General features: G+C 36.2%; 1 protein-coding gene across 1 annotated transcript; it reads right to left on the reverse strand.

Moving 5' to 3' along the window:
* Nucleotides 1-18,230: 18,230 nt before the first annotated feature.
* On the reverse strand, nucleotides 18,231-120,089 carry LOC121441538 (glutathione S-transferase P-like). The gene is made up of 3 exons (XM_041642768.1): nucleotides 119,678-120,089; nucleotides 22,587-22,630; nucleotides 18,231-18,803 (listed from the first exon to the last, which is right to left on the reverse strand). Exons 1-3 carry the CDS (start codon nucleotides 120,087-120,089, stop codon nucleotides 18,246-18,248), a joined length of 1,014 nt encoding a protein of 337 aa, XP_041498702.1. The 3' UTR covers nucleotides 18,231-18,245.
* Between the last annotated feature and the right edge of the window lie 24,090 nt (nucleotides 120,090-144,179).

Below are 144,179 nucleotides of genomic sequence, written 5' to 3' on the forward strand. Positions count from 1 at the left end.
TATATTGTTATAATTAAATGTTAAGGCATAGAACATAAATTATTTGCATATGAATAAATGTCATTAGGGAAGTCAGTTTTCAGTGTGACTCAGTATCTTTGCCAGAGAAAATAAAATATAGCCTTGGACATTAGGTAAGCTAAACAATTGATATATTCCAGGATACAAATTCAAAAGTAGATAACAGTTTTTCCAGAGGACAGACCAGATCTAGGGAGCCCAGGCCCTGCAACTGCACTGGAGGGCAGGTTGGTCCTAAGAACCTTAGATTCTTAGTTGGCAGGCTGCCAACTAAATCAATTTAAACCTGCACAATAACCCCATACTCTATAGAACATTTTACCTAAACATGAAAATGACCTTTTTCTCACCATATCATGGATAATTCTTCAAATCTGACCATATACTCAGATAAAAAACATACAAAAAACATGAAAAATTTCCATGTGTGTTATCAGACCACTATGGATAAAAGATGAATTTCAACAACAAAAACAACAGAAAGCTTACAATCTTATGAAAACTGAATGACTGTCTATTGAGTTACCACTGAGTAGAGGAATAAATAAATAAATTAAAGATTTCCTAGATTTCAATAAGAATGAATATGTAACATACCAAACTCATAGGAAAAAAATGAAGTTAGTGTTAAGAGGAAAGTTCTACGCTCTAAATGCCTTCATGAAGAATATGGAGAGATCTCATAACAAAGACTTAACAACCCTCCTGAAAGAAAGTTCTAGAACAAGAAGAAGCAAACACAACCAAAAAGAGTAAAGGACAGGAAATAAACTGAAAGCTTAAATCAATAAAATATAAACAAAGAGAACAATACAAAGAAACAAAGAGTTGGTTTTTCTGGAAAATCAACAAAATAGATAAAACCTTATCCGAACTAACTAAAAGGTGGAGAGAGCATATCCAAATTAATAAAATCAAAAATGAAAAGGGGTACATAAAAAGAGAGGGTGAGGAAATCCAGAGAATAATTAGGTCATATTTCAAAGTCCTGTACTACGCAAGATTAGAAAATCTAAAAGAAAAAAAAACACATTTCTTGATAAATACTTGTCAAAGTTAAATATAGATCAGAAACAAAAACAAATTAAATAGACCTATAACCCCAAAAGACATATGGTGTAGGAGGTCTGTCTGTCTATGTGTTGCTTTCATTGGTTGAATAAAGAAACTGCCTTCTCCTTTTGATAGGGCAGAACTTAGATAGGCAGAGAAGACAGAATTGAATGCTGGAAGAAAGAAGGGCAGAGTGAGAGCTGCAATGGAGCTGCCAGGTCAGACATGCTGAACTTTTCCTGGTAAGCCACGACCTCGTGGTAACATACAGATTAATAGAAATGAGTTGAATCAAGATGTGAGAGTTAACCAATAAGAGGCTAGAGCTAATGGCCCAGACAGTGTTTAAATAAATACAGTTTCTTTGTCATTATTTCAGGGGTTAAGCTAGCCAGGAAGCCAGGACAAAACAAAGGGACCCGTGCTCCTACTACAGACATAGAAATGGTCATTAAAAGTTTTGCAACTAATAAGAGCTTAAGGTCAGCATCTTTTAGCACATAATTCTACCAGACTTTCAAAGAAGAGCCAATAGTAATACTCCTCAACTTCTTATACAAATAGTAAAAGAAGGAACATTACCAAATTCTTTGAGGTCACAGTCATTCTGACACCCATACTACACAAATTCAACAAAGAGAAAATTGCAGACTAATTACACACATTAACATTGATGCAAAAATAATCAAAAATACTGACAAACAGAATAAAAAAAACACATAAAAAAGATAATCCACCATGATCACGTAAGCTTTATCCCAGAGTCACAGAGATGGTGAAAATGTGAAATTCTTCCTCCATATAATCAAACTGAATTAAAAAAAAAACCTACATGATAATCTCATTAGATGATGAAAAAGCCTTTGTGAAAATCCATCACCCCTTCCTGATAAAAGTCTTGGAGAAATCATGATTAAAGAAACATACAGCAAGCCAATTTCTAACATTCAATTAAATGGAAAGAAACTCAAAGCATTCCACTAAAATCAGAAACAAGACACTGTTGTATACTATCTACAAACATATTCAATATAGTACTTGAGGTTCTAGCTAGAGTAATAAGACATATAAGAAATTAAGGGAATATGAATCAGAAAGGAAGAAGTCAAATTATTATTCTTCACAGATGATATGATAAAATATCTAAGAAACCTCAAAAAATTCTACCAGGAAACTCCTATAGTTGATGCATACCTTTAGTCAAGTGGAAGGAAACAAAATTAACTCAAAAACATCAGTAGCCCTCCTATATAAAAATGTAAAATCAGCTGAGAAAGAAATCAGGGAAACATCATCTTTCACAATATCCTCTAATAATATAAAATATCTTAATGTAACTCTAACCAAATCAGTGAAAGATCTGTCTGACAAGAATATCAAGTCTTTAAAAAAAAGAAATTTGAGAAGATATTAGAAGATTGAAAGATCTTTCATTCTCAGTGACCAGCAAGTGAACAGTAAAAATGACTATGTTACCAAAAACAATCTACAGATTGAATGCAATCCTAAATATAATCTAATCATAGATCTTTACATACCTTGTGATGTAGGAAGGCCATTGGTTAATAAAGAAACTGCCTTGGCCCATTTGATAGGCTAGCCCTTAGGTGGGTAGAGTACACAGAACAGAATGCTGGGAGGAAGAGGAAGTGGGCAGACATGATGAAGCAAGCCACGAGGTCAGACATGCTGAATCTTTCGCGGTAAAACTGGTGCTACACAGATTATTAGAGATGGGTTGATCTGGTTATGAGAATTAGCCAGTAAGGGCTAGAGCTGATGGGTCAAGCAGTGTTTAAATGAATACAGTTTGTATGTTGTTATTTTGGTGCATAAGCTAGCCAGGGGGCCGGGAGCCGGGCAGCAGGAATGCAGCTCCACAACCTTGAAAGAACAATGCTGAATTTCATACTGAAATGAAAACAAAGAAACAAAAAAACAAAACAGGGTAGCACAAACAACCCTGTACAATGGAAGATATTCCAGAGGTATCACCATCCCTGATTTCAAGCTCTTTCAAAATATAGTAGTAATAATACCTGCATGGTATTGAAATAAAACAGGCAGGTGGATCAAATGAATTGAACTGAAGGCACAGACATAAATCCACACTCCTATGCATGCCTGATTTTCGACAAAGAAGCCAAAATTATATAATGGAAAAATAGCATTTTCAACAAATGTTGCTGATATAACTGGATTTCAGAATACAAAAGAATCCAAATAAATTTATATCTGTCACCCTGCCCAAATCTCAAGTGCAAGTGAATAAAAGACCTTAATGTAAATTTTAGATACACTGAATCCCATAGAAGAGAAATTAGGAAATAGCATTGAATGCAGTGCCACAGGAGACAATATCCTAAACAGGACACCAGTAGTACAAATAGTAAGATCAATACTTAGGGACCTCATGAAACTGAGTAGTTTCTGTAAAGCACAGGACACTGCCAATAAGACAAAATGGAACATACAGAATGAGAAAATACTTTCACAAACTCAACATCTAACAGCGGGCTGATTTCCAATATATATATATATATCCATCCCTTGGGAATGCAGATATTCACAAAGCAAATAACCTAATTAAAATATTTGATATAGATATAAACAAAGAATTCTCAAACAAAGAATCTCAACTGACCAAGAAATATTTAAAGAAATGATGTTTCACATCTTTAGCCATCAGGGAAGTGCAAATCAAAATGCTTTTGTGATTCCATCTTATACCTGTCATAAAAGCAAAGACCAGAAACTCAAGTTATATAGCTTCTGCTGGTGCATATGTGTAGCAAGAGGAACAATCCTCCATTGCTCATGGGAGTGCAAACTTGTACAGACACTTTGGAAATTGAAACAGTGGTTTCTAAGAAAACTGGGAATTAATCTATCACAAGACCCAGCTGTGCTATTCTTGGGCATATATGTAAGAGATGTTCAATGATACTAAAAGAAAACTTGCTCAACTATGTTCACAGCAGTTTTATTTGTAGCAGCCAGAAACTGCAAACAACTTAGATGTTCCTTGACAAAGGAATGGATAAAGAAATGTGGTACATTTACACAATGGAGTATTATTCAGCTGTTAAAAACAAAGACATCATGAAATTTGAATTCAAATGTGTGGACTTAGAAAAAAATCATGTTGAATGAGGTACCCAGTCCCCAAAAGACAAACATGGTATGTACTCATTCAAAAGTGGATAGTAGTTGTAAAATAACGGGTAACTATGCTTAAATTCAGACCCAGAGAAACTAGATAACAAGGAGGGCCCAAAGGGGAATACGTGGTTTTCCCTGGGAAGGGGAAATAGAAGAGATATAATGAGTGGACAGGAGGCAGGTTGGATGGGAACATGGGTAATAAGGTTACAGGGGTAAAGCGGGAGTGTACTAAAGGAGACTACTGGAAAGTGGGGTCATTTGGGGGTCAGATAAAAACCAGGCACAAGGGAATCCCTCAGTAATTTACAAGGATTACCCCAGATAAGACTACTAACCATAGTGGATATATAGCCTGAGTTGGCCAACTCATGTGACCAGGCAAGATTTCAAGTGGAGGTAGGAGGAAACTAATCCAACCATATAACCTCCAACCTGTCCTCCCTATGGTATATGCTGAGGTAAAGGTGACCTAAAGATTGAGAGATTGGCCAACCAATGACTGGTCTAGCCTAAAACCCATACCAGGATAGTAAGCCCATCCCTGACACTGCATGGATCACTTAGGACCCATAGGGTGGATGACACAGAGTCCTGTGATAGAACAAAATATGACTGGGCAAAATATATCAATGTAATGATGCCTAATGATATTCTGAGGTACTCATATTGCTTCCTATCCCAATTGTCATCAGAGAGGTCCATCCAACAATTGATGGAAACAGAGGCAGACCAAACATTAGGGAGAGCTCAAGGGATCCTGCAGAAGAGGGGGAAAAAGGATTGTGGGAGCTAGAGCAGTCAAAGATACTACAAGAAAAAATAAAATAAACTAATCTGGGGTTGTGGGGATTTACAGAGACTGAATTGACAATTGGAGAGCCTGCATGGGAAAAAGAGAGTTAGGTCTTTGTCATATATGACAGTTGTGGGATGTTTAACAGTGGGAGCAAGGGTTGTCTCTGACACTTTTACTCTCTGTTGGGATCCTACTCCTCATACTGAGTTGCCATATCCAGTCTTTAATACATAGGGAGGTATTCAGTCTTACTGCAACTTGATATACCATATTTTGTTGTTATCCATGTGAGGTGTGCCCTTTCCTGAACAGAAATGTAGGAGTGATTTATAAGCTGGGAACAGATGGGAATGAGGAAAGGACTTGAAGGGGATGTGGGAGGGGAAACTGCAGCTGGAATATAAAATAAATGAATAAATAAGTAAATAAATTGATTAAAATATAAGCTATAGAATTAGAGCAATTTCAGGTTGTTAGCAGGTTTTCTGCTTAACTATGATTAATTCATTACTTTGTCCCACCATGGATTTTTAATGAATTGTGTATAATATAATAGCAGTTCCTTTTAAAGGTCAGGTGATTACATCAATATATTTTCATTCAAACTAAATATGTACTTCTAAATTTGTAATACTTTGACATCACCATCCGTATGTTTACTTGATTGATCATTGAATGAACTAGTTATTTACACCTTTCCTCACACATAGTAAGTAAAGGCAATGTATCTCTGTAACTCCTATTTTTTTCATTTTAACTTACCACCCTATGAGAAAAATGGTAAGTAAAGTAAAGAAAAAAGATGAAAATAGAAAACCACAGTCAAAATGTCATGAACAGGAACTACATGCCAGTTTCAATGTTTTTTTTCCCATGTCTGTGATAAATATTTCTTATTAAGAAGCTGGTAGTATTACAGGATGCTCATTTCCCTCGCAAATGAGGAAAATTAATCTCAGGTTACTGTTAGAATTATTATCATTGAGATTTAACAGGGAAGAATGAAAAGCCAACACAATTTATCAAATTGTTTATATGGAACAAGTGTTTGCCACAAATTCTATTTGCCTATTAAAACAGTATTTTTAAAAAGGAACATATGAATTTGGGGAGGAAATATGAGAAGGGTTGGAGGAAGAGGACAATGCAGGGATTATCATAGGCACAGGAAGAGTGAAAATTATATAACTATACTCTACTTAAGAGAAAATCATTAATAAAAATAAACGTAAGAATTAAGTGAATACTTAAAATGAAACTTTTCATATACACAATCAGGGAAAGAGCTACCTTAACTGAATTAGTAAATTTATGCCCAATTCTGTAAATCTTAACCCAACAAACACTAAATCCTCAGTTATAGCAAAGTTACAAGGTCAATATGAATGGACACAAAGAGATCTGGGTGGGAAACCTTCTTTCAAAACCAATTTAAAAACTAGAGAAAATTATCGAACAAGTCAGTACTTACTGTCAAACTCTCAGAGTACTTATAAAGACAAATGAGTATAATTATTCAAAAGATGAGCAGTCAGGGTCCCATGAATCTATTGATGTACTGATAAGTGTTTAAGAAATATTATACTGAACAGATCAAATTTCAATATAAGAATGAGACTTTAATTTTTATATTTACTGGAGCCAAATGCTTTCATTATGGTGTCGATCTAACCAGAACAGCAGGTTAAAAATGGCTGGTATAAAATGCAATAGATCCATATCTATCACTTTAAAACAACTCAAGTTCAAGTGACTCAAAGACCTCAACAGAAATCCAGAAAAATTGAACCTGGTAGAAGAGAAAGTGAGAAACATCCTTGAACACATGAGTACAGGAAATAACTTTCTCAACTGATCACCAATAGCTCAGGCATTGAGATCAACAATAATTCAGTATGACCACTTTGAGATGGAAAACATTTCTATTTGGAAAGCTTCTTAACCAATCTACCTCAAGACCCAGCTATATCATTCTTGTACATATATCTAAAGGACATTCTATCCTACCAAAAGAACTTGCTTGACCATGTTGATAGCAGCTTTATTTCTAATAACCAGAAACTGGAAACAACCTAGATTTTCCTCAACCTCAACCAAAGAATAGATAAAGAAAATGTGGTACATTTACACAATAAAGAATTACTCTGCTATAAAAAACAATAACATCATGGAATTTGAAGAAAATATATGGAACTAGAAAAAGTTATGCTAAGTGAGGTAAGCCAAACCCACACAGACAAGAGTATCCACTCACTTATAAGTGGATATTTATTATAAGGTAAAGAATACACCTACAGGAAACAGTAGAGCTGGCTCTGCATCATGAGACTGGGAGAGCAAACCCCGCCACTCAACGAGGGCAGTACACAGGAGAGTGGGCCCTATATCTTGCCCAGATAGCATACCCTGGGCGCAGGAGAGCAGGAGAGCTGAACCTATCCCCTAAAAAATCAAGAGAGTGGGCTCTGTACCTCACCTAGGCACCACAGTAGAGTTGGCCTTCATGGTGTGAGTGAAGGTGAGCTGGACATAGGGGTCTGAGAGCAGGAGAACTGGCCCTGCTCCTTGCTGCTTGTTGCATTGGGTGAACTAGTCAGGGTAGTGCTCACCCCTGTGGTGACAATGAAGGAAAACAGGCTGGCTGGCCAAGCCAGCTATCACCCGGGCCCAGAACCAGGACTGAGTTGGCCCACCCCAACATCCACCTCATCTGTGAAATGCAGGAGCATGTGAAGAGACCAGGCTACAGATGCAAAACTACAGGATCTCCACAACACAGGACAATAGGATACCCAAGAGGAGTTCCGGTGAGGGTTGATTATTGATAGTGCAACAAAAGCCAGCGACCTCAACTAGGCCAATGACTCATAACAATGCACCATTACATATAAAGATGTATGGTCTAAAGGTATACTGTGTGATTCACTGGGCCACACTGCTGCTTCCATGCTGAGAGTTTTTGTTTGGTTGTTTGGTTAGCTAGTTTGGGTATTTTACTTTTAATTTTGTTTTGTTTTGGAGGGGAGGTTGCAAGGGCAGAAGTAAGGGGACAGGGAGAGCGGGAGTGGTGGTACATGATGAGAAATTCACAAAGAATCAACAAAAAGTCTAAAACACAAAAAAAATAAGGTAAAGAATACTCATACTACAATCCACAGATCAGATGATAAATAACAAGAAGAGTTCAAAGGGGGGAACACATGAACCTCCCTGTTAAGGGGAAATTGATTAGATTTTGTGGGTGGGCTGGTGGTAGGTGGAGATAGAAACAAGAGGGGACAGGTTGGGAGGGGGCAGTGGGAAAGAATACTAGGAAAGAGGAATGTAATTGGAGGGTGTTTCAGGGCAAAGTAGAAATCCAGTGTATTAGAAACTCCCAGAAATCTGTGAGGATGACAGTAGCAAAGCTTGTTGGTATTGGGGGATACAATGCCTGAAACAGCTATATTCTCTAACCAGGCAGGGCTTCCAGTAGAGGGATTTCGACACCAACCCATCTTCAAAACCTTCAGCTTTCAATTTGTCCAGCTTGCAAGATGTGCTGGGGTAAAAGTGGTACAGAGGTTTTGGGAGTGATCAACCAATGACTGTTCCAATTTGAGAACCATGCCACTAGAAGCTCAGATCTGATACTGTTTGACGGGCCAGGAAACAGGCTGGATAGCCTAGAGACATAGGATACATCCAATCATATCTGGGAAAAATACCAATGAAATGTTTGCAAAGAGGGGAAGAAAGATTGCAAGAGCTAGAAAGATCAAGGACACCAGAAAAGCACAGCTATAGAATAAACTAATCAGGTCTCATAGGGGTCCACTTAGACTAAAGCGACAAGCAGCATGCCTATATGTATCTGACTTAGGTCCTCTACATGTATGTTATGTTTGTGCTGCTTGGTGCTTCTGTGGGTTACTTAACAGATGGGGGAGAGTCTGTTTCTGGCAATTTGCTGTCTTTGGAGATGCTAATCTTCATACTGAGATGCCTCGTTCAGCCTTAATGTAAGGGGATGTGCATAGGTTTATTACAACATGATATGCCAAGTTTTGTTGATATTCCTGGGAGTTCGGCCCTATGGGGAAGGAAAATGGAGGAGGAATGGAAATGGGGCAGAGAGGGGGAGTGAATGAGGGGAGACACAACTAGGATTGAAGAACATTCGGTATGAAAACCAAGTACAATAGAAACTTCTTATAATATATGAAAGCAATCCTAATGAAGTTTTAACAATGAGGGAGATGGAACCCCTACTGGCCTTCTCTTTTTACCAAAAAAACTTCCTATGTCTGAACTGGATTTTTTTGTTAATTTTTTATTTATTCATTTTTTTATTGAAAAAAAAAATTCTGCCTCCTCCCAGCCTCCCATTTCCCTCCCCCTCCTCCCGCCCCTATCCCCCTCCCCCCACTCCTCTACCCCTCCCTCTCCAGCCCAAAGGACAGTCAGGGTTCCCTGCCCTGTGGAAAGTCCAAGGTCCTCCCCCCCCCCAAAACCAGGTCTAGGAAGGTGAACATCCAAACAGACTAGGCTCCCACAAAGCCAGAACATGAAGTAGGAACAAAACCCCATGCCTTGTCCTTGGCTTCTCATCAGCCCTCATTGTCCGCCATGTTCAGAGAGTTCAGTTTTATCCCATGCTTTTTCAGTCCCAGTCCAGCTGGCCTTGGTGAGCTCCCCAAAGATCAGCCCCACTGTCTCAGTGGGTGGGTGCACCTCTCATGGTCCTGACTTCCATGCTCATGTTCTCCCTCCTTCTGCTCCTCACTGGGACCTTGGGAGCTTAGTCCGATGCTCCAGTGTGGGTCTCTGTCTCTATCTCCATCCATTGCTAGATGAAGGTTCTATGGTGATATGCAAGATATTCATCAGTATGGCTATAGGATAGGGTCATTTCAGGTTCCCTATCCTCAGCTGCCCAAGGAACTAACTGGGGACATTGGCCTGGGCATCTGGGAGCCACTCTAGGTTCAAGTCTCTTACCAACCCTAAGTTGGTTCCCTTAATTAAGTTATGTGGTTCCCTGCTCCTCTATCCAACCTTGTTTTATCCCCAATTATCCTGTTTCCCGAAGTTCCTCCATCCTCCCCTTCTCACTTTTCTCTCCCCATCTCCCCTTACCCCCATCCCACCCCACCCCCAAGATCCCAATTTTTTTTTGCCCAGCAATCTTGTCTATTTCTGATAGCAGGGATAATAACTATATGTTTTTCTTTGGGTTCACCTTCTTACTTAGCTTCTTTAGGATCACCAATTGTAGACTCCGTGACCCTTATTTATGGCTAGAAACCAATTATGAGCGAGTACATCCCATGTTCATCTTTTTGGGTCAGGGACACCTCACTCAGGATAGTGTTTTCTATTTCCATCCATTTGCATGCAAAATTCGAGAAGTCATTGTTTTTTACAGCAGCGTAGTACTCTAGCGTGTATATATTACATACTTTCTTCATCCATTCTTCCATTGAAGGGCATCTAGGTTGTTTCCAGTTTCTGGCTATTACAAATACTACTGCTATGAACATAGTTGAACAAATGCTTTTGTCATTTGATAGAGCATCTCTTGGGTATATTCCCAGGAGTGGTATTGCTGGGTCCAGGGGTAAGTTGATCCCGAATTTCCTGAGAAACCGAAACACTGACTTCCACAGTGGTTGCACAAGATTGCATTCCCACCAGCAATGGATGAGGGTACCCGTTCCTCCACAGCCTCTCCAGCAAAGGTTATCCTTGTTGTTTTTGACTTTAGCCATTCTGACAGGTGTAAGATGGTATCTCAAAGTTGTTTTGATTTGCATTTCCCTGATTGCTAAGGAAGTTGAGCATGACCTTATGTATCTTTTGGCCATTTGAACTTCTTCTGTTAAGAATTCTCTGTTCAGTTCTGTGCCCCATTTTTTAATTGGGTTAATTAGCATTTTAAAGTGTAGTTTCTTGAGTTCTTTATATATTTTGGAGATCAGGCCTACTTCTGTTGCAGGGTTGGTGAAGATCTTCTCCCAGTCAGTAGGTTGCCTTTTTGTCTCTGAACTGGATTTGATCAAAAAGGAATTGCTGAATAAAAGGGTTCCACAGAAATCTCATAACAACTCATGCTGTTGCCAAGACAATAAGTTTCTTTCCACACAATGACACCAAGGCCATATTACTGAAGACAATACCCACACAACTCATTGAACATGCAGAGGGTGATCTTGTACCTACATAGAATCTTCATCTCCATGTTTTAATATTTACAACAAGGAAGGGTACTCTGCAGATCTACAATCTGTCCTTGCAACATATTCTAGGGCAATGGTGGCACATAACTTGGGGAAATAATCCACCAATGTCTAGCTTGACTTAAGACTACATGAGATGGAACCCATACATGACACTGTTTAGGTCTTCAAGAACCAGAGTCTAGATACCCCAGAGCCCTAGGGTAAAGCCAAATACTATTGGTCTCTTAAAAAAAGTAACAATAAAATAACTTCTAATGATAGTCTACTTTACTTAAAGATTGATGCCTTATTCAGCCATCATCAAAGGGGCTTCCTCTTTCAGCAGGGGAGGAGGGTAAAATGTAGAGACACACAGCAAGATAATATGCAGAGAGAAACAGAGACTTTAAAACACAAAGTTTTAAATGTGGAATTTCCATCAAATACCCTGAGAGTTCAGGAATTTCATGAAAGAGTAGACAGAATGAATAGGGGAGACAGAAGGGAAGAAGTACACCATGAGAACATTATCTTCTAAAACAAATAATGAAATGTGATATGAACTTGAGGAGAATGAAACAGCATTTATGGAGCTTACACATGTTTATAGCAGGTTCTAGGCATATATGTTAAAGCTTTTGTTTAGTAATTTTATGGGATACCTGAGTGTATAACTGAGTGGACCTCTGATTCTTATACCTTCCACTGGGACTCTGTTACTTTTCCATTGGCTTGTTCTATCCAAATTCATTATGATGGTTTTCAGTTTATCTTATTATATTTTATTTTGTTATATGTTTTGTTATCTTATAGAACTGTGTTATCTTTCTAATGAGAGACAAAAAGAGAATAGATTGGAATGGTACAGGAGGTATGGAGGAACTTGGAGGAGTAACGGGATGTGAAACTGTATTCAGATTGTATTGTATGAGAAAAGAATCTATGTTTAACAAAAGGGTAAAACATACAATTTCTTAAATAAAACATTATTCCTTTTTCTTTTCAGACAAATGTGTGAAATATGTACTGAATACGAGAAGGATTTCAGAACAGTAGCTTGAATCTACATGTATAAATTCACATACATTAATGTTTCCAGATCATTTAGTCTTAGAATACCTTAGGAAATGCAATTTTTGTAGGAATGGTAGAATACCAATTGATCTAGACTTGAATTCAATGTACCAGAGGTAGTTTATGAAGAAACAGAACCCATGAGAAGGTTTGTATTTCAAGAAATTAAGTTCATTGGTTTTCCTCTCAGACCCAGACTTTTCCCTCATTTAGAGGCCTTCTATAAATAACCCATGCTTTTCTAGTTCAGCAAATATTTATTAACATTTGTTCCAATTAGTATTTAAAATGAATTAATAAAGGGCATATCTGCATGGTGGGAAAATAGAACCAGAAACCAGTAAGGACGCCCTGAGTAACTACTCTTCCTTACACTATGTGGATAATCTAAAAAAAATGAGTTTCTGTCATAATCAATATTCTATGGAAAGTACTTTTGACCTTAATATATTGAAAAAAAATATACTTTCAAAAAGGCCAAAAGAAGGCAATTGAACATTTGACACACTGTATTTCTGCTTGTTTCTGAATGGATTTCAGGCTATCTCACTTTAAACTTAAGTGGCATATTAATTGTTTTTCTTTGTGCTTCAACTAAATATCTGACAGAAGTTACTCAAGGAAAGAAACATTATTATGGTTTAGAGATTTTAAAGCTATGGTATATTGTGTCAAGGAAAGTGTGCTCGGTAGTTTCATGCCACCTTGATATTTTGAGCTGTATATTTTCCTCCTCTCTTCTACCTTCTTCTTTCCTACCCTCCTACAAACTCCCATGGCAGCTATGCTCCCACTTTACTCAGGAAATCTTGAGTTTTTCTACTTCCCATGTACATTAGATCCATGTATGTCTCTCTGAGGCCCTCTTTGTTGTCTAGGCTCTCTAGGATTGTGAATTGTAGACTGCTTTTTTGGCTTTATGTCTAAAAGCCACTTATGAGTGAGTACATATGATATTTGGCGCACACCATTAAATCCCAGCACTCAGGAGGCAGAGGCAGGCAGATCTCTGTGAGTTCGAGACCAGTCTGGTATACAGGGCTAGTTCCAGGACAGGCTGCAAAGCCACAGAGAAACCCTGTCTCAAAAAACCAATAAATAAATAAATAAATAAATAAAATAAAAAAAAATATAAAAGCCACTTGTGAGTGAGTACATATGATATTTGTCTTTCTGGGTATAGATTACCTCACTCAGTATGTTTTCTAGATCCATCCATTTGCCCGAAAATTTTAAGATGTCATTATTCTTTTCTACTGTATAGTTCTCCATTGGGTAACACATTTCCTTTATCCATTCTTGGGTCAAGGGGCATTTAGGTTGTTTCAAGGTTCTGGCTATGACAAACAATACTGCTATAAACATAGATGAGCACATATCTTTGTGGTATAATTGAACATCTTTTGGGTATATACACAAAAGTGGTATTGCTGGGTCATGAGGAATGTTGATTCCTAATTTTATGAGAAATCACTCATACTTAAATCTGAAGCAGCTGTACAGTTAGCACTCCCACCAGCAATGGAGGAGCATAACCTTTACTCCACATCCTCTTCAGAATAAGTTTTCATCACTGGTTTTGATATTGGCCATTCGTACAGGTGTAAGATGGAATCTCAGAATTGCTTTGATTTGCATTTCTCTGATGACTAAGGATGTTAAGCATTTCTTTAAGTGTCTTTCAACCATTTTAGATTCATTTCCTGAGAGATATCTCTTTAGTTCTATACCCCATTTTTTATTGAATTATTTTTTTCTTTTTCTTTTGATGACCAATTTCTTGAGTTCTTTGTAGATTTTGGAGATTATCCCTTTGTCCAATGTCGGTTTGTTGAAGATCTTTTCCGATTATGTAGTGTTTTGTTTTTCCTTTTTTACAATGTTTTTTCCTTTACAGAAGCTTCTCAGTTTCATGAAGTACAATTTATTAGTTTTTTTCTCTCAGTGTCTATGCTACTGGGGTTATATTTATGAAGAGGTCTCCTGTGCCAATGTGTTCAAGTGTACTTCCCACTTTCTCTTCTGTGAGACTCAGTGTGTTTGGATTTATGTTGAGGTCTTTGATCCATTTGGGCTTGAGTTTTTTGCATGGTGATAGATATGGACTTATTTTCATTCTTCTACATGTTGATATCCAGTTATGCCAGCACCATTTGTTGAATATGCTTTCTTTTTTACAACTGATATTTTCTGTTTTTTCTCAAAAATCAGGTATTCTTAGGTGTGTGGATTGATAACTGGGTCTTTGGTTTGGTTCCATTGATCTTCCTGTCTGTTTTTATGCTAATATTAGGCTGTTTTCAGTACTGTAACTTTGTAGTGGATTTCAAAGTCATGGATTGTGATGCCTCCAGAAGTTCCTTTATTGTACAGGATTGTTTTACTTATCCTGGGTTTTTTGCTTTTCTATATGAAGTTGTGTAGTAATAAGAGCGGCGGGGCTGCATCCCCAGCACCCCGGCCGCCTGGCTAGCTTATACCTTGAAATAATTACACAGACACTGTATTCTTTTAATCAATGCTTGGCCCATTTCTATCTAGCCTCTTCTTGGCTAACTCTCGCACCTGGACTAGCCCATTTCAAGTGTAGCCCACGAGGTGGCTTACCAGGGAGATTCTAGCCTACGTCCATCCTGGGTCGGAGCTTCATCGAGTGTGCCTCAGAGACCAGAGCTCTCGTGTCCGCCCTGGAGATGGGAGCATGGTGTCTCTTTCCAGAGAGCAGAGCTGTCGAGTCTGAGCTCACTTCCTCTTCCTCCCAGCATTCTGTTCTGTTTACTCTTCCCACCTATGTCTTAACCTATGAGGGCCAAGCAGTTTCTTTATTGCTTAACCAATGAAATCAACAGATTGATATATGACACTCCCACATCAAAGTTGAGTATTGTTCTTTCGAGGTCTGTGAAGAGTTTTACTGGGATTTTGATGAGTATTGCACTATATTGACAGATTGCTTTTGGTAAGCTTGCCATTTTTATTATTTTAATTCTACTTACCCACAAGAATGAGAGATCTTTCTATTTTCTGGTGTCTCCTTCAGTTTCTTTCTTTAAATATTTAATGTTCTTGTCATACAGCTCTTCCACTTGTTTGGTTAGTGTTACTCCAAAATACTTTATGTTATTATGAAGGGTAATGTTTTTCTGATTTCTTTCTCAGCCAATTTATTATCTGTGTAAAGGAGGAAAACAATTTTTTTAGTTAATCTTGTATCCTGTTATAATACTGAAGGCATTTATGAATTGCAGAAGTTCCTTGGTAGAATTTTTGGGGTTACTTATATAAAGTATCATATCACCAGCAAATAGTCAGATTAACTTTTTCTTTTATGATTTGCATTCCCTTGATATCATTTTGTTGTCTTATTGCTCTAGCTAGAACTTCAAGTACTATATTGAATAGATATGCAGAGAGTGGACAACCTTGTCTTGTTCCTGATTTTAGTGGGGTCCTTTGAGTATCCTTCCATTCAGTTCGATGTTGGTTGATAGCTTGCAGTGTATTGCTTTTTATTATGTTTTGGTATGTTCATGTATCCTTGCTCTTTCTAAGACCTTAATCATGAAGGGGTGTTGTATTTTGTTGAAGACTTTTTCATTATCTAATGAGATGCTCATTGTTTTTTTTTTAATCAGTTTGTTTATATGGTTGATTACATTGACAGATTTTTGTATGCTGAACCATTCCTGTATATCTAGGATGAAGCCAACTTGATCATGGTGGACTACTTAGAAAATATGTAATAAGTAAAATAACTATATGCAATATACACAGGCAAAAATACATAAAAATGTCTAATCCATCTGCATTTGACAAATTCAGAGATAATACTTTATATCTATCCTATCTTGGTGAATCTAAAGTCTTTCTAATTTACTTTCTATCATAACTTTCTTTCTGCATCAGGTAAACATGGAAATAACTATCTAATTTTCAACTCCCTCAGAGACCCAAGAAGGAAATAAAATTAACTGAGTAAGCAGGAATTGCAAGGAAGTGACTTCCAAAAAATATGAGTAATGACAGAAATGTCTGGCTGTCTGAATAGTCACTCAAAATCCCTCTGTAATATTGTAATATTTGTATGTGGCCTATAGGTCTAGCATAACTGACAGACTTTTTTTAAAAATAGAACATTCTGAAGGGCTGTCTCTCCTTATCATGACAAGTTTTAGCAGTTAATTTCTTCAGTATTCTGCTTGTCTAATTAGGACAGCATACTGTCAGTAGTTGAGGCAAGGGCATTTCTTTACCCAGTGGCTTACTTTGGCTACAAAGAAAGTAAACACTGTGTGGAGTTTCTTTCATGCCCATTATCCTCTCTAAATTAGAATAGTCCTGCCAGGAGCAGACATGTCTCATTGTCATAAAATGGAAGAAGAACCTAGGTTATTAAAATATCTTAAATGACATATTCTGTAGATCTCTGAAGTCTTTGAAGATGACCTGTATATCTAAAATATTTTGTTGTTTAAACTTGAAAACATACATTATATGACTATAAGTTCAATTATTCTAGGTGACTAGTTACTAACCTGTATTTCCTTACTATCCTAAACAATTGGTAAGAAGAACTTTCAAAACATAGAAGTTTGCATTACCGCCTCCCATGTCCCTCCCCCTCCCCCAGTTAGGTCCCCCCCATCAGCCCAAAGAGCAATCAGGGTTCCCTGCCCTGTGGGAAGTCCAAGGAACCCCCATCTCCATCCATGTCTAGTAAGTTGAGCATCCAAACTGCCTAGGCTCCCACAAAGCCAGTACATGCAGTAGGATCAGAAACCCATTGCCATTGGAGGCGGTGGCGGGGAAGAGACAGAAATCTTTAATAAATAAATAAATTAAAAAAAAAGAAAATAAAAAACAAAAAAAAGAAGTTTGCATTACATTGTTAAATGAATTATATAGGTATGTACCTTAAATAAGAGTAGAAATATATGTACAGTGTGTTCTAACAAAATAAATCCCAAATTTTAATTAATGTACAAATTTGTTTATAATATACAAAAGTAAAACCAATGTAAACTAATATAAACTAACATATAAAACTAATAGTTGCTTTTAAAAAGTGGCACCAGGACTTATCCCTATTGCATGTACTAGCTTTCTCTTTTTGCATATCTTTGGATGGATACCATGCTCAGCCTAAATATAGCAGAGAGGGCCTTGGACCTTCTCTCAAAGCAATGTGCCTTTATCCTCTTTGAGAATTGGATGGGGTCAGATGGGAAGGTATGTGGAGGGAATAGGAGGAAGGGGGGTGTGAACTTGGATTGGTATGTATAATCAAAAATGATAGTTTGTTTTCATTTAAAAAATAATCAAAAAACAACCAAAAAGAAAACAAAGTAGATTCAATAATCTATCATTTTATCCAATCATATCTACATCTCCTTTTTTTTCTTTTCAAAGTAAGATAGTGAATCTACTGTCCTTTTGTTTTGTTTTGTTTTGTTTTCTTTCCTGACTATTGTCCATAACAACTTATAACCAATACACCAAACAAAGCCAAACAGCCATCATCCATTTTTTGGAAATGTGGGCATAGGTTTTTAGGCTATTTACTGCTGACTGGTAAGCCAAAGGAAATTTATGTTTATGTTAAAGTCCTCACTGGAGTATTCTGTAAGGCTGGATCATCTCAGCCAGCACCTTGAAGCAACTCTGGATGCACAACTCAGAAGAAACTGCAAGAGAGGTTCTCTGAAACATTGGGACATCTGGGCCATTGGTTCCCCCTGAAGATTTTTCAGGAGGTCTTCTTTGATCAGACTTTATTTTTCTTAACTCAGAATGAATCCACAGCCTCTTATTTTTTTGAGGAAACAAAAGCAAAACCTGTTCTCCAAAGTAACAAACATTTCTTTTTTTTTTTTAAGTCTTACAAACTTTATTAGTGCTGGGGAAAGGAGGACAGGCAGCTCCGGTCTCTCCCTACATTACTGCTTGCCGTTGCCATTGATGGGATGGTTCAAATGCTCAGGGGAAGACAGGAAGGCATTGATCTTGGGCCGGGCACTGAGGCGTGCCACATAGGCACTGAGCAGGGGGAAGTTGTCCAGGCAGCCAGGGGCCAGGACCTGGTGGATCAGCAGCAGATCTAGCAAGTTGTAATCGGCGAAGGAGATCTGGTCACCCACGATGAAGGCTTTGCCTCCTTGGTTCTGGGACAGCAGGGTCTCGAGAGGTTTCAGGTGTCCAGGCAGGGCCTTCACATAGTCATCCTTTCCTTCCTCATATTTGGTGTAGATGAGGGTGATGTATTTCAGGCAAAGGTCTTCCACCCCATCATTCACCATATCCACCAGGGCAGCCTCCTTCTGATCTTTTCCATAAAGCCCAAGGGATCGGCCCAAGTGCCTCAAGATGGCATTAGATTGGTACAGGGTAAGGTCTCCATCCTGAAACTTGGGGAGCTGCCCATACAGACAGGTGGACTTGAGCAAGCCTTTCATCCAAGTATCTTTGGACACCACCTCCTCCTTCCAGCTCTGGTCCTGGTCTTCAAAATTTAATTAGAAACAAACATTTCTAATTAAATTTTGAAGTCAAGTTATTTTCAAAATATATAGGTTGGATTAAATCAGCAGCATTCATAATCAAATTTCTCCTAGTAGCCATTGCTCATTCCTCACAGTAAAACAATTAAAAGACAAAACAATAATACACAGTATCCAGATAATCGGTGTATTTTCCCTTTTACATGGAAGCTAAGTTGGAACAAATGGGAGACAGGAATGCTAGATTTTTCTTCCAAACCCAGATGTCTAGTTTATTTATTTATTTATTTATTTATTTATTTATTTAGTATTGAAAAAAATAATTCTGCCTCCTTCCAGTCTCCCATTTCCCTCTGCCTCCTACCATCCTTGCCCCCTCCCACCATTCCTCTCCCCCTCCCTCTCCAGTCCAAAGAGCTGTCAGTGTTCCCTGCCCTGTGGGAAGTCTAAGGTCCTCCCCTCTCCATCCAGGTCTAGGAAGGTGAGCATCCAGACTGGTTAGGCTCCCACAAAGCCAGTACATGCAGTAGGATCAAAACCCAGTGCCATTGTCCTTGGCTTCTCATCAGCCCTCATTGTCCGCCACGTTCAGAGAGTCCGGTTTTATCCCATGCTTTTTCAGTCCCAGTCCAGCTGGCCTTGGTGAGCTCCCAATAGATCAGCCCCACTGTCTTAGTGGGTGGGTGCACCCCTCGCAGTCCTGACTTCCTTGCTCATGTTCTCCTTTCTTCTGTTCCTCATTTGGACCTTTGGAGCTCAGACGGGGAGCCACACTTTCTTTATACATTTTTCCATTGAGGGGCATCGAGGTTGTTTCCAGGTTCTAGCTATTACAAATGCTTTTAGAGACAGAGACCCACATCTGCACACTGGACTGAACTCCCAAGGTCCAGCTAAAGAGCAGAAGGAGGGAAAAAATAAGCAAGGAAGTCTGGACCTTGAGGGGTTGGTCCACCCACTGAGCTAATGGGAGCTCACCAAACCTGGCTGGACTGGGACTAAACATGCATGGGATCAAACTGGACCCTCTGAATGTGGCTGACAATTGTGCAAGACTGAGAAGCCAATGATAACGACACTGGGATTTGTCTCTACTGCATGTACTGGCTTTTTGGGATCCTATTCTATTTGGATGCATACCTACCTAAACCTGGATGTAGGGGGAGGGCCTTGGGCTTCCCACAGGGCAGAGTACCCTGCCCTCTCTTAGAACTGGAGGGGGAGGGGGATGAGTGAGGGAGCAGGAAGGAAGTGAGAGGAGTGGAAGAATTAGAAATCTTGATTGGAATTATTTATAAAGTAATAAAGAATAAAAATAAAAATAATTTTAAAAAAAGAATAGGAACCTGATCAGACCATGAACATGTATAGAGAAATGGCACCACAGGGACAAACTGGCCTCAAGCCTAGACTCCAATTAAGTCATAATGAATGAATGATAACCAATGATACTTATGCTCATCTCTGAACCTTAAGCTAAAGCCTCTGAGTTTTCATGCTTAACCATCACAGTGATGCTCAGGGAAAATTTTTGCCCTCCAAATAATGATTGACAGAAGCCAGGGATGTTAAAGCACTGTGTGCCATTGGTCTCAGAACAGCATGCTTGTTTGGGTTTTATTTCTTATTTCAGTGAGTTTATTTTAACATTTGTCTTTGACCCGAAAAGGCTGAAGGGAAGGGCAGGGATCAGATAAAATGTATAGCTCAATAAAATTAATTTCAAAACAATTAAAAACGTTATATATGCAAACATGCACACAGACACACAAACACACATATATAAGCACATGTATTGCTACAAATATTCTCCATCCCACTAGTTCCAAAACTGCTTATAAAATAACCACTCGGAGGCTTAATATTAATTACATACCCTTTTGTCTAGCTAATGCTAATTATGGCTAATTATTAACTAGCTCTTACAACTTAAATTAAACCATAGTTCTTGTCAATGTTGAGCTATGTGTCTTGGTACCTTTTCTCAGTGCAGCATTCTCATCTTGCTATCTCTGTTTCTGCCTGGCAACTGTATCTCTGCCTTTTGTCCTTTCAAAATTCTTGTAGTCTGATTAGCCTGCCTGAACTTTCTGCCTGGCTCCTGGCTAAATCAGTGATTTATTAAACAAATATGAATGACAAATCTTTACAGTATGCAAGAGTATTATCCCACAGTAAACATGAACACTAAGAGCACATATACACCATTATACATTTATTCACTGTCTTAATGGTAAAGTATTATCTGCCCTATATAAATAATTTGATATATATATATATATATATATATATATATATATATATATATATATATGGTCAATAAGGAATAGATTCTTTTTTTTTTTTTTTTTTTGGTTTTTCGAGACAGGGTTTCTCTGTGGCTTTGGAGCCTGTCCTGGAACTAGCTCTGTAGACCAGGCTGGTCTCGAACTCACAGAGATCCACCTGCCTCTGCCTCCCGAGTGCTGGGATTAAAGGCGTGCGACACCAAAGCCCGGCAAGGAACAGATTCTTATTCACAAAGGTTGGCAATCTCTTAAATCCTTTGGTTTCTTCATCTTAGTTATTTTATAAATACTTTCATTATATATATTCATTAAACACAGTGCATGGTTTCAAAAAGACCTTTTCCTTCATGTATGTTATATAACTTTACAGTATTCATCCTTCTTTCATCTTTCTGTTCTCTTCAATATCCTTCCTTTTAATGCTTTTAATTTTACAAATTTTCTTCTACTTTTAAGTTACATACTTGATTATATAAACTTGACATTGTGACAAATATATTGCTCTCTGGTTACATCCTTTATCCTGCAAATTTTATAATTTATTTTATGTGGTGCAATGTTTTTACTTATTCAGATGTTGGTAGACAAAATATGATTGTATAACTTTTTATTGTAAATAATGAAACAATAAATATGGTTATGCAAGTATTTCTTTGGTATGCTGACCTAAATATCTTAAAGTCAAGACTAAAATGTGGTTTAGATATTTCAATATTGATGTTTCAGTATTCTTTGCTTCATTTTTGAAGAAATTCCATAGTGACAGATATAGAGACTGGAATAATTTACATTACCAATAGCAGTATGTGAGGTCCTTATTTTTTACATTTAGTTGCTTTATAAATTCATTTTTATAATGACAGTTATTGTAAATGTGGGAAATATAAAGTTAAATTGAGCTTTAATTGGCATTTTTCTGATGGATAATGATCTTAAACATTTTTTCTTTTGTGCTTATAATTATTTGGTAGTAACCTACTAGGTCATTCACTTACATGTACATGTTTAAATGTCAGAGCCATATGTTTATGTTTATATTCATTCCCTAATTTGTTAAAATGCTTTTCTAAGCATTTTCTCAGAACTGTTAACACACACAAATTATTATTGCCAAGAAAGTACAATATTATGCAGGATAAAATGAATGAAGTCAATAATGTGCATAGGGAGAAATGTTGCAAGATCTATCAGGGAGATTGTAAGAAAAGAGTGTACATGTAGTAAGGAGCCTGCTAGTTAGTTCCCAGCAGCATAGCCCCAAAATAATCACACAGAAACTGTATTATGTAAATCACTGCTTGGCTCATTAGCTCTAGATTTTTATTGTCTAACTCATACATATTAATTTAAGCCATCTCCTTTAATCTGTGAATCACCATGAGGTCATGGCCTATAAACAAACTGTTAACAAATCTGTCTCCAGAGGCAGTTCCATGACTTCTCCTAACTCCTCCTTCTTTCTCCCAGCCTTCAGTTTAATTTTCTCACTTACCTTTATTCCCTGCATATGTCCAACAGTTTCTTGATTAACCAATGCTATTTACAACATACAGAGGGAAATTCCATATCGTGTACATTAAATAAGTAATTTCTGGAGAATTTTCACTAACTTAATCACAACATATGACATTAAATTAAATGTGAGGGAAATGTGCATGTTTTTGTTAATAATCCTAAAGATTCTAGTTATTAGATATAATATACTCTATAAAATAATGACTCCTAATTTTCTGAGAAATTGCCATACTGATACTCAAAGGGACAGTTTGCACTCCCACCAGCAATACTTCACAACCTCTCCAGCATAAGTTGCCATCAGTGTTTTTGATCTTGGCCGTTCTTACAGGTGTAAGATGGAATCTCAGAGTTGTTTTGATTTGCATGTTTGTGATGCCTAAGAATGTTGTGCATTTAATTAAGTGTACTTTCAGCCATGTAGAAGGAGCTGCGGGCTGTGTTCCTGCCACCCAGCCGCCTGGCTAGCTTATGGCCCGAAATAACAACACACAATCTGTATTCATTTAAACACTGCCTGGCCCACTTCAATTAATATGTGTAGCACCCAGGCGTGATTACTGGGAAAATTCTAGCCTACGTCCATCCTGGGTCGGTGTTTAAATGAATACAGTTTGTGTGTTGTTATTTCGGGTAAAGCTAGCCGTGCATGCGGCTGGGGTGCTGGGGACGCAGCCCCGCCACCCCAATTACTACAAATGGCGCCCACGTGGACTACTGCTTCCACATAATGCCTGAGACAGCTTGGGAAGTAATTCTAGAACAAAATGAAAGCATTGTGCCTGGTTTCTTGGTAGCAGCAATTTCTTGGGTCTACTCTGCTTGCCAGAAGCAAGCAAGCGCCTCATCTAAGAGAGGCTTCCTGACTCAGCTTTAGCTGCAAAGCCTGCAGCTCATTAAGAGGTCCTGCCACGAAACACTTAAATGGTGTTGACGAAAAGCTGAAAGCATGCTTTTCGGTTTTCAGCCGTAGCAGGAAAAAAGCTGCGCCGTTTAAAAATGCCGGCTTTCTGGGCTGTCCTGCCAGGGCAAACTCTGACTATTTTACACAGGCAGTTTGTGCAGTTTGCAAGCACAGGCTGCTTAAGCTCGCGTGCTGACAGGGACATTGAAACACTGTAGGCTTGTGGCACTGAATGCAGCTCAGGCCGGTACCTCAGCCACAAGGCTGGAATGACAGAAAGCTAAGGAATGGGCTACATCTAGCCAGCAAAGCCACGCCTTTAATCCTACTGATATTGCTTGGTAAATTAAAGACTCATGTCGTCAGAAAAACAGAGAGAGATACAGTAAAGAGAGCGTCAAAGATTTACAGCGTGTTAAAAATATATGCAGACTAAAAGTTAAAATTCTTAAAGTAAAAAACAAAAAAAAAAGGAAGAGAGTTGTTGTGTGTGGTAGCACACGCCTTTAATCCCAGTGCCTAGAAGGCAGAGACAAACAGATCTCTGTGAGTTCAAGGTGTAGCAGTATACACCTTTAATCCCGAATGCCTGGGAGGCAGAGACAGGCGGATCTCTGAGAGTTCAAAGACAGCCTGGTCTACAGAGTTACTTCAGGTCAAAGATAAAGAGATCCTGTCTCAAAAAGCAAAGAGTTAAAAGTAAAAATAAACAAAATAGAGGTTAAAACAAAGCTGCACAAAGATGGAAAATACACAGAGAATTTTGATACTGTATGCTATTATGCTCTCTTTGAATTATTTGAATGCTGAGGAAGGAGCAAAGGCTGCTAAAAGAGATTTATTTATAAATGCTGCTGAACTAATCCAACATAGATATTTTGAATTTGGATCTAAGGATATGATACTTTGGAAAGGAGTTTCTTATTTTGTTTTCACGGAGGATGAGACGCTGTTCATTTCTTCTATTAAGATTTGGTATGATGGACCACGCCCTCCTGAAGGGTTGCAGTGAACATCTTCAGAAAATTGCTTCGCACAACTGCCAACTGAGATGAAACTAGCACACAGTTTATACTATGAAAGACCTAATTAATGACGCCCCCATTAAGCAGGAAGCAGTTTGGAGAGAAATAACTGTGCCCATATTCCCAAAAAATGTTTATAAATGTTCTTTAACATTTAAAGGGGGATATGATATAGGTATGAATAATTTGCATTAGTATAGATTTTGCTTTATTGATAGAGATTTAAGGTCAATTTTGTTATATGTATAAGTGTTTCTGATTTTGATTAAGGTATTGTGATTGTGTAGTTCATTTAAATATGTACTGTATAATTAAGAAATATAGGTTGTTAATGGATCATCATCGATAATAGTAAAGCTTGTAGTCATGTTAGTTAGATTTTCTAGATATATAGAGATATATTTTAGATAGACATCCTTCATGTCTTTCAAAGATTACAGAATAGGACATTTAATGTTTTATTAACTGAGGAGTTTTCATGACAATGAGACACTCTGCTCCTGGCAGCACCAATCTACTTCAAGAGGAAGATGGGCATCGAAGAGGCACCTTATGGAGTTTGATAGCCATTTGGGCAAGAAACTGCTCTTGCCTGGACTATTGCATAAACTGGACACAGAGAACCCACAGAGAGAGGACTACTGAACTTGCCTAAGGTGAGATGAACTTTCGGGGTTCCTGATTCATTTTGAAAGAGTCTGTGAGACATTCTGCAGGACACAACAGATAGTGAATTTTCCTGCTTTATGGAAATGTCTGCTGGATACCGTGGGCCTGAAGGCTGAAGATGGATGCCCCAACGGTACAAAAGAACTTTGGGTGACTGTCCAAGCAGCGAGATGTCTTTGTCATTTCTAGAGTTTGAAGTTTCTTAGTTCTTGTTTACTTAGGTAATATTATATCTTTCTGGAGTCTTTGATGGAGTTAAGAATAGTTAGTTATAGTTATAGTTTTCCTTAGTTATGATAAAGATTATTGTAACTTTTACTTGATAACTGTTTTGTTATATGTAATTTTGCTATGTTAAAGTTAAAGCCTTCTTTTTTGTTTAAACAGAAAAAGGGAAAGTGATGTGGGAGTGTCATATATCAATCTGTTGATTTCATTAGTTAAGCAATAAAGAAACTGCTTGGCCCTGTGGGTGGAGTAAACAGAACAAAATGCTGGGAGGAAGAGGAAGTGAGGTCAGTCTCGACAGCTCTCCTCTCGGGAGCAGACGCCTGAGAGAGATGCCATGCCCCGCTCCCGGGATGAAGCTCCAACCCAGGATGGACATAGGCTAGAATCTTCCCGGTAAGCGCACCTTGGGGTGCTACACACAGATGATTAGAAATGGGCAAAATTAATATGTGAGAATTAGCCTAGAAGAGAATGGGCCAAGCAGTGTTTAAATGAATACAGTTTGTGTGTTGTTATTTCGGGTAAAGCTAGCTGTGCAGGTGGCTGGGGTGCTGGGGACGCAGCCCCGCCACCCCTATTACTACAGGTTGGAGCTTCATCGCGTCTGTCCCAGAGAGCAGAGCTATCGAGTCTGAGCTCACTTCCTCTTCTGTTCATAGCAGCTTGTTTATCACAGCCACAACCTGGAAACAATCTAAATGCCCATCGATAGAAGAATAGATAAGGAGAATATGGTACATTTACACAATGGAGTATTACACAGCAGAAAAAATAATAACATCTTGAAATTTGCAACAAGTGGATTGTTCCAAAAAAATCATATTGAGTGATGCAGCTAAGACCCACAAAGACAAAAATCATATGTATTCACTCATACGTGACTTTTAGCCATAAAGCAAAGGAAACCAGCCTACAATTCACAATCCTGGAGGACCTAGACAACAAAGAAGGCCCTAAGAGAGACACATATGCATCTAATCTCCATGGAAAGTAGAAAAAAACAAGATCTCCTGAGCAAATTGGGAGCATGAGGACTGTGGGGGAGGGTTGAAGCACTGAGCAGAGGAAGGGAGTGGAGCAGAGAAAAATATATAGCTCAATAAAATCAATAAAAAAACACTTAAAAATAATGGCTCCATGTGATATTTTAGTCTAATAAAATGATCTAAGGATTATTTTTCTCCTTATATTTGGTGATTTCGACAAGACAACCCCTTGAAATATTGTTTCTAAATCAACAAGCTAAATTCATAGTAAAATGACAAAGATGGATCATGAAATATATGTTAAAATGTTCTAGGGAATCATTTCAATTTTGATGTAAATATGATTATTTCTATAAAATCATGTGTTCAATTTATATCTTATACAAAATTATTCATAAATATATAGTATAACAATGAATAATGTCCCAGGGGGAATATTTTCAAAATATATTTTCAGGTAAAAATAAATAACTTCAGAAATAAAGATATAAGAGATATCAACATTCCAAACACAAGCCTTTCCTGATCTCAGTCACATTGGCTTTGTTTCTAAAAAAAGTGATTGAAATGGTTGAAACATATTTATGGTTTTACTTCTCTGTGGATGCATTAGTTAATTAGGTAGTTAATTAATTAATTTTATTTTCAGGATACTCAGTATGTAGATCAAGGTGACCTTGAAGTCAAAGAGAGTCACTTTCATGAAAATAATGGCATGCAACACCACATCCAGTTGTCGGTGCTTCTTAAAAAATCTATTCCTAGGTTTTATTTTCATTTAAAGCCAAGGTCCAATTATTTTAATCAGTAAGCTTAGTGATTACTTTATACATTTTAAAATTACATAGCTACTGATTTTTAAAAGCTAATGTCCTTTCATTATCAGTCACAAAGGGCACTCAACTTCAGTACCAATTTCCAAAATAAAGTAAAACATCCTTTGCTAAATTTTAAAACTGTAATTATAAAAAAAAACTAATTTTTGCATTAAGTAACCTATTCTATTAGAGACAATAGGAACATAAATAGCAGTAATTTAGAAATACTGTGATTTTGAGGAAAAAAGAAATTTTCAGCAAGTGTTTCAGCTAAATGTGTTTTCTAGGTGGTGTAGGTCACACTTAAAGACATATATTAAGTGTGATACCTATAGAGGCCAAGAAAAAACTACATAATACTCAGGAACTATGGCCATCTCTAAGAAAACCAATATATGTCATTTAATTCTTAAAAAATAATAAGGTGGCAAGGTCATCTAAAAAAACTGATACTCCCTTCTCTCTCTCTCCTCTCTCTCTCTCTCTCTTTTTCTCTCTCTTTCTCTCTCTCTGTGTGTGTGTGTGTGTTCAGATTTTCCACATGATTTTACTCTGCTAAGCCATTTGCTGAAACAGTGTTATTCATCAACCAATAAAAGCAACACATATGCAGAAGGACAACCCACATCACTATCTTCTCACTGTCGTGAGGGATAATCTTTAAAATCCCATTTCATCAAGATAATTATATATCCCTGATCAATTACATTCTCTGGTAAAGGCCTGTGATATACAAATTAAATGTCATGAAATTTTGAAGGGAAGTTCCATTTTTAAAACATCTTTTATGTATGCACATGTATGTTCATGAATGTATAAGTGGATATGTATGCAGGAACCCATAAAGAGCACAAGAGTTCATCATATTTCTTAAACAACTTAAGAAAGTTCTAACTTTTGTTTGAACAGTAAGTTCTTCTAACCAGTGAAACATTTGCTGATACTCTGCAATTTTGGATATTAATCCCCATTTTATTCTGGCTAACTTGTGTAGCATAAATATTTTATTTTAAAACATGAAAGAAAATACATGAGAAAAAGCAAATTATGTATTATATTTATATGTTTATCTGTTGAGGGACATCAAGCTTCTTTCGAGTTTCTGGATATTTTGAATAAATCCTCTATGAGCATAATTATGTGAGTGTTCTTGTGGTAGGATAGAACATTCTTTGGTATATGCACAAGAGTGGTATAGCTGAGTCTTGTGCTAGAGAGACTCCCAATTATCTGAGGAACTGCCACTTTTATTCCCATAGTGACTTTACAAGCTTGTACCTTTAACCACCATTGGAAGAGTCTTCCCTTTGCTTCATATCCTAACTAGCATGAGGCAGTTTGTGATTTTGATCATAGCCATTATGACAGGTGTAAAATTGTATCTCTGAGTAGTTTTGATTTGCATTTCCCTGATGGCTAATTGTGTTGAACATATGTTTAAGTGTTTATCAGACATTTGAGATTCCTCTGTTGATAATTGTGTTTATGCCTGTACTCCATTTTAAAAATTTGATTATTTAGCTTGCTGATTAGGTAGGGGTTGGAGGGACAGAGGGAGAAGAATTGGTAGAGACAATTGTAACTGGAGGGTGTTGTGAAATATTAGTTGAAGGCTTGTTACATTTGTTTATCCTATAGAATATTTTATTAGTGATTCAAAGATTTGTTGAATTCTTTTATGTTGTATTTGTTTAACTCTGAAGCTGTGTTATTTTGCCTGTCTAAAACACCTGATTGGTCTAAGAAACAGCCAAATGGCCAATAGCTAGACAGGACTAAGGATAGGAAGTGATGGCAGGAAGAAAGAATAGATTGGAGGAGAAATCTGGGAAAAGGAGTTTCAGGAACAAGAAAAGGGGAAGAAGAGAGTACAGCAGGGTCAAGCCACCCAGTTACACAACAAGCCACAGAGTAAAAAATAAATATGTATAAAGTAGAAAGAGATAAAAGCCCAGAGGCAAAATGTGGATAGGATAATTAAAGTTTTAAAAAAAGCTGGCTAGAAATAAGCAAATAAAGACTAGGCATTCATAAGTAAGAATAAGTCTCTTTGTATTTATTTGGGTGCTGGGTAGCAGCTCCAAAAACCAAAAAGAAAAAAAAAAGGGGGGATGACATTTTTGGGCAAATCCTGGTGCAAGAGTAACTCCATTGACTCTACAAGAGTAACCCTATGAAGATTTTCTAGTAATGAGGGGTATTAAGCCCAAATTGGCCATCTTCTATAACCAGCAAAGGCTCCTAGCAGTGGGGCTAGAATATCAACCCAGGTACAAAACCTGCAACCTACAATCTGTCCTGCCAGAAAGATGTGGCACAGAAGCTGAGGGAGTGACTAATTTATGTCCTGTCATGACTGGTCAAACTTGAGACCCACAAACACAACTTGACAGAACAGAAACACAGGATAGAACCAAACACATCTTACAAGGACACATACTCAGCAATGTTTATAACACTATTATTTGTAATAGCTAGTACCTGAAAACAACCTAGAAGTCCCTCAACTGAAGAATGGATACAGAAAATGTGATCCACTTACACAATGCAGCATTACTCAGCTATAAAAAACAATGACATCATGAAATTCACAGGCAAATGGAAGGAACCAGACAGAACCATCCTCAGTAAGGTAACCCAGACTCAGAAAGACAGACACAGTATGTACTCACTTATAAGTGGATATTAGATGTAAAGTAAAGGATACCCAGACTACAAACTACAGCTCTAGAGAAGCTAGGTAACAAGGAAGACCTTAAGAAGGACATATGGATCATCCTGGGAAGGGGAATGAGATGAAATGCCTTGGGTAATCTGAGGGCAAGGGGTGGTAAAGGGGAGGGAATGAGAGATTTGAACCTGAGGGAATTGGAGGAGAGAAAAATTGTGGGAGAGTAATAAAAGAGAGATCTTGACAGAGAGAGTCACTATGATGTTCAAGAGTAACCTGGGTTCTAGGGAACTTCCAAAGATTGCACTAGGATTATCCCAGCTAAGACTCCTAGCAACCATGGAGAGGGTGTCCAAACTGGTCTTCCCCTGTAATCAGATTGGTGATTACGCTAACTATTATCATAGAATCTTCATCCTGTAATTGATAGAGCCAGATGCAGAGATCCACAACCATGCAACCAGCCGAGCTCCAGGAATCAAATCAAAGAGACAGAGGGGAAATTTATGAGAATGGGAGATCAAGATCATGATGAAAAAATATGCAGAAACAGCTGAACCTAGTACGTGCAAATTCATGTACTCTAGAACAACAGCTGTGGAGTCTCCACAACACCAAACTAGGCCTTCCATATGGGACAGACAGTGGTGAAGCTTGGACTATTTGAGGGGCCTGTGTCAAAGGGAACAGGATCTAGCCTTGGTTAAAGAGTTAGCTTGTTGAATCCTATTCCTTCTGGTGAGATGCCATGCTCATCCTTAATGAAGAGGAGAGCATCTTGGTCCTACTCTAACTTAATGTGGCAGAATTTGTTGACTCCCCATGGGAGCCCTTACACATTGGGAGGAGTTGATGAGAGGTAGTTTGGGTGGAGGCAAAAGGGCAGGCTTGAGAAAAGATGGGAGGGAAAGCTGAGGTTGGAATGTAAAATAAAATTTTAAAAAATAAAAAAAAGAAAGATACTTACTGTAATTTATCTCCACTTTTTATTTTCTATCTCATTTTCCCTCTCCTAGTTAGGACTCACCGTATTTCTCACTTTTCCAGTTATATCATTTGTACCCTCCTATTCAATTCTCCCAGACAAAAGTATCCTTCTTCTTCCTGATTTCTGTAGTTACTCCAGAATATGTACTCACATCTGAAAATTTGTAGCTACTAGTCTCAGATCAGACATGAGATGTAATGGTTATTTTTTGAGTTAGAGGTTTATTTTTGTCAGAATCCAATTACCTGCAATGTTCATAATTTTATTTTTCTTTACAGCTGAATGTCATCCCATAAAGGATATATACCATAATTACTCTCTTCATTTGTCTGTTGGTTGGTAGTAGATCAAATACTTAAATAGATTAATCCAGACAGATTGATAAAGATCAGCAAAATAACCTACAACAAATAATGGAGGGAAGTTTGGGAAAAGGTAAAATACATTTATTGTTGGTGTGATTGCAAACTTGGGCAAACACTGTGCAAATCAGTGAGGAGAACTATGAAAAAGTGCAAAATAAATAAGCCATATGACCTGGCTATACTATTATTTGGCATACGACCAAAGGACTTGACAACCTACTTAACAGATACCTGTTCAGAAAAATGGTCATTTTCACATTTTACAATTTCTGGTGTCTTTATCTCTTTCTTGAGAAGTTTAAAGTTTTTGCTGTGGTTTTCTTCACTTCCTTGATTAGGTTATTCCAAGGTATTTTATTTTCTTTGTAGCTATTTTGAATGGGAATGTGTCTATGGTCTTTTTCCCTGTATATTTATTTTGGGTATATAGAAAGCTATTTATTTTTTCAAGTTGATTCTTTATCCTGTCACAATTATAAACTTATTTATCATCACTAGAATTCTCATCTCATTCTTCACTGAAATAGAAAAAAAATCTACAACATAATATTTATCCTCAAATTTTTATGGAAGCAAAATGATCCTAGCGAGCCAAAACATTCTTGTTCAAAAAGACCAAAGCTAAAGGGTTTGTCACTCTAGATCTCAAGATATATCTCATATCCATAACAATAAAAACAATATGGTGCTGGCAAAAGAAATAGACACATAGAACAATGGAAAAAATGTAGACAAAAACAAAAGTACACATAGATTCAGCCATTTAACAGTTGAAAAATGTCAAAAATATATGGTGGAAAAAGAAAGCATTTTCAAAATTGATACTGGAAAAACTTTATGTCCACACATAGAAGAATGACATTAGTCCACCATCTAACAGCTTGATCGCTTCCAAAAACTGTATATGAATCAAAGATATATGACCTGAACCACTTAAATTTCTGTAAGACAACATGGGCAGTATCCTACATGATAAAGGTATGGAGAAAAAAATTCCTGATTAGGAGTCTATTAGTACAATAATTAAAGCCAACAATTGACAAGTAAGACTTCATGAACCTAAAACTTTCTACATAACTACAGAAATCATCAACCAACCATGTGAGGTGTAGGTTCACAGAATGTGAGGGAATCTTTGTCAGTTATACTTTTGACAGAAAATTATTAGCCAGAATATGTAAAGAAGTAAAACAACAGTAACAGTACCAAAAAAAAAAAACAATATCAGTTGACCCATTAAAAATAAATGGCCTGGGACTTGAACAGAGAGTTCTCAATAAAAGAAAAAAATTCCTAAGAAATATTTTTTTAAAATGTTCCTTTTCCCTACCAATTAGACAAATGCAAATCTAGAGAGGTTTGAGACTTCATCTTACTCTAGTCAAATTGGCAAAGATCAACAACCCAACAGGCAAAAAAAAGCTGGAGGTGAGTTGGGGAAAAGGCAATCTTCATTCACTGTTGATCAGATTGCAAACAGGTAGCCAGACTGCAAATCAGTGTGGAGAATTCTGAAAATGTGAAAAATAAATGGATGACATTACCAGGCTATACTACGTTTTAGTATATGCACAAAGGTCTTTACATCCTATTCAACAGACAATTGCTCAGGCATATTCACAATAACTAGAAAATGAAACCAACATATGTGTCCTTCAAAATAAGTCTTAATGGCCTATTATGAAATCACTGTTTTTGGTTAACTTGGCCCCTTTCTTTCTTTTAAATTGCTTTGATTATCTTATTTAGTAGGAATTGTGTCATATTTTAACTTATTTTCACTTTTGTAAATTTTGCTATTTACAAAATTTTTTTCTTAAAATGGAACATGGAATTTTCATTTCTTAATTGCTATGATTGTCTAATTTTGGTTTTATCAGCTTAATTTCTTATTTTCAAACTCATTACCCATATTCATAGTTTGACAATACGAACATATATTTAAAATTGAATTTCCCTGAGAAGGTTCAGGAAGTATAAGTGCCCTATCTGTAGCTTTTTAAGTATATACATATATATATATATATATATATATATATATATATATATATATATATATATATATATAATTTTACAAACAGCACATTGTTCATAATAGTGAAGAATTCAGCATGTCTAGAAAGTATAAGGGGAAAGATATACAGAACTTCAGATGCAAGAACGTCCCTTACTACAATCTCCAGATGTCTTTATTCTAGTCTGGACACTTGCTCATCTTTTTGTGCTATCACATTGGGGTAAAAACAAGGAAAAAATTTATAGAGAAAATAAGTACTAATCAGATAATGCCAAGTAGCAAGTCATGTTCTTAGTGCAAAAGGACATGTGTTTTCTAAAATAGAAATTGTAATCCCACTGTGCTTCTCTCTGTGTGAATTTAACCTTTAGAATTAGAAGGCTTGAACTCCTGGAAATGAACTAATGCTTTGTGTAAACTACACAAAACAGATGGGATAGTGTTCTAAGAAGCACATTTAAATATAAAGACCATTTTTGTATGTACAAAAGCTGATATATTACCTCAGAGGATAAATCCAAGTTTAACAAACCAAACGATGATACCATAAGGTCTGGAACAATTTCCAAGCAGACAAGTATTTTTTTTTTTATTTTCAAATGTTCACATTATTACAATAATAAAAGGTGGTATGCATTGGATGTAAATTTTGAAATTTTCTGAGAGTTAAAAATAAATCTTTATGGCACTATAATATTGGACTTAAATGTTTCATTCCCAGGTTAATTAAAGGCTTTTCATAGATTTCATTTCTGATGATTAATGATAGAAAAAAGAGGAGCTATTTAAAAATCTATCAGTAGTTTTTTGTAACATTAGTTATATTTAAAGAGAAAACTTTAGTTGAAAATATTTTTTCCTGACATAATTATAATTTTAAAATGTATTATAGTGCATTTCTTCTCTAAAGTACTTTTCTAAAGAAAGGTACATTCATAATTATTCAAAATTCTCAGCTATTGGAGCAATGTATGTTAAAATTTTCCAACTTTTGGAAAGCAGCAGATATTATCATTGTTATTAAGATCATTACCTGAAGCTCTTACTGAAGAGGTTTTAGCAGTGGTAGAAAACAGGCAATATTAAAACAACAGCTTTAAAAGTCTGTGTTATTCTTTTCCTCACAGAAGGGTAATGTTGAATGAATGAAAGAAATAGATGCTCCTCCCTCATTTCCACAAACATAAATAAAATATCAAGTAACAAGAATGAGGGTAGGGAAGTGAAAGACCACAATGTGTTTCAGAGTCACAAGCAATGAGACATTCATGCAATCACATATACTGTCCTATCTTTAACTCCATTTCCTCTTTTTGAACAACATGAATCAACTACTGAAAGAAGACAAACTATGAGGCAATGACAGTACAACCACTTATGTACTGTTTTGGATGCTTTCTAAATAAAAAAAAAACCTATTTCATTATACAAATCAAAGTGGTGGATGCACAAAGATTATTTTCTAAACATTTCTTTTGTTTGTGGTTTTAGTTTTTTATTTAATTTAAATATAATTACATAATTTTCTTAATTTGCTCATGTATCTCTTCTTCCTCTAACCTTTTTTGTGCCCCTAATTCCTTCTCAAATTTATGGTTTCTTATTTTTATTATTATTACATACTTGTACATTAATAAATACAAATAGGCAATCTAATGTATGAATATATATTTAGGGCTGATTACTTCAAATTAGATAACCATTAGGTAAGTACTCATACGGGGAAAGAGTAAGTCTCCCCTTATAAGCAGTTTACATTACCTGTAGTTCTTCAAATAGGATGTGATTTCCCCCAGGCATGCTAGTCAGGTATTGTGTAAGCAGTCCAATTTTTGAGATTTCACAGGTTTAAGTTCACTTTTTTATTTAAAATAGTTCTGTAGCGACCTCTTCATTCTCTGGTTTTACAATCTTTCTGCATCCTCTTCTGCATTGGTCAATGGGTCTAGGGCTCTGAGAGTTACCTTGGGAATATTTCATTTGTGGCTGAAGTTTAGCTTACACTAAAGATTTCTATTATGTAAAAAAAAAAGAAACCTCTGAAGAACTCCAGGAACTACTCATGCATGCATACATACATGCATACAAAAACGGTAAATATTTAAAATGCACTTAGTAATAATATCAGGTTTGGAAAGTGACAATATTAGGTTTTCCTCTGAAATCTATAAGCTAAGAACCCACAGGTGATTGAGCAGGTTTGTAGTATCAAGCATGATTCCTCTCCAGTTGCATGAGTTATAAAAACCAATTAGACCAGTTATTGCCAAAACATAACTGCCACCATTGTGCTTTTAGGGATTACTGGATCTCCCTATCTAGCTCTGGAAAATGTGGTCAGAAATCACAAATCCCTAGTTGACTCCAAAGTCAGATACCCTTCTGATTCTGCAACTCAAGTGCTCAGTCTATAGACTTGTGCTACCATGCAAGTGTATTTAAGACAAATTCTATGTTTCATTTAGAAGTTTGACAATTTAATGCTGCAGTAGAGTCTCACAATGCAAATACTAGCCTTTAGCCAAACTTACTGAAGCCTTTTCAAGAAGTGCAAGCTCTCATATTATGTATTTAAAAATTAGACCTAATAATCTTTTCCTCCACACTACTTATCCACTAGTAGCATGTTAACACTGTTATTTAATAATACTAAAAACACAGGTGGTAATGGGAATATCAAATTTTGAGTCAAAAAACCTGACTAATACCTTCATTACTATAATAGGAATGAAGTCATTAACTCTATAAGTTTAAGAAGCAGGAGAAGATTCTGAAGAGATGGCTTGGTGTTTATATATACCATATTGCTTTTGCAGAGGATCTGAGATTGTTTTCTGGAACCCATGTGGTGGGACAGAATCATTCATAATTGAAGTTCCAGGCAATCAGTTGCCTTATTCTAACCTCCATGGGTATCAGACACATACATGATGCATATACAACCATGCAGGCAATGGGCTTATATAAGTAGAATAAAATTGAACAAAACAACATTTTAAAGTATCAGGGAAAGCCAGTGGTGGTGAGATATGTCTTCACTGACAGCATGACCAACTCAGTGGGAGGTGGTGCTCTGTGAATTCCAGCTTATCAGGGGCTACCTAGCAAATACTTGTCTTAAAAAAATTACACACACACAGGAAGTTGGGATAAGAAGTCATAAACCTAGTGCCACAATTTTAATCATATATACACTATAGGATGCAGTAAATTTATAAACTAAGATTGACACAGTGATGTGTGATTTCCCTCTGTATGCTGTTATTACCATTAATGAATTAAAAAGCTGCTTTGGACTTATAGCAGGGCAGAACTTAGGTAGGTGAGGAAAACTAAGTTGAATTTTGAGAGAAAGTAGGTGGAGTCAAGAGAGAATCCATGTAGCCATGCCTTAGACAGATGCTGGGAATTTACCTGGTAAGCTACTGCCACATGATAATATGTAGATTAATAGAAATAGGTCAAATAAATATGAAAGAGTTACCCAATTAAAAGCTAAAGTTAATGGGCCAAGCAATGATTTAATTAATACAGTTTTTGTGTGGTTATTTCGGACCTGACCAGCCAATTGGCCATAATAACTAAGCAACTTTTCCACAACAAATTGGCATCCAATGAAACAAGTGGCCTCCTCCAACAAATTGGCATGCCAACATGGTAGACTAAATCCATGCCAAACCTGAAAGAGCTCGAAAAGCAATTCTAATCACTAAAAAATCAAAGTTTAGTTGCATTTATTTTCCTGAATGGAATTTGCTTGTAGGTGGCATACTGTAGCTCCTTTAAGAGAGGTTTTCCTGATTCCACAGTAGCAGAAAAAAGCCACACAGTTTTGAAATGCCAGCTTTCTGAGTGGTGGTGCCAGTGTAACCTCTGGCTCTTTCAGGAGACAGAGCACTGGGATGGGGTTTGTGAGAAGTGTGCTGTGGCTTGCTTGATGGCAATGTGGAGCAACTGTGTGCCTGGAAGTGGGGTAGTGTGCATGGCTCTCTGAAGCAAAGCAGGAAGTACCATATATACTCTAGCAATGTCACAACTTAGATTTTTAAACTATTAGCATTTTAAGAAACACTTCTGGTCAGAAAATAATTACAGATATGAATTATAGACAAATCCAGATAAAAACGACATATAAATAGGTCACAGTGTTGCATAAATGTATGTAGGTTTGGGAGAGAGAAGAAAAAGAATATAGACAGTTATAAAAAGAACTAAATGATTTAGCAAAACTGTAAACTCTTTAAAGAAATAGAGTAAGTACAGTCATAGATTAAAGGGAGTGAAAAAAAATAAGCCACGTGAAGATGGAAAATTCACAGAGAGTCTGGATTATGTATATTATGTTTTATTTGAATTTTTGACTGGGAAGGAGCTAAGTACAGAGAGACATTTCATTGTAGGGGCTGCTAAGCTAAAACAACATATATATCATAAAGGTATCTTGATTTCAAAATATGGATCTAAGAAAAAAAATTCTTCTTTTGTTTCCACAGAGGATAAGAACCTGTAAATTCCTTCCAGACTAGTATGGTTTTATGGACCAAGATCTGAAAGGTTTCTTAGAACACCTCTCAAAAATTACTTTGCTTTATAAACAGCAGGAAGAATTTTGGACAGAACTTTGCCCAAATTCCCAAATATTGTCTATATATGTTTCTTTATATTTAGAGGGGGATATGCTATAGAGATTTGCATGGGTGTGGATCTTGGTTTATTGATACAAATTTAAGGTTAATTTTGTTATACTGTGCATATATATTTCTATTCTTGATTAATGTATTGTATTTGTGCAGTTCATTTAAAATGTAATGTAATAGTCATCTATATTATTCAAGTTTGTAGTCATGTTAGTTAGCTTTTCTAGATGTACAAAGATGTATTTCATACGGATATGCATTCTTTGTACATTTCAAAAACCACAGAATATGGCATTTAATATGTTTAGGAATTTAAGACTTTGCTTGACAATGATACACATCTGCTCCTGGGAGCACCAATAACTTTAAGAAGATGGACATGGAAGAGTCTCCTTATGGAGTTGGTTAGTCATTTGGGCAAGAAACTGTTCTTGTCTGGACTGCAGGACCCATAGCAAAATGACTGTTGAACTTGCCTAAAGGTGAGACTGTACTTCAGGGTTCCTGCTTCATGAAAAAGTCTGTCAGACATTCTGCAGGATACAGAAGAAAGTTACTAACAAACAGCCAATATAGGCAGACCTGTCTTTGAAATTTCCTGCTTCATGGAAAAGTCTGCTGGATACTATGGGCCTGTAGGCTAAAGATGAATGCCCCAATGGTACAGAAGAACTTTGGGTGACTGTCTAAATAGCAGGATGCCTCTGTCAAATATAGAGGTTTGAAAGTTGCTTACAATGAACTTATTGTTTATTAAGGTAAAATTATTTCCTTCTGGAGTCTTTGATGGAGTTGAAGAATTTATAGCTATATTTATAGTTTTACTTAGTTATGATATTATTGTAACTGTAATTCTTGCAAGATAACTGTTTTGTTATATGTAATTTTACTGTGATGAAGTTAAAACCTTCCTTTTTATTTAAACAAAATGGGTAGGTGATGTAGGGTTTCTTCTGTACGCTGTAATTACCATTAATGAATTAAAAAAAACTGCTTTGGAACTATAGCAGGGCAAAACTTAGGTAAGTGGGGAAAACTAAGCTGAATTCTGGGAGAAGGTATGTGGAGTCAAGAGAGAAGCCATGTAGCCCTGCCAGAGACAGATTCTGGGAACTTTACTCATTTACCATTAAGCCACTGCCATGTGGCTATACATAGATTACTTAAAATGTGTTAAATCAATATGTAAGTGTTAGCCAATAAAAATGGGCCAAACAGTGATTTAATTAATAGTTTCTGTGTGGTTATTTGGAGTCTGAGTTTCCAAGCGGCCGGAATGACCAAGCAGCCTTCCCAAAACAATACAGTATTAAATCAATAACAGGCATATTTAGCAATAGAATGTAAATATTAAAGGAAGTGTCATTGTCTGGCAATTACTACCTTGCTGACCTCATGTATGTCATTATTTTGCATGTTGCTATGGCAGGAGAGCTAATAAATTGCTAAAAATATTAATATTTATGCCTTTAATTGAGAAAAAGTAGTTTCTAGATATGGTCATAAACTACTAAAGATTTGTTCAGAATTTATAACAAAATTAAACTATGTAAAAATTAAACTAATATATTCATAGAATATATTAGTAATTATTTTATTGATAATATTGATTAAGTGGTAAAATCACACAACTCCACAAACACATAGAAAGCATGTCAATGCCTGAAACTTATGCTGACAGATTCCATTCCTACACTCTTTTTATTTATTTTTTTAAAAAAGAAAACAAATTATCTTTTTTCATTATACGTACCAATTTAAGTTCTCACTCCCTCCTGTCCTTCCATTCCCTCCACATAAACTCCACCCCATCCCTATCCACTCTTCTGCAAGAGTAAGACACATTGTCTGGGGAAAGTCCAAGGTTCTTCCTACTATATCTAGGTTGAACAAGGTATTCCTCCAAAGACAATGGAGTCAGTACAAGCAGTAGGGATAACTCCTGATATCACTGCCAGCAGTCTTGCAGTCTGCCCCAGCCATGCAACTGTCAACCACATTCCGAGGGAGTAGTTTGGTCCTATGCTTGTTCCTTCCCAATGAGGTTTTTGTTGGTGAGATCCCATTAACAAAGGTAGACTGTTTCAGTGGGTGTACCCATCACAGTCTTGACCTCTTTTCTCATATTCTCATTCCTCCTACTCTTCAGCTGGCCTTTGTGAGCTCAATCGAGCACTCTGATGCAGGTCTCTCCTCTTTTTCCATCAGTTGCCAAACGAAAGTTCTATGGTGATATTTAATATATTAATCAGTCTGAATACAGGGCAAAGCAAGTTCAGACACCCTCTCCTCTATTAATTAGGGTCTTAGCTGGGGTCATCCTTGTGTATTCCTGGGGATTTCTCTAGTACTAGGTTTCTTGTTAACCCCATAATGGCTAACTCAATCAAGATATGTCTTTCCTTGCTCTCATTTCTGTCCTTCCTCTATCTTTGACTATCCTGTTCCCTCAAGTTTTTCTCACACCTCCCCCTTTTCCCTCCTCTTCCCCTTTCACCTGCCTTTCTCCTTCTATTCCTATACTCCCAATTTTGTCTGGTCATCCTGTCTATTTTGACTTTCCAGGTAGATCTCTGTATGTTTTTCTTAGGGGTCAACCTGTTACTTAGCTTCTCTAGAATCATGAAATACAAGCTCAATATCCTTTGTTTATGGCCAGTATCCACTTACGTGTGAGGACATACCATATTCATCTTTTTGGTTCTTGGTTACCTCATTCAGGATGGTGTTTTCTAGTTCCATCTATTTGCATCCAAATTTCAAGATGTCATTGTTTTTTACAGCTGAGTAGTAGTACTCTAATGTGTAAATGTGCCACATTTTCTTTATTCATTATTTGGTTGAGGGGCATCTAGGTTGTTTCCAGGTTCTGGCTACAACAAATAATGCTGCTAAGAACATAGTTGAACAAATGACTTTGTAGCATGCCTGATCATATTTTAGATGTAGGCCCAAAAACATTATTGCTGGGTCCTGAGGTAGGTTGATTCCCAATTTTCTGAGAAACCGCCATACTGATTTCCAAATTGGCTGTACAAGTTTGCATTCTCACTGGCAATAGATGAGTGTTCCCCTTACTCACATCCTCTCCAGCATAAGCTATCATTGATGTTTTGATCTTAGCCATTTTGGCAGGTCTAAGATGGTATTTCAGAGTTGTGTTGATTTGCATTTTCCTGATGGCTAAATATGTTGTACATTTCCTCAAGTGTCTTTTGAACATGTCAATATTCTTGTATTGAGAATTTCTTTTTAGTTCTGAACCCCATGCTATAATTGGGTTATTTAGCATTTTGATGTCTATCTAATTTCTTAAATTCTTTATATATTTTGCATATCAGTCCTTTGTTTGATTTGGGGTTGGTGAAGATCTTTTCCCATTTATTATGCTGCCTTTTTTGTCTTATAAACTGCATCCTTTGCTATAGAGAAATCTTTCAGTTTCAGGAGGTCCCATTTATTTATTTTTGCCCTCAGTGTCTATGCTACTGGAGATATATATATATAAGAAGTAGTCTCCTGTGCCCTTGAATTAAAGGCTACCTCCCACTTTCTCTTCTATCAGGTTCAGTATGGTCTGATTAATATTGTGGTCTTTAATCCATTTGTAGTTGAGTTTTGTGCATAATGATAGATATGGATCTATTTTCATTCTTCTACAGTATCCAGATATGCCGGCAACACTTGTTAAAGATGCTTTTTTCCCCCATCATATCATTTTAGTTTCTTTTTCAATGATCAGATATTCATAGGTGTATGAATTAATATCCAGGTCATCGGTCAATTCCATTGATCAACCTCTCTGTTTTTATGCCAGTACGAAGCTGTTTTCTTTAATGTAGCTCTGTTATAGAACTTGATGTCAGGGATGGTGATGCCTCTGGACGTTCCTTTATTGTACAGGATTGTTTTGGCTATCCTAGGTTTTTAGTTTTTCCATATGAAGTTGATTAGTGTTCTTTCAAGGTCTGTGAATAATTATTGGGATTTTGATTGGATTGCATTGAATCTATAGATTGCTTTTGGTAGGATTGCCATTTTTGCTATATTGATCCTATCTATCCACAATCATGGGAGATCTTTTCATTTTCTAGTATCTTCTTCATTTTCTTTCTTCAAAGATTTAAAGTTCTGTCAACTAGGTCTTTCACTTCTTTGGTTAGTGTTACCCCATGATATTTTATGTTATTTGTGGCTATTGTAAAAGGTGATGTTTCTCTGACTTTTTTCTCAGCTTCTTCATTATTTGTATATAGAGTGCTACTGATTTATTTGAATTGACCTTAAATCCTGGAACATTAGTCAATCTATTTATCAGTGGTAGAAGTTTCCTGGTAGAATCTATGGAGTCACTTATATATACTATCATATCGACTACAAAGAAGAGATGTTTGATTTCTTGCTTTCCAATTTGAGTCCCCTTGATCTCCTATTATGTCTTCTTTCCTATAACCTAAACTTTAAGAACTATTTTGAAGAGATATGGAGAGATGGGACAGTCTTTTCTTGTTCCTGATTTTAGTGGAATCACTTTGAATTTCTCTCCATTTCATTTAATGATGGATGCCAGCTTGCTGTGAATTGCTTTTATTATGTTTAGAATTGTTTTTTTGGATCTCTGATCTCTCCAAGCCCCTTATCATGAAGGGGTGTTTGATTTTGCTGAATGATTTTTCAGCATCTAATGAGATGATAATGTGTTTTTTTTCATTTTATTTATACAATGGATTACATTGATAGATTTTTGTATGTTAAACCATCCCTGAGTCTCTGGGATGAAGTTGACTTGATCATGTTGTATGATTTTTTTTTTGGATGTGATCTTGGATTTGGTTTGACAGTATTTTATTGAGTATTTTTGCATCTATGTTTTTGATTGAGATTGGTCTGTAATTTTCTTTCTTGGTTGAGTCTTTGTGTGGTTTTTGGTATCAGAGTAACTCCAGCCTCATAAATAGAGTTTGACATTGTTCCTTCTGTTTCTATTATGTGGTACATTTGAGGAACATTGGTAGTATCTCAGAAAGCCTACAAAATCATGGAAATTGAACAGTGAACTACTGAACCACCCCTTGGTTAAAGAATACACAAAGACAGAAATTAAAGAATTTCTAGAATTCAACAAAAATGAAGGCTGAACATACCCAAACTTATGGGACACAATAAAAGCAGTGCTAAGATGAAAGTTCATAGCACTAAGTGCCCACATAAAGAAAATGGAGAAACCTCACAACAATGACTGAACAACACACCTGAAAGCTCTAGAACAAAAAGAAGCAAACTCACACAGGAGGAGTAGAAGACAGGAAATAATCAAATTGAGGGCTGAAATCAACAGAATAGAACCACAAAAAACAATACAAAGAATCAATGAAACAAAGAGCTGGGTCTTTGAGAAAATCAAGAAGCTAGACAAAGCTTTTATCAAAAGGCAGAGAGAACAAATCCAAATTAACAAAATCAGAAATGAAAAGGGGGACATAACAAGAGACAATGAGTAAATTCATAGAACATTAGGTCATACTACAAAAACCTGTACTCTACAAAATTCAAAATGTAAAAGAAATAGACAATTTTCTAGATAGATACCATATACCAAAATTAAATCAAGACCAGGTGAACAAATTAAATAGACCGATAAACTGCAAGGAAATAGAAGCTGCCATCAAAACCCTCCCAACCACAAAAGAAAAAACAAAAACAAAAAAAACCGCCCAGGGCCAGATTGTTTTAGTGGAGAATTCTGTAACTCTTGCACAAGTGTTCTGAAACTGCTTCCCACTAAAAGCAATCTTACTTTTTGATTAACTTGAAGAATCTGAATTTTCTAATTTATATAACTTCTAGTTGACTTTAATGACTTTGAAGATTCAAGTATGTAATGTTCCCTCTTACCTATTTCTAATTCTGTAAGCATTTTGTAGCTCCCAGATGCCCAAACCAAAGTCCCCAGTTAGTTCCTTGGGCAGCTGAGAATAGGGAACCTGAAATGACCCTATCCTAGAGCAATACTGACGAATATCTTGCATATCATCATAGAACCTTCATCTGGTGATCGATGGAGATAGAGACAGAGACCCACACTGGAGCACTGGACTGAGTTCCCAAGGTCCCAATGAGGAGCAGAAGGAGGGAGAACATGAGCAAAGAAGTCGGGACCACGAGGGGTGCACCCACCCACTGAGACAGTGGAGCTGATCTATTGGGAGCTCACCAAGGCCAGCTGGACTGTGACTGAAAAAGCATGGGATAAAACTGGACTCTCTGAGCATGGCGAACAATGAGGGCTGATGAGAACCCAAGGACAATGGCACGGGGTTTTGATCCTACTTAATGTGCTGGCTTTGTGGGAGCCTAGCCAGTTTGGATGTTCACCTTCCTAGAAATGGACGGATAGGGGAGGACCTAGGACTTTCCACAGGGCAGGGAACCCTGACTGCTCTGTGGACTGGAGAGGGAGGGGGAGAGGAGTGGGGGGAGGGGGAGAAGGGTGGGAGGAGGGGGAGAAGGGTGGGAAGAGGGGGAGGGAAATGGGAGGCTGGGAGGAGGTGGAAACTTGTTTTTTTTCTCAATTAAAAAATGGAAAAAAAAGAAATTATAAAGTATATTTATGTATTTCAAATGTTTGCATTTTTCTCATGATATGAAACTCAGAAAAGCATACATTTTGTAGAAATGTTCGAAAAAATACTCCAGTGAACAATCTTTTGATTGGAATATACATATATGCTCCTTAAGATATTGTTCAAAATTAGCCATAAATGGTACTTCTGGACATTGAAGTCAATTCTTACATGGTTCTATCTCCATATGTAAAGCACATATCTTTAGAAAAAAGCAGGTTAAATTTGAACAAAAAATAATTTAAACATTTATTAGTGGCGAACCTTTCTTTGAAAATTCAAATTATTACAAATACTGACTACATACTATGGATTGTAACACCTATATCTTCTTTTCGAACTGACCACAATTACTTCTAGGCATGCCTCTGAATTACTTGTGATAGTACATTAACATACATAAAATTGTAAATATTTATTTATTGTTTGCTTTACTAGTTGTAGTAATAAGAGTGGCTTGGTGCTGCATCCCCAGCACCCCGGCAGCCTGGCTAGCTTATGCTCCGAAATAACAACACACAAACTGTATTCATTTAAACACTGCTTGGCCTATTCTCGTCTAGGCTAATTCTCACATATTAATTTAGCCCATTTCTAATCATCTGTGTGTAGCACCCCAAGGTGCACGTACCGGGAAGATTCTAGCCTATGTCCATCCTGGGTCGGAGCTTCATCCCGGGAGCGGGGCATGGCGTCTCTCTCAGGCGTCTGCTCCAGAGAGGAGAGCTGTCGAGACTGAGCTCACTTCCTCTTCCTCCCAGCATTTTGTTCTGTCTACTCCTCCCACCTATCTTCTAACCAATAAAATGGGCCAAGGCAGTTCCTTTATTAGCCAATGACCTTCCTCCATCAACTAGTAATATCAAAAGATAACATTTGAGCATTTTTATATCAATTATATTTAATTACATGGTAAATAAATTCTAATCACTTCAATATTTTATACTTAGGATGTAATAATTTATATATTATTATTTATTCTTTAATCATTTATATATTTTACATTATATAATCTGTCAGTAAATACTTTGGAAAAAACATTTCTTTAATTTTCAATGCACAATTTATTATTTCCTGACCATGAAATCAAAAACAAACTGGCCAGGAATTTTCATAATCAAACCAGAAATTCAACTTACTGATCTTTATTTTTGTCTTCATTGTGTTTATTGCTTCTTATAGAAACTTAATTTATAATGTTGAATTATTTTGTGCCACTTAAAATTGAAAATGCGTTGCTAGATTCTGAAAATAATATTGCATATGGTAGAAATAATGTTTAATATCAACTTTTGTATATTTTGGAATTACTAGTGTTATACTTTAGAGGTGAAACTAAATTCCTATTTCTGGGAATGACTTTCCATGTTTTTAGCATTCAAGAACAACTTCACATTTGACCAAAGGGAGAGATATATTTGTATGACATAACACAAACCATAAATTACCATATTTATTTAGGCAACCAGGACTAATGAAAGTTATTTATAACTACAGATTAATCAGTAATAACATTTTTAATGTGTCTGAACATTTGCTTAATATTGTTGGTCTGGGTTACCATGAAATTTTTATTGCATATAAGAAATGCTAGTAGTTTTCTAAGATACAAACTATTGCTTCCAAGAGAGTAGAGCACATTATGAACATGTTTTTAATAGACTACTTTTTCTGGTGATGGCAATAATACAGCTGTGCACTCCCACATCTTCTGCCATAAACCAGGTACTTTTGAATATTACAGATGTTTCATTCTAGAAAAAAAATCTCAGCTGATTTTAAAAGTAGATTATACCCAATTAAAATGCAGAGATCCCACTGTTTAAAAATTCAACATGGTGATACATAATAGAATAAATGGTTTCTATTTGAGATAGCATAAGCAGATAATTAAGTTATCCCATGTGGGGGAGTCTTACACATTCTTTATATAGGATACCACAATGAAAAATCCACTAAATAGACCTGATATTATATAAGAAAATTTTTTCAGGAGTCAAGGGCTAATTATAAGTTAATAAAAATTTAAATGGCAATAATTTGATGTTTTGTAATGTTATGTCATCAAGTTTGCAATTACTGTAAGTGATTAATAGTAGTGTATTTCATAGCAAACTATACACTGAAGCGGCCTGAACCAAAATAGCTCAAATTTTAATATATTTAATATATAAGCAGTCTTTAAACAATTAAAAGGTAAGGGTTTTAATATAAAACTCTTGGACTATTCAGATAAAATTTCCAAATATTTTCTTATAATTCTGTCAGACTAGTTTCAGTTTCAGAAATCCTTAATCTGTGTTCTTCTTTATACTACATTAAGGAGTTATAAGTATGGTTTGGTACTACAACATGAATCTAGTCAATACTTGAATATGTGAGGTATTTCCTATTCTGGTGTTGTTCTCCACTTCATCCTTCAGTGTCTTATTAAAATTTTAACTCTAGTGGTCTCTCACTTCCTTTGTTTTCTATATGTGACTATTATGATGGTGATTGTTTTCCTGATTTACTTATCAGCACACTTGACATTAGTATACAAGAAAGCATTGGTTCATATGTCTTTGTTAGTTTGACCGTGTGCCACTTTGCTGAATGTATTCATTATCTCTAAGTGTTTTTTTGGTGGAGTATCAGGTTCTCATACTTGTTGAATTATATCATATACATTAAAGTATATTTTGACTGTTATCCCACATTCCTGAACAGTGATTCTCATAGAAGATATGAGAAATAAATTAAAATTTCAGAACAAGGCATGAGTTTCCTCTCTCCGAGTAGATAAACTCCAGAGACACCCAAAACAATATAAGCTACTGCCTTTGCTCTCAGTTAATCACCATAACTAGATAATAAGAGCCCGTTGATGAAGGCACCATACATTTTGGTTGGAGAATTCACATAAATTATACATGAATTGACTTGGACACTCTCTTGTTGCCCATGTTTCATAGTGCGGGAAGGTACTGAAAAGGCCACAGAGGAAGAAAAGACACCAATAGCTTTATGCATTGCTGGTCTTTGCAAGTCACAATGCTAATTTGCTATGTAAGATACTCCCACTGTTTCAGTAATATAAAGAACATTTATGGTGGCAACAAACATCTCTTTTGACTAGATCTGAGACCTCCTCCTCAGGAGGGATTTCATGCCTGGAACTGTAAAAATTGGTAAAATTCCATGGCTACCAAATCACATACATTATGCAGGGGGTACCTATTGATGTCTCATGTCAATTCCTAGTAGCCAACTTGATCACATCTTGAATTAAGTAAAACTCAAGTGGAGATATAAAATTTTGAGGGATTTTTCTTAATTAAATCATTTGAAGTGGATACAACTTTAATCCAAAATTTGAAGCAGGGTGATTCACCTTTCAGCTTGGGCCACACCTTCTGGTGGCAACTTAGATAAAGGATATGAAAGGAGGAAGCTTTGACTGTTTGCCCATTTGCCGTCACTCTCCCTGGGTCCCCAACAATGACACCCCATTGTCAGCAGGAAGTAGTGATAGACAATTATTTCAGCCCTCATCATTTCTTTATTATCAACAAAAAAGACTGGAATATGTTGTAGTAGGAGCGGCGGGGCTGCGTCCCCAGTACCCCGGCTGCCTGCATGGCTGGCTTATGCCCCGAAATAACAACATACAAACTGTATTCTTTTAAACACTGCTTGGCCCATTCTGCTTGGCCCATTAGCTCTAGCCCTTACTGGCTAATTCTGATATCCCGATCAACCCATCTCTAATAAACTATGTAGCTCCGGTCTTACCGGGAAAGATTCAGCATGTCTGACCTGGCGGCTTGCTTCATTCTGTCTGCTTCAGAGAGCAGAGCTGTTGAGTCTGAGCTCACTTCCTCTTCCTCCCAGCATTCTGTTCTGTTTACTCCTCCCACCTATGTTTTAACCTATGAGGCCAAGCAGTTTCTTTATTATAACCAATGACATTCCTCCTTCATTTCCCTTTTTTCTGTTTAAACAAAAAAAAAAAAGGAAGGCTTTAACTTAACATAGCAAAATTACATATAACAAACAGATGTCAAGTAAAAGTTACAATTTTTACATCTATTTTATCTTTTTTCATAACTAAGGAAAACTATAACTATCTATATATTCTTTAACTCCATCAAAGACTCCAGAAGAATACAATATTACCTAAGCAAACAAAAAGTAAGCAACTTGTAAAACTCTAGACATGACAGAGACATCTCACTGCCTGTACAGTCACCCAAAGTTCCTCTGTACCGTTGGGACATCCATTTTCGGCCTACAGGCCCATAGTTTCCAGCAGACATTTCCACAAAGCAGGAAATTTCAAAGTCAGTCACTATCTGCTTGTCCTGAAGAGTGTCTTGCAGACTCTTTCATGAATCAGGAACCCTGAAAGACCATCTCACCTTTAGTCAAGTTTAGCAGTCCTCTCTCTGCGGGTTCTCTGTGTCCAGTTTATGCAATAGTCCAGGCAAGAACAGTTTCTTGCCCAAATGGCTATCAAACTCCATAAGGATCCTCTACGATGCCCATCTTCTTCTTGAAGTAGATTGGTGGTGCCAGGAGCAGAGTATCTCATTGTCATGAAAAGTCCTAAGTTATTAAAACCTTAAATGCCATATTCTGCAGTCTTTGAAAGATATGAAGAATGTCCATCTCACTGAAATGTATCTCTATATATCTAGAAAAATCTAACTAACATGACTACAAGCTTGGCTATTATTGATGATTATCCATTAACCTATATTTCTTAATTATACATTACATTTTTTAATGAACTACACAATCACAATATTTTAATCAATAGGGGAAATATGCATATACATATAACAAAATTGACCTTAAATCTCTATCAATAAAGCAAAATCTATACTAATACAAATTATTCATATCTATATCATATCCCCCTTTAAATGTTAAAGAACGTTTATAAACCTTATTTGGGAACATGGGCGCAGTTTTTTCTCTCCAAACTGCTTCCCGCTTAATGGGGGCGTCATTAATTAGGTCTTTCATGGTATAACCTGTGTGCTAGTTTCATTTCAGTTGGCAGTTGAGCGAAGAAATTTTCTGAAGATGTTCACAGCAACCCTTCCGGAGGGTGTGGTCCTTCATACCATATCGGAATAGAAGAAATGAACAGGGTCTCATTCTCTGTGAAAACAAAATAAGAAACTCCTTTCCAAAGCATCATGTCCTTAGATCCAAATTTCAAAGTTAAGGCATTTTTGTATCTATGTTGGATTAGTTCAGCAGCATTTATAAACAAATATCTTTTAGCAGCTGTTGCTCCTTTCTCAGCATTCAAACAATTCAAAGAGAGCATAATAGCATACAGTATCAAAATTCTCTGCTTATTTTCCATCTTTGTACGGCTTTATTTTAACTCTATTTTGTATATTTTTAGTTTTATGTTTTGCTTTTTGAGACAGGTTCTCTGTATCTTTGACCTGGAATAACTCTGTAGACCAGGCTGTCTTTGAAATCTCAGAGATCCTCTTGTCTCTGCCTCCCAAGCATTGGGATTAAAGGTATACACTAAGACACCTTGAACTCACAGAGAACTGTTTGTCTCTGCCTTCTAGGCACTGGGATTAAAGTTGTGTGCTACCACACCTTGAAGTCATAGAGGTCAATCTCCCTCTGCTTCCCAAGTGTTGGGATTAAAGGTGTGTACTACCACACACAACAACTCTCTTCCTTTTTTTTTATTGTTTTTACTTCAAGAGCTTCAACTTTTAACCTGCACATATTTTTAACACACTGTAAATCATTTAAAAATTTTCTTTGTCTTTGAATCTCTCTTTACTGTATATCTCTCTTTTTCTGAGCACATGAGTCTTTAAATTACTGAGCAATATGTGTGGGATTAAAGCCGTGGCTTTGGCAGCTAGATCCAGCCCATTCCTTAGCTTTCCAGCCTCTTGGCTGAGGTACTGGCTGTAGCCATGTTTACTGCCACAACTCTATGACATTTCAAGGTCCCTGCCAGCAAGCGAGCTTCAGCAGCCTGTGCTTGTTAACTGCACGAACCGCCTGTGTAAAAGAGTCAGAGTTTGCCCTGGCAGGACAGCCCAGCAAGCCGGCATTTTTAAATGGCGCAGCTGTTTTCCTGCTACGGCTGAAAACCGAAAAGCATGCATTCAGCTTTTTGTCAACACCGTTTAAGTGTTTCGTGGCAGGACCTCTTAATGAGCTGCAGGGTTTTGCAGCTAAAGCTGAGTCAGGAAGCCTCTCTTAGATGAGAGTGCTTGCTTGCCTCTGGCAAGCAGAGTAGACCCGAGAAATTGTTGCTACCACGTCGGGCGCCATTCTGTAGTAATAGGAGTGGCAGGACTGCGTCCCCAGCACCTCAGCTGCCTGGCTAGCTTATGCCCCGAAATAATTACATGGACACTGTATTCTTTTAAACACTGCTTGGCCCATTCTGCTTGGCCCATTAGCTCTAGCCCTTACTGGCTAATTCTGATATCCCGATCAACCCATCTCTAATAAAGTGTGTATCTCCGGTCTTACTGGGAAAGATTCAGCGTGTCTGACCTGGCGGCTTGCTTCATCGTGTCTGCTTCAGAGAGCAGAGCTGTCGAGTCTGAGCTCACTTTCTCTTCCTCCCAGCATTCTGTTCTGTTTATTCCTCCCACCTATGTTTTAACCTATGAGGCCAAGCAGTTTCTTTATTATGACCAATGACCTTCCTCCATCAGGAATATTGTGTCACACACCAGCAACAGCAACCCTCAGTCCCTAACTCTTACAAGGTGTGGCTAGTGTACCTATCCCCTGCCATAAATTTTCAGCCCAGTGACTGGTCTGCCTTTACCTGTATAATTCAACTGTTTTGTTTTCCAAACCCTTTGGTCTCCCCTTTACCTACCTCACATATTGTTCTGACTCTTCACCCCTTCTCCTTTCCCCTTACATGGCATGACTCAGTCTGGTCATGTTCACTCTAAATTCTCCCAGATGTCCCTGCCTCTGACTATGCTCTGGCTTTTTTCTACAACAAATTATCTACTACACCATACCTAAAAGAAGTCATGTCTTTTCCTTTTATTCCCTTTTCATTTATCTGGTGCTGAAACCTGGGACTAGTAATGCCCTTTCCTTTTTTATATCTTTTTTTCTATCAGTGATAATATTCATAGTTATCTAAGTAAATGCTAGATTGATAGTTGTGAGAGACACAGAGAGGAGAAAATAAGGAATTTTGTGCTATAGTCATTATAACCTTTCTGTTGGACAAGTTCAAGAGCAGTTCTGTGTGACTCTGTATAATAATATTGTACTATGTACTGAAATATGTCCTAACATGATTGATGCCTTGTTAGTGTTTTTAAACATTCTTAGTATAAAACAAAATTAACCATTAAAAAAGCAGATGAAGCCTTTGTGTAATACTAGTTTAAATGTCAAATAATTTTGCTTCTCTATATGATATTGTATATATGTATTGAATCAATTCTCATGTGAAATCCAAAGGACAGTCTAGCAATATACTACTGAGAGTAGAAGAAAGCAATGCCTGTGTGAAAGGACTAATTTGAAGAACAAAAATCATGGGAAACCAGGGATATAGAAATACTATTAGGGAAAAAAAGGGAAAATAGGTATTCTCTTTTCAAGTGATATTAGAAAACAGCATGTCTATTTGAGGAGCTGATAGGAATAGAGAAAGAGACTTTAAAATTAATTGATACTACTGGGGATGATTTAGTATTCTTCATAAACAGACTCTTACTTCTAGATCCAAGTCTATAATAGAATGAGTTTGTAATATGATACCTTGCTGTGCAATCACAAGTTTATGTTAAAATAAAAATAGCTTTGCAAGGGAAAAGCTTAATCCTAATTTTACTCCTTTCTCAAGAAAAGATTCAACAACTATAACACTTAGTGTCATTTATGGTAATTTTGTTCTTCTTATCAATATAAATATATTGAAAATAATTGTTTTTCAAAGAATATATTTTGATCATCATGTTTCCTTCTCCCCAAATTCTCCCAAATACTCTCATTCCCCCCACCCAATGAATTACACATCCCTCTTAATTTATATCTTCCTTCCTTCCTTCCTTCTTTCCTTCCTTCTTTTCACTCTTAAGAAAATATATGGGCAAATAAAAACGAGAATCAATTCAGAATGTAAATGAAACACACACATACACAAACAGAAACCCCCCCAAGCAAAGAAAATCCATATTCATAAAAATGCAAAATAAAATAACATTACACAATCAAAAGACTAGTAATTGAAAAACTGCACAAACAACACAATATGAGCCAAAAATACACAAAATGCCATTAATTTTGTTTTGTTGATCATCCACTGGCTTGGGTATAGGGCCTAATCTAACTATGGCTAATATAACCAGTGACACTGAATTAGAGAAAACTAATTTTTTATTTGTAAGCAGATGTCAGTTGAAGATAGCTTCTTGGTTAGGGATGGGAGCTCATGTCCACTTCTCACTGCTGGAACCCAATCTGACTTGAATTTATGCAGGCTGCATGCTTTCTGATACATTCTCTGTGAGTTTTATGTGCATCTATACTGTACATGAATGACATTGTTTCATTTGTGCAATTCATCCATACTGCCTCTTACAATTATTTTGAACCTCTCTTCCATATAGTTACCACAACCCTGATAGAAGCACCAGTTTAGGGCTGGGTTTCCAAAGTCTACCATTGTTTGCGCATATCCAGTCTATGGGTCTCTGTATTATGTCTCAGTTACTGCAAGAAGGAGCTTCTTTAGTGACAGCTGAATAATACACTTAATTATGCATATAGCAAAAGTCATTTGGAGTTATTTGTGGTCATATTTAATTTTTAGGACTATAGCATCTTATTTTGCCCAAGACCATGTGCAGAGAGCTGTGGGAATGTACTGATGTGTCAACTAGTGTTTAACAAGTCAAACCACCAGACATGTAATTCCTCATGGGAGAGCCCCATCTGGCAAAGCTGTGTGATCATTGGATATAGATAGCTGTTTGTCTCTGACTGTAATTTCTCTCATACCCCACTTCATTTCTTCCCTAAGAATAGATTTGGGTGTATTACTGCTTGTGTGTTTATCTTCTGTAAATTCTTCATCTCTGGCACACATATCACTATGGGTGGTCAGAAAGATGGCCATAGGATGGCTGGGAAGATTAACAAAGGATTCCTAGTCAGAAAGACAGCTTTTTACAAAGGCAGCTAATGTTAGACTCCAGAAAAAATTCAAAAAGACCAGTTGTCCCTGGAGACAATTACCTGGTTGTCCCCAGAGACAAATATATGAGGTAATTTTCCCAGGTGTTGCTTTGCTAATTCAAGGTCAGAGTAGAAGCAACTTTCTGAATAATTTACATTTTGCATGTAGTCCCAGTATCAGGCTTAATGTACAGCCAGTTGTTTACTGTCTGTGAACCCTCTCCAACTTAGAGCTAAGTACAAGCTTCAGTAAGATATTACTAGCCTTAAAGAAACCATGACTTATCTTGTGTTATAAGAATAAATTGGGCCCTGAAAATGTAACTTAAAATTGTCCAGGGTTTTGATGTGGAAAGAGAAAAAGAGATAAGAAATTAAAAAGAGCAGAGCAGTGGCAATATGAAGACACACACACATACACACACACACACACACACAGAGAGAGAGAGAGAGAGAGAGAGAGAGAGAGAGAGAGAGAGAGAGAGAGAGAATAGGAAGGGTATAGATATGGAGGCAGTAGAAAGTGAATTAGAAGGTGATGCATAGGGCAATTGGAGGAGAGAGGTATAACTAATTAGGAAGCAATGTAGAGGAGCAAGAGATATTTTTCAAAGAGGACTTTTCCAAGGTATAGTAAAGAGAAAGTGACCATCAGAAAGCATCTGTGTTTCCTTTTTCCCCTCTCAGATAGAAAACGTCCAAACTTTAGATAAATAAGAAAATTTTCAAAGCCATTGCCACATTTGTAGGTTTTTTAAATACCCTGGTATGAACTGGAGGCTCATGCCCCCAAGAAGCCTTAACCATAGCCTATCTAGTCTTAGATTTGGGCCATCCAAGCATTGGTTACACTCAGAGGGTTCATATTGTGGAGTGAGCCTTAAATCTAATTGGATGGTGACTGGTTACTCCTACATTTGTTCCAGTATTTCAGCATCATATAATATAGGCAAGTAACTGTTGTAAACCCCAGGGTTTATATCTGTGTTGGTCATTGACTTTATTCTCTAGTAGCAAACAGAGTATTTTCCAGTAAAGATGCAAAATCTAGGCTGGCACCAGTTTAACTTCTCTGTATTCAATGAGATATATAACAGTAGTCTTCAGTGATAGGGTCTTACTATCAGTCTGTGGAAGGCAACCATAGATGTGGTAATATCCTGAGATATTTGGGGTTCCATGGGGGCCCACTGGACAATGATTAAATTAGTAGTAACTTATTCCTTGCACTGAAGGCTGCACTTGCTCATAAACGCTATCTTCTTGAGGGATTGTCTCCCTCATAATTTAAAGACTCCATTTAGATTCCTTTTACATATATGTACATTTTTTTCAAAAAATACAGTAGTAGTAATTTCCCATATGAACTCTCAATTCACCCTTAGTGATCATTACTTCTCTTCATAATACCTTCTTTAACCTTTACTTCTTTTCCATCTCCATTTAAAACTCACATGCTTGTTTTCACTGTCTTTCTATAACTATATTCTATATTATGTTCCTTAAGAGATCCTTATCTATCCCCTAGCCCCTTACTCTATACCAACCCTCTATGGTTAAACAGATATCTATTTAATGCTTAAAGTTACCGTAACCATATAAGAACAATGATATAATGTAGATTGCCTTGGCGGGTTACTTAGTCTAGGGGTTGTAGCCCACCCTGCAGTTCAGTTATTTCAGGGTCCTGGAGAGGCACTATCTGGAAGATAATGGGATAGGAGACAAGAAGGAGGCAAAGTGGGGGTTCGTGTCAAAGCCTCCATTTATTAGAGATGGGGTACAGCTTATATAGGGTAAGGAGTTGGGGGGTGGGCACAGGGGCCTGTGCTCTTGCCGCGTGGTTCACATTGGTCACATGGTTCACTTTGGTCACGTAGCCAGGAGGTTACCTTCGGTCAGGTCACTGTAGGCCAGGAAGTCACTAGTTGACACACCTAGTTCTCTAGTTAGTTTGGAATGTGGGGTATGTTCCACTAACAGATAGCTCTCCATTAACAGCCAATTTGGGTGTGGGGTAGGCTCTGTCAACAGAACGATTCTTAACACAATTATGGGTGTGGGGTTCTCTGCAGACTCCCTAGGGTGATGTTTCCTGCAATAATCCTTGGAGGAAATTGGCTCCTGACAATATAACATTTGTCTTTTGGAGTTTGGATGATTTCTCTTCTATTTTATCCATTTAACAAATAATTTCATGATTTTATTTTTTTAAGAGTTGAATAATATACCATCATGTAAATGTACTACATTTTCATTATTCATTCATTAATTGAGGGATCTGTAGAAGGCTTCCAATTTCTGACTATTATGAATATAACAGTAATGAACATGACTGAACAAGTGTCTCTGCAGTAGAATATAGTTGAATATAGCAGGATATAGTAGGATAAAGCAACCATTGAGTATATGCCTAAGATAGTTATATCTAGGCCTTGATATAGATCTGTTCTCAATGTCCTGATGAGCCATTTAAGTAGTTTCCACAGTGAATGTACATGTTTGTATTCACATCAGAATTGAATAAGTATCCCCCTTTCTCCACATCCTCATCAACACAAGCTGTAATTTGTTTTATTGATATAGGCCATTCTGACTATTGAAAGACAAAATCTCAAACTAGCCTAAGCTAGCATTTCCCTCATGATGTTAAACATTTCTTTAAATGTTTCCCAGATTTTATTTTTCATTTTTTTTGAGAATTCTCTGGTTCTATAACCTTTTTAAATTAAGTTGTTTGTTTTCTTGCTGTTCAGTGTTTTTAGTTCTTTTTATAATTTAGGTATTAACCATATATCAGATGTATAATTATTCAGGAATTTTTGCCATTCTGTAGTATATAACCTTTCCAAATGATAGTGTATTTGCCATACAGAAGCTTTCAAATTTCATGAGATTATGTTGATTGAATTTTGTTCTCAGTGGCTGTGCTAATGATGTTCAGTTCAGAGAGGATGCTTTTCCTCATAAGGGATGGATAATACCTCCAGAAGTATTATTATCATTCACGATTGCTTCAGATTTACTGTGATTTTTGTGCTTCCATACAAAGCTGAAAGTAATTTTTTTTTAAATTTCTCTGTGGAATCATGCTAGATGTTTGATGGAGATTGGCTTGAATCTTTAGACTGCTTTTCATAGGATGACCATTTTCACTAAAGTAATTCTACCAATCCATTAGCATTGTCAGTCTTTCAATCGTTTGAGGATTTCTTTGGTACATTTTGAAAATGTCTTAATTTTTTATTATTATACAAATATTTCATTTACCACATTATATTTTTAAGTTATTTTGAAACTTGTTGTTTTCTGGATTTCCTTTTCAATCTCTTTGTCCATATATAGGAGGGTTATTGATGTTTGTAAATTAGTCTTGAATCCTGCCACTTTGCTGAAGTTATTTATCAGATGTAGGAGTTCCACAGTAGAAGTCTTAGCATCATTTATGTATACTATGTTATCATCTGTTGTTGTGGGATAATATTTTTGTACACTGCAAAGATGTGTTTTTGCCAAAGCACCGATTGATTAATTTAATAAGGAGTCAAATGACCAATAGATAGGCTTTAAGATGATAAGTGGGATGTCCACGAGTTAGAAGAATTCAGAGGCACAAATTTGCCCTGCAGGAGAGGCTGGCAAGACATGGAGCATACTGGCTATACAAAATGGAAGAGAGATAAAAAGTCATGTGACAAATTGTGGATTAAGAGAAAGAGGCTAATTGAAGTTCATAAAGGTTAGTGGGAAACAAGCCCAAGCTAAAGGCCAACTCTTCATAATTAATATAAGTCTCCGTCTCATTGTGGAGCTGGCAATCCAAAGAAAGTCTCACAAAAAATTACAACTGCAACTGGCACCCAAGTTTCAGGCATGTAAATCCACATAAGACTGAGAAAGCTGGCAAAATGTTATAAAACGCAACATCAGATGTGACTTCCCAGTAACTGGTCTCTCAAGCAGGACCAGAATTTGCAGCATTCAGAGGTGGTACCCCTTTAATACAATTGTTATAGAATATTAGTAGAAGATGTGTTACATTGTTTATGCTGTGGAATGTTTGCTTAATGATGCAAAGATGTGTTACATTTGTTTGATTAAATAAAATTAACCTGTGGTCAGAAGGCTTAGTTAGCAACTAGCTAAAAAGAAGTGATAGGGAGAAACCGTGTATAGCTAGGACTGTTAAGAGGAAGCTGAGCAGGATACCCTGTTATTTTGGGAGACACAAGCTAAAAGAGAAAGTAATCTACTTGCTATTCAGCCTCTCTGAATGAACAAAATTGCATCTCAAAAAATCCATAATAAATCAAATTTGTAGTCACATTAGGTATGTATTCAAGGTTAAACAGATATATTTTAGACAGATCATTTTCAAACACTTCAAAGGCCTACAGAATATGGCACTTAAGAAGCTACATAATATAAAACTTTTTATGACTTATGGGACAGATATGCTCCAGGAAACATCATTTTACTTCATAAAAGAATTACGGGCATTAAAAAAAAATCTGTATGAAATTTGCTTTTAATGTTGTAAGGCTAGCCATTTGGGAAAGAAACTGATCTTGTCTGGATTGCCTGACAGTATGTTGTACAAGCAGGACATGCAGCACCCACAGGAAAGTGACTATTGAAATTTGCCAAAACAAAGCAAGACAGTCTTTTACTACCCCTGCTTCTCAGAAGAGCTTTCCATATATCCTGCTGTACACAAAGAAAAGCAGCTTAAGAATTTTGTCTGTACAAGGTGGGCCATTCCTTCAAGTTTCCTGCTTCATTGTAAAGTCTGCCAGATATTCTAGGTCTGTAGCCTGAAGACAAATACTCAATGTCACAGCAGAAAATTTTGTGACTGTCCAGACAGCCAGATATCTCTATTAGGTAATGTTAATCCTTCTGGGTCTTTGATGACATTGAAGACGACGTAGTTACAGTTGCAGTTTTCCTTAGTTATGATAGAAAAAAAAATAGGTATAAAATTTTGGATTCACTAAAATAGGAGAGATAATGAAATATTTTCTTGGAATATGCTAAATACAAATGGACTGAATATTATAAATGGAATTCTTACTTGATAACTCTTTTTGATGTTTGTAGTTTTACTATGGTAAAGGGAAAACATTTCAATTTTATTTAGACAAATGGGCAAATGTAGAATATTAGTTGATCATGTATTGCATTTGTTTTTGATGTGGAATATCTGTTTAATTGTGCAAAGGTTTGTTGCATTCTCTTATGATCTATTTGTTTAACGTCAAGTTGTGTTACTTTGCCTCTCTAAAATTCCTGATTGTTCTAAAGAAAAAAAAAAGCTGAATTTCCAAGAGCAAAGCCAGAGATAGTATAGGTAGGGCTGTCAGGCAGAAAAAAAAATAAATAGGAGGAGAAATCTGGAAGGAGAGGATCTAAAAGCTAGAGGAGAAATGGAGTGCACAGCAGGGGCCAGTCACCCAGCTACACAGAGTAACATGTAGGAGAGAATTCATGCTCCTAAACTGTACACATAAAATCATAACTATTACCTTTATGTGATGCTCAACTAACAATGCAAGAAATAAACTGATGTCTACTCAAATATCAATAACAATAAATGTTACCATTACTCAATACTAAATATTTATGTTAATAAAATAAGCCAGCTTAAATTAATTTATCACTCAATAACATTTTTTCCTCAGAACATTCATATACAATCTATAAGAGCTAGAATTTCATCATATTACCATCCCATGTACCTATGAATGGCCAAATCACTCAGTTATTTCCATGATTCATAGTTAGGGAGATTTCAGAAGAAATGAAACTTGAATTTCTTCCATTTTCCATTGCAAAGTTCCCCATATCCTGGCTAATTTGATTTTTGATTCATTCTGAGAATATCTAATTGTTAGTGGTTTAATACTGTATGGCTAACTTTACTGAATTAGTTCAAATTGAAAATATATCTTCAACTACATTGCATTCTTACCTGAAGAGTATGTTTCAATAGTCAATTATAAACAGAAAGACAGATGGACCTTGGAGAATTTAACTCTAGTGTCATTGAGATTTAAAACCAATGGCAAAATGAGGCTTACTTCTATATTTTTATGGTAAATTCACTAAGGCCACATTTACCTGGTTATTCTGCTACCTGTAGTGGATTGCATATATAATTAAAATAGACATTCACAACAGCACATTTATTTTTCAAGTTTGTATTTCTGTCATCATTAAGATTTCAAGTGTTGTACTGGTAAATATTTAATAACTGGCTGTCAAATAAAAAAATATGGAATGGATTCCTGAATGGAAGCAATTGGCAATTTTATGCAATATTCTCAAAATTGTTGATTCCAATACATGATTAAGATGTTACTAAATGTGAAGTCAGGTAGTATGAGCAAATGTTCATCAGCTCAAGCACAACACTGTATATTTTTCTAATAATAAACTCTGTTTTCATAAAACTAATTAAAGATTTTAATGTTGTTTTGATTTTAATTGTATCAGAGAACAGGAGTTTCTACAGAGGGTAACATAGACCTAAGAATTAACTAATGTCCAAATAAATTGATTAAATTTATTAAATTTGAAGCATTGATCATATATTATGTAAAACTCTTAATTACAACCTGGTAAGTTGTACTCAAATGTAATCCATATGGATTTATTAACTATTTATGTACAATTTTCAATAGGCTCCTAGCAATAAAGAAATGTATGTAATGCACTACCATCTGAGGCTTTTAAAAACTAATTTGATACATAAATTTGAAAATATAGTTACCATTACAAGTTCCAAATTCCATGAAAACATGTTTATTTCTCATAAGTATCACTTCCCCACCTGTATTCCTCAATAACATTGGAAAACTCTTTCATATCCCAGCTCTTATAATTAATTGTTCTTTCAATAGCATTGCTATTATGGTTGCTTATCTGAAAGAAGTAAAACTTAAAATCTATTTATTCCCCACACCTTTCTTACTGAAGTCTTTGTAGAGACTAATACTTCTATACTAAAGCAAAGAAAACTCCGAAACCTAATTTTTTATTGGGTTTTGAGTAATAAAACAAGCAGTTCTAGAGAAATAGGCCATGGATTAACGATGCATGAGAACATGGATTTTTCAGGACGGATAAGCAAGGGATTCATTGCTAGACAGTATCTCTAACTACCGTATATTTCTGGAGTTTAATAATTCTAAATAAAATAATTAGTATTTGTGAAAGAGTATTTAAAATGTCTTCTGATTTCTTGTCATTTTTCCTATTGCAAAATTCCCTGTATCTTGGTAAATTTGATGTTTTCTTCATTTTGAAAACATCTTTTAGTGGTATAATATATGTATGGGTACAATTTACCTGAAAAGATGACTCAGTGCTTTAGAGTACTATCTGCTTTTCCATAGGTCCTGAGTTCAAATCCCAGTAGCCACATGGTGGATCACAACCATCTGTAATGAGAGATGATGCCCTCTTGAGAAAGAGACCTGGTCAATCATCCTCAGCAAATGAGACCACGAAACCCAATATGAACAAGTTCAACAGAACTGCCATATATGGTTTGCCCAGCATTCTCAGGGAATAAATTTCATTCATTCATTCATTCATTCATTTATGCATGCATGCATTCATGCATTCATTCATAATTAACCAAATTAGTTCAAACTGTAAACATCTTCAATTACATGGTTTTCTTGTTATTGAAGCCTAGTTCAAAAACTAGAAAAGTAAACTAGGATATTTCTGTTATAGAATATCATTTTACGAAGTTTTAAATTTGTATATTTTGTGGAGTATTTGTTTTAATGACACAAAGATGTGTTGCACTCCTTTATGTTACATTTGCTTAACTCTGTGAAGCTATGTTACTTTGCCTGTCTAAAACATCTGAGGGTCTAATAAAGTGCAGGAGAGCCAAAAGCAAGACAGAAGAAAGGACAGGCAGGCCTGGCAGGCAGAGAGAGAATAAATATAAGATGAAGAGCATAAGAAGGGAATCAAGGAATGAAAAAGGAACAGGAACAAGAGAGATCAAGGAATAAAGAAAGAAGGAACCAACCACACAGCCACAGATCCAGTCGATGGAATAAGAATGAAAGTAAGATTACAGAAGTAAGAAAAGGAAAGATTCCAGAGTTAAAAGATTGATGGGGTAATTAAGTTGAGGAAAACTTGCAAGAAACAATCTTATATGTATCTACCTTAAAAGTATATAATTTTGAAGAATTTCCTTCTACCTCCTATGTACTGGCAAGTGTAAAAGTGCCATGACATAAATATAATTAATTTGTAGAATTAATACTTGATAAGCCATGTTTTTTTAATATCTGGAGGAGGCCTTCTCTGGAGGAGGAGTGGATGGGGGCAGGGGGAAGGTGCAGGGAGGGATGGGTAGAGAGGAGAGAGGAGAAACTTCAGTTTGGATATAAAATAAATAAATTTAATTTTAGAAAATGTGCCACAACATAAATATATATTTTTTCAAAGCAGCAGTCTATATAAAATTTACAGTAGATGCCATTCTCCGTATTTCAAATAATTATTGATTCACAGTTACTGGCCAGTAAAATGTGACTTAAAACAAGTTTAAAATAATTTATGAAACTACCTGATTCTTTTGATATTATTATTATTGTTTTTGCTGTGGTTGTTTTAGAGCATTTAATTGAGCCTATTGTCTCAAGTCTTGTATGCCAATGGCAAGCTAGTTAAGACAATCTTCTGTTCTTTCCTTTATAATCAAAGAAGCATTTAGTTCTCTAAATGGGGTAGGAAAAAAAAGATATGCATGGTTTTAAACTCTAAACAGTAATATAAGCATTATTTTGTGACATAGAGACATTATAAAATGGTACTACTTGAAATTAAAACTAAAGTTATTTCCTTCTTCTCAACTTTGCTACTCTGTAGTACTTCAAGAAGTTCATATGCTTCTTACTCTTTTTTGTGCGTTTATTTTTCTTCTCTAATATTTCCTTTAATTTCACCCACAGAAACCCAAGAGCATGCACGGTGACTTCATGGTTTTGTTCTTTTTCTTCTCCAGAAATGTAGTCGAAGAAATCTGTATTTTTTTTTATTTTGCTACCTGCAATTTGCTGTGTTTCCAAGGGCAAGAGGAAGGGATTCACACAGCTGAAACTTCATCTTTAGAGAAAGGTTAACAGATGCTCCATTTCCAGCTTTAAAGACCTATTGTGGCTTACAACTGTTTGCATATTTAGGCCAGACTCTAAAGCACTCCAAGATTTATGACAAGTGAAATTTACTTGTGTGCAAGGGAAAGGGACATACAAAACCTTAATTCTTTCCATTCTGTTGCTTTACTTTGCTGATTTACAACTCATGTTGTTCTACTCTAGTCTTTCAAGCCTTGTGTCTATCCCTCTGACATTTTCCTTCAGCACAGCTGAAAATGAGGAAAAAAAGACTCATTCTGGAATAAACTCTATACTCCACTGCATCCTGACAAGGCATGTTCTTTTCACAATTTAGCTACACTTTCTTTCCTAAAGCTATAGCATTTTTTTAAAAAAAATCAATCTAGTTATCCATTTTTTGTTATTTTTAAAAAAAAAACAAATTACCATCTCATCAAAATCGATATTTTGTGGCTTCCTTTAATTAAAAACATTATAAATCACACTAAGAAATCAACCCCTCAAGAAATGTACATAGCCCACAAAGAAAACTTGTTTCTGCTTTCCCAGAGAGCAGCACTCCCTCCTTCCTCAGGCAGGCCCTACTGGATTTTCCTTCCTCCCCATCCAGAGGGCAGGATGACAGTGCCCACTCCTCTTGGCTCCCCAAAACTTTTCTCTACCTAAGTGTGCCAACTTCCAGGGCACAGCCTTTGTAGAGGGTAGCAGAATCATGTGTTGCCCCCAGATTAAAAAGCAAGACAGCAGGGATGCTAACAGTGCAGCTCTTGATAACATTGGTGAACCTGGTGAATCTGTCCTCTGCAGCATTTATTATGGGTCCTTTCCAGACCTTTTGCCTGAGCCATAGCCACACTTTAAATGTCTTGGAATTCCCAAAACCCCAAACTTTGAAGACAAGTGAGTTCCTGTGGTCTCTTGGATGTTCTCAGAAGAAGTTAGCTCTCTGGAGACCTGGCGAATTTGAAAGATTTCCCTCCTCCCAATGCCCTCTGACTCAGATACAGGGATGCAGAGAGAGCAGGGAGTTAGGTTGGAAAATACAGAAACACAGACACCTTGGTGTAGGTTGGTTGAAAGAACGCACTGTCAAAATTCCCAGCCCATCCTTAGGAGGAAATAGGTGCTTTACCCACCTCCTGGCTCTAAAACAGAGTGGGTGAGGTGTGGAAGGTGAAAGCTGAAGAGAGACTGGTGGTCAATAAATCCACAAGCATGTTGGAGACTTGCTTTTCCACTCTCTACAGAATCGATGAAAAACAGGAGCAATTTAGGAAGCCACTTGCCAAAAGCAGCACATAAGGCAATGAATGATTTAACAATGCCACTAAGATGACAATACTGGGGAGGAGTCACTCACTTTCACTATCCGGGTCACTTAAATCTGTGTACTCCATTTCCCTATACTGACTTCAGTACATTGAACTGAACAACAACAAAAAAAAAAATAATAAAACAGCATGGGGGCAATACTATTCTTAGATGATTTCACCAAAGCTACTCATTCTTCTTTCAGTGTAGATATTCACTCTTGTCTGCCACCTCCATCCCTTCCTCCCACTACTGAGTCTAGAATTAGATTTAACTATAAACAGCTCATATGCCTTTATATTGTAAAAACATACAAAGTCACTCTTGTTTGGTTAGTATCCTAATTATTTACCCACCTCTTCTTATACACACAATTTACCATCTACTGAGTGAAACTTAATTTTACAGGAGATACTTGGCAAGGGACTCAGAAACAACTGAAGATTTTCTTGTTCTTTATTTTCGTTAAGAATAGATGCTTATTCTTTGTTGAAAAATTGACCATCAGTGACGGCAATATATTTGAAAGACTCTATGGGTTTTTACAAAGCACTAGTTCCTGTGTTCCACCCCGACCCACAAGAGTTACCAATTCTTTTGGCCTCTTATCTGGGCAACAGGGTTAGTATAAGCAACCAGGTAAAATCAACAGGCAATAGTTCCCATTGTAGTGCCTTAGTGTTGGGACTAATGAGTCCTGGCCTTCAGCTGCTCTTCCCTCCTAGAACCTTCTAATTAAAGTTACTAGAAGCTGTGCCTAGCTTAGAGGATCAGAGGATGGGATTTTCACCTGTTGGCCATTGACTGCAGTGTATTTAAGCCTACATGGTGCTATTAAAGGGGAGCTTTGGTGTCAGTGTTAAAAGGTCTGCATGTCGGTCTGTCTGCGTGTGTATTCTCAACCTCCAGCCCCTTGCCCAAAGCTGGTGAACTGGGGTCTAGCGCATAGAGCGCAGACTGGAACCGCGGTGCGCGACACCTTAGATTAAGAAAAATAGGTTTTCAGATCTACTTGTGTTGCCAGATTGTCCTTTTCCATTCCAGTAGACATTTGAAAAAAAAAAAAAAAAAAAAAAAAAACTAGGTACACTCTCAGAAATAAAAGAAATCACAGTCCGGCCTGGTAGCTCAGTTCTTTACTCCCAAGCATCTAGACATTTGTGGGGAAGGTTGAGGTAGGAATTTCAAAGGCTGTCGGGGCTAGAGTGAGTTCAAGACCAGTCTAGGCAAATTAGAGTTGATCTCACAATAAAGCAGTGGTACAATGCTAGTCCAGCAGGTAAGAAGAGTCCTTATATTCAATCCCTAGTACTTTAAATGAAAACAACAGCAAAAAACAAACAAACAAACAAAAACTTCTGGAATACTAGATTATGTATTATTAAGCTAAGCTAATCAACAATCCATTCAAAAATTTTGCTAAAATATGTGTAGGTTCAAATTGGATGTAAATACCTTTAAATATGTTTATGAAATGTTTTCTGAAACAATAAAATTATAGCTAAATACAATATTTAAATAGATTATATAAAATGACCCAGTGACTTGGATACTCAGCTGTCGCAAGCCTCTCTAGCTACACCAGATGGAACTTAATAATAGTGAATTAAGAAATTCTGAGCCTCTGAGCTGCCTAAGCCTCTAAAGACTGAGAGATTAGGTAGCTAAAAATATTGCTTAGTATTTTATTCTATTAAAATGATCTTCAAAAGTAAGTTTGAAAACTGCCTGGACACTGTCTAGTGAAAATATTTAAGCAATGGGATGTAGAATGCTACAATCTCCTTTACTCTGAGTTCGCAATAATATATTTAAAAAATATAAAATATCAACTTCCTAATAATTTCTATTTAAAAACCTTTGAGGGAAGGGTGATTATAAGACTATTTCTCTATAGATGATGTGCTTATACACATATAACTCCTTGACAGATCCAGAGATATTTTAGATATTGTTCATTTAAGATATTTTCCTGAGTAAAAAAAATTTCCATGAGCAACTGCAGAACTCAGCACTGCAATGTATTTTCAACTTGAAAGATAAAAGATCCCCAACAATATTGCATTAAAGAATTTGAGATTACTAGCCAAAATGATTTGTATTATGTACCATTGATCTTAAATATGAACGACATTTATTAATTATCTGTAACACTTTAGTTTTAAGTGAAATTGCATCTTAAAATCGTACAAATATAGCACACATATATTACACTAAAATTATGCCTCTCTTGAAGTTCAATGTAGTTTCCTATAAAAATAGTGAGGAGCAGTAATTTAGATGTATGTTTTTAAGTATTGTCATAAGTTCATATAGACATATTCATTGATTGCACAGAAGCCTATGAATCAATACAGCTATTTGTTGTTTTCTTTTGTAGATAATTTAGAAAACAAAGTTTAAAATATATGTATTTTAGAATTGCACAGAAAGCATTTTTCCTTAGGAGACTAGAAATATAGCCTATATTTTTAGAATGCTATCATGGGTTCTGCAAATTTTCTATGAAACATTTCAACACAATCAAGGATAATTTGAATCACAGAATTTTCTTATTCTTTCTAAAATTATTTTTTTTAGGAATGTCAAATTTTTGACTACTAGAATGGTCTCAATTTAAACATTTTCTTCTTGTGTGTCCTCAGACTGGGTGAGCTTAAGGGTAAAAGGAAATACTGTTTTGGTATTGACATCTATCCCTAGAAAAGCTAAAACTGAGAACTGAGACTTTTCCCTTAACTGTCTGAAAGACTCTTATGTCATTTGATACTCAGGATTATGCCACCCTGGAGTGAATCTTGTAATAAAACTCATTTATTAATCTTGCTTGCAATCCATGCCAGGAGTTGGAAAGAGAGAGAAAACTACAATTTTAAAAGAAGTAGTTCCTGAGTTCAGGCAGAGGATATAAAGGTAAAGATACTACCATCATAATTTTTGGCACTTCAGTCTTTTATATGGGAAAGGGGAGTTTTAATAGGCCTCAGTGTGGTTAAAAGGCAGATTTGGGAAAGAGCTAATATTTTGACAAACGAATAATTTATAGAAGAAAGTGGTGATTGCACTTTTTTGCTTCCAAATGATAAAAATGAATCTAATAATTATTTCTAATTGTTTTAGACTAGTTTGAAAGCAACACTATTTTCTTCAAGTTTTGGATAAACAATTTGGTCTAACGGTTTTACTCAGAAGCTACTATATATGTTACACATTAGATGGACCTTTGATTTAATATTTTTTGTATTTTAGAAAACAAATGGATGATAAATGAATTTCAGGAAACATTAAACTACTCAGTAAACTAATCAGGCAAGGCCGTGAATCTAAAATTTTTGAACAATCTGGACTTCTAACATTACAGATTTACAACAGCTTCTATGATTGGATACTAATTAATTATTCAAATCATTAAACAATTATTTAGTAATTTAGTGTTCAGTCCGAAAGATAGAACTAATTTTGACCTTTCCAACAAACCTTCCGTCTTGACTTGTGAACCGAACCTCCTCTAAGATTTTCTGATCCAGTGAGACAGACCACAACCCAAACCATGTTCCTGGGGAAGGTAAAATTAGAAAAATAAGAGATGGGAAGGCTATTTAAAACTTGTATAAATAATTATTCCTGGCCTCTTTTAAATTCTGGTGGCTGTCAGTAGTTCTTTGTTGATTCTTGCCATCACTACATCAGTTCCTGATTGTTTTGCTGTATAAAATTCTTTTCATGGGCTTCTGTAACCAGAGGTCTGTGTTTATATATGGAAACTTAGCCCCCACTGCTATTACTGAATCTTTACTTGATGATACATGTAAAGATTATGTTCCCAAATAAGATAAAGTAAGTAATGATCATTGTCTAAAAAAAAAAAAAAAGTGTTCTGGCAGACAACTTTTTTTTAACTTGTTTTTTTTTAATTTTCTCTTATGTCTTTTTTGTATTTTTTATTACTTTATAAATGATACCAATCAGAATTCCCACCTCTTCCACTAGAGGACCTGAGTTCAATTCCCAGCAACCACATGGTGGCTCACAACCATCTGTAATGAGGTCTCACACCCTCTTCTGGTGCGTGGGCATATATGCAGGCAGAATGTTGTATACATAATAAATAAATAAATAAATAAATAAATAAATAAGCCTTTAGAAAAAACAATAGTGACAAACCTTTACAGTGTACATAAGCATTATAACACAGCAATATTCTATATATAATATATGTAATGTATATGTCTGGACATAAGTGATAACTCATAGTAAAAATTATATACAATATATCATCAATAATCACATACATTGCCAATAATTATATATTGTCAATAATTACTAATATTGAATTATCATATTTTACCTAAATGATTTAGCTAAACTCACTTTCTAATAATTAAAACAACATAAAGACTACCTAAGATCTATACATATGAGATTACCATTGACTCTGAATAGTTTCATTAAAAGATGGATCATGATTGTGCATTCATGCAGCTTTCTGAATTTTCTTAAGTACTGTAATGTTCAAAACATTTCTTATAAAAATTGCCTTGCTTGACAATTGTAGTTATTTGCATAATTTATATGATTATTTTTTGATTATTATTCTGATAAAACTGAAAGTTTTCACCAAATTCATTACTAAATATTTTATTTTCAAAAATGACAGTTCTATAATCTGAACATAATCCTACTATTCAATATAGTCATAAAGTCTACTCACAATGGGTAAGAAAATTAGACTACCTTTTATAATAATGTATTGACAATATCTGGCTTCTCATTTATGAGAATTATAATTACATTGACAATTGAGTAAATTAATTTTTGTTTCATTTAGTTTGTGTTACCAGGAGCTACTATACTTATTAATCAATAGTACAAAAAACAGTACTTGAACTTTTGTAAAGTACATTATATTATGAACCTTTTGAAATTCTTAGGACTGTATCACTTTTAACATCTTAAATAACCTTGTATAAATTTTTAATCACATTATTTTTCTCATGATTATATTATGTTCATTGATGTATGCATTTAGTATATTCTCAGATAAAATATTTTAAGCTGCCTTAGCAAGGCACATTTTTACTTTTTCCACAAAAAATTTAAATTCTCATACAATTGCCACACAATCTTTTTGTTGTTGCTTGTTTTTGTGACATGGTTTCTCTGGGTAACAATCCTGGACAATCTAGAAATCACTTTTTAGATCAGACTGACATTGAATTGCCAAAGATCTTCCTGCTTCTGCCTCCCAAGTGATGATATTAATGATATGTACCACCAATTTTTGGCATTCAGACATTTCCTTACTAAATATTTTTATAATTACTTATGAATTATATTGTCCCCTAAATAAGTCTCACAGTCTTGTTAAATTAATTTTATCATCATAGATCAAGTAACATTTTTGGAGAAGGCCAAAGAGCTTAGATTTGTTGCCTTTGCTACTTATGTACCATTTAGCCAATAGACATGCTTTATTTCTAGTGTTTATGAGCCCTGAGTTGGTCATAGATAAAAATGGGATATTTAGTTCCATTCTCTTATTTTCTCATGGTATGGAAACATACCAATTTCATTTCTCTTTTGAACCATAGCACAAATATTACTCATACTTACTTTCATTTTCCCCCATGTTGCTATTGAGACTAGGTAACTATGTATTTATCTATTGAAAAATAGGGGCTTGGTCCTGCCTTAGGTTGGCATGCCAGACCTTGTTTTGACTCCTCAAGGAACATCTTAAGCCCATTGAGGAGTAGATGGGGGATAGGAAGGTTAAAGTGGAACATGGAGGTGAAAGAGGAGAAATTCAGGTTGGCATGTAATATAAAAAGTAACTTTTAATAAAAAATATGAAAGATGTTTATTTTCTCAATTTGTCTAAATTTGGTACCTATGGAATAGGTATTGCCTGAGATAATTACATAGTAAAGAGTATAGTTCTCAATATAAAATTAGTTTTAACAAAAGAACTCAGTTCAAAGCATTTTATATAAACAGTACTAGCATGTTAAAAAAATAATATGCATTCATATTCCAAATAAATACAGAAAATTTATTCCTTAGGTGTTGCTATTAAAACATTATGGACATTTTATATGCCCTGTGTTTGTGGTCATAGCAAAGATAACAGAGCACATTATCAGCGAGTTAATTTTGAAGTTTTAACTTTTATATATGAAGAAATTCTACAAAATTTAAATAGACTTGGTAATAACTATTTTGGAACATTTGAGGAGGTAAATTTGATAATTTTACAATTTTAATGTCATATATATATATATATATATATATATATATATTGCCAGTAATTCCATAGCATTCATTTAACTAGTGTTTTGACTACTTTTCTATTGCTGTGATAAAGTACCAAGACAAAGAGAAAGTTGGAAAACAGAATATATTTCGTCTTACAACTTTCATAACATATCCCATCACTGAGAAAAGTCAGTAAAAAAACTCAAGGTGAGGATCTGGAGGTAGGAATTAAATCTGAAGTGATGGAGGAATGCTGCTTACTGACTTGCTCCCCATTGTTGACTCAGAATTTGTTAAGCAACCAAGGATATCTGCCAAGTGTTGGCACTCCCCAAAATGGGCTAGACCTTCCAATATCAGTCATTAATCAAGGAAATTCTCCATAGACTAAATAGCATACCAACCAATCTTAAGGAGGCATTTTCTTATTTAAATTCCATCTTCTCAGACAGGTCAAGGTTTACATCAATTTGATAAAAGCCAACCAGCAAGGCCAACTTAATTTTATATTCAAGCTAGCTCACCATAATATCACTATTTCCTCTTATGTAAATCAGCAAAAAGAGTCTTTTTGAAATGAAAATGTCTGCATTACAACCAGTTGACAATCACTGAGATTTTAGAGATTTGAGTCTTTATATTATACATGGGGCCTCAAAAACAGTGGACATTCTATGATGCATGTGTAATGACTTGCAATGTTTTTGCTTGCTAAGAAATTCTACTATAAATAATGACATCTTGAATTTTGCAGTTAAATGGATGGATTTAGAAAACATCATATTGAGTCAGGTAACCCAGACCCAGAAAGACAAATATATGTACACATTCATAAGTGGCTTTTAGACATAAAGCAAAGAAAACCAGCCCTATAATAAACAATCCCAGAAAACCTAGACAACAATGAGGATCTTAAAAGAGACATACATGAATCTTATCTACATGGAAAGTAGAAAAAGACAAGATCTCCTGAGGAAATTGGGAGCATGGGGACCATGGGAGAGGGTACAAGGGGAAGGGAGAGGAAAGGAGGGGAGCAAAGAAAAATGTATAGCTTAATAAAATCAATTAATTTTTTTAAAAAAAATTAAAATAATTTTAGCATTTTCATTCTTATGCTATTCAGCTTTATGGTCTAGCATTAATTTCCACTTTTAATGCTAATATACTAATTAACTATTAGTACTATATAATTTTAGTTTTAATATTTACTTTTTAAATTTCTTAAATTTGTTACCTATGACATGGTTGTTATTAAGATTACATAATAATTAGCTTATCTTTATATTTTACTAATAACTTCACAAAATAATAATGCTTTACATGTGCTATTTCCTAGTAATCACCTACATACTCATACTCTTAGACACAAGAAACATGACATTATACAGATTTCTCATTGTCTGAGACATTTAATTGTGTCATGCTTTACTAGAAGCAATGTTTATAGGATCTGAAAAGATGAAAAATAGATTTGATATTATTAATTTAAAAGTAGTAGAAAGTATAATATACAAGCAAACTCCTCAAATTGAATTAAGCACACTTGTAAAGAAGCTAATAACTCCAGACACCTAAAGTTACTTGGAGAATTTTAAGTTTTTGCCAATATTTTGAATGGTCATCAGTGTAACTAGAAAGAGTATATATGCTTGGCAAACAAAATAAGATAAGACCAATTTATTGATGATGAGCCAAAGACATGACAAGAAATTGGAAAAATAGCCTAAAATTCTTAAAAGACAAAAAAAAAATCAACCACATATACATTGCTTTAGGTCTTCATGACTACATCTTGACATTATATTCAAACTATAATGAGAAAACTCAAATGCTGATGATTTGGCAGTAAATAGGTTTGGAACCAATACTTTAACTCCAACTTTGAGAGTTGTTAGAAAGTCAGAGACATTTGTAAAGAAAAAAAGAAACTAAAATCCTAGAAATATGTATATTGTAAAGAAATCCTGAAGTACAGAATTTACAGGATAAATTTCTTAATCCTTAACAGACCACTCTCAATGGATGAAATATCTTGTTCATTAGAAGTACTCAACAATTCCTGCCAAGTTTTATCTTTGAGATATAGCATGAAAACTGTATCACATTCACAGCAACATTATACCACCATCATCAATGACCTGTACTACTATGAAAATGATAAGTAGTGCTCTATTAACACCCATGGCTTGCCTTGCTCTCTTCTCTCTTTAGCTTTCATTGAGCAGCTTTTAAGAAGTTCAATCATGACATGAATTCTTCCATTTAAGTCTTCAATAATTTCCCTTCTCAATGAGTACTAAATTTAAAGACATGGTTTAAAAGTGCATGCATGAGTCTGCACATTGTAACATTTCTCATGCTACATTCTGTTCCCTTCCTTGTCCATCATTATACTCACGTTACCAAGACTTACTTGTATTGTATAAATATGGAAAGTAAAGACTCACATTCGTTATTAAACACTGACAGGGATCTTAACATTTTCAGCACAGGTTCAGATGTCTTATACTTTCCTTTATAATTTTTTCTTTCCTTTTTTTTCATATTTCTTCTAGTATCATTTACTTCATTTTCTGGAGGGTATAACATCTCCCTTACCATCTCTCCCTCCAAACCCTCCCATTTAGACCTCATGTTCATTTTCAAATTTTCAAATACATGGACTCTTTAGTCATTAATTGTTGTTTTGTGTAAACATGTGTCTGTATGTGTTGTCTGCCTGTAGTTTTTTTTTTTTTTAAGGTTAAGGCCTCCTTTAATAAGGGTGGTCTAGAGTCACAAAACTTTTGGTATATATAAAATGCTTATTGGAATAACGTACAGGTTAAGGTCTAACTAATCCAACAATGACTAGCTGTTAATGGAAAGCCCTAGAATTTAATTATTTGCTCAGTTCTACAAGGCTGTTTATCTCAGCTGGTCTTCTGTATATTAAAGGTGTGTCTTCTTGCCCCGAGTTGTGATTTAAGGCCTCAAGATCCAGATTAGAAGTGGGTTTTGTTTAGGCTTCAAGATCTAGATTACAGATGTACCCACCATTTCTGTATTGTAGTTCATTCCAAATGTAGTAATTTTTGACAGCCAAGAATATCTATTACAAGACATCATGGATTTACCCCTGTGTATGTTAGAATGAAAAATATTGTTTTTATTCAGCTCATATTTGGTCAGCTATGTTAGTGGGATTTTTTTTTTATTGATAAAAGGAGTAAAAAAAAAACAAGGTTCCAACTCCTCCCAGCCTCTCCCATTTCCCTCCCCCTCCTCCCACCCTTCTCCCCCTCAACCCACCCTACTCTCCCTCCCCCCACTCCTTTCCCCCTCCCTCTCCAGTCCAAAGAGCCATCAGGGTTTTCTGCCCAGTGGTAAGTCCTAGGTCCTCCCCCCTCCGTACATATCTAGGAAGGTGAACCTCGAAACTGGCTAGGCTCCCACAAAGCTAGCACATTAAGCAGGACCAAAACCCCGTGCCATTGTCCTTTGCTTCGCATCAGCCTTCATTGTTCGCCATGTTCAGAGAGTCCAGTTTTATACCATGCTTTTTCAGTCACAGTCCAGCTGGCCTTGGTGAGCTCCCAGTAGATCAGCTCCACTGTCTCAGTGGGTGGGTGCATCCCTCGTGGTCCCGACTTCTTTACTCATGTTCTCCCTCCTTCTGCTCCTCATTGGGACGTTGGGAGCTCAGTCCAGTGCTCCAGTGTGGGTCTCTGTCTCTATCTCCATCCATCACCAGATGAAGGTTCTATGATGACATGCAAGATATTCGTCATTATTGCTCTAGGATAGGGTCATTTCAGGTTCCCTATCCTCAGCTGTCCAAGGAACTAACTGGGGACCTCGGCTTGGGCACCTGGGAGCCCCTCTAGGGTCAGGTCTCTGGCCAACCCTAAAGTGGCTCCCTTAACTAAGAATTGTGTTTCCGTGCTCCCCTATCCAACCTTCCTTTATCTCAATCCTCCTGTTTCCCAAAGTCCCCCCCTCCTTCCCTTCTAACTTTTCTCTCCCCGTCTCCCCTTACCCCCATCCTACCCCACCCCCAAGATCCCAATTTTCTCACCGGCAATTTTGGTACTTCCCTTAGCTAAGAGGATAACTATATGTTTTTCCTTGGGTTCACCTTCTTATTTAGCTTCTTTAGATTCACCTATTGTAGACTTCGTGACCCTTATTTATGGCTAGAAACCAATTATGAGTGAGTACATCCCATGTTCATCTTTTTGGGTCTGGGATACCTCACTCAGGATAGTGTTTTCTATTTCCATCCATTTGCATGCAAAATTCGAGAAGTCATTGTTTTTTACCGCAGCGTAGTACTCTAGCGTGTATATATTCCATAATTTCTTCATCCATTCTTCCATTGAAGGGCATCTAGGTTGTTTCCAGGTTCTAGCTATTACAAATAATACTGCTATGAACATAGTTGAACAAATGCTTTTGTCATATGATAGGGCATCTCTTGGGTATATTCCCAAGAGTGGTATTACTGGGTCCAGGGGTAGGTTGATCCCGAATTTCCTGAGAAACTGAAACACTGACTTCCACAGTGGTTGCACAAGATTGCATTCCCACCAGCAATGGATGAGGGTACCCCTTCCTCCACACCCTCTCCAGCAAAGGCTATCCTTGGTGTTTTTGACTTTAGCCATTCTGACAGGTGTAAGATGATATCTCAAAGTTGTTTTGATTTGCATTTCCCTGATTGCTAAGGAAGTTGAGCATGACCTTAAGTGTCTTTTGGCCATTTGAACTTCTTCTGTTGAGAATTCTCTGTTCAGTTCACTGCCCCATTTTTTAATAGGGTTAATTAGCATTTTAAAGTCTAGTTTCCTGAGTTCTCTATATATATTTGGAGATCAGACCTTTGTTGCGGGGTTGGTGAAGATCTTCTTCCAGTCCGTAGGTTGCCATTGTGTCTTAGTGACAGTGTCCTTTGCTTTAAAGAAGCTTCTCAGTTTTAGTAAGTCCCATTTATTCAATGTTGCCCTTAATGTCTGTGCTTCTGGGATTATACATAGAAAGCGATCTCCTGTGCCCATCTGTTGTAGGGTATTTCCCACTTTCTCTTCTATCATTTTAAGTGTGTTCGGGCTGATATAGAGGTCTTTAATACATTTGGACTTGAGTTTTGTGCACGGTGATAGATATGGGTCTATTTTCATTCATCTGCAGGTTGACATCCAGTTGTGCCAGCACCATTTGTTGAAGATGCTTTCTTTCTTCCATTGTATACTTTTAGCTCCTTTATCAAAAATGAGGTGTTCATAGGTTTGTGGATTAAAATCCGGGTCTTCTATACGATTCCATTGGTCGACTTCTCTGTTTTTATGCCAGTGCCACACTGTTTTCATCACTGTAGCTCTGTAACAGAGTTTGAAGTCAGGGATGGTAATGCCTCCAGAAGATCCTTTATTGTATAGGATTGTTTTGGCTATCCTGGGTTTTTTGTTTTTCCATATAAAGTTGATTATTGTCCTCTCCAGATCTGTGAAGAATTTTGATGGGATCTTGATGGGGATTGCATTGAATCTATAAATTGCCTTTGGTAGAATTGCCATTTTTACTATGTTGATCCTCCCAATCCAAGAGCAAGGGAGGTCCATCCATTTTTTGGTATCCTCTTCAATTTCTTTCTTCAATGCCTTAAAGTTCTTGTTAAATAGATCTTTCACTTCCTTGGTTAGATTTACCCCAAGATATTTAATGCTGTTTGTGGCTACCGTGAATGGTGAAGCTTCTCTGATTTCCCTCTCTGCTTCCATATCCTTTGTCAATAAGAGGGCGACTGATTTTTTGGAGTTGATCTTGTATCCTGCCACATTACTAAAGCTGTTTATCAGCTGTAAAAGTTCTTTGGTGGAGTTTTGGGGGTCGCTTAAGAACACTATCATATCATCTGCGAATAACGAAAGTTTAACTACTTTCTTTCCAATTCGAATCCCCTTGATCCCATTATGTTGTTTTATTGCTATTGCTAGAACTTCAAACACTATATTGAAAAGGTATGGCGATAGTGGACAGCCTTGTCGTGTTCCTGAGTTTAGTGGGATGGCTTTGAGTTTCTCTCCATTTAATTTGATGTTAGCTGTCGGCTTGCTGTATATAGCTTTTATTATATTTAGTTATGACCCTTGTATCCCTAATATCTCCAATACTTTTATCATAAAAGGGTGTTGAATTTTGTAAAATGCTTTTTCAGCATCTAATGAAATGATCATATGTTTTTTTTTTCTTTCAGTTTATTTATATGCTGGATTACATTGATAGATTTTCGTATGTTGAACCAGCCCTGCATCTCAGGAATGAAGCCTACTTGATCATAATGGATAATTTTTCGGATGTGTTCTTGGATTCGGTTTGCCAGTATTTTGTTGAGGATTTTTGCGTCAATGTTCATGAGTGAGACTGGCCTGTAATTCTCTTACCTGGTTGAGTCTTTGTGTGGTTTTGGTATCAGAGTAACTGTAGCTTCATAAAAGGAATTAGGTAATGACCCTTCTTTTTCTATCTTGTGGAATACATTAAGGAGTATAGGTATTAGCTCTTCTTGGACGTTCTGGTAGAATTCTGCATTGAAACCATCTGGTCCTGGACTTCTTTTGGTAGGGAGGTTTTTGATAACAGCTTCTAATTCTTCGCGACCAACAGGTCTGTTTAGATTGTTCACCTGGTCCTGGTGTAACTTTGGTATGTGGTATTTATCTAAAAAGGTGTCCATTTCTTTTACATTTTCCAGGTTTGTGTTATACAGGCTTTTGTAATAAGATCTAATGATTCTCTGAATTTCCTCTGTGTCTGTGGTTATGTCCCCCTTTTCATTTCTGATCTTATTAATTTGCAAATTCGCTCTCTGCCGTTTGATTAGTTTGGATAGGGGTTTGTCGATCTTGTTGATTTTCTCCAGGAGCCAGCTTTTTGTTTCATTGATCCTTTGTATTGTTTTCTGTGTTTCTATTTTGTTGATTTCGGCCCTCTGTTTGAATATTTCCAGTCTTCTACTCCTCCTAGGTGAGTCTACTTCTTTTTTTTCTAGAGCTTTCAGGTGGGCTGTTAAGTCTCCAACTTGTGCTTTCTCTGTTTTCTTTAAGTGGGCACTTAGTGCGATTAACTTTCCTCTTAGCACTGCTTTCATAGTGTCCCATAAGTTCGAGTATGTTGTTTCTTTATTTTCATTGAATTCAAGGAAGACTTTAATTTCTTTCTTTATTTCTTCCTTAATCCAGGTATGGTTCAGTAGTTGACTGTTCAGTTTCCATGAGTTTGTAGGTTTTCTGGGGATAGCATTATTGTTGAATTCTAATTTTAATCCATGGTGATCTGATAAGACACAGGTGGTTACTAATATTTTTTTGTAACTGTGTAAGTTAGCTTTGGTACCGAGTATTTGTTCAATTTTCGAGAAGGTTCCATGAGCTGCAGAGAAGAAGGTATATTCTCTCCTATTTGGGTGGAATAATCTATAGATGTCTATTGAGTCCATTTGCTTCATTACCTCCATTAATTCTCTAATTTCTCTGATAGGTTTCTGTTTGATTGACCTGTCCATTGGTGAGAGAGGAGTGTTGAAGTCTCCTACTATTAGTGTGTGCGGTTTGATGGCTGCCTTGAGTTTTAGTAATATTTCTTTTACGTACGTGGGCGCTTTTATATTAGGGGCGTAGATATTCAGGATTGAGACTTCATCCTGATGAATTGTTTCTGTTATGAGTATAAAATGTCCCTCTCCATCTCTTCTGATTGATTTAAGTTTGAAGTCAACTTTGTTAGAAATTAGTATGGCCAAACCTGCTTGTTTCTTAGGTCCATTTGCTTGATAAGCCTTTTCCCAGCCCTTTACTCTGAGTAGGTGCCTGTCTTTGTTGTTGAGGTGTGTTTCTTGTAGACAGCAGAATGTTGGATCCTGTTTTCGTATCTAATCTCTTAGCCTGTGCCTTTTTATAGGTGAGTTGAGCCCATTAACATTAAGTGATATTAATATCCAGTGGTTGTTAACTCCGGTCACTTTTTTAGTAGTAGGGTTTGCGTGTTTCCCTTCTTTGAGTTGCGCTGGTGAAGGGTCTCTAGATGACTGAGTTAATGTGGGCATTGTTGGACTCCTTGGTTAGTGATTTTCCTTCTATTATTTTCTGTAAGGCTGGATTTGTGGCTACGTATTGTTTAAATTTGTTTTTATCCTGGAAAATTTTGTTTTCTCCATTTATAGTGAACGAAAGCTTGGCTGGATATAGTAGTCTGGGCTTGCATCCATGATCTCTTAGTTTTTGCAGTACATCTATCCAGGACCTTCTGGCTTTCATGGTTTCCATAGAGAAGTCAGGTGTAAGTCTGAGAGGTTTCCCTTTATAAGTAACTTGGCCTTTTGCCTTTGTGGCTCTTAATATTCTTTCTGTATTCTGTATATTTTGTGTTTTGATTATTATTATATGGCGAGGGGATTTTTTTTTGATCCAGCATATTTGGGGTTCTGTATGCTTCTTGAACCTTCCTAGGTACATCTTTCTTCAGATTGGGAAAGTTTTCTTCTATAATTTTATTAAGTATATTTTCTGGACCGTTGAGCTGCCCTTCTTCTCCTTCTTCTACTCCAATTATTCTTAGGTTTGGTCTTTTTATTGTGTCCCAGATTTCCTGAATGTTTTGTGATGAGAATTTGTTGGTTTTGCTGTTTTCTTTGATCAGTGTGTTTATTTTCTCTATGGTATCTTCAGTGTCTGACATTCTTTCTTCTATCTCTTGTAATCTGTTGTTATTACTTGTCTCTGTAGTTCCTGTTCGTTTACCCAGATTTTCCATCTCCATTCTTCCCTCGGTTCGTACTTTCTTCATTGCTTCCATTTCATTCTTTAAGTCTTGAACCGCTTCCCTAACCTGTTTCATTGCTTTTTCTTGTTTCTCTTGGTTTTCTTGCATGTCTTTGAGCGATTTATTCATTTCCTCTACCTTTTTGTTTGTAATCTCTAATTGTGTATGGCAGTTTTTCACCTCCTGTTTAAGGTCCTCTATTATTTTCATATAGTTCACTTTTGAGTCGATTTCTTCTATTTCTTCTGGAGTAGGGTGTACAATTCTTCTTATTTCGGGATCCCTGGATTCTGGTGGTGTCATGTTGCCTTTCAGGTTGTTGGAGGAATTCTTGCATTGGCGCCTTCCCATCTCTTCCTTCAAATGGAGCCAGGAGAGGCCTGGTGTCTTGGTCCAGTCTTTGCTGTGATTGACTCTCAGGGTATAACTCTTCAGTGTAGAAGCAGGAACCGTTCCCGTCCAGATGGGATTCCTCAGCAACTAAACAGGGCCGCAGGTAGCCCAATTCTCCAGGGCCAAAAAGATGAATGGAGCAGGGGTGGGGGGCGGTATCCAGAAGAGCACAGGAAGCCTGGCGCAGGAGCTGAAGGTGCCCAGGCTCCCTATCAGGGGACCCTGAGGCCTGCCCAGTATGCAGGCACTCACTGCTCTGGGTGGGTAGCCTTAGTGTAGGAGCTTAAAACTGTTCTTGAGCACTGGTCCTAGCATATAGCAGGGCAGGGTTGGGGAGGGGTGCTGGGGGGGCTGGGTCGTGTGAAAGAGAGACAGCCCTCCAGAAGGAGCTGGGGGAGGGGGGTTTGTGCTCTCTTCCGGGACAGTCCGCCCCTGGATAGCACACACTCACCCATCCTGATGGGATTCTTCAGCAACTAAACAGGGCCACAGGTAGCCCAATGATCCAGGGCCAAAAGCTGTTAGTGAGATTTTAAAGATATCGCTTCTGACATTCTTAGGAGACAAACTCTGACTGTCAGTTTTAGATATAAACTAAAACCCATCTTGATTTACCAAAGAAGTTAGTACCAATAATGGACTGTGGTCGTTTAAAAGAAAATAATCCTCAACAGAGAATAGTACTATTAGGATGTGTGACTTTGTTGGAGTAGATGTGTCCTTAATAAAGGAAGTGTGCTACTGTTAAGATTGGCTTTGAGGTCTCTTAATGCTCAAGGTATATCAGTGTCCCACTTCATGTCCCATTGCCTGCTAATCAAGATAGAGCTCTCTCATCTTCTCCAGCACCATGTCTGCCTACATGCCACCATGTCCCACCAGGAGGCTAATGGACTAAACCTTTGAAACTGTAATCTACCCCCAATTTAACATTTTTCTTTTATAAGAGTTGCTATGGCCATGGTGTCTCTTCACAGCAATAGAAACCCTAAGACATATTGGTTTTGTGGGAGCCTAGGCAGATTGGATGCTTACCTTACCAGACCTGAATGGAGATGGGTGGTCCTTGGACTTCCCACAGGGCAGGGAACCTAATTGCTGACGAGGGAGGGAGACTTGATAGTGGGAGGGGGAAGGAAATGGGAGGCGGTGGAGGGGAGGAGGCAGAAATCTTAAATAAATAAATAAATAAATTTAAAATAAAATATAATAAAACTATACGAGCAAGGGGGTCTATGACAGAGCCGAACACCGCATGGGACACGTAACAATTTTGTGCCTTCATTTTTCTGTCACGGAGACAGTGATGATTTCGTGGATAAAGATGTATTAGACAATACTTGGGAAGCTCTTTGAGAACCCAGGCTGCAGCTCAAAATAAATTACTTTATAAAGAAAAAAAAAAAGAAACCCTAAGACAAGGACTGTGTAGATCTTCATGTCCTGTAGGCATATCTGCATTATACTGTTATGAGTAATTATTTTGGGAGACTCAGCCCACTGTAGCTGCAAAATTCCCCAGGTTTGGGTTCTGAACTATATAAGAGTACAGAATATGAGCTAAGCAGTAACCATATATGGATCCTTTGTTCTACCTGTTTTTTGCTGTGTTTGTAACTAGGTGTGTCAAGTTCCTTCCTTGATGTCCACAAAATAATGGATTGTAACGTGGAAATCATAAGTCAAATACGTACTTTCTCCTTTACATTTTTTAGAATATTTATGACAGCAACAGAAATGAACATAAAACACTTTTTTTTAATTTTCGAGACAGGGTTTCTCTGTGCTTTTTGGTTACTGTACTGGAACTAGCTCTTGTAGACCAGGCTGGCCTCGAACTCACAAAGACCCTCCTGTCTCTGTCTCCCAAGTGCTGGGATTAAAGGCGTGCAACACCACTGCCCGGCCTAAAACACGTTTTTTTTTTTAATTAACATGATACTTACTTATTTCACATAGATATATTTAGATATGTATGTACTTTTCTTTCAGTCGTTTCTATCAAGTTGTTTTATATATTCTCAAGAAAAAAAAACTCAATGAGCATAGCTTACTGAGAATGTATGTGTGTGTGTTCTTGTGTGTCTGTATACATACATAAATATGTTTAGTTGTTTCCATGTTTTAATATTCAGGCATGAAAATAAGGCAATAATAAACATATTTCTATTAATTATATGAGTTTATTTATTTTTATCATAACAACCTTAAGCAAAGATTTGTTTCTACCTTTATTCCTTAAATTTTGTCTCTGTCGCCATCCATCCATTGCTGGATGAAGGTTCTATGGTGATATTTAAGATAGTCATCAGTCTGATTATGGGACAAGACCAGTTCAGGCACCCTTTCCTCCACTGCCCAGGTTCCTAGCTGGGGTCATCCCCTTGGAATCCTGGGAATCCCTCCAGAGGCAAGCTTCTTGCCAGCCCCAAAATTGCTCCTTCAGTTAAGATATCTCCTTCCCTACTCTCATATCCGCCCTTCCTCCATCTCAACTGTCTTACTCCCACAAGCACTCCCCAACCCTCCCCTTTCCCCCTTTTTCTCCCCCTCTCCCCTTCCCTATACCCCCTGCCCCCATGCTCCCATCTTTTGCCTGGCAATCTTGTCTGCTTCCAATTTCCAGGAGGATCTATATATGCCTTTATTTGGGTACATCGTAATACTTAGCTTCTTTAGGATCATGAACTATAGGCTTAATGTCCTTTGTTTATGGCTAGAATCCACTAATGGGTGAGTACATACCATATTCATATTTTTGGGTCTGGTTTATCTCACTCAGGATAGTATTTTCTATTTCCATCCACTTGTATACAAAATTCAAAATGTCATTTTTTTTTACCCCTGAGTAATACTCTAATGTGTAGATGTGCCACCCCACATCAGAGCACTGGACTGAGCTCCCAAGGTCCAGTTGAAGAGTCGAAGGAGAGACAATATAAGCAAGGAAGTGAGGACCATGAGGGGTTGGTTCACCCTATGAGACAGTGTGCCTGAGCTAATGGAAGTTCACAAACTCCAGCTGGGCTGGGAATGAAAGAGCATGAGATCAAACTGGACCCTCCAAATGTGGTTGACAATTGGGACAGACTGAAATGCCAATGATAATGGCACTGGAATTTGTCTCTAGTGCACGTACTGGCTTTTTAGGATCCTATTGTCTTTGGATGCATACCTTCCTAAGCCTGTGTGTTGGGGGGGTGGGAGGGCCTTGGACTTCCCACAGGGAAGGGTGCCTTGTCCTCTCATAGGACTGGATGGGGCGGGGTGGAGGGTGTGTGTGGGAGGGGGAGTGAAGTGGGATGGGAAGAGCAGGGAGTGCTCTTAACCACTGAGCCATCTCTCCAGCCCTTGTCACTATTGTTGGTTTGATAAAACATTAATTGGCCAATAGCCAGGCAAGGAGTATAGGAAGAGCAACCAGACTAGGAGAGTTCTGGGAAGAAGAAAGGCAGAGATGGAGTTGTAAATAAGGAAGCAAGATAAGAGTGCCTTGCTGATAAAAACATACCAAGCCAAATGGCTAAACATACAACAGAAATGTGGGTTAATTTTAGCTATAAGTACTAAACAGTATGCAAAATTCAAGAAGTCCTTGTTTTTTACTGCTGAGTAATACTCTATTATGTATATATTCCATACTTTCTTCATCCATTCTTCCGTTGAAGGGCATCTAGGTTGTTTCCAGGTTCTGGCTATTACAAACAATGCTGCCATGAACATAGTTGAGCATATACTTTTGTTGTATGATAGGGCCTCTCTTGGGTATATTACCAAGAGAGTGGTATTGCTGGATCCAGGGGTAGGTGGATCGCAAATTTCCTGAGAACCCGAAACACTGCTTAGAAAACACTATACTGAGTGAGGTAAGCCAGACCCAAAAAGAGGAACATGGGATGTACTCACTCATATTTGGTTTCTAGCCATAAATAAAGGACATTGAGCTTATAATTCATGTTCCTAGAGAAGCTAAATAAGAAGGTGAATCCAAAGACAAACACATAGGCATCCTCATGAATATTAACCTTCATCAGGTGATGAAAGCAGACAGAGACAGAGACCCACATGGGAGCACCGGACAGAAATCTCAAGGTCCAAATCAGGAGCAGAAGGAGAGGGAGCACGAGCAAGGAACTCAGGACCGCGAGGGGTGCACCCACACACTGAGACAATGGGGATGTTCTATCGGGAACTCACCAAGGTCAGCTGGACTGGGTCTAAAAAAAACCTGGGATAAAACCGGACTCGCTGAACATAGCAGACAATGAGGAATACTGAGAACTCAAGAACCATCGCAGTGGGTTTTTGATCCTACTGCACGTACTGGCTTTGGGGGAGCCTAGGCAGTTTGGATGCTCACCTTAGGAGACCTGGATAGATGTGGGCGGTCCTTGGGCTTCCCATAGGTCAGGGAACCCTGATTGCTCTTCGAGCAGATGAGGGAGGGGGACTTGATCGGGGGAGGGGGAGGGAAATGGGAAGCGGTTGCGGGGAGGAGGCAGAAATCCTGAATAAATAAATAAATTTAAAAAAAATATAAAAATGAAAAAAAAGAACTAAACAGTAATAAACCTCAGCTACAAGACCAAACAGTTTGTAATTAGTATAAGCCTCTGTGTATTTATTTAGTACTGAATGGCTTCAGGACCAGGTGGGACACAAACTTCTGTCTACAATGTATATATTAGCATTTCTAAATATACTATTGAATGAATTTGGTTCATTTGTATTTATTTTACTTGTGCTTGTTATTTTATCTTATATATATATATATATATATATATATATATGTTGGTATATATAAATGTATATATTTGTATAAATATGTATATATGTGTGTGTCAAACAGTTCTTTCTAAAAATTTTATTATGCAAATTATAGTTCTTGTTTAAATTTTCAATTGCTATAAATGTTTTTAATTTCAGCATTGGAAACTATATTTTTAAACTCTGTTTTTTCTTCTAAGTCATATATTCTTATATGTACTTAATAGTACAACAGACCATTTCACAACCTATTATCATGCTAAAGAAATTGTTTTTCAAGTCTGTATTTTCTTACTGATAGCTTCAAAATGCCACAATTCTTCTTTAGCATACTATACATTTCTCAATTCTCTTAAAATTTCTAAAACATCATTATGATTATGGGTACTGTGACTATTTGGTTTATAATTTGTGAATCTCACTTTTTGCCTTGCCCTAATATTTTAGTTCATTTTATGTTGTTACAGTAGAACATCAGAGATTTCCTATGTTTTATGGTAATTTATTAAGCACATGGTTTTGGGGAATTCAAACAGAAAGACTTATTTTAATTATCTTCTGGGTATGTCATAGCATAGTAAGAAAAAGAGAAAATGACTCATTCTTGCATAGAATAAGATGAGACTAGTAAAAAGCTCGAGACAGCACCACACTGACGTTCTGCTTGTTTTTGAAACTATGAAAGTTACATTATGAATCATAGCAATAAATGAATTAAGGCAAAATGAAGGACTCTTCACTGGTCTTTTCACAACTTTGTGAATATGGTCATACTTTTGTGTAGCATTGCATAATTCTGACTAGAGCAGACTATCTGATTGTATACTGTGGGTCAGAAGTTTACATTTATGTGATTTATATTCTCTAGGACAACATACCTGATTTATTATCAGTGACTAAATCTTGGGACCAAGGTCATGGTAAATAAAAATTGAGAAAGGAAATCATGCCTAGATCATATAGTACTTACTACCTGCAATCTGCTTTTTTCCACTCCATGTTTGACCATGTGAAAATAGTACTTCTTGGGGGTGGGGGTTGTTCAGAACATAAGAACTAGATTTACAATTGATCTAAAAAAGCCTCAGAAGAACTAAGTATTAAAGATGTGGTTTGTTAAATAAAGGGAAATGATGTAGGCTTCTTGAGGTATAAGAAAACATATTTGCTGTTCCTTAACCCCATAAGTAGAGTTTGGAGCTTTCTATTTGCTTCTAAACAGTGATAGTTTAAAAACAATGAACCTCTGTTGGTTCTTGAAAGTCTATAGTTTCAAAGCAAGAAGAATATTTATCAAGTTAGAGTCCCAAAACTGACTAAAGGAGAAAACCTTGCTCTTCAATCCATTATGAATACCTCAGAAAAATAAATATTTAAAGAAATTGGAAAAGGAGTTCAACCCAAAAGGGACCACTAAATTTTATAATCTAGACTTGCATTGGCTCCAGTGTGTATTTGTGAGAACGTGGAAGATATTAATATTCAAACTCTAAATCAGGAAAATAAAATAACAAGTACAAGTAAAATAAATAGAAATGTATATAATTCATTCGGTAGTATATTTAGAATTGGTAAAAATCAAATTATGCAACTTACACATCAATAAAAGTGATGTCTAAAATGCCATGCAAATGAAACTACAATATTACTTGAAAACAAAAACTGGAAAAGCACTTATCTGAAGACAACATGAATTATTCCTAGGGTTGCTATGTGGAAACAAATCAGCACCATTTTCATATCTATAAATTTACAAGTTAGGAAATAGTAAAGAAAACATTATTAGCCAAATGACTTGAAAACTAAAAATAAACATTTTCATAAAACTAATACTTGATCGTTGAAAAAAAAACTGAAAAATTCAAACAAAAATTTAATATCACTTAGAATTTATGACTCTGGGTTTGCAAGCTTTTAACAGATTTTTACAACTTAGTATTTATATTATATTATATTGAATCTTATATAGGTGGTAAATATATAAGCAAATATTAAATTTTAAATATTTTACACATTTGAAAAGAATCTGTAACCTGCATTTAACTTTAATTCTGCTGTTTACATAATATGATCTTTTATAGATTTAATTGTATTCAATAGCTTGTTATTTACTTCAGTATTCTATATTAAAATTATTCTAAGATATGTTGCAATCAATATCACATATCAGTTTTTCTTACATATCTATTAATTTGTTAGGTCAAGATATTGAGTAAAATCAAAAACCTGTAAGTTTTTTATTGCAGGCTGACTATTCCATAAAAGTTTTCACAGTGTGTTATATAACTACCTCAAAGCTCAATACTAATAAATACTAGATTATTTAGTGATTTGAAAATTTATAATGATCAAATTTCTTTGCTCTCATCCCCAGGTATGTACTAACAGTTAAGAGCATCTACTATACTTATAGTGAGTCAGCCCTCACACTGTAGTTCATAAGTGTCTATAGCTCCAGTTCTAATAAATCTATTGTCCTCTTCTGACATCTAAAGGCTCCTCTGCATGGACATACAACACACACACACACACACACACACACACACACACACACATAAAATTATGTAATAGAAAATGTATTTAGTAAATATAGAATTCTCCAGAGTTATATATCAATACCAATTTGCCAAGCAATCTAAATTCAATTTACATAATTCATTCTGCAGATTCATTGCATCCTAATTGTATTCAGAGTGATCATAGAACCATATAGAGATGATATAAAGTTGAAAACAAGTATTTAATATCTAATTTTAAAGTACATGTTAAAAAATTGAGAATATGTGGGTTGAATAATATCACATGGAAAACCAGCCCATCTACAGTAATTGGTATTTTATAAAACCATATCTCAATTAGAAATATTCTATGTGTTAAAGAAAGGTCTATTCTTTCAATATTTTAGAAGACTGGATATATGCTGTTCTTAAAATTTTATTATCCATGGCAAGCTTTTTTATATATCATAAATCCATTTTCATTTCCAAGATTCCTGTTGGGAATTAAATTAAAACATGCATAAAATTGCTGCAATTGTATTGTAGGAATAACTAAAAATTGTTACTTCTGTTTTCTCTCACTTTCTCCCAGTTCAGAAACACTAATTTTGTTCTGTACTTCTTGTAAGTATTTTGTATTTTATTTTCTCCCTTACATATTACACAACTATATGCCATGACATTGCCTCCCATATGTACTGGTTTGCTTTCTGGATCCTTCTCTCTTGCAGTTTCTTAGTGATTTTGCTGATAACAATGGCCTATCAATACATATTTTCAAGAAGTAATCATCACTAATTGGATTACAAGTTAATTTTGCTTGTATTTTAAGAATTTTTAATGTTTTTAAAAAGTTTTTTAAATTACTTTGAAAGTTTTTCTTTTCCTAGTATAAGACCTATATTTATTGATTTTCACTCTTTAAGGACACAGTCCAAGTTAAAAATTCAATTATGAGCATTTCATTTTCATTCAATAAACTCATAAATATAAGCAACAGACAGAAATGCAAACAAGCATAATTAGAATCAGAATTATTATAATTATAAACTTTTATGTGAGTTACAATAAAACATGAACATTTGAACAAAAGTCATATTTATCTTGGTGATTCTTATTTTAAATAAAATTTCAAAAGAGTGAAAGAAATAGACTCATGACTACTTATAGGAACACATTTATATTAAAAGAAAAATTCCTATAATGGCTTACTGAAATATGTAATGAATCACTGCGGCAGGTAAACAGAGAAATACATGGTTGCTTTTTATATTTTAAGGAGAAAAAGCATATACTTTCTTCCCTTGATGATAAACGAATATTGTACCAATTTATCGAGCCCAAAGACTTATGAAAGCAAAATGTGAGTAATGTGAATTTCAGAACCACTTTATGATCAATATTGAACTCATCCTGTTGCTCATAAAAAGTAACAACCATTACCATTGCAATTTGGCAAAGAATTTGAAGGAAAAGTTAGAGTGCAAAAATAAATCTAATGTATTACTGTTTGATCTTGTGCATAGTGTATCTGTTAGAAGTGTCAATAAAAGAGGTAAAGTTCATTTTTATATACTTTTCAAATTTATTTTCTTAGCATTTTTTAAATTTTATTAGATTTGTAAAAAAAGTTACCAATCCAAGTTCCCAATCCCTTCCCTCTTCTCATTCCCTCCACATACCCAACCACCTCACCCTCATCCAATCCTCAGAGAGGGTAAGGTACATTGCATAGTGGAGGGTCAGAGGCCCTCTGTTCTAGATCTAGGCTAGTCAAGGTATACATCCAAAGAGAATAGGATCCCGAAGCCAGTACATGCAGTAGGGATAAATCCCAGTGCCACTGCCAGTGGCCCCTAGGTCTGCCCCAGCCATGCAACAGTCAACCTCATTCAGCGGGACTAGTTTGGTCCTGTGTTTGTTTCTTCCCAGTCTGGCTAGGGTTGGTGAGCTCCCATTAGATCAGGTAGACTGTTTCAATGGGTGAACACATAATGTTCTTGATCTTTTTGCTCATATTCTCATTTCTCCCACATTTCATCTGGGCTTTGAGAGCTTAGTCAAGTGCACCAATGCATATCTCTGCCTCTGTTTCCATCATTTGCTGGATAAGTGTTCTATGGTCATATTTAAGATATTCATCAGTCTAACTAAAGGGCAAATCAAGATTGGGCCCCCTCTCCTCTATTGCTTAGGGTCTTAGCTGGAATCAGCCTGTGTATTCCTGGGAATTTTCCTAGAGCCAGGTGTCTGCTAACCACATAATGGCTCCCTCAGTCATATCTCTTTCCTTGCTCTCATCTCTGTCTTTCCTCCATCTTGACTATCCCTTTCTGTCAAGTTCTCTTCAACCCTCCCCTTCTCCTCTTCTCTTCACCTTTCACCCTCCCTTCTCCCCTCCTCTTCCCCTTTCATCTTCCCTTCTTCCCCCACCCCCATGCTCCCAGTTTTGTCAGGCAGTCTTGTCTTTTTCCAAATTTTCAAGTGGTTCTATACATGTTTATCTTTGGGTTCACCTATTACTTAGCTTCTATAGGATCATGAACTATAAGCTCAATATCCTTTGTTTATAGCTAGTATTCACTTATGCGTGAATACATACTTATTCATCTTTTTAGGTCTGGGTTACCACACACAGAATAGTGTTTTCTAATTCCACACATTTGCATGCGAAATTGAATATGCCATTGCCTTTTACTGCTGAGTAGTCCTCTAATGTGTAATTGTGCCACATTTTCTTTATCCATTCTTTGGTTGAGGAGCATAGATGTTGTTTCTAGGCTCTGGCTATTACAAATAATACTGCTATGGACATGTTGAACAAATGTCTTTGTAGCATGACTGAGCATATTTTGGGTATATACCCAAGAATGTTACTGCTGGATCCTGAGGTATGTTGATTCCCAATTTTTTTCAGAAATTGACATACTGATTTCCAAAGTGGCTGTACAAGTTTGCATTTCCACCAGCAAAGGATGGGTGTTCCCTTTACTCCACATCCTCTCCAGTATATGCTAACATTGGTGTTTCTGATCTTAGCCATTCCGACAGGTGTAAGATGGTATCTCAGAGTTGCAACTCCCTGATGGCTAAGGATGTTGGACATTTCTTTAAGTATCTTTTGGCCATTTTATAATCAACTGTTGAGAATTCTCTGTTTAGTTTTGTACCCTATTTTTTGTTTGAGTTATTTAGAATTTTAATGCCTAATTTTTTGAGTTCTTTATATATTTTGAAGATCATTTCTTTCTCTGATGTGCAGTTGGTGAAGATCTTTTCCCATTCAGTAGGCTGACTTTTTGTCTTGTATGTGTCCTTTGTTTATAGAAGCTTCTCATATTTAGGAGGTCCCATTTATTTAATGTTGCTCTCAGTCTTTGTGCTACTGGGGTTATATTTAAGAAGTTGTCTCCAGAGTACATTTGTTGAAGACAACTTCCCACTTTCTCTTCTATCATGTTCAGTATGTTCAGATTTATATTGAGGTTTTTAACCCATTTGGGCTTGAGTTTTGTGCATGGTGATAGATATAGATCCATTTTCATTCTTCTACGTATTGACATCCAGTTATACCAGAACCATTTGATACAGATACTTTTTTATTACATTTTATAATTTTAGTTTCTTTGTCAATAATCAGGAGTTCATAGGTATATGGTGTAATAACTGGATCTTCTATTTGATTTCATTGGTCAACCTCTCTGTTTTTAATGCCAATATCAAGCTGTTTTCATTAATATAGCTCTGTAATCGAGCTGGATGTCAGGGATGGTGATGCCTCTGGAAATTCCTTTATTGTGAAGGATTGTTTTGGCTATCTGGGTTTTTTTTTTCTTTCCATATGAAGTTAATTATTGTTCATTCATGGCCTGCAAAGAATTGTGTTGGGATTTTGATGGGAATCACACTGAATATATAGATTGCTTTTGGTAGGATTACTATTTTTACTGTGTTGATCCTATCTATCCAAGAGCCTTGGGGATCTTTCCATTTTCTGGTATCTTCTTCAATTTCTCTCTTCAAAGACTTAAAGTTCTTGTCAAATAGATCTTTCATTTCTTTGCTTAGTGTTACCCCAAGATATTTTATGTTATTTGTGGCTATTGTGAAAGATGATGTTTCTTTGATTTCCCTATCTGCTTTTTTATCATTTGTGTTTAGGAAGGCTATTGATTTTTTTGAGTTGATCTTTTGTACTGACACATCACATCATTGAAGGTATTTATCAGTTGTAGGAGTTCTCTGGTAGAGTTTTTGGGGTCACTTATATATACTATCATATCATCTGCAAATAATGAAGGTTTGATTTCTTCCTTTCCAATTTGAATCCCCTTGATCTCCTTTTGTTGTCTTATTGTTATTGTCAAAACTTCAAGAACCATATTGAAGAGATATTCAGAGAGTGGACCACCTTGTCTTGTTCTTGATTTTAGTGGAATCGCTTTGAGTTTCTGTCCATTTAATTTGATGCTAGCTATTGACTTGCTGTATACTACATTTATTAGATTTAGATATGTTCCTTGTACCCCTGATCTCTATCTTTATCATGAAGAGTTGTTGGATTTTCTCAAATGCTTTTTCAGCATATAATAAAATGATCAAATGTTTGTTTTTTTTTCTTTCAGTTTATTTATATGATGAATTACATTGATAGATTTTTGTATGTTGAACCAGCCTTGTATCTCTGAGATGAAGGCAACTTGATTATGGTGGATGATTATTTTTTCATATGTTCTTGTATTTAATTTGCTAGTATTTTATTGAGTATTGTTGCATCCATGTTCATGAGTGAGATTGGTTTGTAATTCTCTTCCTTGGTTGATCCTTTGTGTAGTTTTGGTATCAGGATAACTGTAGACTCATAAAAAGAGTTTGGTAATATTCTTTCTTTTTGTATTATGTGGAACACTTTGAGGAGTATAGATATTAGCTCTTCTTGGAAGTTCTGGTAGAATTCTGAACTAAAAGCATTCAGCACTGGGCTTTTTGGTTGGGAAATTTTCTGATGACAGCTTCTATTACCTTGAACTTTATACATGTATTTAAATTGCTCACTTAGTCTTGATTTAATTTTAGTATATGGTATCTATCTTGAAAATTGTACATTTCTGTTACATTTTCCAATTTTGAGGAGTATAGGTTTTTGTAGTATGACCTAATGATTCTCTGAATTTCTGAAGTGTCTGTTGTTATGTCCCCCTTCTCATTTCTGATTTTCTTAATTTGGATATTTTCTCTCTGCCTTTTGATTAGTCTGGATAAGGGTTTGTCTATCTTGTTGAATTTCTCAAAGAACCAGCTCTTTGTTTTATTGATTCTTTTTATTGTTTTTTTTGTTTTTGTTTTTGTTTTTTGTTTCTCTGCTGTTGATTTCAGTCCTCAATTTGATTAATGCCTGTCTTCTATATCTCTTGGGTGAGTCTACTTCCTTTGGTTCTAGGGCTTTCTAGTGCATTGTTAAGTCACTAATATGAGCTTTCTCCATTTTTTTTATGTGTGCATTGTGCTGTGAACTTTCTTCTTTGCACTGCTTTAATAGTGTCCCTATAGGTTTCAATAAACCATGCCTTCATTTTTGTTGAATTCAAGGAAATCTTTAATTTTTTTCTTTATATCTTCCTTGACCCAGGGGTGGTTCAATAGTTCACTTTTGAATTTCCATGAGCTTGTAAGCTTTCTGAGAGTAGTATTACTGTTAAATAATAACTTTTATCCATAGTGATCTGATAAGACATAGGGGGTTATTTTAATTTTTTGTATTTTGAGATGTTTGCTTTGTGGGTTCCTTTCTGAGGTCCAGGCTGACCAAGTGAACCACTCCCTGAGTCCACAGCCAGGGTTTTGTGTTATACTTCCCCAATATCTGCACAATTTATTTTATTTTATTTTTTGGTTGGAAATAGATTTTTCTCTCATATAATGCATTCCAAACATAGTTCCCCTCCTTCCACTTCTCCTACACCCACACCTATTCTTTTCCCCAGATCCACTCAGCCTCCATATCCTCTTCAGAATATAGCATGTTTCCAAGAATGCACATTCAACCTGGACAAAAGAAGTTACATATGACAAGGTGAAATCCCTCACATGAAAGCTGGGCAACAGGAGAAAAGATCTCAAGAACAGACAAAAGTGTCAGAGACACAGCCACTGCCGCTGTTTGGAGTCCCTCAAAAACATCAAGCTAAGAGTCATAACATCTGTGTGAAGGACATCATGCATACTCATGAAAGGATCCCATGTTGCTGTGAGCCCAAGTTAACCCTGTTTAGTTTATTTAGAGGGCTCTGTTCTCCTGATGTCCTCCATTCCCTCTGAACTCTACAGTCATCTTTATACTTTCAAAATTTCAAAGAAAGTTGAGTATAAATGACTAAGATACAAAAACAACTTTGAAATCTTGACTGACATTGGTTACTCAATAAAACTAAATTGACCAGTTTAAACAGGAAATTTTTATAAATCATAATTTATGAATTCTTTGAAATTTAAAAGTTATGTACATTGAATGGATATGAATTCCTTCCAATAAAACTCTTTTATAGAAATATTCTATGAAGACTATCATATAAGTGCTGATCATATCAGAAGTTTTATTAGCCATAAGACAAAATAAGTAATTTCTTAAAAATGTCATAACAGTTTCAACAAAATGTACTTTATATGTTCTTGACATTTGTTTTGAAATTAGAGCAGTTGTTTTGCCTATGAATTTGATATTTTTTGAAAGATTCATGCAACATCATTTTTAGGTACTAAGTGAATTACTGTTAGGTACATTATTGATAGTGTGATTCCTATAAATGAATATTCATCAAATTATGTGATATCAGTGACATTTCTACCCACTGTATATCTCTTTGCATACAATGACATGTACTTCCCCACAAACTAGCTAGTGATTCATTTAATATTAGATGTTTATTGTTGACCTTTGATCTTAAGAATTGTGATTCAGGAGAAATATCTTTTGAATATCACTAAGTGTATAGTGTTATTGGTTAAAAAACAATGAACCTTAATAAACAACTTCTCATTTCAATACTGTGATTTTATAGATGCAGTAGGAAAGGAGATAGAATTGAATTTCCTTAATATTCCACTCAGAATTGTCTTTGAAATTTTTCACATCTAAACACAACAGATAGTATTTTGCTACTTTCTGTATTTGTGTTGATCTGTCATTTGTGTTTGTATTTATGTGTGTGCAAAGCATATATGAAAATCTAAAATATTTGAAAAAAATATAAATTCAGATAAAACATTTATTTTTTAACAAATTTTACGTAGAAATTCTAAAACCTCTATTTTTGAACAAGAACAACTGATACATCTAAGAAGCAAATGTAAGGATACTTGACTTATCCTGTACATTGAATATATTAAATTTCTAATGGTGTATATTGATATAGAACTAGATAAGAATTTGTTTGTTCATCCATTATTCCATTGAAGGGCATCTAGGTTGTTTCCAGGTTCTGGCTATTACAAATAATACTGCTATGAGCATAGTTGAACAAATGCTCTTGTCATATGATAGGGCATCCCTTGGGTATATTCCCAGGAGTGGTATTGCTGGGTCCAGAGGTAGGTTGATCCCAAATTTCCTGAGAAACCGAAACACCGATTTCCAAAGTGGTTGAACAAGATTGCCTTCCCACCAGCAATGGATGAGGGTACCCCTTCCACCACAGCCTCTCCAGCAAAGGCTATCTTTGGAATTTTTTATTTTAGCCATTCTGACAGGTGTAAGATGATATCTCAAAGTTGTTTTGATTTGCATTTCCCTGATCGCTAAGGAGGTTGAGCATGACCTTATGTGTCTTTTGGCCATTTGAACTTCCTCTGCTGAGAATTCTCTGTTCAGTTCAGTGCCCCATTTTTTAATTGGGTTAATTGGCATTTTAAAGTCTAGTTTCCTGAGCTCTGTGGGAGCCTAGCCAGTTTGGATGTTCACCTTCCTAGGAATGGATGGAGAGGGGAGGACCTAGGACTTACCACAGGCAGGGAATCCTGACTGCTCTTTGGACTGGAGAGGGAGGGGGAGAGTAATGGAGGGAGGGGGAGAAGGGTGGGAGGAGGGGGAGAAGGGTGGGAAGAGGGGGAAAAGGGTGGGAGGAGGAGGAGGGAAATGAGAGGCTGGGAGGGGGTGGAAACTTGTTTTTTTTCTCCTTTTCTCAATAAAAAAATGAAAAAAAAGAATTTGTTTATTGTTTTAAGGTGTTTTCTGAAAATGGTAACAGTAACATTATTTTCAACTATGTGAAGAAAAGTAAATTTATCTGTGTATTAATAGGCATTCTCTATATAAAGTCTGTGTTTTTCCCTTCAGAAAAGTAATTTTATCTTATTTATGTGGTGCTTACTGGATAGTAAAAGTTATTAAAGGGCTGTGCTTGGTCATGTCAAGAAAATCTATAGTTGACAACTAAAGGATTACATTTTTAGAAGATGTCTTGTTTGCAGTACTTAAATTTGAACCAGAACTTTTATAAAATGTCATCTGAAATAAAGTCTTAATTCAATATCAGTGTTAAACAGAATGTTGTCTTGAAAGACTGATGAGTAAATAATATTGTAAATATATAATGCAGTCTTAATTTCTCTTTAAAAATATAAATTTCACAGACAATATTCCAAATAATCTAACTGTAAAGAAAAATAAGAAATAAATAACAGAAACTCTCAAAATGTGCATTTGTTCTTAAACCTGAGCATGCTTCTAGAACTGTAATGTTAAACATTAGTTAATTGTTGCAATTTTGGTCATTCTGTTAATGCCAAAATAATCTAACCAAATAAATTCTAAGACTTTTGATCCTGTGAATGATGACCTAATTTAGGATGCTATGGACAGATAGAAAGGAAAGGAGAAAATTTAAAAAAAAAATATTCACCATCTTTTAACACTGTTAAATGAAAATAGTATTAAAGATAACAGGTCATAGAGAACTGAAGTAAAACAATGTCTTCTGGACTTATCAGCCATATTATACTTGCAAACATTCAATAGCTATGATTGTCTGTACAAGATCAAGGGCAGTCAACATTTTTGTATTGATGGAAAGAGTATCACTGGTCATCACACCTAATGGAAAATCTATTGACAGCTGATAGCATCTATTGGGAAGGGGAAGTCAGTTTTATTTAAGAATGAGACCTATTGTAGGAGGACCATATTCCCCATGATAGTCCCCATCCCCATGAATATATGGGCACAACAGATTCTTCTCAGTGAGGTATTTTTTTTTTAAAAGTAAAAGATTATGAAGTTGTAAAGTGTGAAATAAGGGTGGTTCTTGGAGGAGTTAGGGAAAGGAAAGGAGAGTCAATATGCTCAAAATGCAATACATACTCTTTTGAGATCTCTGAACTTTTTAATTTTATGAAAACCCAACTCAGGAATTGGAAAAATGTCTCAGTGGTCAAGAAAACTTGTTGCCCTTGAGACGGATTTGCATTTCCCTGAGAACTTCAGTTTCAGAATAAGAAGGGCCTTTTGGCCTACAGACCTGTAGGTAGAAAAACATTAATATACATATAAAAAATAAGAAAATCTGAAAAACAAAAGTTTAATTCAAAGGTCATTTGAGTGGTAGATAATTATTTTATCTGGATTCTGAACACTAGTACAAGAAAATTCAGAGAAACATTGTACAATCTGTGATACATAATGAGATTTCATCTCATATACCATTTGAATGTTATTTAACTCATGGAATGAATGACAAATTACTTGCTTCATGTACTTGCTGTTGTATACAGAAATATTTGACAAAAAATATGAGGTTGACAATAATTATGAGTGTTAACTCCTTTTTTTCCATTTAGGTACAAATGAGCTGGTTATTTAGTTGCTTCTCAATTTGTTAATTAGTATTGGAACCCTATTCAGTGCTAGAAGTAATGAATATCTAAATTGTTTCAGTATATTAAAAATTTTGGAGTCAGAAATTGAGACAACAGCTTGATAAATTCAAGGACAGCAACGAGTCACTTGGCTGACCCTCCCTCACATTTTCCTGAAACATCAGCTACGGAAATCCCAAGAAAACTCTATTTTTTCTGTTACCTCTTCTCCCTACCAGACCTGCTCAGACCTCCAAGAACTCTTTGTCTAACCCAGTAAACCAATTGCTGACTCTGTTCCTTGATTCAATGTAGTTTTGTTAGTACAAGAGAATGGTTGTAAAAGCAATTCTCCCACTTTTACCCCATTTTGTACAAATGAAAAGTTTTAATTCTAACATAGTAAAACTTTATACAATAAGAAAAAATATTGAGTAAGAAATACGTTCACAATATCCAATCCATTAGTACTTGGTAAATTCTGAGAAAATACTCTACTATCTATCTTGTGTCGATGAATCCAAGGATTTGTACTGAATTACTATCATAACTAAGGAAAACCATAACTGTACGTAATCTTCAACCCCATCAGAGATGCAAGAAAGATACATTGCCTAAGTAAACTGGAGGTTCAGGACAAGAAACTTCTAAAACTAAAAAAAATGACAGAGATATCTGACTGGTTGGATAGTCATGGCAGGATTCCTCCGCAATGTTGGAGCATGGATTTTTGGCCTACAGGCCTAAATACCTGACATAATTTTCTGTGAAGCATTAATTTTGAAGGACTTCCCTTCTTTGTCTTTGCAAAGTTTGGCAGTTGCCTTATTTTGTGTACTGTTTGTCTAATTTTGGCAGCATAGTATCAGGAGTTAAGGCAAGGGTAGTTTTTTGTCCAGTGGCTTACTTTGCCACAAATAAAAGCAAACTCTGTACTGAGGTTCTTTGATGCCTACCATCCTCTTTTAAAGAAAATTGTTGCTGCCAGGATCAGTAAGTGTCTCACTGTTGCAGAAAGCCTTATGTTATTAAAACATTAAAATGCCATATTCTATAGGTCTCTGATGTTTTTTAAGATGATCTATCTATTTAAAATATGTGTTGGGTGGTGGTGGCACACAACTATAATCCCATCACTCGGGAGGCAGAGACAGGCGGATCTTTGTGAGTTCGAGGGCCGCCTGGTCCACAAGAGCTAGTTCCAGGACAAGCTCCAAAGCTACAGAGAAGCCCTGTCTCAAAAAAAGAAATAAACAAAATAAAATAAAATATGCCTCTGAGTATCCTTGAAACAATAGCTAATATAAATACAAGTTTTATTGTTACAGATACTACTATCTTCTATTTCTTTATTATTTTAAAAGATTTTAAGGAGAACTTTCCATTATATTTTTGAATAAAATGTATGGGTAAAATACCTTAAACCATAAATAGAAATATAATATAATAAAATATGATGTGATATAATATTATATAAATACCCTTAAACTTATATAAATATACAAAAAATAAATCCCAATGTAAAAAATTTGAGACAACTAGTTCCTTTTTAGTTTGAAAGTACACTCATTAATCTACTTTTTCATCCTATAATTTTATATCCCCTTCTTTCATTTCAAACAAGATCCCTGAATCTAATCTTCTTTACTCAGTTTCTTCCCTGACTATGACCAATAATACATGCAACCAACTCCTCCAAAACAATGATAAACATCCGTTTTCCAACTGAATGATCAATGCCAATTGACTTAAATTTTTGCAAATGTAGGTGTCATGATCTCTAGGCGACTTCCTGTTGTCTGGATTTGATGGCATCTCTATAGGACACTTAGTGATTTCAGATAACAGTCAAGTCCTAAGAGAATAAATTGTATCATTTGTTGTCCAGTCTCTGTGTAATGGGAAAATGTAGGACTTATCTGAACTCCTAGCTGGAGTAGGACATGAGGTTGGGTAATCTCAGTTAGCAACTTTGAAGTAGTTTTGGATGCAAAATTGAGAAGAAACTGAAACAGAGGCATTCTGGGAGACTGGGTCATCTGGGATACTTGCCTTCATTAGTATCTTGTCCTTTTGTTCTTAAAACATACAAACATATAAAGGTAACATGCATATCCACATTAAGGCAGTATGTAATGTTCAGTGTGCACAAGTCAGTTAAAGATTTTTTTATGTTTGAGTAGGTAAAATGCATTTATTAATTTTATAAGTTTGTTTGGAATATATAACAAAAACATTACCCATGCGATATGAAAAGATGTAATATATTTGTTAAGTCATAAGCAAACTGCAACCAACAGGATTTATCATATCTTATCCAGTCTCAGAGTTGTTCCCATGTAGAGGGATTACCTTACATGTCACCTATCCTGAAGTATTTCATTTTTACGTTTATGTCTTCAGCCAAGATTTTAAGGTCTCATCCAATTGTACTGGCATTTCATTTGTATTTTAATAAATAAAGGCTGCTTGAGGATCTGAGCCTAAAACAGTTCCACTGGTCAGCCTTACAGACCAGATTATGGTAATATACAACTTTAACCCCGGTAGTCACACTTCTTAACATAAATACTGTGTGGTGCATTCCTTTAAGGACAGTGGTACATTTCTTTAATTCCAGTCCTAGAGAGGATTATAAAATTGGAGGAAACAGCTCTCAACAGGTAGTCTCATTCTGAGATTGCAGCAGGCAGGATCGCCATTTCCATGCAAAGATGGAAAATACATGGAGACTCTGGATATTTTAAATTATTGTGTTGTCTTTGAATTATTTGACTGCTGAGGAAGAAGCAACAGCAGCTGAAAGACAATTGATTATTAATGTTGCTTAATTAATCCAATCTATATATTTTGAAAATGCCTTGACTTCAAAATTTAATTCAAAACATAAGTTACTTTGGAGAAGAGATTTTCCTTTTGTTTTCAAAGGAAATGAGAGGCTTTGGATTCATTCAAGCTTAAGAAAAATAAAGTTTAATAAAAATGCCTTGACATCAAAATTTAAATCAAAAGATGCTACTTTCAAAAAGAGGTTTTTCTTTTGTTTCCACAGAAAATGATAGTCATTAGATTCATTCTTATTTAAGAAAAATGAAGTTTGATCAAGAAAGAACTCCTAAAAAAATCTGCAATGAAAGCAGATGACCCTGATGATCCAATGTAATGTTTCGGAGTAATTTTGTTGCAGTTTTCTCTGCGTTATATAACCAGAACAGCTTTAAAACTGCTAGTTGAAATGATCCAGCCTCACAACATACTCCAGTAAGGATTTGAGCATAATCTTATTTTTTTTCAGGTCCCCATAAGATTATCAGTACCGCATGTCAACAGAAGATAGCCTACAAAACTATGCCCATTTTCCCAAAAGTGAATTATGGGTGTTTGTTTTTGTTTAATGTGTTGGTTACAAGTAGCTATGGATAACAGTCAGGGAAAAAAGTTAAACAAAGGAAATTAGATTAAATATTCCGATTTTGGAAAAAAAAAGGCCAGGCACTGGTGGTGCACATCTTTATTTCCAGCACTCAGGAGGCAGAAGCAGACAGATCTCAAGGAGTTCAAGGTCAGCCTAGTCTACAGATCAAGTAGTAAGATGTGCTTGATAGCTACAGAGAAATCCTGTCTAGAAAAACAAAATAACAAAACAAAACAAATCAAAAGAGAGAAAAAAAATGGAAAAAGAGAAAGAAAAAGAAAAAAGGGGAATATAAATATGATAAAATAAATAAATATGAAAGAATAGAAAGTTAGATTATTGAGTCTACTTTTAAAAGCAGCTATTAGCTTTAAATGTTTTACATTGATTTTAATTTTGTATATTATATGCAAAGTTTGTTTATTGATACAAATTTGAAATTAATTTTGTTAAAACATATTGTATATTTTTCTAATCTTGTTCAAGGTATTGTCATTTAACAATGTAATGCAATTTCTACTCATTGAAAATTATTATCAACTGTTTAAGATAATAAAAAATATAGGTTAGTAGTAACTCACCTAATATAATCAAACTTGTAGTCACATTGGTTATATTTTCAAGGTAAACTAAAGTTATAATTTAGATAGACAAGTCATCTCCACACTTTTCAGAGATCTACAGAATATGGCATTTAAGATGTTTTAATAATCTATGTTCTTCTTTTTATGACACTGAGACATGTCTGCTCATGGCAACACCAATCTACTCCAAAGAATATAATGGACATTGAAGAAACTACTTTGTTTGTGGCAAAAGAAAACCACAGGGCAAGAAAATGCCCTTGCCTCAACTGCTAACATTATGCTGTCCTAATTAGACAAGCAGGACACAAAATATCCTGTTTCACAGAAAAGTCTTTCAATTATGCTAGGCCTGTAGGCTGAAATAGATGCCCCAATGTTGCAGAGGAACAGTAAGCCAACTGTTCCTGTCATTACACACAGTTTTCTGGAAGTCACTTGCTTGCACTTCCTGCTTGTTCAGTTAATATTATTTCCTTTTTTGGATCTCTGAGGAAGTTGAAGATTAGATAGCTATAGTTATAGGTTAACCAGACCCAGAAAGCTAGTTATGATAGATAGTAAGTTAGGTATAAGACTTTGTACTCACCAAGATAGTATAGATATAAAATATTTTTTTTCTGAATTGTCAAATGCAAAAGGACTAGACATTGATGATGTATTTATTACCTGTATATATTGTATGTAGTTATTGTACTTATCGTGCATAGCTTTCTTATATTAGTTATAGCCATTTTTTATTCTAGACAAAAAGGGGAAATATAGTGGCATTTCCATTGTATTTTAAAAATAAGGACTGCCTGAATATCTGAGAGTAAAACAGTCCTACTGGTTAGCCTTACAGACCAAATTATGGTAACATGCACTTTTAATCCCAGTAGTCACACTAGTTGCCATAAATACTGGGTGGTGCCTGCCTTTAATCCCAACACTAGAGAGGGTTGTAGAAGGAGCGGAGGGCCGCTTTCCACAGCCTGGCACCCAGCTAGCTTTACCGGAAATAATTACATGGAAATTGTATTATTTTAAACACTGCTTGGCTCATTAGCTCTAGCCTCTTACTGGCTAATTCTCACATCTTGATTAACCCATTTCTAAGAATCTGTGTAGCACCATGAGGTGGTAGTTTAGCAGGAAGTATCTTAACCTGCATCCATCTTGGAGAGGAGAGGCATGACGACTGCCTGACTCAGCTTCTCTCTCCCAGAATTCTGTTCTGTCTACTCGTCTACTCTGCCTACCTAATTTCAGTCCTATCAAAGGCCAAGCAGTTTCTTTATTAATTAACCAATGAAAGCAACAGATAGAAAGATGACCTTCATCCATCAGAGGGATATAAAATGGGAGAAAACAACTCTCAACAGGCAGTCTCATTCTGAGATTCTGGAAGGCAGGATTGCCATTTCAGACTGAGGTTGATGTAAGAGTCAGTAGCTGGCTGTTTTGCTTTTCAGATCTTCAGGTTGAATTCCAATTTCTGACCATGAGTTTTTTTTTATTAATCATGCTTCATTTAACTGTGCATCACCCAATCAAATCTTATCTTCATTAATTTTGAAGGAATGCCCTTTCTTTTCCTGTGAAAACAAAAGCACAACTTGTACTCCAGTGCTACCCATTTTTTGACTTTCATTCTGAAATTAAGACATTCTTAAGATATATAGGTTGATATAATCTAGCAAATGCAATGTCTCTTAGCAGTTATTATTTTTTGGTACAGTGGCATTGCAAAATTTGAAGTCAACGAAACACCATATAGGACCCAGACACTCTGTGTATTTCCTTTCTTTATGTGGTTTATGTTATTGTTTTTTTTTTTTTAACTCTTTCATTAATGACTTCATTTTATTATTTTTAAAGTACTTATTTTTCTATGTTTATACCCAATTTCTTCTTTTTTAAGCATACAAGATTCAAGCATTTTATATCTGTTTCTATATTTTGGTTCTTTTGGTTTTGTTTTGCTTTGTTTTGGGTCTGGACTTGGTTTTACTGCATATCTGCTGCATTCTATGACTTTCTGATCAAAAAAAAAACCCTACTGAACAGCTTGACACATGGTATAGTGATCGCTCAAATCAATAGAGAGCAGCCAGAAGCCACATATCTGTATGTCTTGGACCACTTTTGAGACTATGAGAGTAAGAAGCTGTGTCTGGCTCCATGTTCGTGTGTTTGGGAAATTTTTATTATTAAAACAGTCATATTTTACATACAAATCCAAGTTTCCTCTCCTTCCCATATTCCCACTCCTCCACTTTCTCCACGCCCACTTCCCCATCCACTCCTCAGAGAGGGGAGGGCTTACTTAGGGAATGAATAAAAATCTATCACATCACATGAGGCAGGATCAAGGCCCTCTACCCTGTATGTAGGCTGAGAAAAGTATCCCTCCTTAGGAAATGGGCTCCAAAGAGCCGGTTCATGTAGAAGGGATGAATACTGGTTTCCCTGCTAGTGACCTCACAAACTGCTGATGCCACATAACTCTCACGCACATTTAGAGGGCCTAGTTTGGCCTTATGTCATTTGTCCATCTGTCAATCCATGGTCAGTGAACTTCCACTAGGTTGAGTCAGCTGTTTCTGTTTTATGCCCATCATGGTCTTGGCCTCTTTGCTCATAATATCATTCCTCCATCTCTATGACTGAACTCCAGGAGTTTGAGCTAGTGTTTACCTGTGGCTCTCTGCATCTGCTTCCATCAGTTCCTGAATGAAGCTTCTATGATGACAAATAATGTAGTCATCAGTCTGATTACAGTGGAAGGAAAGTTAACAAACACTCTCCACTACTGCTTATTTTCTTAGCTGGGGCCATCCTTCTGGATTTCTGGGAGTTTCCCTAGTACTATCTCCATTATGGTTCCATCTTTCAAGATACCTTTTCCCTTGCTCTTCCTCTGTGTCCTATACCGAACTCAAACTTTCTGATCCTTCACCTTCTCCCCCCGCTCACTTTTTCCCCTCCGCCCTACCCTAGTACCCTCCTCCCTCCCCACATGCTGCCAACTTACTAAGAAGAGCTTTATACTTTCTCTTCCTTGTGGGATCTATGAATTTTTCTCTTAGGGCTGTTCTTGCTTCCTGTCTTCTCTGAGGTTACGGACTGTAAACTGCCTATCCTTTGCTTCATGTCTAATAATCTACTTTTGAGTGAATAAAAATCATGTTTGTCTTTCTGTATTTGGGTTGGCTCACTCAGGATAGTTTTATTTTAGTTCCATCCATTTGCCTGCAAATTTCAAGATGTCATTTTTTTTTATCACTGAATTGTTTTCCATTGAGTAATGTACCATGTTTTCCTTATCCATTCTTTGGTTGAGGGGCATCTTGCTTGTTTTTAGTTTTTGCTACTGCAAATAATGCTGCTATGAACATTGTTGAATAAATTTCTTTGTGTTATGGGTCTGAATTCTTTGGGAATATATCCAAGAGTGGTATTTTTGGGTTTTGAGGTAGGTTGATTCTCAATTTTCTGAGAAATCGTCATTTTGATTTTCAATGTGGCTGTACAGTTTTGCACTCCCAACAGCAATGGAGCAGTATTCTACTTACTTCATATCCTCTCCAGCATAAGTTGTCATTAGTGATTTGTTCTTAGCTCATCTGCTTTGTGTACAGTTGTATCTCAGAATTGTTTTGATTTACATTTTCTTGATTGCTACAAATGTCGAATAGAACATTAACTACCCTTCAGCTATTAGTAATCCCTTTGTTGAGAATTCTATGTTTATATCTATACCCCATTTTAAAATTGCATTATTTGATATATTTATTAAGAAACTAAATTCTTGGTCTGGAGAGATGGCTCAGTGGTTAAGAGCACTGCTTGCTCTTCCAAAGGTCCTAAATTCAATTCCTGGCAACCACATGGTGGCTCACAACCATCTGTAATGAAGTCTGGTGCCCTCTTCTGGCCTGCAGACATACACACAGAATATTGTATGCATAATAAATAAATAAAATATTAAAAAAGGGGGCTTGAGAAATGGCTCAGAGTTTAAGAGCACTGGCTGCTCTTCCAGAGGTCCTGAGTTCAATTCTCAGCAACCACATGGTGGCTCACAACCATCTATAAAGAGATCTGTTGCCATCTCCTGGCAAGTATATATAATAAATAAATGAAAAAAAAAGAAACTAATTTCTTAATTTTTTATATATTTTTGGAGATCAGCCCTCTTTCTAAAATGGGGTTGGTGAAGTTTTTTTTTTTTCACATTCTGTAAGTTGCTGTTTTGTCTTGTTGACTGCGTCCTTGGCCTTACAGAAATTTCTCAGTTTCAGGAGGTCCAATTTATTAATTGTTGGTCTCAGTGTCTGTGCTACTGGGATTATATTTAGGAAGTGTTATCCTGTGCCAATACATTCAAGGCTCCTTTCCACTTTCTCTTCTTAGAGGTTCAGTGTGGCTGTATTTATACTGAGGTCTTTGATCATTTTATGCATCAGTTTTGTGTGTGGGGATAGATATGCATTTATTTGCATTCTTCCAAATGTTTACATCCAGTTATGCCAACACTATTGGTTAAAGTTACTTTCTTTTTACATTGTATAGCTTTAGTTTCTTTGTCAAATAGCAGGTGTTTGTAGTTGTGTGGATTGATATCAGGGACTGATTTGATTCCATTAGTTCACCTGTCTGTTTTTGTGCCAATACCAAGCTGTTTTCATTACTTCAGCTATGTAATAGAATTTGATGTCAGAGATGGTATTGCCTCCAGGAGTTTTTTTTTTTCTGTACAGAATTGTTTTGGCAAGCCTGTGTGTTTTGTTTTTCCATATGAAGTTTCATATTGTTCTTTCTGGGTCTAGGAATAATTGTGCTAGGTTTTTGATGGGGATTGCATTGAACTTGTAGATTGCTTGTGGTAAGATTGCCGTTTTTCCTATGTTGATCCTCTTCTATCTAAGAGCATGGGAGATCTTTCCATTTTCTAATATCTTCTTCATTTTTTTCTTTAAATACTTAAAGTTCTTGTTGTACAGGTATTTCACTTGTTTGATTAGAGTTACCCCCAAATTATTTATGTTATTTGTGGCTATTATAAAGGGTGATGTTTCTCTGATTTCTTACTCATATCATTTATCATCTGTATATAGAAGGGCTACAGATAGTTTTTGAGTTAATCTTCTATCCTGAAACATTACTGAAAGTGTTTATCAGCTGGAGGAGATCTTGAGTAGAGATTTAGGGTCTCTTGTGCATAATATCATATCATCTTTGAAAATGACAGTGCTTTCTTCCTTTCCAGTTTGTGTCCCTTTCATCTCCTTTTGTTGGCTTATTGCTTTAGCTAAAACTTTGAGTAATATATTAAGTAGCTATGGAAAGAATGGACAACTTTGTCTTGTTCCTGATTTTAGTGGAATTCCTTTGAGTTTTTCTCCACTTAATTTGGTGATAACTGTTGGATTACTGTATTCTGCCTTTATTATGTTTAAGTAAAATCCTTGTATCCATTATCTCATGAAGGAGTTTTGGATTTTGTCTAGGCTTTTTCTAAATTTGATGAGATGATTGTATATTATTTTTTCTTTCAGTTTCTTTATGTGGTGTTTTATATTGATTGATTTTTGTATGCTGAACTCTAACCTGCATATCTGGGATAAAGGGTACTTGAACATGAAGAATGAGTTTTCTCTTTTGTTCTTGGATTTGGTTTGTCAGTATTTTTTTTTTTTTGAGTATTTTTTTACATCAATGTTCATGAGGGAGATTAGTCCATAATTCTCTTTGTTAGTTGCAACTATATGTTGCTTGGGTGTCAGGGTTGTTGTCACCTTGTAAAACAAAATTGCATAGGCCCTCTGTTTCTAATGTGTGAAACAGTTTCAGGGGTATTGGTATTCACACTTCTTTTAATGTTTGGTAATATTCTGCACTGAATCCATCTAGCACTATGCCTTGTTTGGTTGGGAGACTTTTGATGACTGCTTCTATTTCCTTAAGTGTTATAGGTCTATTTAAATAATTTATCTGTTTTTGATTTAATTTTGTTATGTGGTACATATTTAGAAAATGGTCCATTTCTGTTATGTTTTCCAAAATTTTGGAGTACAGGCTTTTGTCCTATGACATAATTATTTTCTGGATTTCCTCAGTGTCTCTTGCTATGTCTCCCTTTTCATTTCTGATTTTATTAATTTCCATATTCTTTCTCTCTGCTTTTTGGTTCCTTTGAATAAAGATTTGTCTATCTTATCGGTTTTCTCAAAGAACAAACTCTTTGTCTTACTGATTCTTTGTATTGATTTCTTTGTTTGTATTTTAATGCTGTCAGTCTCAAGTTTGATTATTTCCTTGCATCTAATTTGAACATCATTGATAGCACAGTTATTTCCAGATTTCAATGAATTTTTTTTGCCGTGATACTTCCTATAAAAATGTTAGCATGATATTGAAATAATAGACACGAAGTCTCCAAAAGGAGATCAAAAAAGAAGTATTAACTACTTCTAGACTCCAGAATGAAGCTCTACAATGGCAAACGATATTTCTTTGAAAGTCACAAATTATCTTCTGCATTCACTGAAAAACGTTTTAAGAAGTTAAATTTATTTGAATTCTTTAATGAGTTTGTATGTCTTTAATTGTTCCTTGATCACTTTCTTATACATTCTTATATAGACTCAGGAATAATAGCCAAGGACCCAAATACCAATTGATATGGCGGTGAAGAAAATCTGATGACAGTAACACTGATAAAAGTGATATAATTGTATTCTCTATATCTGAATAAAATGTTCATATACATATATATGATATTTTTGTTTATTCATGTCACTTTTCATGAATGCCCAGGCTGGTTCCATAATTATCTGTCATTAATAGTGCTACAATAAACACTGATGAGTAAGTATCCTTGTCATGTGTTTTCTTAAATTCAATTTGATAAATACCTAGAAAGTTAGAGCTGCACCATATATTAGATATTCTGTTTTGATATAGAAAAACCCAGCTGCACAACACCTAACATAATGGCTCAAACAATTTACATTCTCAAGAAACAATAACCAGCAGTGTTGATTTGTTTTGTGTCATTTGTGTTTTTCTCATTTCAAGATTCCAAATTATCTTGGATTTTTGGCCTTTACTCTAACATATTTGTTGTCTCAGTATTTGTCTTTTGTAGACTTCATCGAGTTTCCTAGATGAATAGTATTTTTCACTCAAAACTCGAAAATTGATTAGCCATTAGTATTTTAAATATTTTCTGCTGCTTTATCTGTCTTATTCTTTCTGTAATTCATAACATATTATTTTGAGATACTTTAAAATGTCCTTCATTTTACTGTGGCTTTTTTTAGTTTTCTTACTTTCTTTGTTCTATTGGAGTTTTCATTTTTAAAAGGATACAAAATTGATTTTCTAATCTTATTAAATCATGTCCTGAAATTATGTGTGATTTTTAAATTTAATATTACTGTTGTTTTATTTTCAAATTCAGTTTCAATATGTTTTAATTTTTTTCTCTTGGTTTATAGTCTCTATTTGTTGTTTAATGAATGGTATTTAAGTTCATGAAGCAAAAGGAGTTACATCATTAGTCATGTATCCATTTATGAACAGTTATAGCTATTTTGACATTTGCTATATTTAAGATCCAAAGACTCCCACAAGATTTGTCAACTCCATTTTGTTATGTTTTCCTTGCCTGGCTCATAATTTTCTGTTGGAAATGAAGTTTTTTAAAATTACATTATCACATTCAGTGATTGATCCCTACACTGCTAAGTAAAGTAGTTCATGGCATATACTATTAACACTTACTGTGTGATTCACTTCATATGAAAGTAGAGAAAAATAAAGTAAATTAACAGCTGTCTAGGGATGTGCTAAAGTTTATGTGTTTTTGTTTCAAGTATTGTAAATTTTCTACAATTTGTAAATTAGACAAATAAATATGTAAACACTTAAAAACTATTCCATTACGAACTTTAAATTTCTAAAGAGTGTAATCTATGAATTAAACATTTAAAATTAATGTAGAAAAAAACTCTAATTACTCTTTTTCAAATTAGAACACAAATGATAAAAACACAGAGACAGAAATTGAGGTTCAACCTGAAGGTCAGATAAGCAAAACAGCCAGTAACTGGCTTTTACCTCTACCTCAGTCTGTAATTGTGATACTGCCTCCAGGAATCTCAGAATGAGATTGTGAGTGCTGTCTCCTCCCATCTCCGAGATGGACATAGGCTAAGATCTTTCCCAGTAAGCCACCACCTCGTGGTGCTACAAAGATTATTAGAAATAGGTTAAGCAAGATGTGAGAATTAGCCAGTAAGAGGCTAGAGCTAATGGGCCAAGCAGTGTTTAAAAGAATACAGTTTGTGTGTAGTTATTTCTGGGGCTAAGGTAGCCATGCAGGAGCTGGGTGGGACAAAAGGCAGGCCTGCCCACAGCTCTCACAACAAACTGGCACCCAAATGTGGTAACTAAATCCACTTAAAAACCTGAGATGGCTTAAAAAATGGGAGAGAGAGTTTAACAGAGCTTTTTGCTGTTTGCTAGGATGTGCCACAGAGAGATATCCTGTTTCAGCAATAGCGGCAGAAAAAAGGGATGTCATTTCAAAACACGGCTTCCTGGGGCTGTGCCACCAGTGCAAACTCTGGCTTTAAAGCATTTCAATGGTTTTTATGGGACTGGATATTTGTGTTCCCACTCGGGATCGGGGAAGAAAGTACTCTGAGACCATGCCAATGGCTCAGCGCTCCCCGCTTGCACCTGGACAGGCAACAGAATCAGGTCTACTAGGCGTGCACAAGCAGGAGAGCATGGTGGATTCCGGCCACCATATACAGAGATGTTTCCAGGATGCACAGTGCTCTTCATGGTAGATTTGACTGTAACTCAGATGAAAACTTTTTATGTGTTGCACACTCATTCTTGGGCTGGACTGCTGAGCACAGCTCTTTCCTGGAACTGCTTGTGGCTCAGGGGCATCAAATGGCTCTGAGGCAGAAGCAGCTCCACCATGCTGAACAGTTCTGATCACAGGGAGGAACTATCGTAATTACCATAATAACAGCACAGTTAAGGTTTAGACTAGGCAGGACACAGGCAGTACCGTATTACCTCTACATGGTGCAACTTAAGTTTTTAAGAAGCACTTAGCATTTTAAGATGTGCTCCTGGATAGTAAAAAAAAAAATTACAGATTCACAATAGGACAGATTCAGACATAAAAGGCCTCTAAATGGGTCACAATGTTGGAAGAGTGTACATAGGCTTGGGAGAGAGAAGAAAAAGAATATAGAGAATAAAGTTAATGTCTTTAAAAAAAGGTAAAATCTTTAAATAGACAGAGAACAGATAGTTATAGATTAGAAGAAATAAAGAAAAATAAGCCTCGTAAAAATGGAAAATTCACAGAGAGTCTGGATTATATACATTGTGTTTTCTTTAAATTTTTTGACTGTGAAGGAGTGAAATACAGAAAGACATTTCATTATATGGGCTGCGAAACTAAACCAGAATGGATAACATAAGGGTATTATGATTTCAGAATTTGGGTCTAAGGATATGATGTTTTGGAGGGGGTCTTCTTTGGTTTTCTCAGAGGATGAGATCCTGTGGATTGCTTCTATCCCAATATGGTATGATAGACCACGCCCTCCTGAAAGGTTTCTATGAACACCCTCAAAATATTACTTCACTCAACTGCTGATGGAGATGAACCTGGCACACAGGTTACACCATGAAAGATCTGATTAACAGTGCCCCCATTCAGCACGAAGAAGTTTGGAGAGAAATAACTATGCCCATATTCCCAAATATTGTTTATAAATCTTCTTTTACATTTAAAGGGGGATATGATATAGATACACATAATTTACATTGGTATGAATCTTGGTTTATTGATAGAAGTTTAAGGTCAATCTTGTTATATGTATTTGTATTTCTGAGCTTGATTAAGGTATTACGATTGTGTAGTTCATTTAAAAATGTAATGTATAATTAGGAAATATAGGCTGTTGATGGATAATCATCATTAATAGTCAAGGTTGTAGTCATGTTGATTAGATTTTCTAGATATGTAGAGATATATTTCAGTTAGACAGGCATTCTTCATATATTTCAAAGACTTCAGAATATGGCATTTTAAATGTTTTAATAACTTAGGGTTTTTTCATGACAATGAGACATGTCTGCTCCTGGCAGCACCAATCTACTTCAAGAGGAAGATGGGCATCAAAGAGGCTCCTTATGGAGTTTGATAGCCAGTTGGGCAAGAAGCTGCTCTTGCCTGGACTGTTGCATAAACTGGACACAGAGAACTCACAGAGAGAGGACTGCTGAACTTGTCTAAAGGTGAGATGGTCTTTGGGGGTTTCTGATTCATGAAAGAGTCTGTGAGACATTCTGCAGGACACAACAGATAGTAACTGAACTGTCATTGAAATTTCCTCCTCCATAGAAATGTCTTCTGGATACTGTGGGCCTGTAGGCCAAAGATGGATGTCCCAACAGAACAAAAGAACTTCGGGTTACTGTCCAGGCAGCGAGATGTCTTTGTCATTTCTAGAGCTTGAAAGTTGCTTATTTCTTGTTTACTTAGGTAATACTTCATCCTTTTGGAGTCTATGATGGAGTTGAAGAATGGATAGTTATAGTTTTCCTTAGTTCTGATAAAAGATAAAGTAGATATAAATATTGTAACTATAATTCTTGTTTGATAACTGTTTTGTTATATGTAATTTTACTATGTTAAAGTGAAAGCCTTTCTTTTTTGTTTAAACAGAAAAAGAGGAAATGATGTAGGTGGGTCTTCTTTCTGTGTGTTTCTTTCATTGGTTAATTAATAAAGAAAACTGCTTGGCCTGATAGGTCAGAACATAGATAGGCAGGGAAGACAGAACAGAATGCTGGGAAGAAGGCAATGAGGCAGATGGCATAGCTCTCCGAGATGGACATAGGCTAAGATCTTTCCCAGTAAGCCACCACCTCGTGGTGATACACAGATTATTAGAAATGGGTTAAGCAAGATGTGAGAATTAGCCAGTAAGAAGCTAGAACTAATGGGACAAGCAATGTTTAAAGGAATACAGTTTGAGTGTTGTTATTTCTGGGGCTAAGCTAGCCATGCGGGAGCTGGGCGGGACAAATAGCAGGCCTGCCTGCAGCTCGCGCTACACTCCCATCTTATATTTCTCTCTAGAGCTTGGTTTAAAGGAATGCACCACTTGCATTAAAGGCATTCATTATCTGGTGTCTATAATAAACTAATGTGGCTAATTGAATTAAAGTTGTATTTTACCATTGCCTGGATTTTAAGCCTGAACAGAGCAGGTGTTTTACTCTCCAATTATCATGTAGGCTTTATTTATTAAAATACAAATGATATATTACTATATTTCCCCTTTTGTATAAAATGAAAACTACAATAAGTACAATGACTACATACTATATATATATATATATATATATATATATATGCAACAAAATTATCAAAATGTACATCTATTTGCATGTGAAAAGTTCAGAGAAAGTACTCTACATCTATCCTATCTTGGTGAATGCAAATTTTTGTGCCCAATTTACTTTCTACTGCAACTTGCATTGCCATCCCAAACTACCTTTTGATATCTCTCAATCTTATATACTTTACATTTTTAATGAATTTCTTTTCTGAGTCTCTTAATGAGGGAGACTATAACTATATCTATCTAGTCTTCAACTCCATCAGAGACCCAAGAAGTAAATAATATTAACTGGGTAAGCATGAAATACAAGCAAGTGATTTCCAAAAAATTGACTAATGACAGTAACAACTGGCTGCCTGGAGAGTCACTCAATTTTCTCTGCAACTTTGGGACATCTCCATCTTCAGTATACAGGCTTAGCTATCTGACAGACCTTTCTCTGAAACAGCAAGAAAGAGCTGTCCTTTCTTGTCTTGACAATGGTTGGCAGTCACATTCTACTGTGACCTTCTTGTTCAATTAGCAATGAAGGCAAAGGCATTTTCTTCCTAGGTGGCTTACTTTTACCACAAAGAAAGTAAACTCCATGTGGAGTTTTTTTTTTTTTTTTTCTTTTTCCCATTATCTTCTTTGAAGTAGATTGATGCTGCCAGGAACAGACATGTCTCATTATTATAAAAATAAGAACCTAGGTTATTAAAACATCTTAAATGCCATTTTATATACATCTCTGAAGTGTTTGAAGATGACTTGTCTATCTAAAATATATCTTTGTTTGACTTTGGAAACATACTTAATATTACTACAAGTTTGATTATACTAGATGATTAACTACTAACCTGCATTTCTTTATTATCCTAAATGGTTGAAATTAATAATTTTCAAGGACTAGAAATTTGTATTCTGAAGCTAAATGAGTTATATAGGTGTATATATTGAACAAAAGTAGAAATGTATATACAGTATATTCAACAAAACTAATCTCCATACACAAAATTTATATGCAATCCTATGTAAAATATTTAAAACTAGTCGCTAATTTTTAAAAGTAGATTCAGTAATCAACCTTTTTGTCTTATCATATCTGTATCCTCCTTTTTTCTGTTCAGAGTAGATTCAGTAATATACCCTTTTAACCTATCAAATATATCATGAATAAAAAAAATAAACTAATACAGAAATTGGGGTTTAACCCAAAAAACAGAAAAGCAAGGCAGCCAAGACATTAGTGAAGTCTTACATCTACCAAGGCTGGGTAACTGCAGACTAACTAGACTAGTCCTCTCTCTCCTTGCATTATATAGTCCCTCTAGTGCTAGGATTAAAGCAAGGCTCCCTAGTACTGATATTAAAGGTGAGGCACCACCAACGAGATTTGTTTGATCTTGTATAGCCCAGGGTGGCCTTAAAATTACAGAGTTTCATGTGCCTCTGTCTTACAAATCCTTGGGTTAAAGATATGTGTAACCATTACCTGACCTCTAGTGTCTTAAGTTTTCTATGGTCTTCATGTAAGATTAATTTATAAAAATATAAATATTATACTACAACATTTTCCCATTTTTGTCTAAAATAAAAAGGAAGGCTATAACTCCTATGAGAAAAAGTGTATATATATATATATACACTTTTATATAAGTATATATATATATACTTTTCTTATAGAAATATATATATTTCTATATATATATTTCTATAAGAAAAGTATATAGTAAGTACAATATACAATAAATAAGGCAATAAATACATCAATAATATCTAGTCTATTTGTATATGTAAGAATCAAAGGACAACATTAGGAGAAACTATCAGCAAATATTGGAGGAAATGTTTTTGTTTGTTTTCTTCCATTGAATAATATGCATTTTGCATCTAAGAAAACATGTGTTAGAAAACTAGCATCAGATAATGTAAGTAACAGATACTTAAGTGATAATATATTGCATGGAATATATACAGTACACTATTACTGAATTCAGCAAGAACAAAAATCACTCATGAAGGAGACAATTAAATTCAAAGGTAATTGTACTGTAATATTTTGGTGACCAATTTTGAAAAATAATAGCAAAAAGTCAGATAGAGAGAAGACTAAAATCACAGTTAAAAAATTGACTGAAAATATTTTTGTTGATTTACCAACAAAGTACTTATTTAACAATTTTTAATTATCTACCCTAAGGGTTAAAAGAAAATGCTGACAAAGTTTTAAAGAAATCCTAGAGAATAGTGTATTATTCTACCTGGGGTTGCCACTTTAAACAGATTAAAAAGTAAACATATATGGAGCTTCAGGATACTTTGGTTCACAAGCAAACAAATGATTTTATGCATTATTGCAACATAAAAGGACCCAAGGCAATTATTCAAATAGATATAGTAACAATACAACTTTGAGGAAATTTTTAAAAATTATCCCATTAAATAAAATATTCATTTATGTTCAAACCTCAAACTTCACTGAAAATGAAAACATTTCTAGTTTTATTTTTGCTATAGCATTAATAACAATATCCATTTATATTATATCTGGCAGTCTGCCTTTTTCCTTTGTTTCTTTGTTAATGCTATACACATTATTTTTTTTTCTTTACTCACAGAATTCATCAAGTTTAATTTTCAGAACAGGTTGTAAATTCTCTAAGATTCATGATTTAGCCTTGATTTGTTGGTTAGGTTTCTATAGTTAAGCATGAGTTCCCTCTTGAGTAGATCTTAAATTCAATTAGAGAGCTACTGTTGGTTACCACCAAGCTATTTGTGGCACTACTATACCCTTAGGGGCATTGAATCATATTTGTAGTTGTAGTTTATAGGCAGCAAAATTGAGTAGGATAGTTCATTGTTTCTCATTCAGAATCTTTCATGGTGGCTTTTTATTCCATAAAATATAGTCCTTAGAGATGGGATATTCAACTCAGTTTCAGTTCACTGAACTCTTAGCCCTAATTCTGAGAAAGAAAACACAGCTGCAGTAAGATATTGGATAGTAGAAAAACTACAGAATTAAATTAGCCGATATACTTTAATGATGTACTGACTTCAAAATGGAATCCAAGACATGTGTTATGGTGGGGGAGGATTTTTGCTTTTGTTTCCAAAGGAGAAGAAAAACTATGGATACAATCAAAATTCAAAAAGATTCGATTTGAACAAGAGACACCTTTTAATTAGAAGAGATTATAGTTCATTAAACACCTTGGTCTTTTAATCTGAACTCAATGTAAAACTAATAAATTCTTTTCATCTAGAGCCAAGTCTATTGCCAACCCTAAAATGGCTCCCTTAATGTAGATATGTTCCCTGCTCCTATATCCGCCCTTCCTCCATCTCTACCCTCCCACTCACGCAAGCTCTCTCCAGTCTTTCCTTTATCTTTTCTCTCTCCCCCTCTCCCCTCTCCCAACCCCATCCATACCCCAAAGAAAAACATATATAGGTCCTCCTGGAAATAGGAAGCAAACAAGATTGCCGGGCAAAAGTTGGGAACATGGGATAGGTGTGGGGTGGCATTTATGATATCTACATTAAAGCACCCATTTTAGGGTTGGCAAGAGACTTGGCTCTAAAGGGGATCCCAGGTGTCCACGGGGATGTCCCAAGCTAGGTACTTGGGCAGGAGAGCAGAGGGTGCCTGAACTGGCCTTGCCCCACTATCACACTGATGGTTATTTCAAATATCACCATAGAATCTTTGTCCAGCGATGGATGGAGATAGAGACAGAGACCCTCATCATAACAAAAAATTGAGCTCCCAAGGTCCAGTTGAAGAGCAGAAGGAGGGAAAAGATGAGCAAGGAAGTCTGGACCGCGAGGGGTTGGTCCACCCACTGAGACAGTGTGCCTCTTCTAATGGTAGCTCATCAAATCCAGCTGGACTGGGACTGAATGAGCATGCAATCAAACCGGACTCTGTAAATGTGGCTGACTGAGAAGCCATTGATAAAGGCACTGGGACTTGTTTCTACTGCATGTACTGGCTTTTTAGGATCCTAGTCTATTTGGATGCACAGCTTCCTAGGCCTGGATGTAGGAAGGAGAGCCTTGGACTTCCCACAGAGAAGGGTTTCCTACCCTCTCTTAAGGAGGCAGGGGGAGGGAGGAGAGGAAGTAGGGGAGTAGGAGGGCAATGGGAGGAGGGGAGGAAGTGTAAAGTTTTAAATGGAAAAAAAGTAAATTAAAAAAAGAAATAAATAACATATTCTTAAGGAAAAAAAGAGTTTGGTAATGTTCCTTGTGTTTCTATTGCATGGAACAATTTTAGAAGTATTGGCATTATTTCTTTGAAAATCTTGTAGAATTCTTCACTGAGACATTCTGATCCTGTGCTTTAATTGGGGGGATGGAGACTTTTGGTGACAGTTTCTATTTCTTTAGCAGTTACAGGTCTGTTTAATTTGCATATATGGTCTTAATTTTGATAAGTGATATTTGTCTCAAAAATTGCCCATTTCCTTTGTTTTTAAATTTTGTGGAGTACACATTTTCGAAATATGACCTGATGATTCACTGGATGTCCTCTTTGTCTTTTATTTTGTCCCTCTTTTCATTACTGACTTTGTTAATGTAGATATTCTCTCTCTACCTTTTGGTTAGCTTGGATAAAGTTTTGTCTATTTTGTTGATTTTCTCAAATAACCAACTCTTTGTCTCATTGATTCTTTGTATTGTTTTTTTTTCTATTTTGTTGATTTCAGCTCTCAAGTTGATGATTTCCTGCCATCTAGCCTTCCTGGGTAAGTTTGCATCTTTTTGTTCTGAGTACTTAGGTGTTCTGTGTTTAATTTTTCAAGCTTCTTTATGTAGGCATTTAGTGTTATGAACTTTCCTCTTAACACTGCTTTCATTGTGTCCCATAAATTTTGGTATATTGTGTGGTCATTTTCATTATATTTTAGGAAGTCTATAATTTCTGATTTTATTTCTTCCTTGACCCCTTGATGATTCAGGTGAGCATTGCTTGATTTCTATGTGTTTGTTGTCTTTATGAAATTAACAGTGTTTTTTTGGGTTTTTTTTTTTTTTTTGGTTTTTCGAGACAGGGTTTCTCTGTGGTTTTGGAGCCTGTCCTGCAACTATCTCTTGTAGACCAGGCTGGTCTCAACCTCACAGAGATCTTCCTGCCTCTGCCTCCTGAGTGCTGGGATTAAAGTTGTGCGCCACCACCGCCTGGCATTAACGTTGCTCTTAAATTCTAATTTTAAGCCTTGGTGCTCCAATAAGATACATGGCATTATTACAATAGTTTTTATCTGTTGAGGTTTATTTTGTTATTAAGTTTGTGGTCAATTTTTGAGAAGGTTCTATCAGGTGCTGAGAAGAAGGTATATTCTTTTATGTTTAGATGGAATGTTCTATAGATGTCTGCTAAGTACATTTGTGTCATAACATCTGTTAGTTCCCTCATTTCTCTGTTAAGTTTCTGTCTGACAGACCTGTCCAGTGGTGAGAGTAGTGTGTTGAAGTATTCCATTATTAGTTTGTATGGTTTTATGTGTGATTTAAGCTTTAGTATTATTTCTTTTATATATGAGTGTGCACTTGTATTTGGGACATAGATGTTCAGTATTGAGATTTCCAATTGATGCATTTTTCCTGTGACTAATATGAAATGTCCTTCTTTTTCTATTTTGATTGATTTTAGGTCGAAATCTATAGTGTTAGATATTACAATAGCTACACCAGCTTGTTTCTCAGGTTCATTTGATTGAAAAAATTTTTCCCATCCCTTTACTCTGAGGCGATGTCTGTCTTTGAGTTTGAGGTATGTTTCTTGTTATAGCAGAAGGGTGAATTCTGTTTTCGTATCTAATCTCTTAGCCAGTGTCTTTTTATAGGTGAGTTGAGTCCATTTATATTAAGGCATATTAATAACCAGTGATTGCTAGTTCCTGTTATTTCAGTTTACAGCGTTGGTGATATTATTGTGTGTATTTTTCCCTTCCTTAGGATTTGCTGCTGTGTCTGTCTTTTGTGGATGTAGGTAATTTGGGGGGGTTGGAGTTTTTCTTCTACTACTTTGTGTATGGTCGTGTTTGAGGCTAGGTATTGGTTAAACCTGGTTCTGTCATGGAATATGTTGTTTTGAGCTTTTTGATGACTGAAAGTTTTGCTAGGTATAGCAATCTGAGCTAGCATCTGTCCTCTTTTAATGTCCGCATAAATCTTAACCAGGACCTTCTGGCTTTCATTGTTTCCATTGAGGAGTCATGTGTAATTCTGATAAGTGGGCCTTTTTATGTTATGTGGACATTTTTCTTTGAAATTCTTAATAGTCTTTCTTTATTTTGTATGTTTAGTGTTTTAATTATTATGTGGCAAAGGGATTTATTTTATATTCAGTCTATTTGTTGTTCTGTAAGCTTCCTGTATTTTCATATGTGTACCTTTTTTAAGTTTGGGAAAGTTTTTCTATACAATTTTGTTGAACATATATTCTGTGCTTTTGAATTGAACTTCTTCTTTTTCTATCCCTATAATTCTTAGGTTTTGTATTTTCATGGTGTTCCATATTTCTTAAATATTTTGTGCTAAGCTTTTGTTGATTTAATGTATTCTTGACCAATGACTTTATTTCCTTTATTGTATATTTAGCTCTTGAGATTCATTCTTCCATCACTTATATTCTGCTGTTTATGCTTGCATTTGTGGTTCCTGATTGTTTTCTCTTATTTTCTATTTCCAGAATTCCTTCAATTTTTTTAATTGTCCCTTTTTTGGTTTTTATTCTTGATTTATTTCTTTCACCCGTTTGTGTTTTTCTGGTTTTCTTTAAGGGATCAATTGAATTCTTTCATTTTTTTTGTTTGTCTTTTCCTCTATTTCTTTGAGGGAATTTTTATTTTGTCTTCAAGGGCCTCAATCACTCTCCTGAAGTTATGTTTTAGGTAATTTTCTTCTGTTTCACCTGTATTGGGATATTCAATACAGATGGGGTGTTACTGTTGTACTAGTTTTGTTAGTGTCATGTTACTCTTTGTGGTTTTGAGTCTGTTCTTACCTTGTCTACCCATCTTTTCCTTTGATTGGTGTAGTTGGGGCTTTGTCTCTGGTGATCAATGTCCCAGGTGCTAGTAAATTCAAGGCTCATATATTTGTTCCTCATGGTACAGTCAGGGCCACAGTTCCAGTCACCCAAAAGGTCACTTGGTGTTCCTGGAGGTTGCTCAGAACTCCTGGTTGTCACTCTGCAATCCAAGAGGTCATTTGGACCCCTTCCCATGGAGGTTGCTTGCTTGGGGCTGCTTTTCCTGAGGTTACTGGCTTAGGACTGCACCAGTGGAAGTTGCTGTCTTGAGCCTGCTCTAGTAGACGTTGCTGGCTGGCTTGGGACTATTCTGGTGGAGGTTGCTGGCTGGCTCAAGCCTGCTCTAGTGCAGGTTCCTGGCCCAGGCCTGTTTTCATGGAGGTTCCTGCCTGAGGCCTGGTCCCGCAGAGGTCTCTGTCTCAGACCTGCTCCCTCTGTTTTTGCTCTCATGTACCTGCTCCTATGGAAGTCTCTGCCTCAGGCCTGTTCTGGCAGAGGTCACTGGATGACTCAGAACTTCTCCAATGGAGGTTGATGACTTTGGCCTGTTCCTGAGGATGTCCCTGATTCAGACCTGCTCCCACAAAGGCTTGGACCAAGTCCTGAAGAGGTCTCTGGTTCAGGCCTGCTCCCTTGGTGGCCATATACTCATACCTGATTCTGCTTAGTTTTCTTGCAGGGACCTGCTTTGGCAGAGGTTGCTGTCTTAGACCTGCTCTTTCAGAGGTCCCTGACTCACACCCAGTCTCACAGCAGTCTCTGGCTTGGCCCTGGCCCCTCAGTGGTTGCTCCCTTTTATCTGCTTCTGTGGGAGTTGTTGCTTTGGGACTGCTCCTGTGGAGGTTGCTGGCTTGACCTGTTCCCATGAGTATCCCTGGCTCTGGTCTGTTTTTGCAGAGATACCTGACTTTGGTCCAATCCCTCAGAGGTCTCTGGCTTGGACCTGCTCCCTTGGTGGTCACTCCCTTGTACTTGCTCTTGTGGATGTTACTTCCTTGGTCCTGTTGCAGTGGAGGTTGCTGGATTAGGCTTTCTCTGTTGGAGGTCACTGACAAAGGCCTCCTTCCCTTTTAATACCACAATTTACATCAGAATTTTAATAATTAGTTCTAGTTTCTTGGTTTTAACGTGTACTTTGAAATATTTTCAGAAGTTGTAGTAATTAAGTTCTATTGTCATCTTAATGATATCTAGAATGACCTGGTAGTCAAGTGATACGGAATCTCTTTCTGTATGCTATGACTATATTTCTCTCTCACTGGTTGACAAATAAAGCTGTTTCATCTAGTGGGCAGGCAGAATAGAGCCAGGCAGTAAATCCAAATAAATACGTGGACCAAAAGAAGGCAGAGTCAGAGAGATGCCAGGTAGCCACCAAAGAGTAATATTCCAGGATGTTACTAGTAAGCCACAGCCATGTGCTAAAACACAAATTAGAAGAGATGGGTTAATTTAGTTGTGAGAGATAGCCAGTCATTGACCTACGACATTGGCCAAACAATTATACTTAATATTATGTTTCTAATTGGTTTTCTTATAAGCAGCTGAGAATACTGCTGGGCAGAGAGAAACCAGTCCAATAGGACCAGGCAAGACAAAGAAAACTCTCCAGTTACATATGGTGCCAATGCAGGACAAGTACAGCCACCTAAGACATGAGAAAGCTTTGAAAAAGAGGAGTTCTGAACACATAAGTAGAGACAAGGACAGCTTCCTAGTTGTGTCTCTTGTTCAGGCCATGATATATAGATGCAGTGGCATTTGGTCTTGAGGCTAGCATGGCAGATTCCTGTTGAGGTACACAGAGGCATCTCCAAGCCATGCAGTGCACTCCATTGCAGATTTAGCTTTTACTCATACTGACAAAAAAAAGGGTTTATAGGCAGTGTGCTACAAGCTGCTTCATGGGGACATGGGCCTGCTTATTCCTAGAGCTGGCAGTGAACATACCTCCACCATGTTTTAAAACCAAACAGGGCAGAACCATCATCCAGGGCAACTGCCTTGGTTAAAGCCATGCCCACTTAAAGTTTTAAAAACTCCCCTGGACAAAAATGGTTTAGAGATACGCAATAAAAATATATTCAAAGAAAGAGGCTCTGAACAAGTCACAGTGTGTTTGATAAATGTACATGATCTTGGAAGAGAGAAGATAGAGGATCAGTAGAGGCATAGATAAAATTGATTTAAGGAAAATAAATTGGGATTCTTAAAGTGGAAATAGACTAAAAAGATATAACTGGCCATGCAAAGACAAAAAACACAGTCTGGATTACATGTATTATTGTGTTTACTTGGAAATTTTTGACTACTCATGAACTAACGACTTTGATTGTGGTAGCTACTGAGTGAAACCAGCATATATATTTTAAAGTTATCTTGAGTTCAAAATTTAAATCTAAGGATATGTTGCTTTGGAAAAGAGGTTCTACTTTTGTTTCCACAAAAGAGTTATACCTGTGGATTTCTTCGAGGCTAATATGGTTTGATTGAGCAAGAAACACATAAATGTCTTCATGAACCCTAAAGATACTTGGTCCACAGACAACAGGATGTAGATTGGAGAAAATGCCATCTGTATTCCCAAGAATTGGGGAACTATGGATACCCTTTGGTTAATTGTAGGTTATGCATGTATGTTATATTTAGGGAAATATAGAAATGTAGGACAAAAAGATAGCTATTAATCTCTGATATTTGCATTTCCATGGATTTTGGTGTAAAGGTAAAAATATGAAGTTAATTTTGTTATGTTGTATACGTTTCTATACTTGTTTAAAGATTTTTGTATATCGATATAAATTTAAGGTCAATTTAATTATACTATATGTATATTTCTACTCTTGTTTATTATGTTTATGCAGCTCATTTATAAATATAATGCACAGATCTGAAGATAAACTTAGGAATGCTGTGCTTAGTGTGCTCTGTTGCTTTGTGTTTCCCTGTAAGCTGAGCATTGAGGGAATGCAGAATTTTAATTGTAACTTCGCCAGTACTTCTATCTAGAGGCCTGCTGCCATTTTTGTCTTCTATGAAAGTTTTGTTGCCAAGGAAGACAGGATTACAGCTTTGTCTGACAGACTGAGATGGCGTGGTGTATTCTTGGTTATCAACATACTCATGTAGCGTGGGGTTTTAGATGGTGAATAATCACAATGTGGGGGCAAGCATGGTGCACACTGTGTAACCTCAGTTACCTGATGTGTGTACACTTGCAGCTGCATGTGACTGGGTGACTGTTCTTGGCTTCTTGTGTTTTGTTTCCTGTAATGCACATGCTACACAATAAATAAAAGCAAGTTTAACATGGAAAAAAAAAGAAATAAAAATTAATACTCATCATAATAGTTAAGCTTACAGACATATTAGTTAGGTTTTCTAAATATGTAGAGATATAATTCAGATGGATATATAACCTTCAAAGCCTTCAAAACCTACAATATATGGCATTAAATTTTTTATAGGAACTTCAAATTTATTGGATGTGAGAATTTTGCTCCTGGAATCATTTATCACTTCAAAGAGGATAATGGTCATTGAAGTTACTCATCATGGAGTTTGCCTTTGGTGTGGCAAGGCTAACCACATGGGCAACAAACTGCTCTTGCCTGAACTGATTGACTGTATGCTATACAAACTGAACATGTAGGACCCACAGGAAAAGGACTGCTGAGCTTGAAGTTGGCACAGTCCTTACTCCTGTTTCATGAAAGAGTCTGCCATATAATTTCCAGGAAAATGAAAAAAAAAATGACTGACAAACTACTAATATAGTTAGGACAGCTTCAAATTTTCTGCTTCACTGATAGATCTGCCAAATACCCTAGGTCTTATAATGTACTTCCAATTTATTTAGGTAATATTATATCATTCTGGAGTAGTTGTTGGATTTGAAGACTAAATACTTATAATTATATCATTCCTTAGTTATGATAAAAGATAAATTAGATATGAAACTTTAGATTAACAAAGACAGATAATAGAGAATTTTCCTTATTTTTATTAAATATAAATTGATTTGATTTTGTAAATATAATTCTTGTTTGATACTTGTTTTTTATATATAATTTTCATTATATTAAAGTTGAAAACTTCCTATCTTGATGTCCTACTGTATATGTGCTGTTATTATTGGTTAATGATAAAAAAGGTGCTATGGCATATGGCAGGGCTGGAATATAGTCAGGCTGGAAGAGATATATAGAGTAGATGGATTCAAGGAGATGCCATGTAGCTACTGAAGGAGACAGAAGCCAGAATCTTGCCCTGTAAACCACAGCCTCATGGCCTTGCACAGATTACTAGAAATGGGTTAATTTAATATATAAGAGTGAACTAGAAATCTGCCTAAGCTACTGCCCAAACACTGTTGTAATTAATATTGTTTCTGTGTGATTATTCAGGTCTGGGCATTCTGGAAATGAATGAGCAGCCTTTGGTTACAAAATTATACCCACTATCTGGGGCACTGATCCAGATAACACCTAAAAAAAAACATAAAAAAAAGCAAGACTTGATTTCAAAGTTTGAGACTAAGCATATGATACTTTGGAAAAGAGATTCTGCTTTTGTTTCCACAAAAGACGAGAACTTGTGGATTTCTTCCAGACTAATGCGATTTGATGGAACAAGATCCCTGAAATGTCTCTGTGAACCCTAAAAGTATTTTTCCCAACAAACACCAGGAAGCAGTTTGAAGAAAACTACAACCAAATTCCGCAAATTATTTTTTAGACATGATTGTATTCATTTACTGATTGTTGATTGTAAATGGTTAAATGGTCACAGTCAATCTATGTATTAAAAAGGAGGAGAGATATGATATAAAGATGAATACTTTGCATTTGCATGGATCTTGGTCTATTGATACAGATTTAAGGTCAGTTCTTTACACTGTGTAATATATATGTATGTATATATATATATTTCTTAAATAAGATATATATATTCTTTTCTTATTTAAGATATTGTGTTTCTGAAGCTCATTTAAACATGTAATGTATAATTAAGAAATACAGATTAATAGATAGTCATTTATAATAGTCAAACTTGTAGTCATGTTAGGTTTTCTAGATAAACAGAGATATATTATACTTAGATAGGTAATCTTCTGAAATTTCAAAGACCTACAGAATTTGACATTTAAAATATTTTATGAATTTAAGCCTTTTCTTGACACTGTGGTGTTATTTTTGTCAGTAACAATTATTTCAAGTGGATAATGGACATCAATGAAGCTCTTTATGGAGTTTGCTATTCATTTGGGCAAGAAACTGTTCTTGCCTGGACTGTTTGATGCTATACTGTATGAACTGAACATGCAAGACCCACAGAAATATGGCGGCTTAACTTGCCTAAAGAAGGTGAGACTGTTCTTCAGTGTCCCTAGTTCACAGAAGAAAATGTCAGACATTCTGCAGAACACAGAGGAAAGCAACTGATAAACTTTGCCAGTACAAGGTAGATTAGATCTTTAAACTTCATCCTTTGTGGAAAAATCTGTCAGCTACTATGGGTCTGTAGTCTAAAGATGGATGCCCAGGCTTTCAGAAGAACTTTGGTGACTACCCAGGCAGCAAAATGACTCTATCAATTCTAGATTTTTAGAAGTTGCTTGCAATTTACTTCCTGTTTACTTAGGTAAATTTTATCCTTCTGTGGTCTTTGAAGAGTTGAAGACAGATAGTTATAATTATAGTTTACCATAGTTATGATACAAGATACATTAATTTTGAAACTTTCCAGATACAGATAGACTAAATATTGTAAGTCTAATTTTTGCTTGATACCTGTTTTGTTATATGTAATTTTACTGGGTTAAAATTAAAACCTTACTTTTTATTTAGACAGAAAAGCAGAAATAAGTGTGTTGTTCTTATTGGTTAATGAATAAAGCTGCTTTGGTCTATGGCAGGCTGAAATATAGCCAGGCTGGAAGTTATATATGGAGATAGTAGGTGGAGTCAAGAAGACATCCTGTAGCTGCTGAAGGAAACAGATGTCAGATATGTGTATGGTAAGCCACAGCCTCATGGCAATATACGGATTAATAGAAATGAGTGAATTTAATAAATAAAAGCTAGCTAAAAATACATATAATCTATTGGTTAAACAATGTAATTAATATAGCTTCTGCGTGATTATTCAGGTCTAAGTAGATGGGAAATGAATGAGCAACCTGTGTTTACACTTTTTTATTTTTATTCTCCCATTTAAACTTTTTAATTAGATAAAAAGGGGAGGTGGTGTAGGATGTCCTTCTGTATTCTGTGACTATGTCTCTCTCTCATTGGATGATGAATAAATTTGTTTTGGGTAGTAGTCGGACAGAATGCAGCCAGGCAAGAAATCCAAACAAAGATTCTGAGAGTGAGAAGGCAGAATCAGAGAGATGTCATGTTGTCACCAAAGGAGTAACATGCCAGGGCATCACTGGTAAACCATGGCCATGTGACAATACACAGATTAGTAAAAGTATATTAATTTAGTTGTACAAGCTAGTCAGTAATATGCCTATGCCATTGGCCAAGTAATTACAATTAATATTAAGTTTATGATTGGTTATCTCATAAAGAGCTACTGGAAAACAGTCAAGTGGGACTGGGCGAGACGGAGAAAAGTCTCCATTTTAAGTAAGGTCTTTGGGCATTGCTGTGGGTGATATCTTCACTCAATAAATTAAGATGGGAAGAGAAACCTAATGTGGGTAGCATTCTTCACAGGATTTGGATTCTGGATAATAAAACATAGTGAAAGAAAACAGAGCACATTGATTCATCTTCTTCTGTATTCTTAGTGCAGATGCAATGTGATCAGCTATCTCAAGCTCCTCACATTATGACTTTCATGCCTAATGGATTGCACCATAGAATGATATGTCAAAATAAACCAAATTTCTCCCAAACTGATTTTGTCAGAATTTTTCTACAGAAACAGAAAAGTAAGAAAATCATTGTTGGCCATTTTCTGTTATTAGTGCCTGCCTTCTTAATACCTTGTTCCCCACTGTGATAGTAATGGACTCACTCTCTGAACTGCAGTAAGACCCTGATTAATTGTTTTCTTTTGTACGTATCCTTTGTCATTATGTCTATTCACACCTATAGTAAAGTAACTAAAATAGGTCAATACTTCAGAAACCCTTGGAGAGGATACAACAATTATATACTATAAATTTTCAGATCTGTTATGCCCCTTCCAGAAAAAGGGACTGGTATATTAAAATAAAAATATAATTTTCATGACAGATGTTGAATTGGAGAAAGAAATAGAAATAAGCAAGTAAAAGTATCACAGAAAATAGTTACAATTATAAATTATGCTTTTCTTGATTCAGAATTGAGTTTCTTATTGCAAACATCTCCCTACTTCCTAGAGTTAAGAAATTTGATGGGTATGTCATGGCCTCAAGAATACAATATGCTACTCATGTTATACTAAGTAGGCACATAGTCAGACTACCTTTTAAATATTCATGTTTGTAACTGCAGACAAATTCTGGTCTTAGCCTTGGCTTCAGGAACTTCTCCTTCTTCTTATACTTCATCTTTATATTTTTCAAGTGGGCAATAGTTAACATAGAGACTCACGCCAGGTGGTGGTGGCACACGCCTTTAATCAAAGCACTCAGGAGGCAGAGGCAGGTGGATCTCTGAGAGTTCAAGGCCAACCTGGTCCACAAGAGCTAGTTCCAGGACAGGCTCCAAAACTACAAAGAAACCCTGTCTCAAAACTCTAAATACCATATATATGTATACACACACACACACACACACACACACACACACACACACACATATATATATATATATATACAGAATATATATGGAGAGAGAGAGAGAGAGAGAGAGAGAGAGAGAGAGAGAGAGACTTCTGATCAATGTGCTGAGAATAAGTAACTGATGAGTGCTCAATCCTAAATGGGAAATCTACTACATCAGCCTATCAAATGCTAAGGGGACATCATGGGAGAGGAAGAAGAAAGGCTGAAATAAGAGAATGGTGGGCTGTTGCTATGAATTGCTGTTTTCTAGATCTGGATATGGCACAGATGGTGTAGTCATGATCACTCTATAGGAAAAATTATCTGTGAAACACATGCACACAAAAGAAGACATCTAATGGCACAACCATACTGATGGGAATAGCAAAAGTCATAAAGCCAGAACCATTGTTTGACAAAATTGTAGCAAAATTGAAACCATGCCACTTTACGACTTGCTCTCTACATGTTGCCTAGTTGGAGGTATTTTAATATTTTTAATATTGGAATATTTGATTGGTGGAAAATTATGAATCATTTATGCTTTCTTCAAGGAGAACTGTTCCTAAGCTTTTCCAGGAAAGTTTTGAGCATACTACTCATTTTACTTTCATAGAGATACACTCATCTACCTAAAGGTCTACTTGAAGGTTGTGACATACATAAAAAAGCCAGAGGTCTCTGTATGAGACTATGAGATATTCTTGAAACATCTCATGTACTCAGGAATAACACAATCAAGCAAAATAAATTTCAAGAGGTCAACAATATTTGATGAGTTAGATCAGGTTAAAAAGTCTCTTATTACACTATACTCCAGTAATTATGTAGCATAAGAAGCAATAAAGATAGATTATTTGAAGTTACCTCTGACCGAAAGAGCGACTTATATTGTTGGGCAAAGAATCTTTGTGGAAAGATGACAGAAGAATGAAGTGTAGGGCATCCCTTTCTTAGAAAATTTAGTTCATGTAGGACCACTAGTGTGTTTTATGACCGAGAACCAAAAGAACGCCAGGATTAAACAAGTAAACAAATTCTATAATGATGTAAACTATGTAACTATGTAAACAATTGTATTACACCGGATTTTGAATATACCAAAATCTGAATAATAAAAGTAATGGCAACAGCTTTAGCCTTAGGATTTTTCTTGGGTGTTCTATTAAGAAATCCTGTCTTGAAAAATCAAAAAAAAAGACTTAATAATACACTACTTAGGACATGACAATCTGCCAGCTATGGCTGAATGCCATGTGGTCTGTTTTAGTCCAGTGCAAGAGGTATCAGATTAGAAGAAAATTATATCTGGCCTACAGACTATTATTGTGCTAATTTCGCAAAGACTCTGGGTGTTATTTGCTTTTACCTAAAAATTTTAGCCTTAAACTAAATTGAAGTGCTTGTGATTAATGTCATTGACAGAAAAGAGCTCAAGATATTCTATTATTACTATATCCTGTTGTTATTAGTGATCACTCTTACAGAGATCTACAATGAAAAGGAACAAATGGGTCAAAGAGAAATACAAATGAACAGGTGGAGAATAGAGAACATATTTTGTAGTAATAAAGGCAGCGGGGCCGCGTTCCCAGCACCCCGGCCGCCTGCACGGCTAGCTTATGCCCGAAATAACAACACACAAACTGTATTCATTTAAACACTGCTTGGCCCATTCTCTTCTAGGCTAATTCTCACATATTAATTTTGCCCATTTCTAATCATCTGTGTATGGCACCCCAAGGTGCGCTTACCAGGAAGATTCTAGCCTATGTCCATCCTGGGTCGGAGCTTCATCCCGGGAGCGGGGCATGGCATCTCTCTCAGGCATCTGCTCCCAAGAGGAGAGCTGTCGAGAGTCTGACCTCACTTCCTCTTCCTCCCAGCATTTTGTTCTGTTTACTCCACCCACAGGGCCAAGCAGTTTCTTTATTGGCCAATGACCTTCCTCCATCAATATTTCTTTGCTTTTAGTCTCTATGCCACCACTTTTGGTATTGTTTTTTTTTTTCTATATGATTACAACCTCAAGTAAACTATTAAGTGTGGTTAGAATGGTATATACTATGGATGCTTTGTCTTAAGCAGAAATGAAAAAAAAATACCCTTTAGTAAATTACATGTTGCTTTCATAAGACTAATAATCACAATCATAATAACTCTGACATATGAAAAACTCATTATGTTTAGAGGATTAATTTGAAAATAATCCTCTAAAACTTAAGTTACACTGCATCATCATGATTATACTTTAACTTTCATATTCTTTAACAATTATTTCATTTGGTACAGTAGACATTCTTGGTAACTGTTTATACAAAACTCATGCGTATATATTTATAAATATGTATATATTTATAATTACTAAGAATTCTCACTTGTGGGATAGTTAAAGTGTATAATGTTGGATAATACAATGGAAGCAGAGACACTTTGGATCCAAGATATTAATAATTTAGATGGTGTACTGTAACTTCTTTCTCTTCTGATTAAAAAGGGATCACTAGGAAAATTAGAAAGCATAGAACCGAATATTTTAAGTGGGTGATGATATTGAAAAGTTTGAGTGTCCCAAAAATCCTGTCATTGCAATAATCCAAATCGGACCAAATCAAATTAGAGAAGCCCAGGTTTAATCGATACTAATGCTCCCAGCTGTTTTCCAGTCCTCCAGAGAGGAGACAGGAAAAGAAGACTGGAAAACCATATGTTTGTTCTCTAGGTGGGGGAATTTAAATACCCTTTGGATGTGGTCTTGAACATCTTTGGGGAGGGGTTATCATTTGGCAGGCTTTCTTGGAGGTGGAGTCAAGACTGAGGCAACTCCCAGGGGAGGGAGCTTGGGATGAATCTTCCACTCAAATATTCCAGATACTTTGGATATATGAATGCCAGGGACTGTGGTTATGCTTCTAACCAAATAGCCCAGACTCTTTGGGTATAGGGGCACTGGCTCCTTCCTGTGGGCATGGGGTAATATGAAAGGGGGGAAAAGTTGGGAGTTGGTGGACTCACATTCAGCAGGAGGTGTATCTGTATAGACATTCAGATTACTGCCTTCCTGGAGACCTAAGGCATCTGGTATTTTTTTTTTTTTTGTGAGAGAGAACCGAGAAGACAGGTTTCTAGGAGAAAAAGATAGATTGTTATTATCAGCCCTATGAATGGGGCTAGCCATGGGAAGTGGAATTAACTGCCAGAAAGAATGAGACAGAGAAGTACCCTGGTTGTATAGGAGAGGCAGTGGTGAATGAATGAGATGAGAGCAGATAGGCCCTTTAAAAGCAGATTTCAGTTGTTGGGTAGGTGCCAATCTGAGCCTGGAGAAGTGGTACCAATGGTGAAGTTCCAGGAACTGGTACAGGTGTGCTGGCATTTTCTGGAGGGCCCTCTGTAAGTTGGTCTTGGCCTAGATAGCAAGAGTGAGCTGTAAAATATGGTTGAAATGAGTGGGGTCAAAATAGGCTCTGGAGACTGTTAGGTTTTACCAGATCAGATTTCTTGAACCAGCAGCTGAATTTTCTCCAGGAACCTATAGGTGTCTTAAAGATACCTGGAACAAATTTACATCTTGGTGTGTCATAGCAAAAGGCTATGACTTTAGGTTAATGGCATGAACATTTTAGAAGACAATTAAAGGAACTTGGAAACTGTGAACCTCCTTAGACACATCTGAAACCTGAAAATTCTTACCATAGATGGCATTGAGGTTTCTGTTTTGAACTCAACCAAAAAATGGTGGTTATCCACAGGTTTGTATTTTTCCGGAGTTGTTGTAGTAATCTGGAGCTATAAGTTTTAGATATTTTAAGGCAATAACAAATACACACATAGACATATAAAAAGCATATTGTGGCCATAATATTTACACATTTAAATTAACAGAAAGAGGAAAAAAAACTTTTTTAGGACCCTGTGTCATTTGATCAATTTAACAATTCTGCAGTATGATGCTGAAGCCAGGAAAGCACAAAAGTGGTCCCATTAAGGGCCATATCAGCAGATTCTGTAAGGAAGAACAACAACAACAACAAAAAAGAACAGAAGACAGTTTAGAGTGGGAGAATGGGGGGACAGATCCATTGTAGGGAGAATCCCAGCATGACCAGATTACATGTCAGGAAAACAGACAAACAGCAAAACACAAACAGCAATAGAATCAGGGAATGTGGTGGGGAGGAGGAATAGGAGCACAGTATTTAGAAATCATGGGCATTGTGGGGGGGTTGTTTATTTGTTCTCATGCTGGCAAAAAGTTTTAGGCGTTAAGGATATATAGTGTCGGATAGCCCCAATTTAAAAAGATTATGTAGGCCGGGCGGTGGTGGCGCACGCCTTTAATCCCAGCACTCGGGAGGCAGAGGCAGGCGGATCTCTGTGAGTTCGAGGCCAGCCTGGTCTACAAGAGCTAGTTCCAGGACAGGAACCAAAAGCTACGGAGAAACCCTGTCTCGAAAAATCAAAAAAAAAAAAAAAAAAAAAAAAAAAAAAAAAAAAAAAAGATTATGTAAAAAAAGCCCAAGGACATTTATTGATCAGGTCTCAAATTATAAGTGTTCCTTTTACAAGACCATGCATGGAATCAAAGCCTAGCACAATGCGTTCACCGTGGTAGACTTTGGATAAAATATACATAGGGTTTTAAGAAATCCCTTAAACAAGATGTCTCCTGACAAAGGAATCCCACAGGGACAAGGTTGGTCTTTGTTCTAGTTAGGTCATGTGTCTAGACAACCATGTCTTTTGCAGGATAGCCTGAAATTAGAATGGGGCCATGGGCCTCTAAGGCAATGACTTGGAACTGCAAACTTACCCAGATGTAGCCAATCTTAGCATGATGGAGAACAGTTGCAGGGAGGAGGATGTTTTCCCAACAGGTGATTCTGGACCAGTGATAGAACTATACACGCCCTCTGTTGAACTTCGATATGAAAAGTTTTTGCGCTTGGATAAACCTTTCCACAGATGCAATAATCCAAATCAGACCAAATCAAACCAAATGAGAAAAAGCCCAGGTTTAATGGATACCAAGGCTTCTAGGTGGCCTTCCATCTCCCCAAAAAGGAGATAGGGAAAAAAGACTGGAAAACCACATGTTTGTTTTCTGAGGGGCAGTTTAAATACCCTGTGAGAGTGATCTTGTGCATCTTTGGGGAGGGGTGATTGTTTGGCAGACTTACTCAGAGGTGACATCGGGAATGAGGCAACTCCCAGGGGAGGGGACTTGGGATAGAATTTCCACCCAAACAGCCATGTTCTATACAATTTATCTGCAAATCAGCATCATTTTAATACCAGTTTCTGTAATATTAAAACTCTGCAATCATTTTAATATAAATTATTTATGTTGGAAATGTGTTTTCCTTCATGCAACCTGTAAACACCCATAATAAATAATTGTAATCTCTAGAGTTAAAATATACAGTAAGCTTGCAAATTATTTTCATTGATTTTGTTAAAAAAACTCAGTGAGTTGTAAGAGAAGATTATATGAAGTTATTATATTTTGAAAATGTCTAATATATGTTAAATTACTGATATTGTACTATTAAGAGCTGAGGATTTGATTTATATTAAGTGTGTTGCCTAAGGCATACTTTGTCCTCAGTTAATGTTACAAATTATATTATATTACCCAATTCTAGAAAATAAAAAGCTAATATTGTAAGTATTTAAGTAATTCTCTCAACTTTCACAGTTAGTAAAACAGAAAAAATGCAAATTTCATAACATAGAGTTAGTGGTATTTACATTATGCTAAATATACTCAGTCTTTATAAGTTTTCTGCATTCCTTCAAATAGGTTAGGAATTTAAGTGGGATTCAGGATAATATTTCTTAAATTAAAGATAGTTGGTTTAAAGTAGTAGCCGTCAAAATTAGAAATAATTCTTCCAAAACTATTAAATCATTTAAGCTTTTGAAATAAAATTTTCTCCCAGATTAATTTTCAAGATGTATTTATTTATTTATTTACATTTGGTTTTTCAAGACAGAGTTTCTTTGAAGCTTTGGAGCCTGTCTTAGAACTAGCTGTTGTAGACCAGGCTGGCCTTAAATTTACAGAGATCCTCCTGCCTCTGCCACCCAAGTTCAGGGATTAAAGCCATGTGCCACCACCACCCAGTAATTTCTATGATGTTTTAAGCATAAAACCTATAAATCAAAGTGTGTCATGCGTTTATATTTATTTATCAATACATATAGTTAAACTCAATTCATATTTTCTTATTTTTAAAAAGATTATTTTTAATTATATGTAGTTTTTTTTGCATATGTCCATGTCTGTGCAGTGCCTGTAGAGGTTAGAAGAGAGTGTTGAACCACCTGGAGCTAGTGATAAATGTGGTTGTGAGCCTCCTAGCATGGAAGATGGGAAATGAACTCTGGTCCCCTGCAAGAGCAACAAATGATCCTAAACAGTGAGCCATCTCTCACACCCCCATATGTGTCCTCTCTGTGTGTTGAGGGTGTTATGTATCAAGTTTCATGGTACAGGTTATCACCTATTTCATCTGACACATATTTGAGTAAATCAGGAATATTTTGAAATTCTCCTCAAAAGGGAAAATATTAATTTAAAATAAAGGTTCACTACACTTTTCTTTCTTTAATTTAATAAGTGTATCCTCAGAGAAAAAATAACAAAATTAATTTAAATAAATTTTGCTTAATTAGAACAAATAAATAGTTAAGTGAATACTTTCATAATTTTTATTTATTTTTAAATGTAATATCCCATATCAACATCACTGTTAATTTGTTAAAATTAAAAAGTTTGTGGCATAGCCCAGATGAGGAAATTTAGAAATTTTGGAGAAGCATCTTTGTAGTTCAGGTTTTAAGAAGCATTTCACATCTACTTCCTACTCATTTTTACCTTAATTTAAGTAATTTATCAATTATAGTGAAGTGTATTTGGGGATGTCATTATTTTTAATGTTTATGTCACTTCCTTTGATTTGCCAAAGAAAATTGAATATTATTTTAGCATATAGACTACATGATCCTATAAAATTGCCTTTCTAGCTTAAGGTTTATGCCTTTCATAGCATATTTGTACATAGACATACATATATTATTAAACTTATGTCCAATGATTTGTTACCAAATACGTCTGGATGGATTTGTAAATATTTATTCCTTTCCCAAAATTTATAATGTGAAACTTTGATTTAACTTGTCACCACGTGCCTCTCACATTTCCACGAAACAAAGTTAATCTTAACTGTGTTACTGTCACATTTACCATTGCATCTTTTACATAATGGAAAAGAAAGCCTGAAAGTAAAAGCTGTTGATTAGGGGCATATTAGATTTTGTGATACTGGTTTGATTTCCTTTGTACCCATGATACAAAGCATTATAAAAAATACTTCAAACAATGATTCTGTAACAATTGATATTTGATGTCACAAGTTACATGAAGAGATATATCTTTCAGCACCAAAAACAGATATCAGCACGAGAACAATTTCAGCAGATACAGATAAAGTTCATATTCATGTGGTTTTCTGTGTATGAGAGAGTGAAAAAGCTGCTGGAAGTGACCACATCTTGTTTTATACGTAACATTGTCATAAGCACATACATAAGATATTTAAGTGATATCTTTTTTTTGTTTAAAGATTTATTTATTTATTTATTTATTGTGTATACAACATTCTGCCTCCATGTATGCCCACATGCCAGAAAAGGGCACCAGATCTCATTACAGATGGCTGTGAGCCACCATGTGGTTGCTGGGAATTGAACTCACGACCTCTGGAAGAGCAGCCAGTGCTCTTAACCACTGAGCCATTTCTCCAGCCCCTTTAAGTGATATCTTATTATGACTGCTGAGAATTTGTACCTGAAATTTTATAGGATGAAATCAGTGGAATTTATAATATTTCTGTTAACTGAGAGCCTTATAGGAACTCCACTGTTGGCAAAGAGATACTTTTAAAACAAAAGAACCATGAATACTTGTAGGAATGAAATAACAGAAAATTAATTATATACTGGGTTTAATGTAGAAATTGATGTTGTGTTTAGCCTAGAAAATACAAATGAACCAACAATGAGTATTCCGTGGCCTTTTCCCATCAATATTATTTTGCTAGGTGGTTTTATTTTTAATAATCACTGCTTTCTTTCTATTTAATTTTTGTCGTGGCAGATATAATACATGCACTATACCACATACATTTTCATTATTATGATACCTGTTAAGAAGCTGTCATCAGTGCAGAACAATCTGGGAATAATATTGAGGACACCAGACAGAGATAATTGGTTATGTATTTACATATTTATTTTTCCTAACCTCAGCTTGAACACTTAAGTAAACACTTTTATAATTCTTATAAGTTTAACATTTCTGCATTCCAAATATAAATGACATATCTGATATATAAGTTTCTGTTACTTTCCTATTTCCTTTAAATTAATACCTTCCAGGTTCATACTTGTTTTCACAGATGACATTCTTTCTTAATTTTCAAGGCTGAATAATTTATGCTGAACAACTGCCACATTTGTTTTCTCAAGTCACACTATGTTACTGAGGGAAGTCAGAGCAGAAATCTAGGGATAGGAACTGAAGAAGCCATGAAAAACTACTATTTATTGGCTTGTTCCTCATGGTATAATTAGGGTGTTGTTTTATCACATTCAGGATTACCAGTCTAGGGTTGGCACAACCCAGTTGAGGTGGGCATTCAAACATCAATCTAAAATCATGCTGACAGTCTTGTCCACAGACTACTCTGTTGGGAGCAATTTTGCAAATGCAGTTCCCTCTTCACAAATGACTCTATCTTTTGTCAAGGTGATAAACACACACACAAAGAAACAGGACATGGATAAATGCATGAAATATCAACAAATAAATGAAATAGAAAACATAAAATAATCAACAAAAGTAAAACAGTTCGAAGTAATTAATACAAAAGATATAAGGCAAAAAATTGATTACTCACAAGTGTACTCAGGGACATTAATTATATTTAAATTTATTTGCAAGAATAATCACCTTTGCCAATAAAACTGTTATCATTCTCAAATAAAGCTCTGTAAACATGGAAAATTTACATAAAAACAATAAAATTTCTTTTAATCTCCATACACTTCTTGATTCTGTCTCTGAAATTATCCTTTCTAGAAACTTCAAATGGGAATACATGGGCTACATCAAAATTCACTAAACTTAAAATATATCACAGAGTGAAAATTTTCTGCACACCAACAAGCATCTCTACAGATACAACAATCCAAATAAGAACAAATCAAACCAAATTATAAAAAGCCCACATTTAGTGGATACAAATGCTACTGGGTGGCTTTCCAGTCCCCCAGAGAGGAGATGGATAAGGAAGACTGGAAAATCATGTGTCTGTTTTCTGCAGGACAGCTTAAATACCCTGTGTGAATGGTCTTGAGCATCTCTGGGGACATGTCATAGTTTTGAGGGCAGCTCTTGGGGAGGGAGCGTGGATGGAGCCTCCCCCTGAACATCCCAGACTCTTTGGATGTATGAATGACAGGGGCTAGAGTGAGATCCACCCCAAAGTTTCAGACTCTTTGGATATATGGATGCCAGGGACTGGCATGAGGCTTCTACCTGAACATCCCAGACTCTGAGTATATGGATGCTGGTTCTTGTCTGGCTACTTCTTGCAGGAATGGAATGGTGTGGGGGTTGGAGTTGGTAGTAGGTTAGCTCATGTTTAGCAGGAGGTGTTGGTGGAGAGGCATTGGGTCAATTCCCATCCTGGAGACCTCGGGTATCTGTTCCTTGAAGGAGCTGAAAAGGCAGGTTGCTAGGAGAAAAAAAAAAAAAACAACAACAGACTATTATTATAGGCCCTATAAATAGTGCTCACCATGGGAAGGGTGATTAACTGCCAGAAAGAATGGGGCAGGGAAGTGTCTTGGTTGCACCGAAGAGACAATGGTGAATGATGGAGACATGAGAGCAGATAGGCCCTTTAAAACCAGATTTCAGTTGTTAGGTAGGTGCCCATTTGAGTCTGGAAATGTGGTACTAATGGTGAAATCCCAGAAGCTGGAGCAGGTGCTATCATATCTGGAAAGTCCTCTGCAGGTTGACCTTAACTTAGACCACAGGCCCAGGCAGCAGGAGTGATCTGTGAAGGAGAAAAAAACAAACTCCATTTTGAAAAGGAACTCCATTTTAGACAGAACCTAACTAGGGGGCTGAATGCAGTCCACCAAAGTAAAAAAAAAAATTCCCAAGAAACTGTGTCTGCCCTGGTCAAAGTGACCCACCAGGGTGTCCAAACAATATCTGTTTACATCTACTTGCTTCAAGTGTCCTTGTAGGTACCTCATTAACAACTGTTTTGCCCCTGAGGTTAGCACAGGGTCAGCAGATGTTTGGAGGGTGTAACTAGTGGGCCTGTTGCTATCCCCCTTAGATACTACTAGTTTATCAGGAACTAATAGTTGAGCTTTACCTCACATTTAGTCAATTGTGATATAGGATAAATAATTTTGTATTGTAAGACTGTAACCTTGTGACTGCTTTGTGGTTTTTGTCTTTATAAATCTCTTACAAAAATAGAGTCCTTGTCCCTCCATCTGCTGTGTCAGACTGTGAGGCAAAGACAGGTGCTAGCTGGTACTTAAGAAATGAAAGCAATACCACTCTTGGGAATATACCCAAGAGAGGCCTTATCATACAACAAAAGTATATGCTCTACGATGTTCATAGCAGCATTGTTTGTGATAGCCAGAACCTGGAAACAACCTAGATGCCCTTCAATGGAAGAATGGATGAAGAAAGTATGGAATATATACATATTAGAGTACTACTCAGCAGTAAGAAACAAGGACTTCTTGAATTTTGCATACAAATGGATGGAAATAGAAAACACTATCCTGAGTGAGGTAAGCCAGACCCAAAAAGAGGAACATGGGATGTACTCACTCATATTTGGTTTCTAGCCATAAACCAAGGACATTGAGCCTATAATTAGTGATCCTAGAGAAGCTAAATAAGGAGAACCCAAAGAAAAACATATAGGCATCCTCCTGAATATTAACCTTCAGCAAGCGATGAAAGGAGACAGAGACAGAGACCCACATTGGAGCACAGGACTGAAATCTCAAGGTCCAAATCAGGAGCAGAAGGAGAGAGAGCATGAGCAAGGAACTCAGGACCGCGAGGGGTGCACCCACACACTGAGACAATGGGGATGTTCTACTGGGAACTCACCAAGACCAGCTGGCTTGGGTCTGGAAAAGCCTGAGAGAAAACCGGACTCTCTGAACATAGCGGACAATGAGGACTACTGAGAACTCAAGAACAATGGCAATGGATTTTTGATCCTACTGCACGCACTGGCTTTGTGGGAGCCTAGGCAGTTTGGATGCTCAACTTGCTAGACCTGGATGGAGGTGGGGGTTCCTTGGACTTCCCACAGGACAGGGAACCCTGATTGCTTTTTGGGCTGAGGGGGGGGGTGACTTAATTGGAGGAGGGGTAGGGAAATGGGAGGCGGTGGCGGGGAAGAGACAGAAATCTTTAATAATTAAATAAATAAATAAAAGAAAAAAAGAAAAAGAAAAAAAAGAAATCAAACTATGTTTTTGCATTCAGAAGTGGGGCCCTTTGATGTTCTTCTTGGGGATCCTTGGACTCAAGCACAACAATCTGTAACATATGCTCAAAAATGGCTGGGGTCAAAATAGACTCTGGTCACTTAGTATTTACCAGACTAACATTTCTTGATAGAGCAGCAGAACTTCTTTCAGGAACCTACAGGTATCTATCTGTGAGACAGCTGGAACAGATTTATATCTTGGTGTCATAGCAAAAGGCCATGACTTTAGGTTAAAAGGCATGAACATTTTAGCAGACAATTAAGGAAATTTTATAACTCTGAACCTTTGAAATTACATCATAAACCTGTTAATCCTGGGCTATCAAGCCTTAGAAAGAGGCAAATTTTCTGTACTTTTAGCAGAAAACTTAACTAAAAAAGTAATGAACTACCAGTACCTTAGTCATCAAATGTCACCAGACAGATATGAGAGGGGAAAGTAAATGAACAGAAGTGAGACAGCTTTTCCAGATACCAAAGCAATCCCAAGTCTCTCTATGGTCTTTGGTGAATATCAGTCTCAGAAGCATTACTTGTCTTTGCTTGCTGATCCCAGAAGGCATGACATATTTTCTTGTGGTGGTAGAATTTGGTCTATGCTTATTCAACTCTTCAGCCAACAGTACTGCTTCATTATTCTCTGTAGCTTTGTTTTTTTTTTTTTTTTTTTGGACATGTAAGATTTTATACTGGTAATGTCAAGTAAAGTTTTTGTTTCTCTTTAAATTATGGAGGACAGTTTTGCTGTGTACAGTAGTCTGAACTAGAAGGGGAATTCTCCTGAATCTTCTGGCTTTTAAAGTTTCCACTGAGTGTTCAGCTCTTTTTTTCATGGGTTTTCTTTTATATGTGATTTGTAGTTTTTCTCTTGAAGCTTACATCACATTCTCTTTATTTTGTACATTTGTTTTTTTCTGCTATAATATGCTATGGATAGTTTCCTTTTGGTCCTTCCTAATGTTTTGTATGCTTGTTGTATCTGTGTACATACATCTTTCTTTGGATTAAATGTTTTCATTTATGAATTTATAGAAGATCTGTTCTATGTAATCCTCTATGACTATAATCTGAAGATTTGATCTCTTCAAGGTGACCAAAAATTCTAGCATATTCCTTTCATTTTTAATTTATTCTTTGCCTATTCATTGCTAGAGTAATCAAATACCCTACATTATCTTCAAAACTTCTTCTGGAGACTTTTGCCTGAATTTTTTAATTGGGTTATCGAACATTTCAGTTACATCTTTATTCCAGCTTGAGTTATCTTAAGCACTTTTATCTCTCTACTAAATTCCATTTCCAATTGTTGTAGGTCATTTGGTATGTGTTATTTTCCCTTGGACATCAGTCAAATATTTATTGTTATCTTCATTAAGTTTACTGAGATGTTTTTTCATGTTTTCATTGAAGTTATTGAATTTTCAGATGAAGATTTTATTGTTGATTCTGAGTTCTGTGTCCTAGTAATTCTCAATGCAGAACATTTCTGCATTTCTAAATAGTTTTAAAAAACACTGGAAACAACCTAGATGCCCTTCAATGGAAGAATGGATGAAGAAAGTGTGGAATATCTACACATTAGAGTACTACGCTGCGGTAAAAAACAATGACTTCTCAAATTTTGCATGCAAATGGATGGAAATAGAAAACAGTATCCTGAGTGAGGTAAGCCAGACCCAAAAAGATGAATATGGGATGTACTCACTCATAATTGGTTTCTAGCCATAAACAAGGGTCACAGAGACTACAATTGGTGATCCTAAAGAAGCTAAGTAAGAAGGTGAACCAAAGGAAAAACATATAGTTGTCCTCTTGGCTATGGGAAGTAGACAAAATGGCCGGGGAGAAAACTGAGATCTTGGGGGTGGGGTGGGATGGGGATAAGGGGAGATGGGGAGAGAAAAGGGAGAAGGGGAGAATGGGGGGAACTTGGGGAAAAAGGAGGATTGGGATAAAGGAAGGTTGGATAGGGGAACACAGAGGCACAATTCTTAGTTAAGGGAGCCACCTTAGAGTTGGCAAGATCCTTGGACCTAGAGTGGCTCCCAGATGCCCAAGCCAAGGTCCCCAGTTAGTTCCTTGGGCAGCTGAGGATAGGGAACCTGAAATGACCCTAGCCTATAGCAATACTGATGAATATCTTGCATATCATCATAGAACCTTCATCTGGTGATGGATGGAGATAGAGACAGAGACCCACACTGGAGCACTGGACTGAGTTCCCATTGTTCCAATGAGGAGCAGAAGGAGGGAGAACATGAGCAAAGAAGTCGGGACCACGAGGGGTGCACCCACCCACTGAGACAGTGGAGCTGATCTGTTGGGAGCTCACCAAGGCCAGCTGGACTGTGACTGAAAAAGCACGGGATAAAACTGGACTCTCTGAGCATGGCGAACAATGAGGGCTGATGAGAAGCCAAGGACAATGGCACGGGGTTTTGAACCTATGTAATGTGCTGGCTTTGTGGGAGCCTAGCCAGTTTGGATGTTCACCTTCCTAGAAATGGACGGAGAGGGGAGGACCTAGGACTTACCACAGGGCAGGGAACCCGGACTGCTCTTTGGACTGGAGAGGGAGGGGGAGAGGAGTGGGGGAGGGGGAGAAGGGTGGGAGGAGGGGGAGAAGGGTGGAAGGAGGGGGAGAAGGGTGGGAGGAGGGGGAGAAGGGTGGGAGGAGGGGGAGGGAAATGGGAGGCTGGGAGGAGGTGGAAACTTGTTTTTTTTTTCTCCTTTTCTCAATAAAAAAATGAAAAAAAAGAAACACTTAACAATATGCCTTGGACATTAGTATATTTTTAGTAGTTATGTGCCTGATGCATGTATAAAGCCTCTCTCACATTGAGCCAGGGTTTGTAGTGATGGAGCTAGGACTTTATGTCTGGAAAAATGGTGGAGGTTGATCTGGTAATTTATTAATTATTTGTGCTTTTTTGATCCTTGTGAGTTTCTCTGTAAAAGCAAGTATTACTTTTGTTGGTAAACTTTATATTTTTCTACTCTTTTTATATCTTTTTCTTTGATATAGAATGAGTAACTGTCATCTTTTCATAAAATAAATGTTAAATAAAATTCTGTATAGACAACAGAAACGTATTTGAGATATTGTCCTCAAGTGGTGTGAATTCTAAAAATCATTCCGTGGATGGAAGTTACCAATAAACTACAAATAAAATAAAACTTGGACTCAGGGTTTATTTTGCCTTCCATTGCTTCTGTTGATGAAAGGGTTTATTTTTCTTACAGTTGAAATTCAAATCCCATAATTGAGGGAGATCAAACAGAAACCTGGACACAGAAACTGAAACAGAGATCATGGAGAATTGGTGCTTACTGGATTGCTATAATGCTTTGCTTGCCATTTTATGCAACCTAGGATCAAATGTGCAGGGAGTGAAACCACTTACAAAAGTCTCTGCTCTCTCACATCAGTCTAATAAAAAAATTATCCTACAGATATTTTGGCTTGCATACAAGACAATCTGATCAAAGCAATTCCTCAATTGATGGTCCCTCTTCTCACATAATTCTAGAGTCTGTTGAGTATAGCACAAATAATAAAATCCCAGAGACAGAAATTGGAGTTCAATCCAAAAACCAGAGAAGCATAGTGGCAAAGCCATTAGAGAAGTCTTAGCTCTACCAAAGCTGGCAACTGCAAACTAATCCTAAAGCCTCTCTCTCCTCCCATTTTATATTCACTCTACTACAGTGATTAATAGCATGCGACTTCATAGGACTGGGATTAAAGGTGAGAGCCAACACCACCTGGATTTGTTTCTGCATTGATCTTCTGAAGACCAGGATGGCCTTGAACACCCAGAGATCAATTTGACTCTGTTTCCCAAATCCTAAAATTAAGGTGTGTGTGTCACCTAACCTTTAGGGGCTTCAGCTTTGTCTCTGGTCTTCAGGCAAAATTTATTTATTAAAATGCATACAATATAACGAAACAGTTGAGTTGATAAAACCTAACCAACATAATGACCACAAAAAAAGACAGATAAAAATGTATAGGTTCAATAAAATCAAATAAAAAGAGATACTAGATTAAAAAAAAATCAAGTTAATTTTCTGCCTAGTCCCATCTTGGAAGTAAACCGTCGTAAAAAAAAAAATGCTGAGGATTCCACTCAATTATGCTGCTTAATTAAAAGTATGTAAAACTTTTCTTTTTTTTTTTTCTTTCTGATCATGTTTTTATTTTTTTTATTGAGAAAAGGAAGAAAAAAAAACAAGTTTCCACCTCCTCCCAGCCTCCCATTTGCCTCCCCCTCCTCCCACCCTTCTCCCCCTACTCCCATCCTTCTCCCCCTCCTCCCACTCCTCTCCCCCTCCCTCTCCAGTCCAAAGAGCAGTCAGGGTTCCCTGCCCTGTGGTAAGTCCTAGGTCCTCCCCTCTCTGTCCATATCTAGGAAGGTGAACATCCAAACTGGCTAGGCTCCCACAAAGCCAGCACATTGCGTAGGTTCAAAACCCCGTGCCATTGTCCTTGGTTTCTCATCAGCCCTCATTGTTCGCCATGTTCAGAGAGTCCAGTTTTAACCCATGCTTTTTCAGTCACAGTCCAGCTGGCCTTGGTGAGCTCCCAGTAGATCAGCCCCACTGTCTCAATGGGTGGGTGCACCCCTCGTGGTCCCGACTTCTTTGCTCATGTTCTCCCTCCTTCTGCTCCTCATTGGGACCTTGGGATCTCAGTCCAGTGCTCCAGTGTGGGTCTCTGTCTCTATATTCATCTATCACCAGATGAAGGTTCTATGATGATATGCAAGATATTCGTCAGTATTGCTATAGGCTAGGGTCATTTCAGGTTCCCTATACTCAGCTGCCCAAGGAACTAACTGGGGACCTTGGTTTGGGCTCCTGGGAGCCACTCTAGGTTCAAGTCTCTTGCCAACCCTCAGGTGGCTCCCTTAACTAAGAATTGTGCTTCCGTGCTCCCCATCCTACCTTCCTTTATCCCAATCATCCTTTTTCCCCAAGTTCCCCCCATCCTCCCCTTCTCCCTTTTCTCTCCCCATCTCCCCTTACCCACATCCCACCCCACCCCCAAGATCCCAATTTTCTCCCCGGCAATTTTGTCTACTTCCCATAGCCAAGGGGATAACTATATGTTTTTTTTTTGGTTCAACTTCTTACTTAGCTTCTTTAGGATCACCAATTGTAGACTCATGACCCTTATTTTTGGCTAGAAACCAACCTCACTAGCCCCACAGAGTTGGTGATATTTCATTTCTACTACTAGGTATCAGTTTCCTCCTAGTTAATGGGTATTTCATCCAATTAGACAGATGTTGGTTGTTGCCAATCTTAGAATAAATTAGTAAATCCCTCAAGGAAACCCAAGAAAATGAAGAAAAAAAAAAACAATCAAACAGGTGGATCAAATAGTTCAAGACATGAAGGCTGAAAGAGACAGAATATAGAAAATACAAACCAAGAGAATTCTGGATATGGAAAATCTGGGTAAATGGACAGAAACTACAAAGGCAAGTATAACCAATAGAATAGAAGAAAGAATGTCAGATGTTGAAGATACTGTAGAGGAAATAGGTTCATTGTTCAAAGAAAAGTTAAATCCAACA

The sequence above is a fragment of the Microtus oregoni genome, unplaced genomic scaffold (genome assembly GCF_018167655.1).
Source record: "Microtus oregoni isolate MIOR12 unplaced genomic scaffold, Mior012 000079F_000, whole genome shotgun sequence".
Classification (NCBI taxonomy): Eukaryota; Metazoa; Chordata; class Mammalia; order Rodentia; family Cricetidae; genus Microtus; species Microtus oregoni.

Bases quoted from the DNA above. Each gene is read 5' to 3' on its own strand.
- LOC121441538 (XM_041642768.1), bottom strand. From the start codon at position 120,089: ATGGGAACAGGTCAAGCCAGCAACCTCCACAGGAGCAGTCCCAAAGCA. The intron at 22,631-119,677 runs GTACATGAGAGC...TGTTGTAAATAG, and splicing joins AGAGACTTCCATAGGAGCAG to CATTGGTTAATCAAGAAACT. The intron at 18,804-22,586 runs GTAAGTGAGAAA...TTTGAAGACCAG, and splicing joins GACATATGCAGGGAATAAAG to GACCAGAGCTGGAAGGAGGA.